The 121,896-nt window shown below is 36.0% G+C and overlaps 3 protein-coding genes across 10 annotated transcripts; 2 read left to right on the top strand and 1 right to left on the bottom strand.

Moving 5' to 3' along the window:
• The first annotated feature begins 573 nt into the window (after positions 1–573).
• Positions 574–11,596, top strand: LOC115448616 (aspartate--tRNA ligase, cytoplasmic). Of its 3 annotated transcripts, none has more exons than XM_030176095.2 (13): positions 574–802; positions 4,379–4,500; positions 4,905–5,067; positions 5,508–5,643; positions 6,190–6,367; positions 6,803–6,947; positions 7,471–7,622; positions 8,233–8,399; positions 8,826–8,941; positions 9,176–9,330; positions 9,805–9,916; positions 10,328–10,387; positions 10,719–11,596. In XM_030176095.2, exons 2-13 carry the CDS (start codon positions 4,387–4,389, stop codon positions 10,820–10,822), a joined length of 1,602 nt encoding a protein of 533 aa, XP_030031955.1. In that variant the 5' UTR covers positions 574–802; positions 4,379–4,386; the 3' UTR covers positions 10,823–11,596. The 3 variants fall into 3 exon arrangements, with proteins under 3 accessions (XP_030031955.1, XP_030031956.1, XP_030031957.1); XM_030176096.2 differs by having other exon boundaries at positions 640–806; XM_030176097.2 differs by lacking the exon at positions 574–802 and adding an exon at positions 2,384–2,402.
• A 2,550-nt stretch (positions 11,597–14,146) lies between these two features.
• Positions 14,147–63,416, bottom strand: LOC115448615 (zinc transporter foi). 6 transcript variants are annotated; one of them, XM_030176092.2, is made up of 7 exons: positions 63,238–63,416; positions 23,072–23,550; positions 21,666–22,744; positions 21,250–21,386; positions 20,364–20,444; positions 19,955–20,142; positions 14,147–18,440 (listed from the first exon to the last, which is right to left on the bottom strand). In XM_030176092.2, the coding sequence occupies exons 2-7, from the start codon at positions 23,474–23,476 to the stop codon at positions 18,300–18,302; spliced, it is 2,031 nt and encodes a 676-aa protein (XP_030031952.1). In that variant the 5' UTR covers positions 23,477–23,550; positions 63,238–63,416; the 3' UTR covers positions 14,147–18,299. The 6 variants fall into 6 exon arrangements, with proteins under 6 accessions (XP_030031952.1, XP_030031954.1, XP_030031949.1 ...); XM_030176094.2 differs by lacking the exon at positions 63,238–63,416 and adding an exon at positions 49,529–49,569; XM_030176089.2 differs by lacking the exon at positions 63,238–63,416 and adding an exon at positions 45,221–45,301.
• Positions 63,417–63,703: 287 nt separating this feature from the next.
• LOC115448620 (AP-3 complex subunit sigma-2) lies at positions 63,704–67,994 on the top strand. The gene is made up of 5 exons (XM_030176104.2): positions 63,704–63,899; positions 64,612–64,703; positions 65,198–65,309; positions 65,684–65,971; positions 66,181–67,994. The coding sequence occupies exons 1-5, from the start codon at positions 63,831–63,833 to the stop codon at positions 66,193–66,195; spliced, it is 576 nt and encodes a 191-aa protein (XP_030031964.1). The 5' UTR covers positions 63,704–63,830; the 3' UTR covers positions 66,196–67,994.
• Positions 67,995–121,896: the final 53,902 nt, after the last annotated feature.

Genomic DNA, 121,896 nt, shown 5'->3' with positions numbered 1-121,896 from the left:
ACGAAAACCTATTTTTTTAGATTACAGGCATAATGGTTTTACGTTAATATTAAAAATGTATGAAATTATTAGATATATTATTCGTTTTTATATTATATGTAATACATATTACAGCAGAAGTATTTTCTTTACGTAATTCATCGTTCCATACCATACCATCGTTCAGTACCTTACAGGAGAAATACTAAAAACCCAATAATACACCTGGCTACCCTGTTGACGATGTCAGATGTGTCATTGACGCGACAAATATATAGATACCACTAGAGAGTAGAATGCTCATCCAATATAATCGAGTACTTTTCGGTAATCGGTTTCAAATTACATCTAGAAAAATAAGTAATTATAATCATCCTTATTTCTTATTACTAATACTATAAATGACTTGAAATATTAAGATGTTCGGAGAATTGAAATTTCGATTTTTGTTTAAGTATTTGGCTTAGAAATCATCGCCAATATTGTTCAATCGAATTTAATGAAGCATAGAGATCACGTATATAGATAAGTTGTTATATCGATTACATTTTATCTCAAAGAAGTACACAACTTTCATACCGAGACAGATCTGCTCGTAAGCGAAACCGTGTGCTACACTTAGTACAATATAAATCGATTGCACTTAAATCAATTACACAAATGTATATGTCACATCTCTATCTGTTGACATACGTGCCCGACCGCTCATCGTAAACCTAACCTCAATGCGGTTATTTCCATAGTTCTCAAGGGCTTTTAACATTTTCAGTTTCAGTGCTCGTTTTCAGCTCAAAGTTCATTTCGTTTTCCCTACGTAAATAAAGTAAGTAAGTATATATTTTTATTAAATTGATCAAAGTGCTACTAATTTTTCAAACAATATTTCAACCTTCCGATATAATGGGTTAGGTATTAAAGTTTTAAATAAATAATAAAGTTTATCAATTAATAAATTGTCAAAATATCGTGTGGCTTTGCAAGTGACATTGTTAAAATGTGATCTTAACTCAGGTTTCTCATCCTTTATTGTTTGTTCTCGTCTTGTGCTACAATAATGTTTAATACATATATTTTTTTAGTTTCTATATACTAATAAGTTATAAACTATATTAAACATCAAACTTGAGTTATAAAATAATATTTTATATCCTGGAAAAACTACTTACCATTTAAATAATGTTTAACTATGTGGTATTTTAGTTTTATAGTTAAAATGTTATATGGCCATTGTAAACATAGGTACATTTTTCATAAAAATACATTTTATGTTTACTTGATACATAGAAAGTTATATGTAAACAAAAATACAAAATTGTACCATTCTACTGTGATTAGCAAAGCTGGCATTATTTTTAAATGTTCTTTCCAAATGATCAAGGAAAATAATTGTAATATAATTCCACATTCTTCTAACTTCATACTGAGATATATTCAAGATATCAGCTTGTATGTAGTGTGAACTATATTGTCCATCCTATTTAGCTGTGTTTTTGGTGAAATCTGTCATAGTTATTAATGATTGCATCAGCCATGTATGTACCCTCTGTGTAAAAGTTTTATGTTTTGGTTAAAAGTCAGAAACCACTGAATAATGATTGAATGAAATTTGGTGCAGATAGACCTCTGTCTTACTACTCTTTGGTGATTAATGTATAGGCTAGTTTTAATATAGAACACAGTAGCTTATATTATAACTTGGAATAAGATCTATGCATGCAGAGATACTATTAAAAGCTAGACTTTTATAAACAAAATAGGTAGTCGACTACATATTCATAAGTATGATTTTATGTTATACATGATGATAAAAGGGGTATTTTTTACGAAATAAGCATGTCATAAATTTAATATATTCTATTTATCTTATTAAATTTCCTCATGTAAAATATATTTGGACTTTTAATTATGTTTATATTAATATAAATAACTAATACTATAGACAATACAGCTTTAGTTGTTAATTTCTACTATAAGTATAAGTAATTTTTGTTAATTTTCATCTAATTAAATGAAATGTTGGGTTATAGAATTTATATAAAAAAAAATTACCACATCTATGGAAAAATGCAAATACACTGCTTCATAATAATTTATAGATTAATTATTGGTAATCAAAGATATATTCAGATTTTGTTTGACTCAAAAACTTTGGTCACCTGCCCAATTTTATTACTGGCATAAATGCTCCTTAATTGTAAATTAAAGAAAACAAGTAACTCCATATACTACCTTATCAACACCTATACAGGCCATATAACACTTATCATCAAACATTGCATCATGTCCTCTCAACAATGTACTTGTGATGTCATCATATACTACATGCAACTAATTACTCACAACTGTAAGCAGTAAATAAACCCACAGTGAATGGTTAATCATCTATATCTCTAGTGGATTGCAAGTCTGTTCTGTATAGTGAGGTAGGTGATTAACATGTATTTTATTTATGTTATATGAGTATGTTTGCATCATTATTTGTATTGGTATACTAGCTGACCCGACAGACATTATCCCGTCTTAACTATGAATTTGCAGCGCATATTCTGTTAATTGCTGAAATTAACTTTTCTTAAATTTTCTTTAATAATACTTGACTGCAATCATTAAAAATATCTACATTTAGTGGTGTAGTTATAAACACATTGGTCAGGACCTGGGGGGTCTAGGGGACTGCACAGCCTATTCCTATGGTCCCTATGCCTTTGTAGATCTTGTTTATTTATTCTCAAAGCACTCTATTTTAATATTTAATAACCCACTCATAGTTATTCAGAAGTTCTGCATCAGTTACTTTCACATACTAAATGCTGACAGGAGACAAAGCATAGATGAAGCATTCTCAATTTTGGAATGATGTGCCTTTATTAATGGTTGAAGTCACTAAACATCAAGTAACCTACTTGCTCATTCATAGAATGATGCAGAAAAGTAATGCTAATATTGCCTGCTGCCGTCTAGTACTTTATGAAGTTAGCCAAGTAATGAATTAGTTTGTGTTAAGAGTTTAACCTATTGACTTGAACAAGACAGAATATTATTTGAGGTCAATTTGTTAATATTTTAGCGGCGTAAAGGTAGACGCCGCTGTAGAGGAACAGATGGTTGCGTTCCTCTATGGAAGGGGAAGATTCCCAGTCAGGCAGATGTTGCGCCTGACCGGCCACGGCCCCTCCGACGGTTCCTATTCGGAGATGGTATATATGCAACGCGTCGCTCAAATTGTGCAAGCGTGATTCAGGATCGACGTCGCCATCTATCGTGATTGCTGTGTGATATCACTGTAGTTCCGTCACTGCATCGATCCTCTTGCAGTTCCGGCGATGTTGACAAGATGGCGGTGTATGCATCGATTGTACCGCCACATCACTCCCCGGAGACCGGAGGTCGAAAGTCTTCAGTCGAGTCTTCTTCGATGCTAATTGTAGCTTGCCAGTGCCAGAGAGTTGATGCCCCCAGTGAGTCGGGGTGTTGATGTCCCAGTGAGTCAGGATGAAGATGCCCCAGTGAGTCGGGGTGAGATGCCCCAGTGAGTCGGGGTGAGATGCCCCAGTGAGTCGGGGTGAGATGCCCCAGTGAGTCGGGGTGAGATGCCCCCAGTGAGTCGGGGGTGTGGTCCCAGTGAGTCGGAACCGTGCGCAATTGGCCCTAGTGGGTCAGGGCTGTGCGCGGGTGGTCAGCTCCTTTGAAGCGAAGCTGACGGTGTTCGATTCCAGTGAGTCGGAATCGATGCTGCGTCCCTCTGCGATGAGTTCGGTGCGTCACGTGGCTATACCACGACAACTGGCGAATGCTGCCCGTAGATGGTCCGGCTGTAGCGCAGTTGTGCCGTGACGTTGGAGCCGAAGTCCGTGCAGGAGTGCTGAAGGTACCAGGCTTGCATTGGCAGCATGCATGTGGTAACCTTAATGGCTGGACAGTGCTGGCTGGCTGTGCGAAGTGTTGACTGGCTAGGGAAGGAAGTGGCAGATGGCGATGCGGTGCGAAGCGACGATGATGCAGATGCGGCTGGTCTCGTTGATGACGGTGCGATGATGTTCAGCGTCAGGGGTCACCACTGTAGCGGCGTAAAGGTTAACGCCACTGTAGAGGAACAGATGGTTGCGTTCCTCTATGGAAGGGGAAGATTTTCCAGTCAGGCAGATGTTGCGCCTGACCGGCCGCGGCCCCTCCGACGGTTCCTATTCGGAGATGGTATATATGCAACGCGTCGCTCAAATTGTGCAAGCGTGATTCAGGATCGACGTCGCCATCTATCGTGATTGCTGTGTGATATCACTGTAGTTCCGTCACTGCATCGATCCTCTTGCAGTTCCGGCGATGTTGACAAGATGGCGGTGTATGCATCGATTGTACCGCCACAATATCTAATACTAATGTTATTTTAATTGCATCATAGATCACACCATGGTAGTATCCGAAGAGCAGGTGGCGGTAGAGGGGGACGCGGCGACCAGCAAGAAGGCCGCGAAGAAGGCAGCTAAGGCTGCCGAGAAGGAACAGAAAAAGGCAGAACATAAGGTCAGTTTTTTGCTGTTTCATATTTTTGATACCTGACTACACAACCATTGTATATGAAATTCCTTCTAAAGGAGCTTGTTTTGGTATGAGTTGGTATAATCATGTCCAGTAAAATAGTTTTGAAGAGATGTCTATAGCATATCATTTTTTTTTGTATTCTGCCACAGCAAATTGATGTTACTGCGCCTTAGATTAACAGAAGTGCATCTCTGGGATAAAGTTGACCAGCAAGGGATGTTGTATCAATCCATTTGCACTGCACTGCACTTTTTCATTAAATTCAGGATCATTGAAATGCTGTAACAAGAAAAAACACAACAAATATTGAGCAAGCATTTTTATTTTTACACATTTTTTGAAATATAACTCCATTTTTACTAAGATCTTATATCTTTACTTTCCAGGCGGCCCAAAGCCAGGGTCAAGGTGAGCAGGAGCCCGACACATCCGAAGGTCGGTATGGGAACATGCCACTGATCCGCTCGACCGGCGAAAACCGCGACCGCGTCTACACCGATGTCAAGGACCTGGGCGTCAAGCTGGACGGACAGACTGTGTGGGTGCGAGGTAAGGCTCCTTTTACAAGTTTAGAGATAATGCAATCTCTCTAATGTAAACTGTGTAAGTCTAAGTAGATAACTCCTTTCATTCTTATTCCTGAAGGTTTCTTTTAAGTTCATCAGTGTATTTATGTTTTTTTCGAATTTTGGGATTATGGGCGTTGGTTGCTGAATTGCTTACGACGTGAAACCTTTGCATGTTTGTCGTCTTATGCAATAAAAAGAGATTCAGCTACAGCATGATTAAACATCCTCAATCAGAGTGATACCACAGAAAATCATATTTGGGCGAATTAAGTATTCTTATGCATTATATGTGACTGAGCCCGATAAGAGTTTAAAACTTCTTATTATAATAGGCTTATAAGCAAATAGACCGCAAGCCAAATTAGGCCAGTACGTAACTTTCAATAATAAATAAACATCCACCTTGTTTATTGCCATCAGCTCGTCTCCAAACTTCCCGTGCGAAAGGCAAGCAGTGCTTCGCAGTGTTGCGTCAGACGTCGAGCACGGTGCAGCTGCTCGTCAGCGTCAACGAGGAGCGCGCCGTCAGCAAGCAAATGGTGAAGTTCACCGGCAAGTGAGTCCACTACTGTCTACCAGTTCAGGCACATAAAATGTTTTAGTTAGTGGCTTGGCTTAGCCTCTAACATTACAGATATTTATGGATGATCACGTATCATCCGGTGTGTGGCCAGATGTGTTCCTTCAAGGGCTATATTAAAAAAAAAGATTAAGCCACAGATTGTTTGGTTTTATGAGTAGAGCCTTAAGCGCTTATTCCACTTTCAAATTTTCTTAATTCTTTTGTATGTGCAGTATATGACATTTAGCATTATTGTAAGTGACTGTTACATCCTAAGCACTTATTACGTATTAGGGAATGCGATCTCGTAAAGCACAAGATCTCGCGAGACCATGAATCAAATCTCGGGGTTAGGTCTTAATTCTCGCTAGATTGCATTCCCTATTACGTATCATTAGACACCCGCCTTATTACAAAAATGTTTAATTTTAGATCCCAAGTATTTCTCATTATACATCAAGGACTTGCCATGAGACTACAAGTTCATAACTAAGCCAGAAGCTTGGTGAAGTCATCTTATTAAAGCTGATATTTCCCCAGCATCAACAAGGAGTCGATAGTGGACGTGCAAGCCCTGGTGGTGAAGACCGCGGCGCCGGTGGAGTCGTGCACGGTGCGCGACGTGGAGCTGGTGGGCGTGCAGGTGTGGTGCGTGTCCAGTGCGAAGGCTCAGCTGCCGCTGCTGATAGAGGATGCTGCGAGGCCGGAGAAGAGTGATGTGAGTGTATAGAAAGTTATAATTAGAAGAAACAAGGAAAATAAGAGACCTCCGATTTTTTAAAACTTGTAGTATAAGGCAGTTGTCAGGAGGGTCAACTTACTTAAAAAAAAGTCCCACGCGCCCCTGTCGCTTGCCAGGTCTGCCTTTTCTTAAGTCGCTACTGGGGCTGACCATTCAACACTACTGTAGTGCTGTGTGAGTTTTCTGTCTTAGCGTTAGGATGGCTGGCATATAGAGTAATTATACTAAAGTTTGAAGTTTTGTTTGAAGATGTGAACACAGATCATGGATAAAGTAACCTAAGCTACTTTTTATCTTGGACAAGTACTATGCACATGTCCAATATTTCTTTGTTTATATTTTGGCTTTCCACTATATTATCTGTAGTAGGTTTTTTTTTAAATGTTATTGACGAAATACTATCACTCCCAGGACCCGGAGGCGTTGAAGATCCGCGTGAACCAGGACACGCGGCTGGACAACCGCGTGCTGGACTTGCGCACGCCCGCCAACCAAGCCATCTTCAGAATCGAGGCCGGTGTCTGTAGGCTCTTCAGGGACATACTCACCAAGAAAGGTACCAAGGAACACATATACTAGACAACCTCATTATAAACGGCATACCAGACTAACTTGCTAATCAAACTAGTTCGGTAAACAACTTTCGCAGAATAAAATAATTTATAATGGCAGTCCAAGATAAACCCAGATTTTGTCAGTAGCACAAGTAGTCTGACTTGACTGAGCCATAACCTTATTTACTCGGACACAACAAGTATTAATAAAGGAGACGACTACCAAGGAATGTATTGCTCCTTTAAAGTAAAATTTATGTATGTTTTGCCTATAAACCAAAGGCAACACAATTCACTACGGTCGATACCCAGTCTAATATGTACCAACCAGTATTTATTGTATTAAATGACGAGACGAGCTTGCCGCTCGTCAGTTGGTAACCGATACGACAGCCAAGAAACAGTAGTAACATCCAACACCTTGAATTACAAAGTATTGTTTGGTATTGCACTGCGCTCGCCATCCTGAGACATGAGATGTTATGTCCAGTAGTTGCACTGGCTACAATGTAACTATCTGTCCAGGGTTCGTGGAGATCCACACACCGAAGATAATCTCAGCGGCGTCGGAGGGCGGCGCCAACGTGTTCACGGTGTCGTACTTCAAGTCGTCCGCGTACCTCGCGCAGAGCCCGCAGCTGTATAAGCAGATGGCCATCGCCGCCGACTTCGACAAGGTAATATTCCCCCTTAATATTAGGTAGGTTAGGTTTTATAAGTCTATGGCGGTACAATTAGTATACATACCGCCATCTCGTTAACATCAAGGGAACTTCGAGAAGACTTATGTGGTATTGACACAACTATAGTGATTTATCGCATAGCAATCACGCAAGATGGCGACAGACGGTCCTGAATTATGCTTGCACAATTTGAGCGACGCGTTGCATATATACCACCTCCGAATATCTGCATCGGTGTCAATATACTTCTCCATAAATACGTTCCGTGGCGTCAAAGAAGTCCCACTGCATATTTTCCAGGATAAAAATTATTAAGTAATAAGTGAGTGAGTTACTCCAAAATATTTTTCTAATCTAGTAACCTATATAATATGTGAAGTTTGACACATGCCTACCTAACTTCCCACGTTTTTGGATACTTAACCTTGTGGTTTAATTTAGGCTGATGTCTCGATTGTTACAATAAACATTTGAATATTTGACAGAAATCTAGCATCCTTTTCGTCGATAAGCCCCTTTTTCACAACAGTGGCATCAATCTACTTGATTAAGTATAACCGCTGTAATCAAACATTGCTCCAATCTACCTTATTACGTGTTACAGGTGTTCACCGTGGGCGCAGTGTTCCGCGCCGAGGACTCGAACACGCACCGGCACCTCACCGAGTTCGTGGGGCTGGACCTGGAGATGTCGTTCAAGCACCACTACCACGAGGTGCTCGACACCATCGGCGCCACCTTCACCGAGATGTTCATAGGACTTAGAGACCAGTGAGTTACAGTATCGAAGTATATTATTAATTTGTTTTCAGAAGGAATGTGGACTTATATAATGCTTTTTTGCATGATTTTTCTGATATTGTTGTTCTATGTTATAAAAAGTTTATTGTTAGGTAGAGTGCCTCGGTTGCATAGTTATAGACGTGTGCGGTGACGGTACTGCTCTGAGGTCCCGGGTTCGAATCCCATGCCGGGCAAATTGGCAGTGAAAATGACCTGAAATGCAATTGGCTTGTCCCTATCACATTATGAAATGGAACACATATTATTGCGAAAAGTGAGTGCCCTATCTCTGCCTACACCTTCAGGGATAAAAGTGTGTGAATGTATGTTTTGTTGCTTTTTACTCAATTTTTATACTCTAATTTATTTAACCCGTCTTTGTATCCATAATAAAGAGTATGGTTTGTATAATAGGTTCGCGTTTGAGATCGCGGCGGTGGGCCAGCAGTACCGCGTGGAGCCGTTCAAGTTCCTCGACCCGCCGCTCCGACTGGAGTTCCCGCAGGCGATACAGATGCTCAAGGAAGCGGGTACGATCAATAATAATCTATTTCGTACACGCGTTTCTTTTATTACTGAATACCTAGCAATCGGTATTTTAAGATCCAAGGCACAGCTTCTTACACTTGGGCTTGTGTTCTTGAGTCATCATGGACTTTATTCTCTATGGCATAGAGTCTATGCTACTTGTTTAAGCAGGATATCTATAGAAGTGAACTCACTTTTTGGTTCATATAATATTTATAATATAAACGCGTGTGCAGGAGTGACGATAGGCGAGGAGGACGACCTGTCGACGCCGGACGAGAAGCTGCTGGGCCGCCTCGTGCGCGCCAAGTACGACACCGACTTCTACATCCTCGACAAGTACCCGCTCGCCGTCAGGCCCTTCTACACCATGCCCGACCCCACCGACCCGGTCAGTACTCACCTCTCAGACCTGATACTCTTTCAATTTATATGTCATTCATGATGTACAGTCAACCACAAAAGTAGATGAATAAATAAAAATAATTAAAATGCTACTGCACATTAACTTCAATCGATTTTCAATAAAATAAACCTTTGTAAGAAAATTAACAAAATTGAAAATATGGTTGCTGATAAGGCACAAAAGTTTAAAGGCGATTTAAAGTTTTAATTCAGCTACTTTTGTCTGACTGTACAGGTCGATTTAAATTTTTTTCTATACCTGTCCTTACTCCGTTGTAATGTTGTCTTAGAGCAACATACTTTATCAAGGAAGTTGCAAAATGCTTGGGCGTCGTTTTTCAACCAGCCATCTACCTGACGTTCACTCTTTAGAATAACTGGCCATACAAAGTGTTGCCCTATCTGAGAATCGAATCCACTTCTATGTGTACAATGTTACTAGGTCAAGTTACGTTTACAGAAAGCATCCAACTCGTACGACATCTTCATGCGTGGCGAGGAGATCATGAGCGGCGCGCAGAGGATACACGACCCCGAGTTCCTCACCGAGAGGGCGCTGCACCACGGCATCGGTGAGGGGAAATTACCCACCAATATTAAAATACCTGGAAAATTCTATGACATATTATGTAGTATGTTCGGTAGTATGTTCAGAATGTGCGTGTCTGATTGCTGCAATTAAATTATCTTAGTTGCTATCTGTGGATCGATCTTGCAAATGAGGCAATCGGAATAAAGTTTGATAGAAACAGTCACATATTACTTGTTTTAGTAGGTTTATTGTCGAATTCGATCTAATGATAGCGATCAGTCTGAGTTATTAGCTTCGCTCATAAAATCCCTAACCTCAGATGCAGGTTGTTTTTGGACACAAAAGTTAACTATCTTATGCAGTATCAGCGCTAAAGCATTTCAGACTCCACATATAAAAGGACGCGCTATTCAGAATGAATCTAAATAAAATGTATACTTTTCCATTTCAGACATAAACAAGATCGCCGCCTACATTGAATCCTTCCGATTGGGATGTCCTCCACACGCGGGTGAGTTCCGAATCAGATACAAATACTTACAGTCTAAGGATTTTACTCTAACTTCAATCTTTAGTGCAGTTAGCAATGAACAGTCACCGATGCAAAATGATTATATGATTTAATACTTTGACGGCATTCATTGCTCGCTGATTGCGTATGCGCTTGCGCACGTTAGGAATATTGAGCTTTAGTAAACGCTGTTAAAAAAAACTAACTGCCAGTTCGGGTTTCATTATTTTTAGTGTCGCAGCCAATGTTATGGTAAACTTGTATTTATGTTTCCAACTCAATGTCGAATCGAGTAAATCGTTCAAAATTAATTCAATGTTCCTGTTCGCAGGTGGTGGTATCGGTCTGGAGCGCGTGGTGATGCTGTACCTCGGCTTGGACAACATCAGGAAGACCTCCATGTTCCCGAGGGACCCCAAGAGGGTCACGCCTTAACACACCAGTGAACTGTTGAATTTTATCGCGTTTTTAACGATTTTAAATGACATTGTTGGAACTGAGTTGTACAAGTCTAGAGTTCAGGCATTTCGGTCAAATGTCTGTTAAATGGTTCGAAACATTTTCCTTGACATTTTTGATGCGAAATGGCTGGTTTTAATAAAATTAATTTAAGGATATGAATTTGTAAATGAGCGCCATATTGCTGTACGGTTTAGGTGACTTGCACGTTTGAAAACTTTTAATAGAGCCCATAATGAACCCACTACTGCAAGGTTAAAGAATACCTATTTTGTAGATCAAATACCAGTTTGGTTATAAGCCTCGGCTGTTGTAGCAGTGGGTCCACATTTGCTCTGTGGATTGGGGCCATTTAAAACTGCCACTGCCACTTTAGTGCCCCCTACCTATCGTCAAACGACTAATAAGCGTGAATATATGGTCAGCATGAGTCAGTGATGGTAGTATTCTACATCTATACAGATATGACAAGATATTTTAAAAGTTCTGAGGTAACAAACATAAAAAAGTAGTCGAATTGAGAACCTCCTCCTTTTTTTTAAGTTGGTTAAAAAGACGGTCGTATTGGCGCCATTTTTTTGGTTCAAAGTAATGATTCCAGATTTGAAGATGACGTTTCGAATGTGACTTGGACAGACTTATTTCCCGTACAAAGTACGCGATAATGTTCGTGAGACTGTAAAATTGTACTTGACTAATCTCTTTTGTAAAATATTTAATTGGTGTTTGAATTATATCGTTTATTTTTAATATCGCATTTTTATTACTACTAACATGTTGTACCTTGTTCTAAAGCCACGTTTTGAGGGTCACGAGTCATGGAAATTATTACAAATCACTACACCCAGAACTGAAAAATATCTTCAGATAAAAACATTCATAATATAATAGGGCCTTTTCCAATGTTTTATTTTGTAAATTATTCAATATGTAACAGCATATATAAAAAAGAACCCATTTTGTGAAATTGCATTAAAATAGTCAGAAATTCATTTTTCAAATATTACTACGTGCAGGAGTGGGTGTGTAGTGGGGATATCGCTCCATCTCATTCTTTCACACGTATAGTATTTCCCGATGACGTGGTGTGCGTATTGCTGTGTCTCTTTCATATTCTTTGACACACCCATTCAACCAAAATTTAAAAAAGGCTTATAACTTCTTGATTTTTAGGATTTTAATTAATATTTTTTCGTTAGAATTTATTTGAAGTATATTGCTTCTGGAAGGCTATATCACGGATGTATCTCACTTATGTCAAAGGATAGTCGTTTATTAGAAGTAAAGACCACTGTAGCAATCAATAGTACCGTAAATATACGGTAATCTATACTATTATATAAAGCTGAAGAGTTTGTTTGTTTGTTTGTTTGTTTGTTTGAACGCGCTAATCTCAGGAACTACCGGTCCAAACTGAAAAATTCTTTTTGCGTTGGATAGCCCTTTGTTCGTGGAGTGCTATAGGCTATATATCATCACGCTATACCCAATAGGAGCGGGGCAGTAATGGCTAATCTCAGGAACTACCGGTCCAAACTGAAAAATTCTTTTTGCGTTGGATAGCCCTTTATTCGTGGAGTGCTATAGGCTATATATCATCACGCTATACCCAATAGGAGCGGGGCAGTAATGGCTAATCTCAGGAACTACCGGTCCAAACTGAAAAATTCTTTTTGCGTTGGATAGCCCTTTATTCGTGGAGTGCTATAGGCTATATATCATCACGCTATACCCGATAGGAGCGGGGCAGTAATGGTTAATCTCAGGAACTACTGGTCCAAACTGAAAAATTATTTTTGCGTTGGATAGCTCTTTGTTCGTGGAGAGCTATAGGCTATATATCATCACGCTATATTCAATAGGAGCGGAGCAGTAATGGCTAATCTCAGGAACTACCGATTCGAACTGAAAAAATATTTTTGTGTTGCATAGTCCTTTGTGGAGTGCTCAAAGTTATATATCATCACGCTATGACCAATAGGAGCGGAGCAGTAATGGCTAATCTCAGGAACTACCGGTTTCAACTGAAAAATTCGTTTTGTGTTGGATAGCCCTTTATTTGTGGACCGCTATAAGCTATATATCATCACGCTATGACCAATAGGAGCGGAGCAGTAATGGCTAATCTCAGGAACTACCGGTTTGAACTGAAAAAATCTTTTTGTTTTGGATAGCCCTTTGTTCCTGGAGTGCTATAGGCTATATATCATCATGCTATAACCAATAGGAGCGGAGCAGTAATGAAACATGTTGCAAAAACGGGGAAAATTATGAGTTTTGAGAGCTTCCGTTGCCTGCGCTGCGTAAACGGTTAAAGTTATGCAACAACGATGTATGACGCGATTGTTTCACTTAAAAAGTTCTAAATAATATAACAAAGTCCCCCGCTGCATCTGTCTGCCTTAACGTGTTAAACTCAAAAACTACCTAACGTATTAAGATGAAATTTGGTATGGAGACAGTTTGAGACCCTGGGAAGAACATAGGCTCCCGGGAAACTACTATTTTTATAACGGAAAACTTTAGCCTGAAAAACTTTATAACGCGGGCGGAGCCGCGAGCAAAAGCTAGTATATATAATAAATAACATAACTAGTTCGGTGGCCTAGCTGTGTTACGATACGACTGTAGTGCTGAGGTATCGGGTTCGATTCCATGTCAGTCAGTGATATTGGGGCTTTCTGCTCATTATCAGCTCGGAATCTAGAAATTATGCCCGATATGACAATAGGCTCGCCTCCACCTCGCCTCTGAAGGGAATACGCACAGAGGAAAGTGGGTGCATCTACCTACTTCTTCGGTAATGACGGCGTCAGCGTGTGAGTATATAAACATTATGCAAATAACATGAGGACCGGAAATCGGAATTGAAAGATGGGGATCAAAAGGCTATGGGAGCATCAGAAGTCTGAGTATTTTTAAGGTCAGATATTGCAAATACTTTCTCCACAGTTTGTAAGATATATGACTCGCTTTAAACATAACAGAACTTTCCTCTAACATTCTTTGCCTCTTACAACTCAAACATTCTTTGAAAACTTATTTCTACCTACGACTGACTGAAATACCTACACATAACGTTGATCTCTTACTACTTTTTTTTTTTTTTTTATTATTTGAACTAAAACTGCTAAAGTGCTAGTGTTCATGCATACTCTTAATAATTTTGTATTGAGAAGTAAATAATAAAGTTACTTATAAGTAATATGCCACTGCTTAATTGGAATGTTGTAAAAATATTCATAACTGTTATATAATTAGCGACATAATGCCATGAGGAAATAAATAAAAACCCAAAAATATGTCAACGAATGGTCGTCATGATTTAATCATCTCACGATGACATTCCCCTTCAATAAACATTTTTAATCAGTTTAACTAAATTATGTTGTCTCACTCTAAAATAGGTTGTAAGGAAAGTGACTCATTAAAAATGTTTATATAAGGTCATTATGTCCGTATCACAAGCCGCGGCCGTCAGGTCGCGACATATCACTCGATTATAGTCCACAATATGCTTAAAATTAACTTAAAATAAACTATAGCTTAATGGTAGCAAGATGTTACGCCATAAGCGTATTAAATGCACCAATAATAAAAATAAAATTACATTTCAAATACATCGTAACGAAATTAGTTCATGTAACATGGGTCGCCATTTTTGTGTGGAAAATGACAGGAGGAAGATTATGAAATACCTTTGACAAATAGTGACCGGATTTTAACTACGCTCTCTCTAAAGAATTATTATAAATTTATTAAAAAGCGATTTTGAAAAATTCGCGGACATAAAATTTTCATAGGATGGAAATAGAGATTCTTTTGAAATCTCGTTCAGATACGGCGCATCTTTCCAGTATTACCTGAACTATGATAAAATAGTACAAAATCAAATTGTTTTATCAAGTATTTAGTACAGAACAATGAAATACAGACAATTAATCGACTTGTAACAATTGAAATCAGAAATCGATTCTATTACAAATCGATTAAAACAGGCGATGTTTCGGATACATTGTACAGCATTCAATAGAGAGAAGTCACATGCAATTCGCTTTTCCTAAACTTAAACATATATTAGATTTTCTTTGATTTTCATCAAATTTTTAAACAATTTTAAATTTTCATTATTTCACTCTGATGATTTTGACCATGTCGCAGTAACGTTAGAAAAAACGAACTATACTCGTCCAAATCCAATCGCAAGTTTGCATTAAGTACATTATTTTTGTGACAACTCATACCTATAACATAAAATTTTCCTACAGCTTTTACACGATGATTCGAATAATTCAACTATTTAAATAATTCTTTAAAATAAACATAAAACTAAAAACGCAGTTAAGTATACATCATGTCATTACATTCATTTTGGCATTTCATTTCAAGGATTAGCCACAGACAGAAAAATCCAGAACATTGTCGCAAAAAATATCGATAATTTTTTATATGGACGTAATTGAAACTGTCGCAGCCAATAAGTTGGAAATAATAATATAAAACGCATTTTACTTTGCTGTATGTGGCTAAAGCATTAGTAACTTTTTGTTCTGACCTACTGGTAAGCCCTTACTGGACCGATAGACTGCAATAAATAAGATCATAACTTTATACAGAATATCCCAATTGAAAGATTTATTACAGCTAATTATGAGAGAAGCATGTCAACTTCTTATGGTAACATTACCCAGACATTTGAGATAAAATCATTACCCAGACATTTGAGACCATATTTCCTAAGTGGTAATACAGTGCATTTGTTATCTCAAGATCTCAGATGTAAAGTCCGAAAACACCCAGTAATTTCAGGAAAAAAATCAAAATGATAAAACACCCCTGTATTGTTATACTTTTCTTTTAGGATATGCTGTATAAAATGCATAAAACTGAATTAGTGACAATAATGAGAGAAGCCCAGAGATTTAACACTCGAAGTTCAGTAAATTTAGAATGCATAGAAAATCTAAGCTGTGTTCCAGTTAAATCTATGGTGCCTTGTAATGGGTTTAAATCATAAAACATGCACCTTTAAATATAGTTTGGACATTCCATTCACATTGATAAAGCATACATCACTAATAAAATATATTAGAATTATCTGATAACACCTAAATACATTCAGAGATTATTATATAAAGTGTTAACATGGATCTTGACTGATATACAATTTATTGAATCTAATTAAATAAAACGGAGCAGCTGAAAAGATATAGTATTTATTTAATTAATCTAGGAGGTATTAGCGTTGGAATTATTGTATTTATTGTTTTAATAATAAAAATAGACATCATGTGCACTTACAAGGTTTTTGCTTTAATCGGAAATAATCTTAGGGCGATGGTAAATCTATTATCGATGTTTGCTCTATCGATATCGATAAAAACATAAGTAGTATGTAAGTAACGATTTATAAGTATAAATAGGAACAAATTGAATGGGAGGCCACGCAGTCCATTTTTCTCTTATTTACACTCTTTCATTAGATTTTCTAACTGATGTTTAATAGTTTTTTGAAGACTTTCACGTGTTTTTATTTTCTGAATTATGGATAAACAAAGACTTCTTACACTGATGAGCATGATCAGATATTCCTTGGAGGTATACCGCAATTTTTATACTATTTTTCACATAATTACAAGCAGATTACAACTAAAGATTTCTTATGACAAGTAATAGGTAACTATATTAATATTGTATTAGAGTCCAATATTGTATGCTCATCAGCGTAACAATAATTCTCAGTGTCTGGGGCTAGTGTTGGACATCAGGTTGCCATGGTAACGGAGTGTAAACAACAACCGCGTCGCCCCCAAAGTTCGCCGCCGCACCAATCCATTCAAAGTACATAATACAGTAAGTTGATATAGAAATATTACAAAATCTACTTTCTAATTTCACAGCGAATAATAATGTATGTAAAAATATTTATACAGCCAAAAACATCGGCGGCCTGGTGCACAAACGTGCTAAGTCAAGTTGTATATATTTGATTTGTAAAAAATGCTAAATTTTTTTAGGCGCAAAGGAAACGTGGTAAACGATAAGTAAAGAATGGCGCCATTTTTTTCGTTTACTTAGTAATAACGAATTTAATACAGACGTATCTAATATACTTGAATTATCTCTAATTTCTTTAAATAAGAATGTCTAGATTATTGCTTAAAAATTCCTAAATTTCATCAGGTACATTTGCAAATGCAAATTTATGTTTCATATTATCAAAATGCAATATATTACTAACATCCATCTATATCTTATTAAGTGTGATGTTTATATTCGCTATATATTTGAACAGTTCAACCCAAAAATAAACATTTTCGACCTAGCACCTTCGGCATCAAGCCTCCGATACTTGTAAGAAAGATATTGAAGTAGTGTCTACATATGAAATGTATGAAACCGACGGCAATTTGATCAAAAGTCTTAACACGAGGAGCGCCGCGCTCGGGTGCTAGTCGCGGTTACGATACTATTTTATTTACATTTTATAAATAAATACTTTTGGCAGTTCAAGAAAATCAAAGAAAATAATCTATACATAGACTTTATTGTGTTAGTTTTAGATTGGAAATATTCTGCAATTATATGGTGAATGCAGGTTGTTATGCTAGCAAATCATTTCAATATTCATTTATAATACTAATGGAATCGTGAGCGCACTGAATCCCTATAAGGAAAGAAATAGGGATTACGAAGGTGTGTATTAGGGCTTCGGGCTATGATGCTAGCCGCTGTCTGACGATTGTCACGCCCTCTACGACTTGTGTGATTGGAACTAATACTGCTGTCAGAGTTTGAGTGTCAAGATGTTACAATAAATACGATTTGACACTGTTAAGGATAGCAGGAATAGGTGTCATAAATAAATAATGGTCTATGTATAGATTAGAATTTCAAACGGTTTTTGAAAAAATATAGACAATAAAAAACTGCACTTCGTTGTGAGTTCGCTAATTGACAGAGATTAATCACTCTTAATTTTTTTTACTGTCATTATTTTTCCAAAGCCAAAATTGGGTGTACAAAAAGAGAAATATTCGAGAAATAAAATTATAGTTTTATTATAGCTTATAATACACTAATACATTCATATCTGTCTGTTGAAAACTTGTTAGGCGTTTGAGCGTTCATCTAATTACTAAAACAACGGCTAAGACACATTTTCACGATCCCGTCGTGTGGGACCACCATTACTTTATAGACACGCGTCGCGCGTCATGGTGGCTGTCAGAGTGACATGTGTCAATGTGACAGCTGCCAAACCAATCGGCAGTTTGGTTTACAGAAAAAGTTTTTGAACATTTATCAATCTGTAATGTTTTGCAAAATATATTTTGAATTAAGAATGTCCTGAGTTTGACAGCTGTCACTTTGACACGCGTCATACAGACAGCCGCATGACTTCAGCGTCAATCGTCACTCACAAGCGCGTCACTAGTCCGCGGCACACACACTAACCGAACAAGGTCTTGAGGTCCTCCTCGTAGAGCGCTATGACCAGCATGATGCCGATGCCCGACGCGAGGCCCATCAGCTGCAGTATACACTGACACAGCGTGCCTTCATTGCTATGTGAAGTGCTCAACTCAGGCATCTAGGGGAAGATACATTCAATAAGAGTTACGTTAAGACAGCGTTATATTAACGCGTTAATAAAACACACGCCATTTTAAATTTTGGAAATCTGTAAGTCACCACTCAGCTATAAGGATATCAATCTATACTATTATATAAAGCTGAAGAGTTTGTTTGTTTGTTTGTTTGTTTGTTTGTTTGTTTGTTCGTTTGTTTGAACGCGCTAATCTCAGGAACTACCGGTCCAAACTGAAAAATTCTTTTTGCGTTGGATAGCCCTTTGTTCGTGGAGTGCTATAGGCTATATATCATCACGCTATACCCAATAGGAGCGGGGCAGTAATGGCTAATCTCAGGAACTACCGGTCCAAACTGAAAAATTCTTTTGCGTTGGATAGCCCTTTGTTCGTGGAGTGCTATAGGCTATATATCATCACGCTATACCCAATAGGAGCGGGGCAGTAATGGCTAATCTCAGGAACTACCGGTCCAAACTGAAAAATTCTTTTTGCGTTGGATAGCCCTTTGTTCGTGGAGTGCTATAGGCTATATATCATTACGCTATACCCAATAGGAGCGAGGCAGTAATGGCTAATCTCAGGAACTACCGGTCCAAACTGAAAAATTATTTTTACGTTGGATAGCCCTTTGTTCGTGGAGTGCTATAGGCTATATATCATCACGCTATATTCAATAGGAGCGGAGCAGTAATGTCTAATCTCAGGAACTACCGATTCAAACTGAAAAAATATTTTTGTGTTGAATAGTACTTTGTTTGTGGAGTGCTCAAAGTTATATATCATCACGCTATGACCAATAGGAGCGGAGCAGTAATGAAACATGTTGCAAAACCGGGGAAAATTATGAGTTTTGAGAGCTTCCGTTGCCTGCGCTGCGTAAACGATTAAAGTTATGCAACAATGATGTATGACGGGAATGTTTCACTTAAAAAGTTCTAAAAAATATATTATAAAACAACGTCCCCCGCTGCATCTGTCTGCCTGAACGTATTAAACTCAAAAACTACCCAACGTATTAAGATGAAATTTGGTATGGAGACAGTTTGAGACCCTGGGAAGAACATAGGCTCCCGGGAAACTACTACTTTTATAACGGAAAACTTTAGCCTGAAAAACTTTATAACGCGGGCGGAGCCGCGGGCAAAATCTAGTATAATATATAACTCAAAGGTGACTGACAGTGATATATCAAGGAACAGCCCAAACCATTGGACGGATCGGGCTAAGACTTTACATGCATAAAGCTACTATGACGTAGGCATCCCCTAAGAAAGGATTTTGATAAATTCTACCCTTAAGGGGATAAAATAGGGGATGAAAGTTTGTATAAATGTTCTTAGATTTTCGACTGATTGAACTGAAATTATAGATTGGGGATAAAATTAGTTTGAACCTATAAGTACCGGGAAAATATGTAGCAAGACTTTTATCAAACAGTGGAATTTTATCCTGGAAAACACCTTCACGCGGGCGAAGCCGCGAGCAAAAGCTAGTTAAATATAAAGTAACTGACCATATCAACGAGCGCGATGTAGAGGAAGGTGCCGGCGGCGACGGCGAACAGCCAGCGCGTGGCGTCGGGCGCGTGGCCCGCCAGCACGCCGCACACCATGCCCGCCAGGCACAGCGCCGACGACAGCACGTTGTAGCACACGGCGCGCCGCACCGACATGCCCGCCTTCAGCAGCACCGCGAAGTCGCCTGCAATACGCAATACACATAGTATAACAGGCCTTATTTAGACTTGTATAGAGTTTTTAGTCAGCCCGCGGATAAATAAGGTAATGAACTGGCTGAGCGAGCGAATTTTTGGCTTGTGTAAATATTAAATACAATCTTGTGCAAATAATACAGCCCTCTACTAGAAAACTTTACAGAGAGTCCGATAGTACTTTAAATACTGGCAATTGATGACCACTTACCCAATTCATGAGGCAGCTCGTGGCAAAGGACGGCGATGGCCGTGGAGAACCCTCCAGCGATGTTGGAGGCGAATGCAGCTCCTGGAAATAAAAAACAATCATCTCAATAACCTAACATCAGGTCCCTCGTATGCAAGACTCATTTCGATAGGTACCACTTATCAATAGTAAGCATTGTTGTATTCTTAATGAAATAACAGAGTAGACAGTGTATATTGAGGAACTAGCTTTTGCCCGCGGCTCCGCCCGCGTTATTAAGTTTTTCAGGCTAAAGTTTTCCGTTATAAAAGTAGTAGCTTCCCGGGAGCCTATGTTCTTCCCAGGGTTTCAAACTGTCTCCATATCAAATTTCATCTTAATACGTTGGGTAGTTTTTGAGTTTAACACGTTCAGGCAGACAGATGCAGCGGGGGACTTTGTTTTATAATAAATTTTTTAGAACTTTTTAAGTGAAAAAATCCCGTCATACATCATTGTTGCATAACTTTAACCGTTTACGCAGCGCAGGCAACGGAAGCTCTCAAAACTCATAATTTTCCCCGTTTTTGCAACATGTTTCATTACTGCCCCGCTCCTATTGGGTATAGCGTGATGATATATAGCCTATAGCACTCCACGAACAAAGGGCTATCCAACGCAAAAAGAATTTTTCGGTTTGGATCGGTAGTTCCTGTGATTAGCGCGTTCAAACAAACAAACAAACAAACAAACTCTTCAGCTTTATATAATAGTATAGATTCAATGCTATTATGCTGCTGTTATGGTTTATGAACAGACATGGTGTTTCGCCACCAGTTCGTCTATACATACGATTGTACACAAAAAAAAAACACTGAATGCACTCTGGATTAAATAGGCATTGGTAAGATCCATTGGTAAGACTTACCAATAGCCATGCCGTCGGTGAAGTTGTGCAGACCGTCGCCCATGATGACCATCCACGCGACCGACGAGATGGAGGAGGGCGGCGCGTGCACGTGCCCGTGCGCGTGCGAGTGGCCGTGGTGCGCGCGCGAGTGTTCCCTGCAGGTAAACACAATTCATGAGAAACTCGACTAACCTACAACATTTCCGTTTAGTTTTGTTAGGACAGGAAGATGGAACAGGCCCAATGAATCCCTTTCTCCTTCTTAATTTCCCTTTTTTGATTTTCAAGATTTAGGACGCAAATACTTAGCCGACCATCGTCACCATTTCTTTGGCTTACGTGATCCAGCGCCTAGTGGTTACGTTATCGCCAAGTCTGTACCGATCTGCCTAAAACTTGCCTATACCCTGACAACTATTAAATACTATACATACCTTAAAATAACCGTATAACTATCGCCATCCTTTAAGTCTTTAGCACCGTCTTCCTTATGCTTAATATTATTCATCTCCACCACAGCGGGCGTGGACTCCGCCTTCAGCAGCCAGTCCTTCGCCGTGGGCTCCTCCTTGCCCTCTGTATTGAGCGCGTTGGAGGACACCACGCTCACAGAGTTGTGCTTAGCTTTCGGACTAGGAGGGATGCCGTCCCTGAGATGATGATCGTCATGCGTGTCCGTGTCGATCTCATCGTAGCAGTAAGGGTACTCTGAGTATTTGTGCTTGCACGTTTTCGTCGTGGGATCGCCCTTCTCGTCTCTCTTAAATATTTTCATGATGGAGTTCGAAGTTGAATTCGTAATTGGAGCCTTCGCGCCTCCAGAGCAACCTCCAACCGTCTCGTCTTTCAGAACTCGCACCCTTGAGGGCAGTTTGTCTTCTTCCAACTTCTGCCTCCTTTTCCTCCACTCGACGACCACTGTCAGTCCCTTCTCTGTGAAATAAAAGAAGACCACACCCAACATGGCCGCGAGTCCCTTCCACATGCCATCGTCGTGGTTGTATGCCACAATAAGAGTGCCATCGGGGCCATGAAAATGATCAGGCGCCATGGCGTGAGGCATTAGATGCAGCAGAGCGTCACCGCAGAGCGTGCCCACCGCCAGAGCTACTAAGAACTGCAGGAGATGATTGTAGTAAGTCTTGTGCATGATAGGGATGACTGCAACTCCGAAAAGACCGCACGCGCTTATTGCTAATATACTAAGAGAAGAGTACAGCCACACGGCAAACATATTCTTCGTGTAGGCGTTCTTCTCCTTTGGTTTGACAGCCGTGGTTTCTCTTTTGATAGGTATATTTGTCTCTTTCACACAGCCGTTTCTTTCCATTGAGGTGTCAGCTAGTTGCTGGTATAATAGAATGGGACAGATGGATTGTAGTGTCTTCTGCGACACTAACGTGTCGTCGTGTTGGTGGCTGTGGTCCTCGTGACCGTGGCCATGTTCGTGCTCGTGCTCGTGAGGTTTTAACCTCGTGTTCACTGTTGTGATCACTTCTGACATGCTTACACACTGCAACAAACAATTTAAAGAATTCATAATCGGTAGAATTGAGTAGATGGTAGAGGGCCAGGTATCGCACATTAAACATATTATTACTATAATAAATATTGCTATACATACATGTTTGCATATCTAAAAGGTATATAAAGATCAGAATTTATTGTGGTTTCGTGATTGTGAAGTTATTGCGTTTATTGAATATTAAGTTAAAGAACGCATATACTGCCTCTACAAAATAAATTATTTTTGGGACATGATGGAAAACTGAACTGCAAAATAAAATCGATCTACGTCTTTAAAGACCCTAAAAGATATACGAAACCAAATGGCACTCACATTAACAACATCTTTATCAGACTGTTTGTTCTGACTCTTTTCCCCACCCTCCGCGAACGTATCCAGGTTCAACACTTTCAGCATCTGGTGGAATCCTGTCAGATTCAGCGTCATAGTGTTCGCATCACCATACTGCCTGATAATCTGCTCCGCGTACGCTTCAGGATCCAAGTTTTTTATCTCCCTCTTGGGCCTGTCTTTGTGGCGTATCTTCTGCAGTCTATGGTGGTACCGTGCAGCAGAATCTATTCTTCTTTTCTCTTCTAGATGCGATATGTGTTCGGCGGTATCAGCGCGAGGGTCGAACGAGAGTATGCCGTCGCCCTGGACGTCCACGTGTGAGCCGCACGTGTGGGCCGCGCACAACAGGCAGAACATGCAGACCGTTACCAAGTGGTGTGACATTTTCGATTATTTGATTGGATGTGAGGGCATCAGTCTATCAGTTGCAGCTTCCAGAATTACTGATCTTGATCGATCTGTGGACAAAAACATTGGTGTTGTTAATAATTAATTTAGAATTTATATGCCTTTTTACACCGAAAAGTTATTAATAGGACCTGATAATTACGATGTCGAATCAATAGGCCTCGTGTTATAAAAAGAAGCGCATTTTTAGCAGCTAACTAAAGTGTGCGCGAAATCTGTTTTCTAGTTGCAGGCTTATCACCGATTACGATAGATGTTCGGAAAAAAGTGTAATTGTCCCAAATTAGTGTATTTTTTCGTGTTTGTACGCTGTTTGGCGGCCTCGCGCCACTTAAATACCAACAGAGCCTCTCATTGTACATCGGAATTTAGCTGGTCTCCGCTTACGTCTTGTAATTAGATTACACATTGGCGTTATCACTTGGGTTTAAGTCAATGACGGCATAACTCAATTATTGAAAGGATATCTAACTTTAAAATGGACTAAAGATAATTCATCGGTTTGGTGGTATGGTGTGAAAAGTGACGTTTTGGATTTTACCACAATTCTCAGGCACGACATCTGAAATTTATGTGTTATTAATTTAAAATAACTCATTGCCCGGGGTTGGAAAATTTGCCTGATAGTGTGAGAGACTCGCCCCCTTATAACATGACGAATTCCTCTTATGCATACTTCAGAGATAAAAGAAGTATATTTATAGAATAACTGAACGATAAAAATTCTCCAAAAGCCTTCAGGAATAGGTCACATCCGGGAGTCGTGCCGATGATTAATCCGTCCATTTATCTCGCTCTGATTTCCCCTCACAGTACCATCATGCTGGATTATGTCATTTCATTGTCTGACGTGACACTAACAGGTGCCTTCAGTTTTTGCACAAACCAGCAGTCGCAAGTGCAACAGTCCGCGTGACACGCGCGGCCACTCGCCGCGGCTCATTTGTCGCTGATTATCACCACCGTTAGGGTTGCCACATTTTTCAAGAAATGTACATTTGGTCGAAAAGTATGTGTGTTATAAATAAATTAATAAAAAAAAATTAAGTACATAGGTTTACAACAGCCTGACGAGTAAAATTTATTTTCTTTCTTTCTTTCGGCTTTTTACAGCGAAAATGCGAAATTACGCTTTGGGTGCTCGCACATTCAGAGCTGTTAATTCTTCGCTAATCTTCAATACTAGGTCTCACTTGATTTGTATCATAGTGGACGTAACTATGAATATGTATATGTATAGTTGTTAAAGGTATGTATGTATTAATCTCGGAAACCTTGGCAAGCCTCTTTACTTTGAAATCCGGTTTCACAGTTATAAATGCCAGTGACTTAAATATTTTACGATAAAAAAAACTATATTTTGTACTGTATTTAAAGCAATTGACAGATGAGTGTTATGAGACTGCGATTGCTAACTATAAGAAACGTATTGTTAATATAATTTCACCAAGTTTCTTAAAGTTGACAACCCTAAGCAGTTCCGTTTTTGCGCTAGTTTTTTGGTTGTTTGTTCGAAAAAACATGATCGAGATTCAATATCTGTGGGAATTTATTGTAATAAAAGAAACCTTTCAATGACAAAAGAAAAAAGTGCGAATACCGTGCGCGAGCGCAGCGGCTTTAAACACGGGGTCTGGTAATGATTTTAAATCCCTCAATTAAGTCTCGTGTCTATAATTTAGATTCCACGCGGATTTTTTATAGAAACGACAAAGATGTAATGACTAATATGGTTTTATTTGAAGTAGTTGAAAATTAAAATTTAGCATAAGGCGATAATTGTAATAAAAACCACTGTTGCGTGAAGTGTGAACGTTCCTCGACCTTATTGGATATTCCTTTCCATCACGGTATTGTATTTAGCGTTACTGTGTGACATGGCTTGTTATTTCAGAAAATACAATATGCGACAAATTTGAAATGAGATTCTCTACCCTGAGTGTTCTGGAAACCAAAGGTTCCTTATAGTTCCTCATAGCCCAAGATAGTTATTCTAGCATGCTATTAGGTATCGAATGACAGTGTCTATCAAGATCTACGTTTCACTTTGTTACTATGTGGTGCGCACGCGCATCCAAGTTCAAGGCGTCACGTGACCGAGGTTAGAAAGTGGCCAGGCGTGAGCGCCGACCGCATATGTAAGCCACTGGGTCTCGGTGAAAACTATATCCATAACTATACCACATTAACGTCATAATGACTGGCGGTTTCTCGTTATCTTCGATGTACTTTCGAATCGATTTTGATGTCATTCGACAGTTTAAGAATGCAGAAGAATTGGAAACTCGTCACAGCGATAACGCGATGTAAAACAGACTGATGACGATCTAAAAGACCTTATTTCAAAGTAATTTCAAGTTGATATTTTTTATTTGATTTGCTTGGGATATTGAGCGTTAATTCCAGGCCATAAATAGAAAACATTTCTAAGAAATAATCCGTTTATACACCGGTGATTTCGCATGCTAAGATATTCAATATTTGTTAAAATTATCCGAGCCAGTGAGCCATCAGTTGGTCAAGACATGCCGACATAATTTTGGCAACTGCCGAGAGCTGCAGTATTTTTCACTTGTCGACACTATCTTTGGACTGTATTGTACTAACTACTAAGCATGGTTCCAGTACTTTGTTAAGATTTTTATTTCGTTGTAGATGCAATAGACAACAACCACACCATGAGACTATAAACATTTAGACTAAAACACGGTATCACAGAACCAAATGTGACCTTTAATATTATCACCAAATCACCCTGTTACATCAAAGGTTAAAATTATCAAAACTACACCATGAATATGCATGGTAAGCGACCATTAAAAACTTTTTATTTGATGTGTGGTGGATGTGGTGAGGACGGCGACGTCTCCGTTACACAACCTGAGGTCAAGGACGCGTGACCTTCGGATGAACACACGGTTCGTTCCGCTTTTATAAATTGTCGAATTAAAAAGTCATAAAACATCAGTAGACAGGTTGAGTGCGGTTTGGTTTCATTTGTAAACGTAAGTGAGAAATATTGGTTTACAAAAATAATAGATAATATTTTATAGCTATCATTTTCCTGTTCTTTGGTAAATGGCACAGTGTGTTAAGCCAAATACATATTTGGTTAGGTGTTGACAAGTTAGAAGAAGGTAACGTCATTAGTCAGTAATCAGTATAAAATAATTTCGCAAACCATAGCTTTTTAGCAAAAAAAAAAGTCTAGAAGACTTACAGCTACATAAGCAAATGAGAGATGAATTCGGAAAAATACACTGATAACATTACAACTGATTTAAAACCAACTAATAATAAAACCTTAACCACACCGCTCCTTCACGACACGCCTACTACAGCAAACAGGGCACACAAACACCAACTTCCTCTCCCAAGCCAGTCGAAAACATCGGAAGGAAATCAACAATAACCGCAATACGATAAAAATTATCAAAAGACGACACCCGTGTAACTAGTCCACTTCAAAACGAACGTGTCGGGGCGCGGCTTAAGGATAAATTTTAAATTAATCAATTTTCTATCTAGCTATCAGACGATTCACTAAAAAATACAAAGACACTTGTGGGTGATACAAGTTATTGATTTGGTACGAAAAATATTACATATAATTAATTAAAAATTGTTAAAATATAGCGTACTTTTACTTATTCGTTATAATTTTCGTTTTGCATATTATAATAAAATAATATCAAATCTATAAGCTGTACGCGACAAATAGAATGAATATGGAGAATTATTTTCACAGTAACAATGAACACTGAAGCCTATTTTCAATGAACTAACTCAAATATTTAATTTATTCCGCCTTATAACTATTTTCAATGTAAAACTAACATGATTCAGTATCAAACAATAAATAAACCGATATATCCGCCATAGACTGTTTCATGACACAACAGACAGTAGACATAGGCACTCTAAATATAACAGAAAAAAACATTACACCAATAAAACGGGTAAATAGTGGTCCAGCCTTGATTCTGAGATAATGTCACAAGTTATAGATAGCCAGAAATAGATGGTACACGTATGCTGGATTTGTTACATTTACATCGTCATTGTCAAGGTATTTCAACAAGCAAGTTACTTGCAAACCTTTGCAACAAGAATACACTGCCTTTAATATCTATGATAGCCATTTAAATGAGCTTTGATGAAAATACATTATCATTTTTTTTTTATAACCAAACCTTCTTATTTCTTTTTGCAAGGTTAATTTAAATTCTTTCTAGTTCTGAAGATACAGCGCACACGGCGCATAATATTTACAACAGTTTTATTAACCTCCACTTTATTACCAATTAGTAAGATGACTTCAAGTTCATTTCAGTATTATTATTTACATTTGAATGATTAATTATTAACAACATAGTAAACAGTTAATATTGTCGTTTCCTGGATTGTTACGAACTAAAATACTTGTTGATAACAAACTAGCGGAAGTTACTATTGATGGATCTTTCTCGTTTATGTTTTCTCGTACATGTTTTGATCTAGACTGTTTCTTAAAACAGTAGGCGTTACCGTATTTTATAAAAAAAAAATTGCCTTCCAGAAAAAAATAGTGAGATGGCTGTATAAAACCAATATTCGTCACTAGATAGTGTTGCATTACTTGCTCTTTTACAGTGAAGGGGATACTATAGACTTAAAAAAAGGTAGGCATATTAATGAGGGCGAACTTCCAATTCCGTCTATATGATTAGCATGCCTAATGAAGTCCTGGCCATCCCTCACTCATTACCGATTCATTAACGTCACGGCCTTGGCAATGTCTCGATCGGTGCCGGACGTCGACCGTCTTCCATTCCACACTACGAGTCCTTTATCAAGGTAATTAGTAACATTAAATGGTTTTCCTGATGCCATCAATGATAACGTACGTTTCGAGGTCGGGTTGATAAATTAAATATTAACTAACGTTCGACAATACAACGCTCCGATTGTTAGTGACAAATATTCTCTTTTCAAGATCCCAGTGATCTAATTACAGCTCGGCTTACTTATGTATATTCGGTGGTAACTTGAATTCAATGAACAATCAAAACATGTTCAAATTCCTCGATTAGAAGTCTCTGACAGTCTCACCGTTAGGTGAAAATAGCAGCTATTTTGATCCATTGCGGAGCATTTTTAAAATAAAAAAACAACACCAGTAAGCACATTTGCCGATCGCCACACCTACAAAAATTTCAACTACAAATGCATCGCAGCGTTACATTCGTAATCCTTCCGTAGTTCAGCCACAGCCACATCTCACACAGAGAATCCCACGCTATTCTAATGATAGAGTGCGGCACAGGCAGCGGCGACGCGTTCCGCGTTGTCGCCTTACAGCTGAATGAAGTCGAGGCTCTCTAATCGCCGCCAGATATTTTCGCGAGCACACAAGTTACGCAACCGTCGTAATACTGTGACCCAGATAGCGCGTAGTAAACATGTCGTTGACCCCGCCACGTGTGTAAATCCGTCTGTATATTGTTTACTTGTATCGCGAAAACATGTTTGTCGGCTGACACTTTTCGATTGATTTTTATCAATGGAAAAGTGGACATGAGATGATTGTACAGTATAATGTAGCCTAAGAGAAACAATATGCCAATCCGGTCTTCATGATTATGTTGAACCGCCTTACTGTATTTACACCGGCTCACTCCGGACTACGATTTTTCGGAGCTTAAAATTGGCGGTGTTTACTGTGTCCCTGTTGGTATAAAACAAATGCAATGTCGCCCAGCGATAAACGCCGCGAAAATATCCGCTACCAGGAGTAAACGAAGTATACGAACGAACGTAACGAAGTATAACGGAGTACCAGAAGTATACTCGAAGTACATCGGATTATTTTGCGAAATAATTACGGGATTTATCAAACAGTTATTAAATATATTCGAGACAAAATATACTTTCACTAACCGACTGACACTGGCTTCAGATTTAGCCACACACTATTAGTTATCACTATTCATTGTTACTGCTTATAGTGACTGGCAACTCCATGACACAAAAACCTTCGGCAACGAAGTTTGATCGATTTTTCAATAAAATGCACCTATGTTCTTAGTTCCGGACATCTTATGATGACTATTAGATCTAAAATACAATGTATACTTATAGATACTAGAGTATTGCCAATACTTAATTAATATTCAACAAGAGTAATGTGCGATGACTAGCTTCTTCAGAAGACCCGAAGGTCCTAACTCTTATCACTAGAAATAGTATGATAATAACTCCATTACCATAATGCAAATTCAGATGTTCTAAAAACCTAAAAATCCTTATCAGGCAAGTTAAGAATTTTGAATGAGTAATACAAAGAAATTTTGCGCAATGTTGCCGCGACGTGTTAACGTCAAACGAATACAAGGCTCTAAACTAATATTTCCTTCAACGGACTTTCACGGTGGCGTGTCTAGCTGTACTGCTTGCGCGGTACCATCACAGCTGACATCCCGGGTTCAAATCCCGAGTTGGGCAAAGTTTTATTTGAGACATTTCTACCTGGAATTTGAGCTCTATATGGTTATAAGTTCGCCCCCTGACACATCTTGGGACGGAACACACTTGGCGAAAAGTGTGTTCCTGACTACCCCTTTAAGGACAAAGGCGTGATGTGTGTTTGTTTTATCTCAACAGATAAATCCCAAAAAATATTCAGAGGTTTTATGGTCATATGATGTCTTTGTTATTGATGAAGGTAGACCAAGAGATAGTTCACCTATGGTCCATCATCACTTGCTTACAAAAACCACGAGCACACGATAAGTAAAAGAAAATTAATAGTACTAAAATCGTGCGCGCAATAAACATCTGTGATTATGACACTTGAAGGTAAACGAAAAAAACAAATCTCATCTACAGCGCAGTCGAATTAACATTGACAAGTTATATCTACAGGATATTTTAATTGGAAGACCACAGTATGAAGAATACGAAACATCCTTTTATCTTACTTAAAAATATATATACTTTTTATATAAATCAAAATAACATACCTCTAAAATTGAACAAGCACTTCCACACGATAGTTCACGAGAATTAATATATAAAAACAACAGAACGGCCGTTTATCAGCACTCAATCGTTATCAATTGATTGATAAACGAAAATTATTGACGGCGTGATACGGCGTTGCACCCAAACGGATTCGTTATTGTCGTTATATTTACGTATCTTATCAGATGGTATTATGTTTGTACAATAGTATTGTATATTGAACAGCTTAGCAAAGAGTTAAAATTTCTGAAAGCGAACCCGACAAACATATATGTACTGATATGCATAAATTCGGTGCAAATCATTCTAATGATAGTTTGATATGTGTAAATTACGAAAGGCAAGCCGGCAGATTACCGTGGCGGGCTGGGCCTCTACTAATGAGCGGATTTAGCTGCAGCCCATAGCGATATGTAACTAGAAATTCTTATTGAAAAATTAGGTATGTACGTTTTCTTTGGCTAAAGAAGGTTTCTTCACGATTTTAGCTACATTAATAAAGTGAGCAACTATATATAAATAATACATGTAGTCAGGGCTGCGTGTCCTAAGGCCCGGATTCGAACTCCTTACATCTAAGCAGTCTATTCGATTTCCAACTAGGCTATCGTTGTTTTATATACTATCAGCTTTTGCTCGCGGCTCCGTCCGCGTGGTAAAGGTTTTACGCGGTTAAAAGTAAGTCCTTCCCAGAGATTCAATCTATCTCCAAACCAATTTTCATAGAAATCGGTTCAGTTGTTCTGTCATGAAAGCGTAACAGACAGACAGTCATTTTTGCAATTATAATATACATAAGTATGGAATCATAAAAGTTAGGTTTTATTATGACAAGAAATCAAGGAAGACGAATACCTTACATAATAGTTAATACCTAGTAATTTATACTTTAGAATGTTTTGCTCGCATGAATGCTGGCCAAATCAAGATTACGCGGAGAGAAAAAACCTTAAGTCAATCTAAAATGAACTCTATATTAAATAGTATTGTGTTGAAATTCAAAATCACAAACGTTTGCCAATAAAATAGCCCCAGAGAAGTTGCGAGCCAAAATATACGCTATATTTATAGTGTTAGAATTGCAAATCCTCTGATTTGCCGTAACGGGAAGTGGGTAGAGTATTTCGCAATCGTTATTTTCAGTAACGCCGATGACTCATGCGCCGTTAAACGAAACGCTGCGTTGGCCTTCGGCGAAATCTAACGAATGGAATATTCTAGACGTGCTCACTGCTTACTGAAATAGGTTTTGTGCGATTTTTCCTGTTAAGATATTTATCGAGCTATATTAGTATACGTATATGTATTTACTGTACATATATGTATTTAAATATTTGTTTACCTTAAATAAATGTTGTACCTTATTATATGACTAACTTTAATTATATGATCGAAATATTCTTTCTATTGCATATTTTGTGTTCATTATTAACTCGCTATTGCTCGCGGCTCTGCCTGTGCGAATGTTTTTCCCCAATTCGAAATCGTTCTATATAGTTTAGGGTGATTAAAATTTCAATAAAAAGATAAAATGTAAATACAGAACCTGGTCTTAGTGTATAATTTCACTATATATTTTTTAGTTGTTTATTCGTCAACAGGCAAATTGTATACAAACATAAACACAAACCTTGCATGTTTAATATAATTGCTTTTTCTTTATTTAATTACTTATTTAGGGTTTTCTTCAACAAGAACATACCAACTCTATTGATCATACGGTAGAATTCACACAGATTGAAAAATAGTAATAATAGAATACTTATAGAAATTTGTTTCATTGTAATACATAATTAAAATCTATGAAAAAATAACCAGAGCACTTCAGAAATAATACATATTACCCATATATAATAACAGGCAAAATAAACTTAGTTATCAATACTTATTTGTTCGTGCTATTATGTACTGAAAATGCACCCGTCACGCTGTAACGGGAAATTGGTCGCTAATAACGCGCCATTGTGAAACATAACGGCCGTTATTGTACCGTTACAGTAATGAATCATCGCCAAACTTCCAAGTAACGAATGGAATGTCCTAGAAAGAGATTTCAACGTTTGCATTACTATATATCGTATAGCAAGATTTCAGGTTAAACATTTTTATTTATAAATCGATCGGGTGTTCTCATAATGTTTTATATATCGGCTTGAGTATATTTCAACGGCTATAGAGGCCTTTTCAGTATTGCCAGCCCAATGAGACGAGAAAGGTGTTTGCTATACAAATATTTGGTTCGCTCGACCGAATTTTGTCGTCCTTCATTCACTTGAACCACAATATTTCCCAGTATCAAAATAATACATTACTTTGGATGTTATCTGCTGAAGTAAAAGTCGCATATTTTAAGGTTGGTGCCCACTAATCGGCAACTAACAGAGAATCTAATTATCATTAGGACGATTTGTAGACCGCATTTATTTATATTAGTATCGATATGTGGTGTGGAATTTTCGCGACTGGGCTCCACTCAACTTGGCAGGATAATATAATACTAACGTAATGTCGGAGATTAAAGATATTGCGTGGCGAGGCGATCGCTGGAATCTTTGTCGTCCATTGTTACTGGACATAAAGACTCATCTTGGAATGCGACTCGAAAAAACGTGCCAACATGGCGGATTGTTCACCATGTGCAAAGTTGTACTTGTAATAATGTCTCTGCCACTTTTCTTTCGATGGAATATAGACCGAACAAATTATATTACGTATTAGTAAAGATTAGTGGAAAAAATAATATAATCTAGACTATTATATAAAGATGAAGAGTTTGTTTGAACGCGCTAATTTCAGGAACTATTATAATATAAAATAAATAAAGTGAGGAGATTCCTCACTTTCTTCTTTTTTTTTCACTTTGAATCCGTAAGTATTTGTGGCTTGGGTCTTAGTTTCGCCACCACAAGGTGAATATTTTTTTTATGTGCATTCATATTTTTATGATATATATAAAAACGTAAAGAGAACTTTCAAAATAAAGAACATATAAAGTAATAATACCTTTCGACAACACTTTTTCGTACTTGGGTTAACTCAACTTTTATACACACGTGGTAAATTGAAATTTGACTGATTTTTATAATAATCTCCGTTGTCGATAATAAATATTGACATATTCTATCTATTATTCCATCACACGAAAGGAAAACGTGACGTTCCAAATTAATCATTAAATACACAATATTAAATCCTATGCATTTTTTTAACATTCACAAAGCTGTGAATCATAAATTTTTCCAACGCGGCAGAAATCAAACAACACAGAAAAAACGACTTTAAATCTAACGCAGTACAGTCCAAATCAATTTGTGAGCGAATCAAATCTGTAAAATATCAGAGGAGTTTTTGCAGTGTGAAACAACTCACCGAACGCTGGAAAGTAGATCTTCACGTACTACGAATAGAGTTGAAATTTGCTTCGCTTGTAATTTTCGCGTTTATTATTAGTGTTTGCAACGTCGTTGCGCGGCCAACGGCCAATTCGTTATCAGAGCGAGAGGGAAGATGCGGCCGCTCGACGCGCTGTTCGGCCGGAGACTAGTGTGAGTTCGCGTGTTCATCCGCGTTTTAAACAATTATTCATGTGCAGAATTGATATATTGACGCATGCAATACATTCAGTGGTTACATTATGGCTACGCTAAGTGATTCGTTAAAAGTGCTACAGGATGAAACACGCTTGGGTTCAAAGTCCCATGCGAGTATCATTTGCACCAACTTGCTTAAATTGGTGGAATTTCCAATTACTATTTTTGGATATAAGTACTCATTATATTTGAATAAATATGGTGCAATTAAATACACAATTCCTTATAATAAGTATGATTTAGTACATTCTACAAGATTTATTATTAGCAATAAAATTAGAAAGTTATACCTAAACACAATACATAATAGACATCACGTATATTAACAAAGAAGTTTCAATATCGCAACACAGCACAAACGGACAAGCTGTTTTCAACATTAGCCTTTATTCACTGCGAGATTGGGTTCAAGTACGTAATACTTTGACTTATAAACATTATTTACTTTTACTTAAATAATAAATATTTACGAAAGTGCTGATAAAATTAGCGAATAAAATGACGCGCGACATTCGTTACACTGCATTAGGGTTGTCACAACAATTTTTTTTACTTACTGTTTACACTATTTGGCGGAATTTAGCGGCAATAATTAGCTCGAAACAGTGATATCTTGGAACAGTAAACAGTAATGAAGAGAGTAAACTAGAACCTGCCACCACAATGTTCAAAGCCCTGGATTACAACGAATCATTAAATAGTTTTTATAATAAAGAGACACTCTAAATAAGCAATAAGACCAACAAATCTGTTTATACCGTATTACCGTAGAATTTATATAAATTTTACACATAGTTGTCTTTTTTATAATTTTTTTTTTACTATTACCGCTTGACAACCCTGTCGCGAACGGCGTTTAACGAGCGTTACGTGTACGCTAACGTCACAAGTGCAAGGTCGGGCCGACAGAATTATTGCTGTTTATTATTATGTAACAAACACGCGGCTGGGAGGCGGGCCGGACGTCGGCCCAGCGTGGGTTCGAATCTAAAGACAACTTTAGGGAGAAATTACGTCTTTTGTTAATCTAATAATGAATTTTAGTGCTCAGAACACACGATACAAAATCATATCACGCTTGCCTACTCGTGTTGCAACAAGCGTTCCCACGTGTGGGCGAGCTTATTACCGTCACATGATAGGCACTCATCACCTTATCAAATTCAATATAAGCTATTCTGACAAAGCCAAGTTGTGCATTCTTTATCTAGACTTCGAATTTGGATTGCACAATAATCCTGTAATACCAATAATACGTCAATTTGGTCTCAATTACTCAATGTAAGGTTATATTAAAACGTGTACATGGACTTACATTACACCAATAAGGTCTCAATTGGTCTTGACCGCCAACGACATACTCGATATAAAAAAATATATTGTGTAGTATTTGATTTTTTTAATTATTATAAGATTATTTTTATTAAAATCTAAATCCTTGTAGTGTATAATTAAAGAAAGAATTACGTCCCAATAGAGGTTATATGAAAACGTGTAGCCACGTTTCGTAGCGCTAACGCGGTAACGGCGCGTCGTTAGACGGACGAGCGCGGCGTGCGTTACAGCCGCAAGGTCACGCGCACACACGAAAACTCAATTCTTTTTACATTTCACACTACGACTAAATTGAAACTGTGCACATATATTTATAGGAGTAGCTATTTTTTTATCAGTTTGTAGAGCGACCTACGTACAGGTGATACAAATATTTGCTCGTTTCAGAAAATAAAATTATTACTTAAAAAATGCATATGGTATGATTAAGACAATTTTCAAAAGGAAAACTGGTACATATTTTATTTTCTATATTAATTTGTTATACCTGAATACGTTTTTTGCAAAAACAAAGCCATACGTATAGTCTTATAAGGCCCCTTGGAGATACTATGCAGCCATTACCGCGCAAGGAAAAACATATTCTCTGAAAATTATCACGTCATAGCTATTTAAATATTACGACTTAAATTCCCACGAATTTATGTTAAGATGTCATATTGCTAATTATACTGCATTCTACGGGTATGAAGCACCATGATTCATGTTTTACAGAAATGGATGAAATTGGGCGATGGTCCAATAGACCGGCCTGACTTATTCGCGAATCAGGATGTTTACGAATGCATTTTTATTAGTCTGCCTTAGATTCTAGAAAGAATTTTCTATTTTAAGCAGAACTTGTAGATGAAAGACTCGGTGTTCTTTTAAAGGACATTGAAGCCAGTGGAGCTACTGAGGGTTAATGGGCCTGGCAACGTCTGAGTGTTTGAAAGTAGTTTTGATCAGGCGAGCGGTTCTCTCACAAGATCATTATTTTTTTTTTAAAACAATCAATCCTCCCTGTCTTGATAGATATCAGTGGCGGAGGGTCCTTATAAACTGATTCCCGCCGGTTTCCCTTTCGTAATTTATATAAAATCGAATTATCATTAGAATAATCTGCAGACCGCATTTATGCATATTAATACCTATATTATATTATGTCTGGTTCCCTTTCAGAAAATATCATCTTCCGCCACCGATAAATATTGTGACATCAAAATGTATTCTACATATCGACGTTTGAAAGACAAATTGACTTGACATTTTTTTCGTCACTAAGTTTCATACGTATTTAATATCAACACTTTTCTATGTTTTTTTAATCTAGTTAAATTAAAAAAAAAAAACTAATGTTGCTCAAGTCAATTCGCCTTTCAGCCATCGATATGTATCTACATTGCTTTATAGGACGATTTATTCCGTCCATTCGCTATCTCGGCATGCATAAAGGAGCATTGTCTGTCACATCGGTGCACGCCAAAAGCCGACCTTTCGCACAAATCACGCGCATCGTACGTGAGCGGTCAATTCCGAGGCTTATATTTGGTCATCACATGACTGCGTGTAACGTGATCTTTGTATCATGAGAAGAGCGTTATCCTTTAAGGACTGTAATGCTGAATGCATCAGCTGAAAGCTCAAACCAAAAATGTAAACAAATATCAATAATGTGCATTGTATTTGTCAACTTGTTTGATTGCGTCACGAGGATGATTTAGTGCTTTAGTAGTTGCACTCACAGAGCTATTTTGGTCAGGAGAGCAGGATTATTTACGTGTTCTAAAAGAATATCTTTTCTTATTATGAAAAATGGGTAGATGGGTATTCGCTTACATTTTTGGCCGCTGAAAAGACTGGTAATTTCAGCGCACTGGGACAAAATAGCTGCTTGATTGCCTACCCCAATTAATGATTTATAAAATAAAAAAGCATATTAAGAGCTAGCATGATAATGTAAAATGATAACTTTTACAACAGCTCAGCTCTAAAGCCTGGTGAATACCGGTAGTCAGCTATCATATCACTCTACCAGTATTAGTAGATTCAATTTTGCACTCTACCAAATCTCAGAATCTTTTCACATTTGTATAGTTAGTATTATACAGTACTAGTACTACTATACTATGACTCTACCCATGTACAGCGGGCTTTAGGTTAGAAAAGTGGTGAAAATGGGCTTTATATCTCTAAAATATCGTTTAATCACCACAATTTGATGACTACAAGTTGTAAATCACACGAGCAGTTTTACTAGCGACTTCCCATCTAAACTCTCAGTCTAACCGCGCACTAGACCGGTTCCGACGAAGTTCTTTTCAAAGTCACGGCCCGAGTTCGATTCCCCGGCGAGATAACACGTGTTTAGGCGTCTGCGCTCGCGGCCTTGGCAGGGGCTTTTGTTATTCGACTTTTGTTCGTCTTTTGTGTACAAAACGTATTTCTCGAGAAGTGACGGATTATTGTAATTTTGATTTTAACAATGATAATATTTATTATCTTGGTTTCGGCGCGGCTTCGTCCGTAAAATGTCTTCGCGGAATTATATATCAAATTAAAACTTAAGCTATGTTACTTAGAACCAGTGTTATAGGAAAAATGTGCACGATATGCATTCTTTTTTTACTGGACATGTCTTAAGTTTGTTGCCTGACAAGAGTTTTTTTTTCATATGATTCGACTGATGATCATAATGTATCTATATTGTTTTGTGGCAGTATCACTATTATAGTTCACCGCTATTATGTAGGGGGGGGGGGGGGAGGGTACGCTATTTGATACGTCTGTCCCCCAAAGTTAATACTATTCAGATAAGTTGATGGTGAGTTCGTGTTTGTCGGCATTATAAAATTAGTGATACTGCCGTTGGTTAGAAAAAGGGACCTGACGAGGGTTGGCTTATACAAACATATCGGACTTTTGGGTGAGCGATTTAGGCGCTCGCAGTCCTTGGAAATTGAGTGACCATACTGAGAGCAATCGAAAAACGAGTTACGAACCTCGGCTCAGCACAGTCACCGTGAGAGGATTAGATGTCAATCAAATTCAAGTGACGAATACAATTTGTATGATCTCTGAGACAAACGGGTGTTCTAGTTGCATCCCTGCCCAACCTCTAAGTTCTTGCACATGAGGATACTCGCCTACCATCAAATGAGTAAACTTCCTCATATCTTATATAAAGTATATTTATTCAAACAGCACAAAAATGTAATGAACTCATCTACATCACTATAATTTGACATATTCAGGTCAGCCATCATTTACGACAAGAATCGTTTTACGCATGCGTGAATCATGCATGTTACTGATAAACATACAATAAGATATTGCGGTAAGGTACATATTGAAGCCTTATCTAAAAAAACTTCTTTCATTATCAAGTTTTGGCCACGACTCTGCTTGCAGGATGGCTATGGAAAAAGAAACCATAAATTCATCTACGTTAAAATCATAAGTATTCCTCATCGTAATACAACTATTACACTACTTTAGAGAACTTTATGCACGCAAAAAAACGATCCATGTTTATGTAACACGAATTTATTTACGAAAAGTGACACCGACACAATAAAAGCGAGTAACAATTGAAAAACGACACGCATAACCAGACCACCGAGCGTGCAATGTAAATATATTCTAATTTTGCTGGTTCTCTATGACAAATTGTTTAGATTACGATAAGGTTTAGAAATAGTTATTCATCACCAATAAGATTAAAGATTAAGATTCAGAATCTGACATATGATTGTTTAGACACTAGTTGTACTTCTGCTTACCCGTTTAGGGTTCTAGGTATGGGCTTATATGGTCTTAAAACAGCGTAAAATAGTAATGACTTCGTTATCTATACCTATTATAAAACAAAGCCCCCTTTTCTGCCTGTGTGTATGTTATCGTTTTTCTCAAAATCTACTGAACGGATTTTTATGAAATTTGGTATTGAGATACTTTAAGACCCTGGGAAGGTTATAAGCAAATATATAGCGGGACTTTTATCCCGGAAAACTCCTTCACGTGTGCAAAGCCGCGAGTAAAAGCTAGTTAATTGATAATGTTTAAATTTTGTAAATCCTTGATATTTAGCCAATGAACAATATATTTTTATTTTAAACTATAAAGAGACCTGGATGTATATCAAAAATATGTTTTATCAAGAAACTGACGTCTAGGCTTCCAGCCAACATGCCTTTCAGCCAACATTTATAATTACTTCGTGCACTTTTTTTTGTAATTACCACTCAGTAAATATTTTGGATCTAAGCCAGATATCTTACATTTAAGGTACATTCGAAGGAGAAGCCTCAAGCTTATTTGTCACTCATATTCCTGACTGCTGACCATTATATACTTATATCATGTCTTATATCTTGGGTGTAAGGAACTACAGTGAAGTAAGAACTTCGGGCCCAAGTAGTATTTGTGAATCAAGAGTTAGGAAACGACAATCGGACCAGCCGCGGTTTCCTTATTCACATATCTTTATGAAATTCAGTCAATCGTAAACAAACCTTTAACTTCCATACTAGCAACGTTAATGTAAACAGCTTGTTTGAGATTACTAAATTATAAAGTAATTTAACTGATACAAATTAATTTAGGTAAATATCGAAAGAAAATATTTGATGGAAATTAAATACTAATATGTAAAATGAAATCAAGATTAAACAAACAGAATGATACAAGTTAGCCATTTTTTTCGTGGTTATTACACAAACAAAATATTTTTTGCATTCAATAAATTTATATGAATTTATTATGATTTCATTTTATTCCACAGTGCAAATTCCATGCAGCCAATCACTCAACACATTATTGAGTGACCGGTGACCTATTTGTAAGCGCACAAAGCTCCCTCATTAAACTTATCTAGAGCTTTATTACACCCAATCTGCTGATAAATAAACCTAGAGTGCAGCGACTGACTGCGCCAGTGTAAGAGCATTTTAATGGAAATTGGCAATAAACTGCTTTAACGATCACAAGATTGAATAAAATAAAATTAAAAATAAATATTAACGTTCTTTGGAAAATAAAATAAAACAATAATAAACCATAATCATAAATATACATACCGAACGACGAAATGAACACTGCAAAAACGCCAAAACGAGCAATACGAACCGTGAAACAGGTGGAATTAACAGAAGAAAAACAAAAACAAAACTCCGCTTGTATTATTTCATAATTGGAATAAGATTTACTGAGAACAGATAAAATAAAAATAGAATATGGATATGAATTTTAAATTCCGAATACTATTTTTATACTAAGAAAGACTGCGTTTATACATTAACAAAACAAACTAGCGCAGAACCCGACGCGACGTCGCATCGCACCGACTAGCAGCGAGCGATAGCTTATCGGAAACGATAACTCGCTCCGTTACGTTATGCTAACGTAACGACGTAAGGCGTTATTCGCCAAAGATTACAATGTTTACAGAAGGTAAAATAGGGATTCTTTTTTGCCGTTGTACCAAACGATAGCTTGTCTTTTAAAGTTGTCGGTGCGTGATGTGATAAAAGATGTTTGGTTTAGTTTTAATTAACTAAACATGTTTCTAGTTTATTTCTAAAATAAAAATACATGAGAAGAAATCATATTTTCGCAAGTTATGCAGAGTTTATCGCGATATTGGATTAAAAAGTTTAAAGAATATAACATATTATTTGCAAAGGGAGGAAGCCGTCCCCCCGTGACCATAAAGCCTGTAAAGTCTTCGAAACGTTACTTACGTTTAATTATAATATAAAACCGCGATAATATCACAAAAAAATAGTTTTATTTCAAGGAAGGAAAAAACATCAGAGAACTGTACCTAAAACTTAATCTAACATTTCCGCAACAGGCATGAAAATATGTAATATATTTTCGGTTACAGAAGTTAATACGAGTGGGACTATCTGGATGAAATAATAAATCACGTTTCATAGTAAAATAGCGGACACCTTGAACAACACTCAGGACTTTACTCCGCAATACCAAGAGCATAATAAATATTTACCTGACGGCTCGTGAATGTTTACTAAACTTTAATTGAAGATAAAAAAAATAAAGACTTTTGGTTGTTTAGACTAGTACAGTTTGTTTTGGGATATGAAATGACAAATCATCAGAAACAAGTCAAACAAAATCTTGTAATAAGATAGCATTGTTAACAAAATGTAAAATGCTTGATTTAGGTCCCATACAGATTTTTTTTAGTGCTTTGAATGATGATACGAGCTTGCCGTTCGCCTGATAGTAAGCGATACGACCGCCCATAAACAGTAGAAACACCATCCAACACTTGAATTACCTAGTATTGTTTGGTATTTCATTGCGCTTGCCATTCTGAAAAGTGAGATGTTAAGTCTCATTATGTCCAGTAGTTACACTGGCTGCAATGTCCTTCATACCGAAACACAACATTGCCTATCCAGGCGAACTCTCACATGTGAGAAACCTACTACCACTACATTTTAATTTATATAACATAGGTACATAACATCACGCATTTTATCTCCGAAGGGGTATGCAGAAGCGCAACTAGGGCACCCACTTTTCGCCAAGTATGTTCCGTCTCATGATGTGATAGGGGGCGAGCCTATCGCCATATCGGGCACAAATTCCAGACTCCGGGCTGATACTGAGCAGAAAAACCCAAATATCACTTTGCCCGACCCGGGATTCGAACCCAGGACCTCAGAGCGCTATTGTACCGGACGTGCAATACAACTACGCCACCGAGGCAGTCATTTTAATTTATACAATCAAAATTTCTCCACAAAATCTGTCTCTCAGAGACAACCACAAATACGTGACTGGTCTCTCAGTTTTTAATACATGCCTGCCGTGACCACTAGCAAGGAAACCTATCGAGGCCGCTACCCATAACTTGGGGCCGTGGTAATTAACATTTTACGGTTGTAACATAACACAGCAGCAGTGCCACGAGTTAACAGCCTTTTGCCGATAAACGCGTCCATTACGAGATTTGAATTTATTTGTAATCGTATTTATGTGATTTCGATAAATATAATGTTGATTAGTATTGGTATTAAAGGCGTAGAGTTGATGCAATTCCTACCGGGACACCTTTGCAAGTTTGTCAAACATTAACTATGTTACTCTTTCACCGTGGTTTTATAAAGTAGGTACATATCAAAGTGAGTTCACTGGACCTGGTGTTACTACGTATCCGCTTGCTATATTCTCACTCTGATGTGGAGTTGCAGGACATATCTTATTATACATGATGCTGAAAGAATTCAGCTTAGTTTTCACCAACGGCCGAGTATCATATGTGCTAAATCCACACAAAGTCTGATCTGGGATTGGATTCCGCTACCTCCCAGTCCACAGATCTGATATGCTGCCGATATATGCAAAAGTAAAAAAAGTGAAAGAAATTTTTATTTTCTATATCAAATCCAAATTAGACCCTCCTCAGAGATCAAACCCACAACCTTACAACCAAACATCTATGCTGACAGAAAGACGTCCCGGAAATCTCTTCCCATACAAAACTACTCATTCATGAAAGGAAATTAACTTTTTATATTTTTTTTAGGCGATCACAGACAATCGATATAGGAAGACATTTGCCCGCCATTTTTTCTTTACTAGAACTGTAATAGGTTTTTAGCGCAGACGCAGGCAAGAAACGTCCTTCGACGACGCAAAAAAGCAGACGGAACGCTTCCGAGTTCAACGAACCTCACTTATGTATGTATTGTATATGTAATAGAAAATTACAGGTAGATTATCGCTTGAATGAATTTAATTTGTTATACCATGTATATTCGGTTGAAATTTGTAAAGCGTGCTCCGAATGCTATAATTAAATTTCGTTATAAATTATTTTTTAAAGAATACGCGTTTGGTTCTCGAAAAAAATATATTTTTTATAATATGAAGAAAAGGTACTTTTCGAAAGAATTATATAAGCTTCAATAAATCCATATTCACTTTATTATTCGCCATAGCGCAGTTGTAGATTTAGAGCACGTTTTACAACTTTCAAACAACTAGTACTAATTTTATTACCATTTATTTGGGAGCATAATATATTAGAGTGTGATTTTGTATTTGGTCGGCTTACACATTTGTATTACGAGCACTTATTCAGGTCTAGTGAAACAATCCCTTAGTGTTATACTAACTTGAACCTAATGGGGACCCTGGAAGGGCAATAATAAATAAAACTTGGTAATTCTAAAATGAATTTTAATTGAAGTTATTGCATGTACTTATACGTTGTCCTATCTGCAAGTTTCCTCGTCCGCCGACCGCCCACAGGGCAGACGATCTTTACGGCATAATAATGGAGTGTCGTGTTTTATGTTTGTTCGTATACTCGTATCACGTAACACCTTGCAATCGAGACTACGTGGACGGTATTCAGCGAGAGCTATTTATTTTAGGAAATCATTTTTCTTAGCTCGAGCAAATTGTTTTCCCGGAATGAAAGTATTAAAGGAATTGGTTATTTTTCCGATATGAAAATGTCAGAATCTTTCAGTTTATGAGCACTTTCATCCTATTTTCTTTTCTTTTACAAAGCGTCTACAACGTAATCACAGATTACTTCCTGATGTTAATGTTGTTTATCAGAGGCTATGTCCACTCACAACCAAGCAAAGAACTTGATATATCTATATATATAAAAATGAATCCCTATTTCCCTTGGTCACGCCATAACGCGTGAACGGCTGGACCGATTTCACTATTTTTTGTTGTGTTTGTTATTGTCAGGAGATGGATCTTATGACAGAAAAAAATCAAAAAATTGCGCGGAAATTTAAGAAAACTTAACGAAAATATTAATTTTATATAACTGTCAATTGTTTGAAATAACTGTCAGCGATTGACAGAATGCGCTCTGCAAATTCATAGTTAAGACGAGATAACGTTTGTCGGGTCAGCTAGTTTTTTTATAAAACGATATATTCAATACTCTAAATTTTAGCATTACAATAACCACTCCCATATTCTCGTGGGGATAGGCGGATCTCCAGCGAGCACACCCATTAGTAAACACCACATCCGTCCCAAGATGTGATGGGGGCGCCGTATCGGGCACAGGACAGTCGAGGGCAAATGTGTTATTCGAAACTGACACGTGTTTCCATAGTTCAAGGTCGGCAGAGGAACAAGTGATTCACCCTATGGGCTTACTATTAAGTTTTGAATGTCAGTAAAATGAGGGATGCTGTTATGGAATGGTAATGAGATTTAGGTCTTTGAATAATTTAGATGATCCTCATTCGTTGTTAATTCATTGAGGCATCACACGTTTAATCCATTAGTTCAAAATTACTTTGACTACAAGATCTTTCAAACGCAACACAACAGTGCACACTGTAGATTGACAGCAGAAATAGAGAACGCAGTGGTGTCTACAGAGAAGGACTTGCGCATAAAAAAGAGCTAGCAATGACCCCAGACATATTTTCCAAGTACTATTACACACTAATAAAGTATGTACCACAATTAGCTAGCTGGTGCCAGATATACTAACCGCTGGCGAGCAACATCGTTAGTTAAAAACCTCGAAAAGAGTTTCTTTTCATTTAGCAAACTGGACTACATAATCGACTAAATATGGCCGCAATGTTGATCATTGGTCGACATTATATTATTTTAACTAAATTGCACTGAAAATCAAGATCAGTGTTACCACTTTGTCGTGCTAGGATAGCAAAGATGTGTCTTTCTTATATTATCCGAAGAGAAGAGTTGGATTTGCTAATTAACTGATACCTTTAGGATCACATTTTAAGAAGGTTTTTATGTATGTCTTTAATAAAACACTTAACGTACTCACCTAAATGAGATCACAATAAATCCTGAACTGAACCTCAAGGGATGATTGACACCCCAAGACTGATGCCTCGTCAAACCAACAACGTCATTTTATATCGTTAAATTCGCGGGAAAAACGCACCAATGCGGAAGCAGGAAGGATGCGTTTTTGCAACGTTCCAATTTCAAATTCGAACGCTCCATTAGACAAATTGTTCCCGCCCTTTTGTTGAGATCAATATGAGGTTTTTGCACAGGTCTAATTGGTGAGAATTTGTTGAAAGAAATAAATGGTATCGCACGACACTTGGATAAGTGTTTTTTTACGTCAGAAAACTATTGACATTGTTTTTTATTATTCCGATCTAACTTTCGGCTTTTAAGTCAGTCGAAATTTACAGCTTAACTCGATAACTCGTGGTTTTCGTTTCATGAAATAAAATATTATTGTTAAAAGTTTGTGTTTAAAAGCAGTGTCCTCTGGACTGTTGCCAAGAAAATATCAGTTAATATTGGTGTTCATAACGGATGTCATGTTTGCCTGATTTACAAAACCATTTAAAATTCGTATATAGATAAAATACCAATATTTCTCCAGCTTTAAGAAGTTCATTTATCAACCATCTATGGCCAACTCTAAGTTACTGTACTATTAGGTGCATATTTTTTTACATTTGATGCAGGGCCTATCAAAATAGATACTAAATGTATATGATTTATCAAATCCAAATTGACTTGCAAGTGACGAATGATGGCAGTTTGGTGTCGAGGTTAGTTCCAGGCCTTATATTAATCAGATTCTTAATTAAGTAAACAATTGTGGATCACGTTTAGGTCGTGTGGCGTGTCTTGTTGGTACAAAACATTTTAATAAATATGAAATATTAGGTGTTGTTCGCGGCTGCGGTCACGTGAAAAGCTTTTCCCGCTATAAAAATACCTTAAACACCACGACGCCAGTGCGTTATTTAAAAAATCAGATGAAAACATCCTAATTTGTTTCTTATGGAGCAAATTACCAGGATAAAATAGCCTATGTTTAAAACTAGAAGAACTTTCGCATTTATAATAATAGAGTAAGAAGTAAGATATGCAGAATATGTTGTAACTAAAGTTGTGTGGTTAAAGTCAATAAGAGACAAAAGTTCCATTAATTATGACCAATTACATAGAAATTACGCAAATTTGAATGATGGTAGCCTACGATACGTTTTTTATAATAATTTTTGGTATGGTATTACAAACATACCCGGATTTAATGCCATACAAAAACAACCAAAATTCTTATTAGGTATAATAAATTGTAAGTTTTGAAAATTGCAAGTAAGTCAACCATCGGAATTAATAGAGCACAGAAACCCAATACACATGGAACTGTTCAGTGATTCATTTCATAAGACGGAAAACACATGGCGAAAAGAGAGTGCACTGGTTGCGCCTTTACCTTCCAGCGATAAAAGGAGTGTGTGTGTTCAGTAGTTCTTCCTTCCTCGAAAACTATGTGGATTCCACGCGAAATCAGATATACAATTGACACGCAGGTATGAGTTATGAATGGCGAGAGCCGTCGTGGCGGCACGCGTGGTGACGCACTGCAACGACCCACTAGGACTGATGCCAGCTGCCAATGACGAGACCAGACCTGGCTAATATGTAACTACATTAGCGTCACTTAGATAGGCAAGGGATCTTATTTATACATATTATAAAACAAAGTCCCCTTTTCTGTCTGTCTGTATGTTATCGATTTTGTCAGAATCTACTGAACGGATTTTTATGAAATTTGGTATGGAGAAGATTTAAGACCCTGGGAATATTATAGGCTACTTTCGATTCTGGGAAAATATATAACGGGACTTTTATCCCAGAAAAGTCTTTTACGCGGGCAAAGCGAGCAAAAGCTATTATTTATGTACAAACGAATGAAAGCAAGCCAGCCTAGAAAACCGCTCGCCTGTTGGTAATCATCACCTGAACTCTGAATTACAAAGCACTGCGTTCGTCTCTCACCATTAGATATCAAATCTTATATTGTTTATTAATTAGACACATAGCTACAATGTACTCACATCATACTGCACAATTTTACTTGAAGACAGATTTAAGGATTGCGCTGGCACCTTCCCACTATATATATATGAATCCCTATTTCCCTTGGTCACGCCATCACGCGTGACCGGCTGGACAGATTTCACAATTATTTTTTTGTTGTTTGTTATTGTCAGGAGAAGGTTCTTATGAAAGCAAAAATTAAAAACATTGTGAGGAATATTAGAAAATTTAAGAAAACTTACGAAAATATTAATTTTATATAACTGTCAATTGTTTAAAATAACTGTCAGCGATTGACAGAATGCGCTCTCCAAATTCATAGTTAAGACGGGACAACGTCTGTCGGGTTAGCTAGTTTAATATAATTATATACACTATACGTACATAAATTATTTCACTGAATCATACATAATGATTTACGCTCCGATATCGTCTTATCGTCCGTGCACAGCTGCAACAAACGATGTATTGAGAACGGACTGCTGTAAAATCCTTTCAACCTAATTGGAGTCGTTTGTATCGAGGCGATGGAAGTATTTCCATTGCATTTTCAACATGTTACAACAGAGATCTTAGTAATATTATAAATGTGAGTGTTTGTTAATATTATGTTTGGATGTTTGTTACTCTAAGCGTAGACTCGGTAATTGCTGAATGAATTTGTATGAAATTTGGCACATGGATAGACAATGTCTTGGATTAATTAATCGGTAATTTGAAAATATTTGAATTTATTATGATTTTCAAGTAGATGGCGCTGTATGGCCATGGTTTTACAGACTTCTGCAGCGGGATATGCTATTCACGGCGTCTAAGTCGCGAGTAACACGTAGCAGATTTAAAATATGTATCATTCTTTTCTGGGTCTGAGGGCAGTTTGTAATACGGGCTGTAGATTGGGAAGGCCTTAGTTCGAGTCCCTGATCGAGCAACACATTGCATTCGTTTTTGTAAAAAGATTTGTCAGCGACTTTGTGCCCCAGAGGGGGTGGAAGCTAAGCTGTCGATCATTGCCCTCATCCCAATCCACTATAAGATGCCTTAACCCATTCTTTGAGTATATTACAAAAATGATTTGATGTATTTTACAACATGCCGACAGTCGGATGTCAAATCCCCTAAGGGGGTTCCTGCTTTTTAATATACATTTTTTTAAAAGATGAGCGATATTAAAACAACATCGTGGTTCAATAGCCTTGTACCAAAAATATCAACAGTGAATATCTACCCACCCAACTCTCAATTAAGTCTATTGTCTTCGGTGGATTTCTTATCTTGACGTGTAATTAAATGTTATAATTATTCCATGACTAATATATACTTCCATACGTATATTATAAATACGAAATTAATTCTGTCTGTCTGTTACGTTTTGACGACTGAACCGCTGAACCGATTACGATGAAATTTGGTTTGGCGATACTTTAAAATTTAGAAAGGACATATTCTAGGCTACTTTGCCAGGGATAGCTGATAGCTGATGATATATAGCGAGACTATTATCTTGGACAAACTTTTTCACGCTGACGAAGTCACAAGCAGAAGCATGTTTGTATTATAATTAACACTGTCATTTAACAGTATATAATGTAAATTACACCATTGTTTACTATTGACGCCAAGAAACAGTCCGCATTGGAGCGGATTTGAACATAGGAACTAGGGCAGACTGGACATTTCTGGGCGTTTACAGCTGTTAATGGTACAAAGATCAGTCCGACCACACGCAGGACTGAACACATTCACATCGCTACAGTCACGGAACTGAAAAAACACGCGATCGTAGTCGCCGGCGACGCTAGCGTTGAATAATAGAGCGAGTATGTGTCGTGCAACGCGACTATACTGTTGAATATTTGATAGCTCGTTCGTAATCCAATGTCATGTATTTGTTTATTCAATCGATGGTGCAGGATTAGAATGTCCGTTTCGGTCGTATCGATCGGCCTAGATCTAACTGGGCGCAGGAACGAATCTAAAACATCAGCCTTGTATTATACTGTCCCATTGCCTAGCATTATACTCATGTACAATGCATAGCTTTATTAGTCAAAGTTAAATTTACTACAATATAAAGGCGGTTTCAGAATGGGGGTCTCAACAATAGTTTAATTACAAAACAGATAACTCATCATTGGCAGTAAAAACACGCAACTCAGACGCATGTGTTTAGGTATCGAATTTTCTCTTGGCGGTTAAATATTTTTGTTTTGATCTATGTGAATCCGAATTAATAAACTTATACTATGATGATGTTATTAAATTTACCGATTCTTACCTTCACAACACTGCTCCGAGACAACACGCGAACGTTCTTAAAATACTAAACTCGAACAAACGTGGCAAATAAAATGATCGATCAATTAGTTGCGTATTATTAAAATAAATACATTAACATCTTAATATGCACGACAAATCAGTTAATTACAGTTTTACAACAACATGGCTTATCTCGAGCCACTGATAATATTACATTACGATTTAGGGTTATTTATTATATTATAGTAAACATTTTCAACTGGTGACAAGGCCCAGATGAGAATAATCTAAGAAATATTTTTTTTAAATATCTAGTGCTGAATGGTCATGTCTGTTATATGAACAGCTCGTGCACTAATTTTCATGCTTGTTGAATCTAGAACTAACGGTTTAAGTTGTGCAGTGTCCAGCGAGTGGATATGGTCGTTTGCAGTGTCTAATGTCTAATAGTTCGTCAGTTTAGAAAGGCATCCAAATGTCTGTCTATTTTATATGCTAAGAGGGTTACCGCCTGGATGTCACACAATCCCCGGTAAAGAGATCTGAGCGGAGATACGCGATCCAGAGTTAAGCGGTTTTTTAGCACAAATCGACTTAATAAGCGAGTCATCTGTTGTCAAATAATCAGCGTCCATGAACACCCATAGTTTTAGGATAATGGATGGATTTTTAAGGGATTAGGGAAGAGGTACAGATTTCCGGCACCGCACTCACCATTTGAAACATGACAGTCACTTAAATAAAGCACTTTGGCAAAGTAATGACCATTAAAGGGATATCTCTCATAGTCGACGTAATATTTGACTTTAAAGATGAAGGAAATCATGATGTGAAAACCTGCATACCCAAGCCATCCCGAGAAAATCGAAATCTGCCAACATAGGTATTTGGCGTGCTTGGTGGATTAAGGCCTAGTCTGCCTTAGTAAAATGTAATATGTCCATTGTCCAGCAGTAGCACAGTGTAATAATATAGGGCTGGTTAAATTACTAAACCAGTGCCGTAGCTGTATTGCGTGCGCTGTAGGTACGACACCGTTCTGGAGTCCCGGGTTTAGATCCCAAAGCGAGCAAAATGATATTGGGTTTTGCTGCTCAGTGTCAGCCTGGAATTTTGTTCGATATGGCGATAGGGGTCCCCCTATCAAGCCATGGTACATCATGAAAACCATTTGGCTAAAGTGGGTGTTTTGGTTGCACCCCTGCCTATTTCCCCCCTTCGGAGAAAGACTTGCTATTTTTTGTGTAGTAATATTATATGTGGGTCGAATCACTCCACTCCCCACTAGGCAATGGATGCTTAGTAAATAAACCTATATCGACCGAATATACGGCTTCCATGTTAATTCTAATTAGAGAACCGGTTTTAACTAGATTGTGAAAATATGACTTCAAAACAAAAACGTAAGTGTTTAGCACTAATGTATTTAGGTGTGTGGGTCATTAGACTATTGTAATACTAGCAACATTAATAATATCAGTAATAGCACAAAGATTACGAATAAATTAAAATTTAATGTCTCCTAAAAATTATAAACAACCGAAATATTTCTTATTAAATTATCTACTTAATAATAAATCAATCACAAATGAATGAAACACACGTAAAATGTTGCAAACGTGAACAAACTACATAATGAAAGAGCCGTGACCATCGGCCGAGGTCACCGATTCGATTCTCGGCACGGAACAGCTGACCGATACTGATAAAGCTTATGCAATTGGGCGGTCGCCATTTTCATGTTTATAGGGTTGTCAGAAAAAAAATTACAGCATACCAGATTTTTTTTATTTAATCGAAACGCTAGACTGTCACCCTGATTTATTAATATTGTAAGCTATTCACAAGATATTGACGGCGGCAATTTACTCTAAGCTCAACAGATGTCGTTTGAAGTGGATTTACCATATGTATCACAATTAATCTGGCATTAATTTATCACTAATCAAGGAACATTTAGAGACATAAAAAAGTGTTAATCACGATCATGGGGACGCTGTAGTAAAGTTTTCAATTCGATGTAGTAATTTGACAGGTGAAGTGTTTCCAGAGGTAAAATAATTTCAATAGTTATGGGGCAAATATAGATATTTCATTGTCGATAATTTACAAGAATGTTGTAAATTATTAAATATTCAATATAAATTCATAAAACGAAATAACCTTCTCTACCTTGGTGCCGCGGTACATTATTCGATAATAACGTGCATTTGCATTCGTAAATATGAACCGATTGTATGGAATGAAGTAATGAAATTGTAGGTTTGAACTAAATAATGCATAGATAAAAATAACAGTTTTGGAGTTAAGAATTTGTAATTCCGGCCTATTAAAACATTATAGAACCCAAGCAAAGTATTGTAAAATCGTTCCGTTTTATCGATAGCATCAGCACTCAGAGTTAACTGGCAATACTTCGACATTTGCAGTTGTCAAACTCCGTTAAACTATAGATTATAGCATATTTATTAAAGATCAAAGTACAAACATAAAAAAGAAATAAAAATTAAATTAAGACAATGGTACAATAAGCGGTCTTATCGAATTCCGCGATTTCTACCAGATAACTTGTGAATGGAATGGACAAGATTTGAGATATAACTACGAAGGGAAAAATAAACATAAAGATGTACTTAAAGTATAGTGTAATTTTTTTCTTGTTGATAAACGCTGTTCATCCGTACTCAAGTATATTCAACTTTTGTTTGTTGAAGTTGTGTGCTATTAAGGGTACAGCCACATGTGCGTCACGTCACGTCACGTATGGAGAGTGATTTATTGCTTAGTGTACATAATTAACAGTTATTCTAGGCTATAGGCTTTCAAAACAACTTTGTTTAAACTATTCAAGCAACGATCTCTTATCTATATATTATTATTAATTACGAAGACATGGTAAATAATAACTTTCTATTTATGTCAAGACATAAGTATAAGAGTAAAACAATTGAGTACATTGCCTGTATTACCAGGGGATTATTGGAAAGTCACACTTTTATATACAAAGGTGTTTCAATAGTTCGTTTCTAATAGAACTGCATGAAACAGAGAATTCTGGATTGTTTAGAAGTAATCATATCCACGAAGTACAATTACACTAAAACAAAATCATATGTATTTCTATAATTTGTATATACAAATAAAAAAATCTAAAGGGTCATATCATTGGCAAAATAACTGAGCAGCAGGGCAGCATCAAGCTTATTTAGGTTATGTTAGGTCATTACGGTTATTAACATATCTTTTGGCAAATGGCCATCACTTATTTGTACGACCTTTTATAACAAGATGTTATATAGTATATCGTCGCCCTGTGCTAACAAATTATTCTAAAATGTCGTGTTTCTTGCAACAAAAAACACTATTACAGTGATTAAAAATAGTTAAAATGTTTTTTATACTCCAAACATCGAAAGTATACTTAATAAAATAAAAAATTAAAACCTACCAAAATGGTAGAATCGGCCATAGCATGGCAGCACTCGGCGTTCGTTCTCTTTTGATACGCCGTTGCTCGTTAAACGTCTACGCGACAGATAAATTACTGCCGTTTATAAATAAACGGACGGTTCTTACGCCGCGTGACGCGTTACATTGCCGGCCCACTGACCTATACGCAATAAAACGACACACCCATACAGCAACGAACGACGTTCAATTAGTAATGGTCACGAAAAATCTTTCGTTCGTTGCCACATCACGTAATATTAAGACATTATTAAGTGCCGTATCGCGCACACGTGCTCGATTGTTTTACGACTGGCGTAATGATCGCGATTGGCGAGAGTTACTCCACTGATTGTCGTTTTCGCAGAATTTATAAATGATTTGTAACGATTGCATTGATTTGGGAACTGATAACGGCGTTCATTGTTACGAGTGTATGAACTTGGAGAGTATATAGTTATGTATTAAATAAATAAATTTACTGAATAATTACATATTATGTAATCATTGTTAATCCACATAAAGATCCAAGTCATGTATCGACTACGGGAAATATACTAAAACCGAAACAAAATACCGCTCACGTTGTCGTTATGCTACAATCGTTCATTTCGCCGGCACGGCATGTAAGTGGCCAAACCTAGCGTAATTTTAAACACTATTTTTAGACTAATTATGACAGCTGTCTGTGTGGCGTTTACTGAGTCATTCGAGTCACCTGGCGTCCGAAAATATTAATCTCAAGGGAATCACTTCCAAATATTATCCAGCGGTGATCTATTTAAAAATGAGCGTGTAACGTACACTGTGAGTGTTGCAAGGTGTTCTATTTCAGATGCCGCCGACGCGTCCGCGCGTCTCCTCTTCCGAGCCGCTGGAATCGGATCGCCTCTTGGAGACGTGTCAATTTGACACCGGCGCGTGCAGTGATAGTCGCATCAACGGGTATCAAGAGATTAATTAATATGATCTTTCATATTCCTGACGCGATAGAATTAAAAGTAGTGGAATGAGACTTTAGAGAGCTGTTGAGCCTCGGCGAACCATCTGATTCAGAGTCGCGTGAATTTGCGCAGGTTCCTCTTATTATAAACCCATAGTTGTTTGTAAGAGTCAGTATTGAACGGGAAGGCTTGCTTTTATAATCTTTTAATGTCTGGGAATTTAGTATTCATTATATAAAATATTTGTTTTATAAAAATGTAAATACTATCTCCCTAGGGCCTAGACTTATGAAGCAATGCTACATTACTATCAGACTTTGTTACCCCTTCGGCACGTAGTCAGTCTCTCACTCAGCAGTGTGTCAAATGCCTACGTGCGACACCGGCATGCCCTGGCAGTCGACGGTGGAGTAGAAAAGCTATTGTAAGAAATTTATTTTTGTCCGTTACAACAATAGCAAGTGTTGATGACCTCTCACTTTTTTTAAGCTGCACTACAAAGTGTCCTGCACTTGGATGTTAGGTCAATGCATTTCGAAATAGCGTTCGTTAATGGGAGACACGTAAATCTATTTATAGTAGTCTATATTATAAGAATACTGAAGTACATTGTTGACAACACGAAATTTAACTGCCAGCTGCCTAGAAATTTGGAGTTTCAATGCCTTTGAAATGTTTGTAAACAGCTATTTTATCTTGCTGCACTCCACTTACTGCAGTCCAGTAATAGCGAAGCATACGATTGTAACGACTAGACATATACAGTCTTACTTATAAACTTGTTTTAGCGTTAAGATGTGGTTAAGAATTGCTTAAATAGCTGTCAAGAACATCACCGGTTCCTAGCTTAAACCTTAAAAAGAGGCAAGATGGCGGGTTTTGACCTACAGCTGATTGAGTGAATTTGTGCTTTAACTGAGCATAACTGCGAAACTTTTATAAGTAAGACGGATAAAATACACACTAAGTTACGTCTATTTTAAAATTACACCCAAAAAATCGCCAGTCAACTAGACGTCTCAAAAAAACGCGAAAATCAAAATAGCTTTTTAAAGAAAACCGATGAACTGTCGACCTATTTAACGCAATTACCCATGTTTCGAAGCTGTAAGTTTACGAAGTTGTTCAGATTTATTGCTACTATTTGGTAATGCATTTAGCAGTATATCGATTTTTGCGAAGTGTACACAATATCGGTATGAACATTAAGCCTCATTTTACACTTTATTGTTTAAATGTTCATAGACAGTTTAAGGATTCGTTGAGTATTAGATGTTTTTCGAATTGTAGCCGTAAAACAGTGTACGAACATGTCGCACTCTTATAATATAATGACATAAAATAATGACTTATTTCAAAATTGTTAATTTGTGACAGTCGTCGCAAAACAAATTTTTGTTTGCTACCTTTTTTTGAAGTTGTTATAAAATTGAGCTTATTAAAGATAGGTAAATAATGAAACCTATAGCATGAAAAAAAAAAAAACGGAAGAAACTAAAAGGTCGCAAACAGAAATTGGTTGTTTGACGATTCCCACAAATTGGCAATTTTGGAATGGGTCATTATTTTACTAAGAGTGCGATATATAAACTTGGTTAACTGATAGGAACAAGTCAGGCAGTTCGGAATGCGTCCGCATATGTTCGTCCTGTTATATGAAAACGAGCTCAAATTCCAGTCGAGCACAACTCATGTAGGTATTAAATATTTCTGAACGAAAATTTCATCATATAAATTCTTGGTAGAATCGCATCCGCGACCTTGCAGTAGCGGGCATGTGTGAATAACTTTGATTAATTTTAGTATTATTAAACACGGATCGTAGGAGTATTGTAAGTAATAATATACAATATATTTATTCATACGGCACGCCAAAGTGTAGGTTCTTTAAGTAACTACAGTGCGTTCAAATAAAAGTTGACTTACGATAGACGATATCGGTCAATAAAATACGAGACAGACAGGAGCAAGTATACCGTCTTCTATTCGAACAAGCCATGGCGGTTATTTCATAGTTTGTACGGCGCTCGGTATCCTGCCGTGTACAAATTCGTAGATATAATAGGTGCTTCGTCACTGCATCATAATAAATAGCTCATTTTATCCGACACCCGCTGACAAATTGTTGACGGTGTGAATTCCATTATACAACGTACAATTCCGTCGTTCAGGAACAATTATACCTATCTAGTATGAATAATATAGAAAGCATTGCGCTAGGTTGTTTATTTTCGTGATGCTGTGATATATCGCATAGGTTACCACGCACACGCTCGCTATGCACTCGCTAGTATAAACATAGGACGCGCGACAAGGGCATCTGAGCGTCTTCATTGTTTTACACCCCTGCAATATTGCATACTTGCAGTTTTCAGTATTACGATTATGTTGTTATGAGGATAATATGAAAACGCAACTTACCATATAATCACGCCTGTGTCCCGAATTTATGATTTTTTTTAGAATGCAACTTGAACACCAAGCTTAGCTGTTTTATTATAGCCTTACAATTTAGTAGGGAGCTGGCTTTTTCATCTAACGAGAAATTATGTGTTTTAGGAGGCAAAAGTTAACTCAAACTTGGATTGCCTGAATAAAAACAAGAACTAAACTAGTGACGTGTTCACAGCGCAAGATCGTATTTGTCTGGGTTTAGGTCAAATATGGCATACTTTCTACTTTCCCAAATCTGAGAGTAAGCATTAACAAAACGATCTACATATCATTACGTAATCGTGTAAAGATTTATCGCCTTTTTTTAAACTTTATACTCATTACTCATTCATGTTAACAAACGCTGTTAAACAAGTAAAACAAACTTATTTAGAGAACAATTAAACAGCCGCTTCATGCAACAGTAAGAATGCCCGCCAAAACTGTGTCTGTGTATTATTAGGTCAGTGTTGCCATGCGCGCGGATCAAATTATTTCTATAAATAAATTTAACGTGACATTAAATATTTGTGTGTAGTTAGAGGTCGCCGAACGGTTGTTCGCCCTCAACTAGGGAATACATGCACCGGCATTCTCAAGGATAAGATAAATTAGTGAGGCGACTGGATCGGGATAGTTTTGGCATTCGTGTGATTCGAAAATATACCGGATTTGAATGTATAGAAATTACATTATTTCGCAGTATTTGCTAGGAATGAAAACTTAGTTGAGTCATAAAGAAATTTCGTATTATATTGCGGTAAATAAGATTCTGCTAATGTCTCCGAGATCCTCACCTCTACGCGGTGCATCTTACTGGCAAGACAAGGGTCTGGCGAGCCGCCAGCCCGGTTTGGATTACACTGGATTACCGTCCAAAGCCTCCTATTTATGCGGATTTAGAACAATCTACGTACAGCGGGACATTTATTTACGAATATAAATATTATATCAAAGGTTTTTCCTCGTTATAGGGGTATCCCAATCTGTCTCGCATAATGGATATTTATCGTATTGTTTTATCTCGAATTGACCTCTGTTATCTCATAAGTGTAATATTAACGTGGTATATTTTACGATAAACTTAAAAAAATGACTAGAAGTCCTAACTCTATTGCTTATTCATATTAAATTGTGTAGAGCCGCTATAAACATGAGTAGCTTCTTATTTGATACTTTTGCAATATGAGGTTCTTTATGGATTCACGGGTGACATTTTGTGATAATTTTTATGAATTATGTCAGAGAGCGAGTTCAAATATATTTTGCAATTAAAGAAAGAAAAATTATATCCGTTTTATCATGAGTGAAAACGATTTAGCTCTATAAAAAATACACAAAATCTAATCGAAATGGAAAACCTACGTAAAAATTAACGCTTTATTACCGCAAGGCCTTATCAAAACTTTTTAAACATTGACTATTAACTAACCTTATCAGTAAGTTTTTGATTTAGTAATCAAATATTTATTTGACTTTTAAGGAATAAATAAGTAGATCCGTATAGTTAAAACTATAAAACATCGTTTATTGACAAGGAGATGTAATTGTATAATGTCCAGTCATCTAGCAATAATTTCATTAAAATTGAAGTAATAGTTATTGGTAGTAGAGATCAGGGTGTGAAAACACACATATTTTTCAGTTTTATATAATTCAGATCTTTCTTGAAGCATGGCAACACTGAGTCATCGTGTTTAACTTATTGATCCTTGCTGTCACTAGTAGGTATGCGGTTACTAAACGAACAAGGCATTACACAATGGACATCCAATATTAAAAAACGATAACAGAATAATAAACAACGAAATTAGGTGAAAGTTAACAATATGTAACCTCTACTATAATTATAAAGAGGTAGTTTGTAAGCCTGTTCATAGAGTAAAATCTTTTATTTTTTTTAAATTCTAAAATTACAGATGGACATTTACGAACATTAGGGACTCTCACGCGGACGAAGCAGCGGGCAAAAGCTAGTGAGTAATAACTCTATTTTTCTTTATTTTCTTAATAATCACAATAGTCAAAACTTGCAATACATCAGTTATCATTTTAAATCTGACGGTATAGGAATATTGTTTTTTCCGTATCAGCTAGGAGCCTGGAATTGCACAGAACTTAACACTGCTATCAAAATAATTGTGTGGTGAAGGAATATTAATGTACTATGCAGCAGCACAACTATTGGCCGCTCGTCTTGTCGTTAATTTGTTTATAATGATCTTAACATCACGGATGCTACAGACGTCGCCCGCTCGACCACCACGGCAGCGCAGGGCCCTATCGGTATGCGAAAACATCGTAAACGAGATGACGAAACAGCCGCTGGCCTTTCCACTGTCCCCAATTTACACGACCTATTGGAAATGTTACAGGACGACCTAGAACCTATTCAAATGGTAGCTTTAAATTCTGTTATACACCAGTTGTACGCATTAGTCTCGTGTGTAGCAAAAATTTGTGTGGATTTTTAAATGAATTACTCAGGATTAGATGGCTTGGAATCTACACACGAGGTCGATAATCAGTCATACTGCCCGCAACTATAACTACCAGAGGAGGTTCATAATATGCAAGCGCCCAGTCGAGAAACTAAATCTTTCAGAAACACCCTTAATAAAATATGTTTCATCAACTCCATATTGGAAAGGGGTAAGGAAGAGATAGGCAAAAGCTGAATTATATTCATGTTTCCCGAAGTTATTTTGCGATGCGAGAATGCTATGGGCAAAACTACACAAACTACAAACCCAGACAACTCAAAGTCCTCTTGATATTCTGCCATGGGAACTGAACAATAACAATGTTGTCGCAACAATAAAAACCTTTCCACTTTCATTCATTCAGCTAAAACCAGGGGTTAACAGAAGAGCCAAGCGAGATGGCCAATATTGAATGCTATTTAAACGACAAGCCAACCACGATGAAGACATGTCGAGTGCAGCGGGCATCGATTAAAATGTAATTTGGTTCAATTTAACGTCTCACTATGCACACAATGACTGTGTACTGTTATTTTTATTAGCTCTTGTTGCCACAGTGTTGATATTTTTTGTTTGTTTACTTGTAACCAAAACGGATTACAGTTAAACATCAAATTTCGACCTTTCATGTCTTTAGAATTACTTTAAACCGCTTAATTTTTTTGTCTTCTCAAGTAGTCGATCGTTAAGCTTTATTTTTTTTTTATTATGAATGAGGAAACGATTTCCTTTCTTTATGTTATCTGTTTGTATTATGATCTTCAATACTTTACAAGTGTCCTTCCTGGTTGTTTCTGATTATAATAGACAGATGCTACCATAATGGGCGACCTACTCGACTCTTTACATATACAAATTATTGCTGAAGTCATTCTCTGCAGTCAAGGCAGGCTGGTGCAGAGATGAAACATACAAAGTGCGTAAAAATGCATAAATTGTTTGAATAATAATCTTAATTATTAATTAGGTCAATGATAGTTCCTCAATTGGCGATAATTTGCAAAGTAGAACAATGAAAATCAGAGGTCGCATGTGTACCGCTGCACAAAATGATATTATCCCTATTTATTATATTACCTTTATTAAACTCCTTGACCTGGTTTTCTACTAAAAGATCAACGTAACCGAGAATAGTGTTTTTGTAGGCGTTTCTTGTTATGGATGTGAGAGAGAAAATAGACTTTGCCTGACATATCTCAAAACATTTTCAAATATTATTTTTTTATAAATCTGAATGACGCGACGGGCAAGTCGATTGCCAAATGTTCACACCAGGCAGTACCAGTGCCACTCAGCGCTGACTGACAGGAAATGGTTCGTGGCAGAGGCGAGGCATCGACTAGTACTACTGACCCACAGATTGGCGGACCATCAACTCGCAATCGATTTGCGTGGCTTATGAGAAGACGTGTTTTTTTTCCAGCAATTGGAAATTAAATACTGCCTCGGTGGCGTAATTATATTACGGTATGATTGCAGTGTTTAGGGGTTCGATTCCCGGGTCAGGCAGTGATATTTGGTTTTTCTATTCAGTATCAGCCCGTCAGTCTGTAAGTTATCCATTATCACATCGTGGGATGGAAAACACACAGCGGAAAGTGGGTCCGCCAGTTGCGCTTCTGCCTGCCTCTTTGGGGATAAAAGGTGTGAGCGAGTATTTATCGATATCATCTGTTAATAGTTTTGTCTGTGTTGGGCGTCGAATCCGGAACCTCACGCAGCCCTTGTAGTATTTACTGAGTAGTAAAATGTGCTTTATCTACCGACGTGTGTGACGCGCGCTCGGTACGTTTTGTTTAAAACATACATAACGACGGAAAGCGTTAAAATGATGCCGATAAACAAGGGACCTTGCGTCCTTAGCCGATAGCCTGAAATATGCCGGCCTGGCTTACTTCGAGGTGCGAACAGTTAACCATTATGTAGATTTCTACCGTGTTTATGATATTCGTTATGTAATTGATATGAATGCTGGCATTTAAACATATTACGAACGCAACAAGTGAACTGGCCGACACCCGCAGCACGCCTTATAACACGAACGTTCGAAGTGTCGACAATATAACGCTAACTTTCGCTTTGCCTAATGTCCAGTTATAGGTCAGCTAAGTGCCATAAAATACCAAATATATCTACATTTTACTATAATAATAATATTATAGTAAAATATACTATTGTACATTATAATATTGGGTTTAAGTAAATAGTATTTAAGCATTTTATTCAGGTCTAAAGATTATTGTAGTCAAGTGTAATTATTCTGCGTTATAAGTATGGGTCTAAATAACCCCCCCCTCCCCAACTGCCTTATAAGGATGGATGGCGCAAACTCTTGATAAGCTGCCCACCCTTATAAAGCCTTGTGCTTACAAGGGCCTTGAAAGTGGTGTTAACTTCACGAGTTATGTTTTAAGGTAAAATATGCAATGTAGCCGCATGCAGTACATTATAATATGTTGTTTGGTTTTTCATATCTCGTCCTGCATTATGCGAATAAACAAGCTATTTACCTGATGCTATATATTCATCAAAACAAGTTAAAAGCGGCGATAGCCTAGTTGATTGTGGAACAGACTGCCGAGTCGAATCTCTGCAGGTTCAAAACCCAAGGGCATGGACCTTAGATTTTCTAAAAATTATGTATGTTTTCTTTGTGAATTATCACATGCTTTAACGGTGAAGGAAAATATCGTGAGGAAACCTGCATAGTGGAAAAGTTCTCTGTAGGAATTTTGAGGGTGTGTGAGTGTACCAATCTACACTATGCCAGTGTGGTGGACCAAGACCTAATCCCTCTCAGTAGAAGACAAGGCCCATGCCCAGCAGTGGGACAGTATGAAATACAGGGCTAATATTATTATACTATATGTTATATGTTAAAAGAAAGTATTTCAATTGTTAACAGTCACTTAACTGTACTTCTGATATGGCCAGTAGGCTAATATTTTAACATGTTCAAAGGTAAAATAAAATATATATATATAACTTTTGCAATTAAACAGGCATATTACTGTGTAGTAGCATCTACTTACATAGCCTAGAATTCAAATTGGATTGTAATTGAAAAACTTGTTTTACTAAATAGATTAAAAGAAAATTTGTATATATAACATTATATTTACATCTGACATATAGTATTTGTTACAACATTGTTGCTGTCTTTTTGGTACATAATGAGTCGTATTGTTATATTACATAGATGTTCGATACTATGTAAATTACCAGGCTAAGTTATTATTGTTTAAAATACATCCTAATATAACATTTGATATTTCTTTACTTATTATTATAAAACCAAATCCCCCACCATGTCTGTTGGTCTTAATGTGATGAACTAAAAAGCTACCTAGGTAAATATATATAGGGGCTATTATCATGGAAAAGCTCTTAAACATGAGCGAGAACCCAGAAGCAAAATATGGTAAACAAGAGTATACATATTTTAGTACAATGATTACACAATACAATGGTAAGGGATTAGTTAATACTTAATTGAACCTATAGTAATTTTGGCCACCCCAGGCAATACAAAATAATATTTTGCAAAGTAATAATATCATATTACGATACATAACATTATAAGTACACAAAAACAATCTAAATGCATGAATAAACCTTATATGCAAAACAATAAGGGTTAATTTCTGATTAATATTGAAAGTACAGTGTAAGAAGATTGGTTCAATATTGGCAAGATTGCAAAAAACAAAATGTTTTGAAGATATAATGCTATGTCTTTCATTTTAAAAATAAATATCCTACCAAGAACTATTATGATTTTAACTTAAACAAGTAAATTTATATGAAGCAACAGGTCTTCATATACATAAAATTAGGACATGTGGTGTACCAAAATGTACCTATTTGCTTAATCTACTGATCTAGATAAAAATTGCTTCTTTAAAATCATAAATATAATTAAGTTAGCACAAAAGTTTACTTAGTAATTAGCAAACGTAAATACAATGACTGTCACATAAAAGGTGTTTGAAGCATACATAAAAATAACATCTAGGAACAAGTGGCACGAAGGTATTAGCATTTGAAGGAAATTTGACTTTACCACAAAAAGAATAAAGAATATTACGAATTCACGCCAAGTCAATGTTTTGCAACAACTTTCCATCAAAAAATTTGACGTTATCACGTGATAGCCGAAGACAGGCACGCATATTAATTGCCTGCGGGCTTCAAATACTACGAGAATGTATTTTCAGTGTAAATAATATATTCCGCAGGCGAAAGTTTTGATAACATTGTACGCCGATGCTAGGGCACTCTGAAGATTTACGACTTTGAGCGGCAATAGACAAGTTTGCGAGTAATTAACAAATACAGTCGGCTATACGACACCACTGGAACGAACCCGGGCATCCAAATAAAGTCAACAAATATATAAAACCAGACAGATATTCACTTACCTTTATGCCGTTTACCCTTTGCAGGATATAAAGCTGGGAGATTCCATCCAACAGTCCAAACAATAAATGCCACAATAATATCGCGCACAATGTTTATTTCACACAATAATCTCTCAATTTTACGATTTTTATTTTGTGACACTCGCTATGTGCAGCCTTCAGCGCAACGCGTTCGCGACTTTTACAATGTTACAAATTAATAAATTTTAAAATCTACTATTATCTCACTGATTTCTATAATTTTGATTATATTAGAATGTATAACAAATATAATTATAATTTCTTTCATTTCATTATTATTATATAGTAAATGAATACTACATATGATCAAAAAAAAAACTATTGTAAGAGGGTATATACGATTTTTATAATCCGCTAAAATTATTATTTTTAATTATAATTTTATCTGTGGCGATTTCATTGCTTTCTGAACGAAAACGTCAATGTCAGAAAATCGATAATTTTGTCAACTTCATTTTCAAACGTAGGCGTAAAATTCGGAGAGTACACGCGTCGGTATAAATAAAGTGTAGTGAATAATATTATAAATGAATCATTAGTTTTCATTAAACATATATTTTATTATATCTAAGATGATTAAGGCGATATTAGTGTTTAACAATCATGGCAAGCCAAGACTCTCGAAATTCTATCAATATTTTGTAAGTATCAAATTTACTTGCTGTCGTGAAACTGGTTTAATATGAGACAACGGGTTTAATAGATAAACAATATTATTATTCGTTTCTAAATGTATATTAGGGCACTTGATGATTACATTATCGACAGGCCTTTTTTTAAAGTCAAGTTCGCATTATAAATATTCGTTATTCTATACTTAAATGATATCAATACATAATTTGTTAAATGAGTACGTCGCGTGTCGTACTATGTTGATAGTGTAAATATTAACATCATTCTGTTCCTTGAAACAGTTTCCTGTAATATATTGATATTATATGTGCACTATTTAGTTACATTATCATTATTTTTCGAATACCGGGTAAATATTGATAATATGCATAATTGGTTGTACGTAAAATGTTATAGTTGTGTGTACTTTGGAATCAAAAACTATAACTTTGCAGTATCACAAATCCCAGGTCTCCAAATATTAGCAAATAGCATAACATTCTATTTGTAACTAATTTGTTGTCCATTGGGTTAAATATAAAAGTTGGTGAAAATTATAAATTCGTTTATAACTCTTCAAGTACTTTGTTATTCCTACATTATAAACATAATTGATAATTCCAATTATAAATAAAAAATCCTACATTCAAGCTAAAGAACTATAATATCAAAATTCATCTGAAATATATCTATTATTCATTGTGTTTTACGAGGTTGTTGAAATGACCAATTCAATTCCAGAATGAAGACATGCAACAACAGATAATAAAGGAGACATTCCAGCTAGTCTCCAAGAGAGATGACAATGTGTGCAATTTTCTAGAAGGTGGCAGGTTAGTTTGCATCATAGGTTAATTACTTTACAGCAGCTGGGCTGTCACGGATAGGTATGTACGGTGCCGCGAGCTCACACCAACATGCACCATTGACATTCGCGTTCCATGTCCTAAATGCTTTGTCCAACCAGATTGATATATTTTCATGATCTTTGACTGAATTCACAATGGCTGCTTTTGTAATAGTAAAATATTATAGTAATTATTGTACTACACTATTGTACTAGGTAGTACCTGTAAAATATTTGTATGTGGAAATAAATAAATGAATAAAACTTTATTTATTTATTTCCACATAATCAATGCATATATTTGGTAGCAATATATGCATTGTGCAATTTTCAATATTATGGAATTAACATTAATGTTTTCATAATTTTATCATAAAGTTGATGCTTGTTTCTTAATTTTCTTTTCTTGCCTAAATTGTTGCTTATTTTGTACTTAATCTTGTGTTATGGAGTTTTTCCAAAATGTCAATATCTTTGCAGCTTAATAGGTGGCTCAGACTACAAATTAATCTACAGACACTATGCAACATTGTACTTTGTGTTCTGTGTGGACTCATCAGAGAGTGAACTAGGCATATTGGATCTTATACAGGTTGGATATATTTGAATTTATTACAACAATTTTATTTATGAATGACAATTAGTATTGCAGAAGCATTTCGGAAGCTTTTCTACTCGTTTATCAAAATGTGCAAGTCTATGATACCATGATTATGTCATCTGGAACAGACATATTACAAAATCAAATTATTAAAAAATCTGTAAAAATGTCATCATTATTGTCATTGATATATACAAACATCTGTTTACACAGTGAAAATTTGCAACTATACAGCTAAAACTTTATTTAATTATTTGAATATGGTAAGTTCTAAAAAACAAATGAGCTAATGACACATATAAGCAGTCCCTATAAACAGTAACAAGATTAAAGTGGACAATATACTAACTAGCCCACATTTGCAGGTATTTGTAGAGACTCTAGACAAGTGTTTTGAGAATGTGTGTGAGCTGGACCTGATCTTCCACGCGGACGCGGCGCACCAGGTGCTCGACGAGCTGGTGATGGGCGGCATGGTGCTGCAGACCAACATGGCCGACATACTGTGCCGGCTGCAGGAGCAGAATAAGATGCAGAAGGCTGAGGCGGGTATATCGGCGGCGCCCGCGCGTGCAGTGTCCGCCGTCAAGAGTATGAACCTGCCGCAGCAGTTGCGCGACATGAAGCTGCCCGATCTCCCGCAGGCCATCAAGGTATACATAAGTAATATGCATACTGTATGTCTTAGGCTATTGTGGGGTTGCTAGGTTGAAAATTTATCAGAGTTTGTGCAGATACCATTTAGATTTATTCAGCTGGTTGCTTGACCTTAACTCTCTTTAATATAAAAATATTGTTCCAAAATAGCTTATGCTGTGTTAAATACGTCACAAAAAATGTATAATAATTTTGAATGTTTTAGGACTTGAAATTCTGACCGCTGCAGCAGGGCGCGTACCCCGCCACGCCCGTCGCCATAGCAACCAACATCATCAACACAATCTACCCCAACGACCGCTATCAGAACCTACAGAAACCCACTGAGAACTTTGCCAACAAATTCTTCGGCTCCGAGTCGCTCAGCACCAGGTTCTCAGAGTCATTCTCAGAGAACTACCAGCAGACAGAAGGAATCAACTTCCCCAACTATGAGAGCCATAAGTCTGATGGTTATCAGGACTTGAGTGGAAGTAATGTTGAGTATGAGTATGCTGAAGTTAGGAAGAGAAAGAAAAAGAAGAAGAGACAGTAAGAGACTTCTGCACATTCCTTATTGAATATAGAATTCGTGATTATTGTAATGCAGATGTGTACGCAAATATGTAAAGTTTATGGTAATAGAATTTACATAAAATGTAAACACAAACTATTTTTCAGGATTTATTAAATTTTTTTGTAAATTCCAAGATCAATGTAAGATTGATAAGCTACTTATAAAATATTGAACAAAATATTTATTTACATTTTTATAATTTCTATTAAAATAAACTGCATGAGATTAAAATTATGTTTAGATTTTTTTTTACTTGTGCTACTTCTAATGCACTCAACAAAGATCAGACTGTGTGTGGTCAGCATTATAGCATTAATACATTTTTATTTCTATTTATAGTATACTATGGATGAATTATTGGAATTACTTAGTTTTATGAATAAAAAATATATGTATGTATGTATATTGGAAATAACAGTAAAAGTTAGTAAAAATTAGGCTTAATTAGTAAAAATACAGCATTTTAATGCTGCAAAGAAAACATTATGTGTATTAGAAATTAAAGGCTTTTATAAAAATATGTAGTTTATTATAAATGTGTTAAAAATCAAAATATTTCAATTAGGATTATTTTACATTATCTCCTGTCTCATACTGTGTTTTGTAATGTTAATGTTGCATGTGAAATTAAAACTATTATGAATCGATTCTACAGCAGTCATTCATGTGGAACATAAGGGTTGCTGTTGCATTTTGTTAGTGAACCAGTCCTCTTCCATTCCTCTTTCTGCGTCTTTAGAAGCCTGATGCACCCGTGATTCCTGTCGAAGACTTCATTTATTTGCAATATGCTACAAAATTTTAGAATTATGTCAAGGAAAAAGTCAATATAATATCCATGAAAAGAATGGCGGTGTTCTTTGATTTGGTGACAAAGGTACACGAAAAATGAAAATGTGAAAACTAACTGGACGTTAGTAAAGATGAACTCCCACACGTGGCGGCCGGCGGACTGCGGACTAGTGTTAAAAATGTGTACTCCTTGTGTAAAAATGTTTCAAAGGACAGTTTCTGTGAATTTTAGAAAGAGAATGTATTGGATGCCTATTTCAGTGTTATTAACACCGTTTTGTTTCGATAAAAATTAGATGACTGTCGGGGAACACAATATTTCGGTTATTATTGCATTCTGAGCTGTTTGCTGACGAGGCTCCTGTCGACTTTTATATTTCTCGTCTAAAATATATTGGAGCAGGAAATATTTTGTCGGAGTTCGAAGAAGCAGTTATTGCTTCGCGTGAATGAACATTTTACGGAAAAATATCAATGATACTGTTTACCTATTTCTTATAAAAAAAAATATAATAATCGAGGCATTCGGGTGGCGTGCAATTTGAATTAGCACGAATTATAGTAACTTGAAATTGAATTTTCACCAATAGCATTCTTCTAAATCATAGAAACTTTCTTTTAGGATTTTTGTATTTAGTTAATAAGATATTATATTTTCTGTTATATCAAAACTTTGCTTTTTATTTCAACACTATGTATTTCATACCATATATGATCAAGATAAAACAGGATCAAGTTTTTTTTTGTTTTAATTGCTTTGAATGACGAGATGAGCTTGTCTTTCGCCTGATGGTAAGCGATACGACCGCCCAAAAACTGCAGAAACACCATCCAACACCTTGAATTACAAAGTATTGTTCGGTATTCCACTGCGCTCGCCATCCTGAGGCATGAGATGTTAAGTCTTATGTCCAGTAGTTCACAGGCTACAATGTCCTTCAAACCGGAACACAACAGTGAATCCACACTGCTGCCTGGCGGCAGATATAGACATTGCTGTGGTACTTAGCCAGGCGGACTCTCACATATGAGATACCTACCACCAGTACCGAAGTAATATGAGTTACGACCTGCCGTGCCTGTCTTATGAATTATATTATTGAACTAACCCCGTAGCAAAACAACGAATTACGTATCAAATAATGGAACCTCGACCCCCCCCCCCTCACCCAATGAGAAACAAAATCAATGTTAACTAAATTTGATAAAATAAAACTACTTTGTGAATCGTTAGGTAAGCAGAGACTATGGATTGCCATTATGTACGAAAAACAAAAACATTATAGAAACTAAATCATTTTTTTGTTGCTACATCAATTCAGTATTTATTAAGAATGAAATTTATCATGTTGTTCGCGACTAAATTCATATTTTCGTGATGTCCATCTTGAAAACGGTCAGAGGGTGAAGCTAAAAAAAATGTGTGTTGCGTTGTCGGTGCGACGAATCAAGAATCAGGATCTGCGGTGTCTGCAATACTATGGATTGGCAAGGCGAGTTAATAAACGCCATCTATTATGTAATATAAATATTAAAATGGAGAACGTCATCTGTTAGATAGTAGTGGTAAATGTCTAATGAGAGCCATCTATTGTAGAATAGACATAACACATATAACCACCTAACGCCATCTATATTTTTTGGCAGAAAGTAATTAAAGATTGTTTGTGACATCTATTGCCAGTATTTGTATTTTATGATGTTTATGGTATACTATTTCATACTAGATGGCGTTGTCAATAACAGTTTATGCTTTTAATATTCTATACTAGATGGCGCTACAGGTTAGGGCCATGTTTTGTTTTTCTATTTCATACTAGATGGCGTCTTCAATCACAATTTATGCTTTTAATATTTTATACTAGATGGCGTCTTCGATCACGATTTATGCTTTTACTATTTTATACTAGATGACGTTATAAGTCAGAACTATTTATCTTTTTTCTATTTCATACTAGATGGCGACTGTACGAATATTTACTTTTCCGTTGGAATTAAAGAGAAATAATTAGTACTATTATAGGTTACAAATGAAAAAAGCTATTTTATGTAAAAATATTTTTGATTATAGTCTTGCGTTTATATGGAATTTAAACCCCTTCAGATGACCAATAAAAATATCAGTTTCCCGCGCGCACATATTTTGTATTAAGATACTCGTGAGCTAATTTCATTTTTTTAACACTAGCTTAAACAGTGCGAGTTTTTGGAGTCAGTGTTAAAAGTTGTATTATCACTTAAGTAGGATGTAGAATATGTACTTATCAATGCAGGGCTTGTCATCACACTTATTTAATTAATTTCCTTTGGGAAATTGCATTTTCATTTACAGAGTTCCCTTAATTATTACCGACACATCAATAAAAATATATCGTAATCTTATTATTTTACATTATATACCTAGTTGTTATATACCTATTACCGATTATTTTTCATGCACCCAGAACCTTATATTGAAAATATAATATTATAAGTAATCTTGTGAGCTTTTGCAAGTATATTCACTTACCTACATACTATTTAGTATATTAGAGAATAATAATCAGGTTATTAATAATTAAAGATTTCCTTCCTTCAGTATTAGATGTGGTGATCGAAGCGTGAAGATGCAAAGCAGGAGAGCGAATTAACGTCGCGATAGAGAGCGCAAATTGCTCGGAGATACTAAGAAGTCTTAATATACTATAATTAATTTTCAGTTCAACTATATTTTCTTATTAATTATATTTACGTCTCCAGTAATTGATCTTAGAACGTGACAAAACAATAACTAGTAACGTATTACATGATCCCGCAATAGGAATGTATTGTACCTACTTATAACTACATATTAGTTTGAAAGAACTGTTAACATCAAAATAAAATGGACTAATATTTTTATAAAGGGAAAAACGGCACGATTATAATCCTGATGGTTGTACTCAGAATATAAACTGCATTTTACAACCAAGATTAGACGTTAGGGAAAGTGGAAGAAGAATAGCAATATAGGTACTCTTCTAAAGCTATAATAAAAAAATCGAACAATATAGTTTAATATCTTTGAATAAATATATTTAAATGATAAATAAATTTATTAAAGCTTTACAGTCTTTATGGTAGCGACCAACTCAGTAATAATCTTACTGTGTAATAATATAAATGTTTTTCATTAAAACTTGCCTTATTGGGTCCATGGGTTTCGGCATGTGTTGTGTCCATTTTCGATGCTCGATGCGACCGCATCCTCCGCAATTGTCCGATATTACGATGTGGTGTGTTTGTTTAGGCACCGGACGTGAGAGTACTTATTACCGCCAGAACGGACAACATACGGACAGGAGAAACTGGGTCGAAATCATTCTATACTGATTATATAGATTTAATAAACTTATTTTAAAAGATTATAAAATGGGAGTGTTGTTTTTAGACAGTGCGTATTTTGAAAAATATTAAGTAAAATAAAAAATATCTGTCATCGAGACGTTCTTCCTAATTATAGTCACTATGTCTAAAGCTGTCTTGTTGGCGGTCATATTGCATTCGCAGTACGACTACTAATCAGAAGTGCCGGGTTTATATTCCAGGTCGGGTATAGTGTTGGTATTTCTTCCCAAATGGCCACAGAGTCGTAGCTTATGACAACTTCCGCCCTGTGGAATGGGGGCGTTTGGAGAATTCCACCACGGTATCCCCTGCTTGTCGTAAGAGGCGACTAATAGGGGCCACGAAGGGGGTCGTCGGCGGGCAGCAGGGGGCTGTCCGCCCTAGTAAATTTTTGTGCATTTTGCACATTTTTGGTTGACCCCCGGGATGTTGTTGGCCTCATACTGCCGTAGACGCCGAGGGAGTCCTTTGGTGCGCGGGGGCTTCTGAGCCCCCCCCCCCCTCCCCCCCTCCCAATAGGAGACGGGCCGCAAGGCGGCACCGCGCAGGGACGGCTGCGGTCGTAGACTTAGACACTACAACGTCAGAGGAAGCCCGCAGCCGTCCCAAATGCGCCGTAGAGGGCCACCGCGGAGTTTTAGCTGGTAGGCCGTGCGTAGGTTAAGTTGTACATATGGTTAGGGACTCGGCCCGGCGGTCGCTCGAAGGTCACCATCAAATCCGGGCGGCTCAACGCCGGGCCGTAAGGCACGGTTACCCCAGCATAACCGCTCAGTCGCCCCCCGCGAAGGCTGGGCGGTAGTAATAAGGCACTTTCTCCGCGAAACCAAAAAAAAAAAAAAAGCTTATGACAACTTGGGATAAATACACATGGTGAAAATTCTTCGGAGATTAAAGGCGTTTGAGTGTGGTATTCTAAAGTTAATTGTTGCCACTTTATGTTTATAAATAAATTTTCTTATAAAAAAATGTGCACTTTTCCAGAATAAATTTTCATTCAAATTAATTGAGTAGTGTATGCGTTGACTTGTAACAAACAAGTCAATAATAATGGGATAAAGACAAAAAAATATAGAGAATGAAAAAAATAAGATAATAATTTAAATTTAATTTCAATCGCAAAATCTATTTTGGAGGACCCTGTACGCAAATTAGTAATGAAAGTCATATAAGGGGGTTAACTCATTGGGTTGGATCAATAAAATATGTTCTAATTTAAAGAAAATTCTTTCCGCACAGTTTTAGCTAATAAGAAGTATGGGTATTTGCTAAAAAAATTCGCCTAGGAAGGTACCAGGAATTTTTATAATTGCCATCTATGACAGTATAGATTATAGTTTTTTCACATAACATCATATTCACAAGGAATAGGCAATATTATGATTATAAACAAATCTGTCAAAACTGAGGCTACCTTGCAGATATTTATATGTACATGCAGACAGACAAGCAAGCACTATTAGATTTCAGTTTAAAGGACGTAGCCAGTTTAATTACCGAGAATTATGCAAATTAACAACTAATATTGTCATAAAGTATAACAGTTCAATGCAACGCAGTATTATACATTGACAATGTCACGCAGTACTCTGTAATTAAAGTTGTAGAGTTGTGGCATTATTACTATGAAGAGTTGAGGTACGTATTATCACTCAAGTATTTGGTTCTTTCATCATTTAATACTTATAACGAAAATAAAAAAAAATAGAAAAGAATTTGTGCAGTGTACACATTACTTAACAATAAATAATTATAATCTTTAACGGATACAATGAGCCGGAGTTCGGTCAGTTGGTCCATGGCTGCGGTCGGACATATGTCGTCCTTTGTTGGTCAGCTGTAATCTTTGCTTGTGGTCAAATATCTACATGAAAGTTCTGCCCTAATTACAGGTATTGTCGAGGCATTCGTGGTTTAGTATTGCGGAAATAGGGATTTTTAATATAAAATATTATTGTCTGAATATTCCGATTGATAATAATGTGAAAGTTTGGGATTTTTGTATAGCTGTATGTTTGATGACACAAAAATATGCTGGCCTCTCTCATTGCTTCTTCCAACCCTTCTAGAGACAATATTTACAAAATAAAAAAAATATATAATATACGCTGGTACATCATGTACCAGTTAGTCATTGCGACGGAGAAAGATTTTATGCAGATGATATGATCATTCGAGCTTTACTTCATCCAAGGAAAATATATTTTCAATTCTCTATCTATCTAATCGATATCTTTTGTTGCGGGTTGCGGACCACTGCCGATTCTGGCTTACAGGAGTTTCAGACCTGGGTGAGGGCGGGATAGTCTCTTTACAGCTCTGCAACATCGTCCGTGACAGGACTTAGACGGTATAGGCTAAAATGAGTCTTTTAACCAAACCCCGAGAGTTCACAGGAGTCATTACTATTCGGTCGGAAATATCCCGGGGAGTAGCTACCGCTGTATTAGCGTAATTAGTGATACGGGGCCTCCGCGCTTTGGGGCCCCCTTTGCCTAAGCGGACACCCAAAAGTTCACACTGCCCTGAAGGGACCCTAACAAATTTTGATATAGAACCCATCCATGACAAGTAACGCTACTGGAAAGATCTCTCTCTTCTTGTAAACGTGATCAGTTATATTCATCGTTTATAAATTCAGAGGAAATATGATAAATTTGGGCGAGTAGTTGAAAATAAGTTTGTTACTTAAATAAATGATGCTAAAACACGCAATTTACGTGCCTCCGGTAAATTTAAGCAAGAACCCTGAACTGCGCCCCGCAATCGGCGACATCACTAAAAGTCATTACAAAAGATTAATTTGTATGGCAAAGGTAAAAAAGATAATTGTCGCTTGGCGCTCGACGCTGACCACCCACGTACACACACTACGCAGGTATGCCGACAAAAGCCACCGCAACCAATAAATTTACTATTGTACTATTGAACATGTCAAAACATTGTATAAATACGGGTGGCATTTTTTGTTAGTGAAAAAGCGTCAATCTATCACCCACTTAAACGATCGCAAAAAGGCAATAGTGCATGCGACTTGAAAACGTCGGTCGAGATCTACAATTTCGACTTAGCGTAAGTTTGGGTTTTAAAATTTAGATTCCGGGTTACGCAGTTTTTTTCGCGTAAAATATTCAAGTTGAAAAATGTAATTTTCAAAAAAGAAACACTTGAAAAATAATATTGTTTTGGACGGGGCCGAAAATTTATTTAATTGAAGGGCTTTGGGGCTCTGGAGTAAATGTTTCAGCAGAGCGAAATATGTTAGCGAAATCTATTTTATTATGATTAAAAAACCGTTGTTATCATAGTTTCGTAACCGGTTTTTATAAATGGCTTAGTGATTCAAATTGGTGATATCTATGTCTCGCGAATATAAAAAAGTCGGTCTGGGGAGCTACCACCATAGCGCATTATACCGCCGGCAGGCATAAGTATTATTATTTGGCATTATAAGCGGCGATAGCCTAGTTAGTTGTGGAACGGACTGCCGAGACGAATGTCCGCAGGTTCAAATCCCAAGGCACCTGTGTATTGCGCGCACACTTGTGCACTATAATATCTCCTATGTACCTGGCTGGTCTCCATTGAGATTGGCCGAAATTCAGTTAGGAGCGATTCAATGTAGAGACGTACAAGTAATCTAAATATTTAAATTCCGTGAAACACGGTACTTTAATTATTGTCACACAAAATATTAAAGATATTTTTTAATGTAAAAAAGCGGCAATAGCCTAGTTGGTTGTGGAACGGTCTGCCGAGACGAATGTCCGAAGGTTCAAATCTCATGGGCACACACTTCTGACTTTTCTAATAAAATTATGAGTGTATTTTTTGTGAATTATCGCTTGCTTTAACGGTGAAGGAAAACATCGTGAGGAAACCTGCATGCCTGAGAAGTTCTCTATAGGAATTTTCGAGGGTGTGTCAAGTCTACCAACCCGCACTAGGCCAGCGTGGTGGACTAAGGCCTAATCTACTCTCAGTAGTAGAGGAGGCCCGTGCCCAACAGTGGGACAGTATATAATATAGGGCTGATGTTATTATGAGACTTAATAACAGGCAGTTCAGGATGATAAAATTACCCTACAAACGACTTAAAGTTCAGACTTCAGCAACCAAAGAAAATCATACTACACTACAGGTATATAAGGTGGTATAAACAATCTCATTTCATCACAATAACAACGTAAAAAGCTCGTTTCGGTTCCCACAATGACCATGAAGGCCGTAAATCAAAAAACCATAGTTAATATAGAGTCATCGCAGCAATAGATTATACCTAGTCTTGCCATAAATATTGTAATAAAGAAAAAAGAAAATTGTTAACTGCAAATAACATTTATTACTTTTACAGTGTGTCAGTTTAATACATAAATATAAAACAATTAAAAATATAAAAAGCTTATTCGAAGTGGTCTCCATTGGCTGCAATACAGTCCTTTAAACGATGAGGCCAGTTATCAATAGAAGCACGCACTCTTTCCATGGGAAAATTCTTCACTGCCAATCGTATAGATTGTTTTAGGGACTCCAAATTATCATGGCGTTTAGAGCAAGCTGTACTCTCTAAAACTGACCACAAATCATAATCCAGCGGATTAAGATCGGGACTAGACGACGGCCAGTCTTCAGCTCTGATGAAGTCCGAAACGTTCGATTCCAACCAAGACTGCGTGGACCGAGCTTTATGACCCGGCGCCGAGTCTTGCTGGAAGGACCATACTTGGTTATTGAACATGGTGATGTTAAGGGGCTTAACTACCTTCTCAAGAATGGTATCTTGATACACTTGTGCCGATGTTTTGATACCTTTTTCACAAAAATATGGCTCAGTCACTCCTTCATAGCTAACACCCCACCAAACCATCACTGAAGTCGGATAATGTCCACGTTGCACTCTGTCGACTAATTGGGAAGCTTCCTTAGAGCTTTGAGCATAAATACGGTCATTTTGTTTGTTAAAATGTTGCTCAATTGTAAAAATTTTCTCATCCGTAAACAAAATTTTTCTGTGACCTCCCTTTGCGTACCGCTTCAGTAGTTGTTTCGATTTTACCACCCTATTCTTCTTTAAATTATCAGTTAAGAAATGGCCAGTGCGTCTCTTATAGGCTGCAAGTCCTAAGTCATCTTTTAAAATACGCGACATGGTTCTAGGTGCTATCTTCATTTCCCGAGATAAAATCTTTTGCTTTCGGACAGGATTTCTTCGAATTCTTTCCCTTACTGCTTTGACCACCTTTTTCGTACGAACACTACGTGGACGGCCAGATCTTTTTCTGTCACAAACAGAGGAGGTCTCATTGTACCTATTAATAGCCCGGTACACAAACATTTTACTAATACCAAGTGTATGGAGAGTTTTAAAAATTGCATTTGGCTCCATACCTACTTTGTGTAATGCTATCACAGCGATTCGGTTCTCTTTATCACCCCACACCATTTTAATATCGCAAAATATTTTACAATGTATTGGCGCCAAAATGAGAAAACACAATGAACAATCGTATAAAAATGACAGATTCGAAATTCAAATGTAATATTTTTTTATAATTAAGTGTAACAGTATTTATGGCCAGACTAAGTATAAAGTCATCCGGGCGGTCAGACCGCGTTATTTATTCTCTATGGTTATTTTTTTCTTAAAACTCCAATATGGCGGCATTATTTGAGAGTAGGGTGGGTATGTTTCAGGTTAATGATAGCGGTATTTCTCATAACTGTACAAAACATAACCTACTGGGTAAGGGAGAAACGGGGTTTACGGTTTTGATTCCATTCTGGGGATCAACCATCTCCAATTTTTGAAGCTTATTTTTGTTATAAAATGATAAATGATCAAGAGTGTCACCTGATTCTAATTAAATTCTGCCGGCCATGAAGACCTATAAGAACATTGGATGCGTCGCTTGCCTTTCAAAAATATGAGGATTAATGTTTTATCTTACGGAAATGGCATTTGTCATGTTATGAACAGCAACCTGGCATTTTACACTAGTTTTCCACACGTCATTGGTAGTAACCTACTGGAGTCATTCACGCTGTAAACAATATGTTTGCAACATGGTTCTTAGTTTCATGAAAGAATAACTCAGAGATATTGAAATCGTGTTTGTCTGCACCAAAAGACCTGTTGAACCAACTATTATCAAATAAAACTCTAAAATCCGAAATAAACCTCAAAGCATACTCAACCTGTGTTATAAAAAAAAACGAAAAGAAAGTTGTAGATAATTATTACTTTACGGAGAACAGTGAATTACATAGCCCTGTGTAGGAAACGTTACGTATGACCAGTATTACTTGACCCCTTCAATTCACAAGCGTCATAGCTTTGAAATTCCAACACAGAATATAAAAAAAAACTTTCATCGATGTTTAAAACTAACTTTTTCTCGTAGCCCCCGTCGTATTAATGCCCATTTCTGTAATATATATTCGCAATAAGGGAAAATTACTGAAAGAATTTCTGAGTCGCTCCAATAGTTTCAGATATTAGCGTGTTTAAATAAATATTAAATTCAGCTATATTTATGTTACATGTGCAGAAACTGCATTTTATAACACTAAAACGCCCATTATAATAGGCATATAGAAGTTTTATTTCCTAGGCTGGGATCCGAACCGGAGTCTTAGAGTTTTTAGCCTATAACAGCTATCATGTGACTAACTAGGTTATTGAAATTTAGTTTATAACATCCAGTGTATCTAAGTGATACAGCAAGAAAACGATAACATATAAAATTAATTAATTATTTTTTTTTTAAGGCAAATAACTGTATTGATTAGTGTAAATGGTTTTATAATCTTTCTAATCAAATAATAAATAAATAAATAAATAAAATAAATGATTGCGTTTATTCGATTCGTTTATCCTATTTTTAATTCTTACCCAATGTTCTTGAAATCTTGGTGTCATTTGGCATAATATATAGCAACTTTTGACACAGGAGATCTGGTGAGGCCGACCGACCCTCATTATTCAGGAAAAATAAATAAAGCTAAATAAATAAGTAGGATGTAATTAACTGCGTAAACAAACTATACTTCAGGTGATGCACCTGCTTCTGTCCGTGTAAATGTCTACGATTGTATGATTTCTTTTTATTGATAATAAAATATTTGGGTATGGTACAAATGTATTCGATACTATTCTGGGTATTTGACTGCCTCCATGGCGTTGTTGTTATACGCGGTACGAAAACGTTCATCGTGCTGAGGTCTTGGTTTCGATTCCCGGGTCGGGCCAAAAATAATTGTGATTGGGCTCCATCTTAAAAAATTACTCATTCGAAGCTCGGAGTCAGGAAGTTTTGCGGTGTGATGTGATGTGAAAGCACGTAAAGTGATCTGTGTACTGCGCACACATTTGTGCACTATAATATCTCCTGCTAACCTGCCTGATCTCTGTTAAGATTGGCCGCCGTGGCTGAATTTCGGCTAGGAGGTACTTACTTCACTATTCAGGGAAAGAACTTCACGTAGGCGCAAACTAAAACATTTTAATAGCACATTGGAGATATCCCGTTGGTATTAAACTCCAGAGGTGTCCAATAGGTCAACTTAAATTGGTTTTTCTAACATATTAATTTCTCGAGTCTAGCCCACCATTTTGGGGAGGGAAAGGGGCCGATATAGTTATTAGTAAGCGTTAGAAAGGGACGGCAGATATTTTTTGTATCAGTGCATGGGCGCTATTTCGTTGTTGATTATTATTGTATCTGTGTACATGGTGTTTAATATTTTTAAACATAGGTAAATGCTACTTAGGTTTTAAAATATTGTTTGAATATCATATGTCTATATTCGTAGGTAAATAAGTAATAATATTGAAAAACATGGAAGTTTTCCTATAGTATACAGTTTTTACTTCAGACAGAGGAAAAACATTATATATTTTAGTTAATAACATAACATAACATCACGCATTTTATCCCCGAAGGGGTATGCAGAGGCGCAACTAGGGCACCCACTTTTCGCCAAGTATGTTCCGTCCCATGATGTGATAGGGGGCGAGCCTATCGCCATATCGGGCACAAATTCCAGACTCCGGGCTGATACTGAGCAGAAAAACCGAAATATCACTTTGCCCGACCCGGGATTCGAACCCAGGACCTCAGAGCGCTATTGTACCGGACATGCAATACAACTACGCCACCGAGGCAGTCAGTTTTAGTTAATAAAGATTCTAAATTACATTGTCTAAAAGTCTATGCGCATTTATACCATTTCTGATTTATAAATATTATTAAAGTAAAGATTTTCTATGTTTTTTTGTTCGTTAGAAAATGCATAGACCGTTGATTGTATTGCTAAGATTTCTTATCTATATATTTATACAAATGGGTTAAGGTTTAGATTTAAATTACTAAGTCTAGAAACGAGGCATTGTTGATGTGGAGATGTATGGTGTTAACGTACTTATAGATTTCGCCTACTCCTATAGACTACAAGTATATTATGCATGTAGGAACGAAGGACTGTTTTATCATAATATACAAACATGAAACAAATACCAGAACAGACGCAAAAATTAAACCTACAACTTCTTGTAATTCGGCTATGCATTTTAGAGCACTCTGTCTTTATCTTTAATTATCTAAATAATTTTAAAGTTATTTAGATCTTATAATATTAGTGAAAATAAAACACTCTGTATAAGTCAGAAGTAGCGAGTACTAACAAATGTGATAATTTGTTCACCAGATAACACACACATACACACGCACACACACGTGTTTATGTTTTTATTTATAGAAAAGATTATTATTTATAGGGTACAGTGGTTAGAAATTTCATAACAAAATCGCTTGTGTTCGTCGTAATACCGATTGAATTCTTTTGAATGTGAATGTTCGTAGGTATTACTAAGAGTACTATAATTTTAACAATTAAATCACTTGACTTAACTATTTAAAATACTTAAGCCAAGCATTATATTGATATATAATAAAATAGTAATATCGCCTAGAACTGTTAATCATAATAAATGCTATAGAAATATCGTCACTGTAAGATATTTTATGATAAATCTCATAATATACGAATTTACTACATTAGCTAAACTTCCAATATGTGCGTAATAATATTTTTAAAACATTATGCGTTTTAATTAATTATATTATTTTTATTTTTAAATTTGTTGATGTTTTTATTACTGGCTGATTACTACTTAATATCTTGGCATATATATATTTTTTAATTCGTTTGAAACATACGGAACTCACAAAATAATTATTTAAGTACCTTTGTATTAGAAGTAAAATAAAAAAAATCTTACTCTATGCCTCTATGTGCCGTCCATAATTGGTTTTGAGACTATAAAAAAGATATTCTCTCTTGTTTATTCACCTGCATTTTTTGTAGTGTTTAATGATATCGTGAGTCTAAGGTTCAATTCCGGACGTGTAAGTATTTTTTGAAGTTAATTAGTTACCTCTGCTGAAAAACCTATGATTTATCATTTCTTCCGTTAAAATAGTGGGTTGGACATATAACGGGATGTAGTTTAAAAACTGAAAAAAAATATATTCCATTATGCCCATTTCCGGGAAAATAGCCTATAGCATTATGGTGGTAATGTAGTTTCTTTCATCTTTTCTTTATTGAAACAATTGTCAAATTCAGTTTGGTAGTTTTTAATTTATCCTTTATAAACAAACATACAAAGAATTAATTCGTTTCAATTTAAAATGTTGGTTTATTTTAATTAAAAGTTTAGATTAGTCTACACCGTAGAATAAATAATATGTTTATTTTCAATATACATTATAATAAAAGACTTTAATTTATTTCTACTAATTTATCAAACTCATTTTTATAATTTTTTGTTGTAAAAATAGCATTGAAAAAATAAAATATGTATTATGGTATAACAAAATGTATTGATATACAAACAATGGACCGCTCATAGTAATAAAGTGATCACATTATGCAGTTATAATATTTCAAAATCGGAATCGTTTAAATTGTTTTATTGCTAAAATTATAATAGTTATTGTGATATTTGCCATAAATCTTACACTTTTTATTATCGTACCTATTTCAAATGACTATAAAGTTAAAGTTAGGTATTCAATGTAAGTTTTGAATTACTCCAAAACTATTTATCTTTGCAGTATAATATTATGATTCATTAAATATGATAGACGGTATATCCTGTGGACACATCCACGCCCCGTGTAATAATTCCTTTAATACACATTCATAATTCCAACCGGATAAAATATAATAAGCAAAGGAAACTTCATCCAGCCTTATTTATTGTTAAATATAAAAGTCGGCCTGCCCGCAAATAAGTCTGTAAACACTTTATCGCATAACGCGCTAAACGTCGCCTTAAATTATTAAAAAAAGAATGTCACCGAACAAATTTATATCACCGGCGGGCGATTTGAATTTGGAACGCTCTTGTTCTTATTTTGAAATGTGTTTTCGGCGGCGATGTTTGAGACTATGGGATGAATGGAGTGGAATAGGGGAAAAAATTATCTTAGATGATTAATGTAAAAAGTAATTTAAATTTATGTGTAGAAAACCTGGACAACATAAAATTATTTTATTTTATAATTTATATTTCTTGTTACCGTAGTTTTTTTATATGTACCCCTATTCTAGTTGGATGCTGGATAGAGGCAGTAAGTACGCTTTGAATTTTGTTGAAACAATTTGGCTTAACATTTACGATATGCTGATTCCAGTAATAATCGCCTGACCTAGGTATCGAACTGAGTTCCGCTTAGTCCCCAGATTTTATACGCTGTCAGTACACCATGGAGACAATAGTCTAGGGATATCAGTAACTACTAATAATAGTAATGTACAATACATATTTATAAGAATTTTACACAAGCGTAACAATAATTAAATATGCTTGTGTCATTTACTTAAATGTTGGTTTAATTACACGTGCTTAAATAATGAAGACTTAAGGATACCATAATATATATTTTTGAAATATGTAACAATTCTAAATAATTTAGTTGCGTTATTTACTCTACATCTGGCTCTAACCTAAATCGTTTCTGATTTCAAAATTCGGTAGGGCATTACGCGTATCAACCGCGATTTTTCATTGGTCCCTTTTAAAAAAGGAACATCCGTGTTTTTTATATTTTTTCCATTGACTTACAGGCACGGGCACTTATATACGGTCTTCTTGTAATGCATTTACCTAATTGAGGTTTTTTTCTGGTGTGTTGATAACAATTTTTTAAGTTCCCGCCTCCATTTAGAGTTTTTTAGTATACCGGAATCGATTTAAGAAGTGAAAATTAATTATGGCGACAAACTTTATCGTGAAATAACTGGAATACTTAAATTTTGGTTGGACTGTAATTAATTTTAATATGGCATGTGTCATCATATTTTGAACAATATGAATCTCGCTCAATTAAAACTTTGGAATTTAAACAAAACAGGAAAGTAATGACGAATATTATTATGCACCAATATTTATTGCAAAATTATAAGATAAAGATAAAACAAAACATCTTTTTAAGCTGTTTGAAAAGCAAAAATTATAATTCATACTGTTTTTCTTTGCTCAATCATAAATCTACGGCTACCAATAGGTACCTACGGCCACGTCTAATGTTATCGATTTGTATATTTTTTAATTCCCATAATACTATTGTTTACTAAAACGCTGGCTGTATGGAGTGACGTTATAAAAATTGACGCGATTAAATTTAAAAACAAACGGACGTTCGAAGTTCAAAAATTTGGAACGTGCGTTCAGGAGACAATGGGCCATTAGGAGCGCGTAGATAAGTATCTAGACGACACAATTGTAGTTGCTTTTTTAAATTTTAAAAGTCGACCCTTAGCGGAGTTCCTTTGGCGATGTTTTATAATTGCCCGTTCATAAAGTTATTGATTTTATTTACATCTCATAATATAAATAAAATTACAAGTCAGATAAGAAAAACAGAAGAATTAATCAATGAATAAGTTATACGTTACAACTTTTACGAGTCAAATTTTTATAAATATAAAATGATAATTACCTACAGAATTCTCCAGATTAATTCCCAGTCACCATTAGCATTTATCTTCTATATCACGTCGCCATAGTGTCGATTTTTGCGGCTGAACGTTCTGACTTCCAATTACTGTTTGAATTATAAGAACTTTATTTTTTTAAATTTGGAACAATAATAACAGCCCATACGATTTTATTAACCAAAAAACAAATAAATATGTAAAAGGTAGATATCATTTTATGGTGACGTAATAAAATCGTCCGTCTTAACCATACAGTTTTGGCATAAAGATTTACGCATGAAAACAAAATAATATGTAAAAACAATAACATTTGAATTAAACTGAGTCGTAGTGTGATCGTGGAATCAGATATCTTGTAACTCGGCGGACCATAAAATACTTTTTATGAGCAACTTTAAAAGCAAAATGACATATTTTGATAAGATAGGTCTTTCGTCACATTGATTTGGGGTATAGAAATACAAATGGTTTATTAACGTGTTTTGTTATTTTAATAAGTCAGAAGTTGTATTTATTTGGTATAAAACCTGTCGATCGAAATAATTATTTTAATAGTATTTAGTAAAAAGAGAGTTTAGAAGAGAAAACAATTATAAGCTTTAGGTACTTGGCCTATGGTGTTGAGTAGTTAAGTGTTTATAGTAGTGTGTGTGTTGAGTAGTCAATAATTGGTTTTTCACTTAAACTTACCTAAATTTGGGTAAATTTTATTTCGAAAAACCAATGATTAGGTAATTAATATTGGTTTCCCTTGAGACATCAAGACCATCTCGTGGCCCATTTGTGCATAAAATTTAATTTAGCCCACAAGGCTCTACATAATATGTAGTTAGTTTTTTTTAAATAGATGTACACTATCAACCATGGCGTCATAAAAAGGGTTCCGTTTAAAATCTATTAGCATTATTTGTAACATTATGGTTAGAGTTTATCACCACAACCCAGCGCAATAAAATGATCCGCATTCGGAACGCACCCCGGCTTGTGTATGTTAATCGACGCCATTTTGTCGAGCTGTCATTGTGACACTCGACTTTTTAAATAAATAAAGGGTTGTTTAAAACCGGTGTTTGAGATTACGCACGTTTTGATTGTTATTTTTGGTTGGGGTATATCCAGATTAAAACCACAGATTTTTTCTAGAGATTTTAATTTAATGTTGTTTTAAAGTATGATGAATGAATGTTCTACGGTGAGATTTAGACTTTATCGGTTTTGACTTTTTGTGTATTAAAAAGCGTCCAAATGGTTCAACATAATTGGAGTTGGCAGAAGCATAAATACAAATTCTTTAAGATGTAGGTAGATGTCTAGTAACAATTTGCCGAATATATTTTCGATCCTAAAGAGTCATAGTGAGTATTACCATCTACACGAAGGGCACAAATTCGTATATCAGGCAATCTAAGTGTTTCGCTTTTGAACTTACTAAAAAAATATGATTTGCAGGAAAGGGAAAAAAAAGATTTAAAACAATATAGAAGGCCACGAATTGGGCGATCGTGGAAATTGAGAATCAATGTTTCTATCTATAATTTCTTCTCGTCATAGAGTAATAGAGCATGCTTTGGAAGGTCGTTTTTTAACAAAATCAGAAAAGATATCTTTTTTAGTTAGGTCACTTTAGTTCTAAGGGTGCGAATGGTCCTACTAGAGTTCTGGGTGTCACGGCACACTGCACTATGCATATAACAGGCCATAAATAAACCATTTTTTTAATTTAGAACGTCCCTAATTCTCAAGCATGTGTGCCGATCCGATTGGTTTAAAATTAATGCGGACATTCGTATTCGCGTCACAGACGGAAGCGGTGCACAATCAAGCTGTAATGCTAGTTTATAACATCCGGTTCGGTTCTGTGCGGTTTCGGGGTAGCGGTGCGGTGGGAATTAGGGAGCTCGTCGTAATGTCGGGGTTTTGGTGATGGGTCTTTATGGCTGTTTAAGGACTTTCGATTTTGATAACTGCAGCCAATGTTATATAGATATATATGCTTAGATATTATTCGATTAAGGAAGAGGGCCGGCAGCGACTGCATGTATAAAGTAGCAGACTGCGCTCTGTGGCGTACCTTAGGAGATGCCTATGTCCAGCAGTGGGCTGCAACAGATTGATGATGATGATGAAGGAAGAGGGGATTACATGCCAGCTGTACCTAAGTAATAAAAATTACGCCATGGATTTTTTTTCTACATATCCAAAATAATAAATTATTTAATTCCAGCAACTTTTATATTCGATTTAGTTCTCAAAACCAAACCCAGACGTTTCAGACAACATCTAATTCCAACAACGGCTGCGACATACAATTTAGTTTTCATATATAAATGTTAGACAACGGCCCAAATTGTTTTTATATGTATTACTTAGCGGAACTAATCGCGTGTTTGTGTGTTTACAATTTGTATGTGTATGTATCCCGGCCGTTTTGAATTGTTTGAATATATTAAATGCAATTTACCTTTTAAACATGTTTTTGGTAATGTTTACGATAGATAATGTTATAATCGCTACTGATTTCCGGTTTACCTTTTTTTTTATTAAAGAACTGTCTATAGACATGCTAAGGTATTTTGTATCGTAGGACTTTTAAGAATTAACTATGAGAAAATAAATTAAAACACGCTAAAAATAAATATTTGTGGATCTGACCCAAACTGGAATTGAATCCGCACTATTTCAGCACATATTAGAGCATTGGCTTATGACCACTACAACTGCATTGATGCGACCAATAAAAAAAATAAAACAGTTATTTTAGTATCTCTGGACAGATAAGATGTCGTTTCAAAGAATCTAATAAGCATTTGTAAGTACTACATATCTCGTAGGTATTAAACTCTCAAGACCTACCTGACTCAGAATCAAACCCAAGAATTCACTTCGCTATACTACTGAGCGAACGAAACAACTGCAAAGAAACATAACGTAAGCCAAAATCAATAAAATTACGCACAGAAAATTACGGATTTAAAATCCGACAAAAAGCCACAAACGCAAAACTAGAAAAAAATGAAAGTCATGTAAGCAGAGTTAAGCCAATTTGGCGGTCGGTGGGCACAAAGCGTCGCCCGCGGCGTCGCCCGCCCGTGTTTTGGAAATATTTTGACATTAACTGCCGCCTTTGTTGAGGGGTAGGGTGGCCAGCTGGTCGGATGAGCGCGGAATTTCCCGACATGACGAGATAGAGTTTTATTGGTGACCAAGATAAACTTGTTCCTTAGTTGGATAATCATAATGATTCAAATATTATGAATGTCTATGTAAAATATCTCGGTCAATTGATACAACACTTTTTTGATACAGAATTGCGCTTAAGAAGTAATGTTTTCCCAAGAATTTTAAAATGTTAATTGCATAGAACTGAGGTGGTGCTTTGAAATATTTTTTTGACATAACTATATCAGAAGCCTTTGTAATAGGTATAATGAAACCTAATCCCTATTAATCTCAGTCTTATGAAAACACACAAAATTAAAAGTGAATAAAAAACAAACAAAACAGTTATTTTACGCTAAAAAATGAAAACATCAAGCACAGATCATTATAGTACCTACAGTTGTATTATCCTACCTCATACGCAACACATGGAGCCCCTCCTAGTTGTAACAGGCGGCGATGTTTGTTGCTTTTGAAGTTTTTGTGAGCCGTGAGAGATTTACGGCGCCCATGAATGCTTTACGGCGCAAGATATCAATTAGATAAGTGCCTATAGTTAAACCGTCTTACGTTAAACCTAAATTTGTTTGTGAATTTATTTACAGCTGGAAATGCTGGCGATAAAAAACGCTTTTATATTCGCATTTTGGGATTATGATTGAATCGGTGCTGTATTGAACTTCGTTTTTTATATTCTGAATGGGACTGCAAATGAGCAAGGGGTCATCAGGGATCCTATCTTTACCATTGTTACAATTCTAGAGGAGGCATTCGTTACTAAAAATAAAAAAGGATTACTTTTGAAACGGGAAGGTTACCTTTAAATTTTTCGGAAAACTCTATCACCTTCCAAAACATGTCAATGGCAGTCGGGAACACGTCTAAATAACCACACTAAATAATATATAATATTACGCTTGAATGCATGTAAAGACTAACTGGTTCAACGAGGTAATTTATATTTATCCATCAAAAACAGCAGAAAGATGTCACCATTTTGAAGTACAAATAAGTGCAAGGAACACCGGTAGCCGAGTCCGTTTGTTCAAAACAATCAGTCGAGAGCCTCTTATTGAGTCCATTGTTAGTTGAAACAGGGAACATATCCGGTCTTGGTCATATTACCAGCATAACTAGACCCCTGCTCTCTTAAGTTTTGTTAGATGTTGAGGATCTTTATAAATTTGATTTTGGATTTTAAGTTTTAAATATTGTCCAGTTATTTTTGAGCTCTTTCATGTTAATAGTTTTTTGGCAGTGGAGGTCATTATTTGTTTGTACTAAAAATCGTTGACCCTTTATTGTTATAAACATATAAAAAATGCAGGGTGTTTAAACGGGATATGAAGAGATGTAATATTGTCATGCAGATGAGACGTCACATGGAGTTTTAATTTGTCAAGCTTTTAGTATCTTATGATTCTCATGATCGGATATATAAACTCATACTTTCCCTATAAGAGTAGGTAGAAACTATAGAATATCATCCGATAAGATTCAAGGACAACAGCGTTTTCTTTTTTTTTTCATTATCATTGCAAGATTATGTGTTATCTACGAGAGTTGTTGCATTTACTCCTATTGGGCTGTAAAAGTATCTGATATTAATGAAATGGTATACAAGTAATTCGTTTTTTTTCAATTACAATTAATATGTTATAGATTATATTAAAGTCATTATACAGATTATTTGAATTCAACACATAAAGCATATCTTTCAGTACAATATATAGAGGGACTTTTAATCCCAGAAAACTCTGTCACGTAGGCGAAGCCGCGAGCAAAAGCTAGTTATAAAATGAAACATAAATTGTATCCAGTGCCCATTATACGATGATCTATCGTCAGCTTATCTGTATTAGCATAAAATGTTCGGCATAAAATGGTTTGATTACAATAATTTAGCAAAACGTCCACCGACCTATAAAAAGCAATAGAAAGATCTATTTTATTCTCATTAATATATTATATTTAAAGTGCTTGAATTCCTAAAAGCATTATGTTACATCTGGAGCAGAATAAGTAGATATTTTCACAAGTCACTAAACCTGTAACCTATCTACGAGTACAACTTTAAAATGTTTGGTCAGTTAGAGACCACTGCCATTATGATTTGAGCTCTCGTGTAGTACAATTTGTATGGAGAAGAGAAGCAATAAAGAAATAAGTAAACCAATTTAGCATGAACTCTACTTCAGTACAGTTTGTATTACATCCTGGATCATCCAAAACTGCTCGTTTTCAATTGTTTTCCGAACAATGCAGGACATTGTATTGTTTCCTTCATTACTGGCCAGTTTGCGGTTGACAGCTGATGTTTGTCCGTTTGTTCAAATAAAGGAAAAAGAAAAAAATGCTTTTGAATTTCGAACGCCTCCGCGCTTTGACGTTTCCGCGGGCTCGCGCGCGGGAAAAATGACAGCTGTCATGTTCCCGCCATAAATTATCGCGTTGTTGGCTCGAAGAAAGCGTTGCCGCCATTGTTGAGTGGCCGATATTTCCTGCCGTGAAATACAAATAAACCAAATCGGGTGTGAGTTTTGCGTTTCATTGTATAACTTGTTTGGACACGTGTTGCAAAATGTTTAATGCCAGGTGTAATGATGTGAATTAATATTTGCGGCTTTGTGGAGGCGCGTTAACATGTGTTTTGTTACTGCTCTGAGCTTTTGTGTCGAGAAAAATATTGTATCGCAGTATGGTTTGAGATAATAAAACGTTTCGACTTGTGCAAGATTTATATACTATAGTATGTTTATATAATTACTAATTCACACATAAAGATCTTTGTTTAATTACAAATCGTTTTGTCAGCAAAATACAAGGTCGTCATTATGTTATTATTTTCTGTGATTTGCACAGCACAGCGTTACGTATTCACTATAATCTTATAAGCAACTGTTATGTTATCCCAATTAACAATGCCCCACATCAAAATTTCCGCCCCTAAACAATTATTCCCGTGGTCGGACACTAAATAAACGGATTCACCCTCATCCCCTCGGTAATCTGTTTATGGTGTTTTACAACCCATGTTATGAGATCCTGTTCTATTGTTGCGGTTATTTCCATTATTACAGTTACTTATGTATTTGTTTTGTTTATTATTTTTTGGATTTAGTGTTAAAGTAGTCAGAATAACGTAAGCTGAGATATCCTTAATAGCAGGGATTCGGGAATAGTAACTAGCGAAACTATTTTACGGAGTTTTTTTTTCGATCGATGCGGAGTGAACTGATCGCCCTTCTGTCGTTATCCCTGAATATTATCTATACATCATCGTCAGATACTACATAAAGTCCATTGTAGAACATAGATCTCTCTTAAACATTTCTAGACGGACCCATCCAAAGCGGCCTGCATCCTATGTGTTCCTGCAACTTTTATCAACTTTTCTGTTCTCTTGTCTATAAGTATTATGTTCTAATGTTACACGATTCATACAGTATGACTACGTCAATATAAGTAACTACTACTACAACTACGAGTTTATCTATCCCCCCTTTTCACCAGAACAAGTGGTCGGTAGGCAGTTTTCACCTCTATGGTAGTATCGTAGCTCTACTATACGCAAAATAATTCGTAGTTAGTTTTGAGTTAAATTCTTTAGCCGGCCCTTCATCCAGGGCATTCTTCACGTTCATCCACAATACAAATGTTCAATTAAACGCATCCGCAGGCAATTCTTTTGAGCCGTCACAGCGACGACAAAAAGCGAGCGACTACAAAAGGCGACAACACAAATTACGCAGACATTTTACATAGAGCATGTGACAACGGACACGGGGAAACATTTGTTGCGCGCCCGCCATTGTGTTTTTAAATGTATTTATACTCTTATAATTTAGACTGGAGTGCATTTGGAGAGGTGTTTGGGAGTCTACTGGTCTGGGTAGGAATCAGGATTAGTTATGAATTTGCTTGGTTGTTACAGGAGAGAATGATTTTCACGTAAAAGTGCTGCAAGTCAATATATTTCAGATACTTCTATGTATTACAAATGACTGCCCTTTACGATCGAGTTACGAGTTGTTTTGAACCGATTTATAGATTGAAAATTGCTTCATTAGTAAATATATTTTTATGTTAACTTGCAAAACTATATCGCTCTACAATAGACCTGATGTGTACATTTCATGATAATAACAGAGGGGTAATATTACCTTACCGAGACTCGTCGAATCCCCACCTGGATCTAAAGCTTATTTATATTTATAAATGGCGCGTATATGGTGTTTGCTAACAAGATATTCACGCCGCTGGACCGTCGGACTGGCCGGAGTCAAAGTTACCGCCCACCATGATCGGTTTTTGTGCGTCTTGACTTTCGACGATTTTGTTAATACAACAAAGTTGGACTCGATAAAGGGTAGGTTGCATAAAATCGTCAAATATACATATAGGTTTCGTAGTGTTATATAAATTTTTATCACTCAGCAGCGCCTATGTCAAGGTAAAGACCGAGAAACTGACGAAGATAGCCACACTTATAAGAGACACGAATACAGGCATGCAAAATTTTAAATAATTTATCATTGTAAAGAAGTCTTTATATTTAAATTGATTTGAATGTCGAAACGCAAAAATATGCTCCAATAAGCAAAGGAAAGTTAGTCTATACAGCCTTGTCACTCGATAAAAGATTTCTCTATGGAATATTTTTAAAATTAGAATTGCCTAAACATTTCGAACAATTCCGAACGTATAATAAAACCTCAACCATGGACAATCTTATTTTCGGCAAAGGCGTCTGATCCTTTAGAAACGACACTTTGCATCACATTCGAGTTAAATTTAACGGATAATTGTGAATTGACGCGCATGCTCTGTGATTGGATGTGTCATTGATGTTTGTGTAGTGGATTCGGTTCTAATGATATGCTTCAGTTAGTTTTTACACGAGTTTAACAGTTTATTGTGCAAGTAGATTGACATTTTGAAATAGATACAACGATTTGAATACAGTATTCAAGTGGTTACAAGTAATATTTTATTATGTTCACTATTTATGTTACTATAGTTTATTTTTTGTAACTAACAGTTTAAAGCATTTGTAAGTTTTACTAGTTTCCTATGACTATAATTCTAGTTATGTGTTATTCATCTATCTTCTATCTATATTTATCTATACTTATAATAAATCTGTAGAGAGGTCAATTCTGTACATGAAATATATTTCCAAAATAATAACTATCAGGGGGTGATTAGGGATCGATACTGATGCCAAAAATGCAATTAGTAAAATTTTTGTCTGTCTGTCTGTCTGTATAACCGTTATAGAAACAAAAACTACTCGACGGATTTTAACGAAACTTGGTACAATTATTTGTCATACTCCTGTGCTGGTTATAGTATACTTTTCATCACGCTACAATTAATAGGAGCAGAGCAGTGAAGGGAAATGTTGGGAAAACGGGAGAAGTTACTCTATTTTTTAAGCTTCCGTCGCGTGTGCAACCTTAATGGTTAAAGCTACGCAGAAATCATGTATGACGGAAATGTTCTCCTTAAAATGATGTAAAAAATATTCCACGACAGCATATGTCTATCTTTTATGGTTCACTCACAATAACACGTGTAACTCCCGATAGCTTAGCAGTTCGAAGCTTTCTCATTATATTTGTCTACTCTTACGTTTATAACACTCTCAGTCATCCCTAATTAAAAAAGTTAACATTATTAAATATTCCATAAAAAAGAATCATAGAAATCGGTATAGAAACACCAATTTTATACATGAAATACGCTAATAATAAGTCATCACGCGTGAATACTGAATCATGCTATAAGAATTATTTTTGTATATATATAAACGGTCGCGAACGCACACACAGGCGGCTTGCTTGGCACCTAGAGGCTAGCGAATCACCTAGCGAGTAGCTTCGTAAAACGAACATTCTCGAACGTTCGCGACTGGCTCCATTTTTGAAGTCCGAAATCCACGCGGGCGAAGCTGCGGGCGGAAGCTAGTATTGTAATATAGTAAAAAGTTTTCATAAACATGTTTTATAAAACTAAGATACCAAGGAAATCTTATACTGGTATTTTTATATTAAAAAAATATTATGCCTGAAAAGGTAGGTAGGCCACACCCCAAATACTATTATATACTATAGCAGTAAAACGGTTTTCATTCTAAGAGCACTTATGAAAACAAATGATTTTTTACCACGTGAATACCTCCACCACTAACCAAAGTCATAAGCAATAAAGTATTTGTCGTAAAGGCACAAGAGAAATTATGTTTCACATAACTCTTCAAATTCAATATGTAGAAACTTAGTCAGCGACAAAATCCAATAAAGCCGGGATGCGAATAAAAAAACTCGCGCCATAGACAAAGAGCGGGAAAGCAGTTTGCGGCACATGGCGCGACCAATATGGCCGCGAGAGCTGCTTTATTACTTTTATTTATATTACTGCGGTATATGAATTTTACTTGGCTCTTATATATCTACATTTTATTCGGTCTTATTGACACTTCGCGAATTGCTTAAATGTTTTAGTAGATGCTAATTATGAACTACAAGAAAACATATTTTCGTTGCGTGTTTCAACTAGGTATGCTATTTATTAGTTCATAGTTTTCTTACCAGAGACAAAAGAAAAACAGCATATTAAACAGATAAACATTTGTGTTGCCAATATCATATTTTATGTGGCAACACTCTGTGTGCCCGAGCTAAAAAGGAATGGCGTGTTTGTACCGACGTGAACTGTTGAAATATTAAATTAAAAGGTGTTATTGATTAATACTAATTTATTTGGTGTCTGATAAATACCTAACAATAAAATTAAAGGGCGTAGCATTTTAATGGATTTTAAAAGCTATATAATTTCTGAAAGTAACTAGTTCTTACTTATAAAGCAATGTCCATGACGTTAACAACAATGTGACTTTACTTACTATTCTATTCCTTCTCTTTTTGCATTAGGGTACACTAGTTGACGTCGAAACGCAAATTGCTGAAACGAACAGCGAGATGGGTCCGTTATCTATCAATTTCCTATCCATTCGGGTACAAAATATGTTGTGTACTCACTCACCAACAACTTTATGATTAACATTAAACGCATAACCGAACTCGACTGAACTCAATTTTACGTAAATTTCGATTCATCACGAAACAGCAATGAAAACACAAAACCGAATAAACTAATGTTATTAGATCACGAAGAATAATGGCCATCAGAAAATTGAAAATTTTCCCCGCGGCGGTAAATCCACACCGGTTTAGCATTCTGTACACAAGGAGTGTATCAGTGAGGTGATAACGAGCCTCCCTCCCTCCCGTCGCCTCGTGCACCTCCCGAAACACCCCCCATCCTGTATTAACAATCACAACAGTGGGTAACACTTCGCGGCTCATCCCTCTGTTTGACGCAAGTTGTAAGTGACTGTACAGTTAAACCTTTTAATGAAATGTAAAAAAAAATCGAATGAAGAGTGACTAATTGAGGTGTTTGATGTTACTCTACGGAGCAAGTGTTTAGATTCCTTAGAAATTGCAAAAAGAATTTCACAGTAAAGATTATTTGGAATTCGAATGATATATTCTGGAATGCTTTGGTATGTTATGTATCTAATTCTTAATATGATTTATTATGTTCAATCCGGCATAATTAAATATATTTTGTTATCTAAGCAACGACCGAGTTGGCCATTTGATAGCATCTAAGTAATTATCACCGCCCATAAACACCCACATACCATGAACGTGGGCGCAGTGCTTACTTTTAAGGAAAGAAATGATTAAAGGAATTCAGGCTTCCCAAAATTTCACGGAGCATATTAATTGTAAGTAAGATTTAATTAATATTGAGTTTTATTTTATTTTTCACACTATACGAAATTAATTAATATGCCGAACATGGCAATGCCCCGATCCTGACATTTTTTACAGAGATATATAATATGAAACTGATAGGTGCTACAGCATGTTTAGTGACAAAATTAGGCATATTTCACCAGCCACTGAGCTGAAGTGATGCAGAGATAAAACATGGGAGGACCAAAAATATAGGTATCCTTTTAACTCCTGCAAGACAATGGTACTGTGATGGACTCACCTCCTATTATAAAAACTGCTCAGGATCTCATTCTGCCATTTTAGACGCCATGCCTACATTGTCGATTTGTTCCTGAGAAACATTTTGTTATTATGAAACCAACATTTGATTTATCAACTTGAACAGCAAGTAAATAAACGGTGTTACTACTTTAAGAGTACGACTGCTATATCCCGCTCTCCGTTCGTCCCCTGGCCCATACTCCGACAAAATCCATTACAGCAAGGGCGCGCCCTTTGGGGCTAAATTCGTAAACAGCTAGTTATTGTGGCCGGAGAGGGGTGCGCCGCCTTTTTGTTCAACAAAGCATCGCTTACACGCACCAGCTTCGGTGGAAATCTGCGAATTGTGTATCCATCCTGTTAGATATTAACGTTTGTGTATATTTAAAGTGTATAATAATTATTTATTAGGACTGATATACTGTCTTGCTAAGCGCAGAAGCGGTATGTCAAGGAAACCTTATTTCGAGATAAACGAATTTTTGTAATGATAGTTTTGTATGTAAAACTGAGATAGAGATACTCTTTAAGGTTTTTTTTTAACAAATTCTAAACAAGATACCCTTATTTAGATAAGTTCATTGGAAGGGTATTTCTTTAAGCTATCTGACGACTTAAAAATCAAGATTTTGTTTATTTTTTGAGATACCGCTTTTGAGCTTAGCACGGCAGTATAAAGCTATGAAAAAAAATGGTTATTGAACAGTTCTGGGGCTTTAAAGTTACAAATAACCGGTAAAGATTTGTTTAAAGACGAATTTTCTCAATATTTTTCTCATTCGACAGTCGCAAAAACGTCAGAAAATACTGAGCGAAACACATCACCCTAAAGCAGATTGTCAGTAAAATTATCATTTAATGGAGTGTTGAATGATGTATCGTAGATATTGAAACAAAAAGCCTCTTCTGACGACACTTATATCTGAAGCATTACATAGACTAGATCTAAATCCCGCGCGGTCTGCATCAACCACCCTAATAACATCCAGTCCACATCCATCATTTCAAAGCAATCTAAAAATGTACAAAAAACAAAACTCATTATATCTCTGAACACAAATATCTAACATCATTATCTTCGGATCGACAAAAACTGCCTTGTCTATGACGTTAAAAATAAAATACTCTCTATGGTCACGGCATAGAGTAGTTATTTCTCGTGACCGGGACAAACAATTTCGTTGTTACCCCACATTAGCTATAGAAATTTATAAAAACACCCAATAACACGCGTTAATGGCGGTCGAAAATGCAGCTGTTGTCTATGGGGAAAAAACTGGCCGCCTATTGGTCGACGCGGGAACATTAACCGCATCTGTCAGTTTCATATTGTCTATGAAGTCAAGATGGGCGTTCACTTACACGACGCGCATATGTCGTTACCACACAAAAATTCTAAAATGGTTGTCTTTATTACGCTTTGTTAGAATAAATATTAGATGTAACAATAAATTTATTGTCATGTTTCTTCCGATGAATGCTTAGAATTATTTTATATGTCAGTAACGTAATTTATATACATGAAATAATATTAAAGATAATAGGTAGCTGTGTAATGAAAATATATTATTTCTTATAGAAGAAAAGTACATAATATTTTATTGCCTCATTGATCTAATTAGTAATAGGGGACCGGCCTATGCTTGATTTTGTACATTATTCTATATGTAATGGTTAATAATACGAAAAAGAAGCACTCCTGCGAAAACTGCATAACAATTGTTTAAAAAATGGGCGAGTAATTCATATTTAAAATATTGTAATGTGCAGAAGTGGGCGCGATTTGGGGATATCGCTTTATCTCTTTTTTTCGCACGCGTCGTAATTCCCGATGACGTCACATGTGGATATTTCATCTCTTTTCTGTTTCTTGTTAATTACCCCTCCCACCGAAATTCAAAGACTTATAACTTGTTGATTTTTTACCGGATTTTAATAATTCCTTCTGTGTTATAGTTTATATTATGTAAATATTTGATAATAGTAAAGAACAAAAATGAGTCCGGTACCCTATTGTAACTTGTGAGTGAGAGTAGCGAGATCATGAGTAAACATACAACTGTCTGGAATTTTACAATTTAAGAAGCGGAAAACTAGCTTCTCATCGGATTTGACTTCAAATATCACATGATGAGGATTGCCTTTTATAAGTAATTGAGAAAGTGTCCGTACAAATGCTACCTCAGTTCCTTTCACTTCTGTTTTGAAATACAAACGCTTATTTATTATAAGAGGCAACACTTCCACGAAGTACCATGAAAAGCTATTTTCGCCCTTGAGTGTTTCAGGACCATTGTAATCTACAGCTGTTACAACTGACGTGGTCCCTAGGAAATGTATGGAAAGTATTAGAAAAAAGATTTTGCATACAGAATACATAGTAGTGTGCAATTTAATAACTATTTGATGAAACACAAGTGCTGGATGACTTTAGTTTTTCATGATATTTAAGGGAAACTGCTAAGGTGCCAATAGATGTCGCAAGCCAACATTTTAAATGGAACTGACAACAATCCACCTTTTGATCGCAATTTGTGGGCTGCACTCGCAAGCAGCTAGGCATTTATAGACCTAATATAAAAAGGTTGTAAACTTGAATTAACTCAATAAAAATATAACATCCAAATGACTTACTATGTGACATTTGTTCCAATGAATGGAATTTAGTTAACGAACGCGGCGGGCAGTTTTTATGACAAATTTATTGAATTCAACACTAAGTTGTGAGTAATTTAGATTCGTTAGCGATATAACTCGTCCAGCCGCCATTGTGGTGACATTTCACAACACTAGTGTCGATTTAATTACATGTGCGTTGTCATTATGGGTTAATTATTACTTGTCCCCGCCATATTGGTTTTGATATGCTTGTTATGAGTGTTCTATATTTAGATGGTCTATATTGTCTATGGCGATTGAGATTCCATTCGATTTTTTGTGACGCATAGACTTGTTTCTTGATAATTATATTTGTGCGTTACGTTACTTGTTATCTTAATAATAATTGTCATGAAATTGTAATGTCGAACGCGTAGTGTACCGCGACGAAATATTGGCTGTATATTAATAGTTTAAGATGGCGGATGAATAAATGTGTCAACTGATGTTAAGTGACCGCCGCTCATATCCTCAATACCAAAACAATAATTACTCTCCCAATTTTAAATAAATACCTAGGTATTATTACCTTCATGCGGTATTCAGTAACGTATCTGTGATCTTAGAGGCGAAACTCAACACCAAACTGTCGCTTTGTTTGTCCATACGACAGTAATATTACCTCGATAGAGGCCGCACATAAGCTTGACTAAAATATATCTTTGTGGCTCCAGTACTTAATACTATACCTTCCAGTGCATCCCCACTGGTCGATTCCCGACTATATACTTCACGCTGCCAGAATAAAAATGAATCCAGTACCTGTTAATTGCCGGGGCGAAGTCCGTGCCGTATCGCGCTGGCGCGGCGTGCCTCCTCAAACACATCTCTATGGTAATACAGTTTTACGAGCGGCCCGAGTGACACGTCACTACAGCGTGCATCTCATTATAGTCTGTTTTATTATTGTACTAGTTTTGCTCACGGCTTTGCTTGAATTTTCCCACAGCGTTGCTTGTGTGGTAAGAGTTCTGTGATGATTTTTCTATGGACGAAAAGTAGCCTAGAAGATAATTGGCATTGTCGAAATGCAACAGTAGTTCGCTTCACGCGTTATCAGAGGCAGTGGTTATATCCCGATTGAGGCAATCTATCCATTTTGTGGGTTGACAAATATGTTTACATCATTATTCAGCTTAATAAATAATAATAATAATATCAGCCCCGTATTATATACTTGCCCACTGCTGAGCACGGGCCTCCTCTACTACTGAGAGGGATTAGGCCTTATTCCACCACGCTGGCCTAGTTCGGATTGGTAGACTTCACACACCTTCGAAATTCCTATCGAGAACTTCTCAGATGTGCAGGTTTCCTTACGATGTTTTCCTTCACCGTTAAAGCGAACGATAAATTCACAAAGAATACACACATGATTTTTAGAAAAGTCAGAGGTGTGTGCCCTTGGGATTTGAACCTGCGGACATTCGTCTCGGCAGTTCGTTCCACACTCAACTAGGCTATCGCCATTTAGCTTAAAGTAGATGAGAAATGAAAAAAAAAATTCGCGCATCAAACTTATTAAACACAGCCAGAACCCTTACAGAAGCAATAAAACACCGAACTATCGCTTTTCGTCTCAAAAAAAGAAAACCGAATGCAAATGAAAGTTAGGTAGTCGGGTTTCAAACGATACGGAGGCTTGGAACAAGGGTTCCTTTTGATATACGATAGGCGTGGACTGGAGACTGGGGTCGGACGAGACTTTTTAATAATGTTACAGATTACATTACGATTCTTAGACTTCAATTTTCAATGGTATAGCTGTGGTGTCGCTAGATTGGGTTAAATGAGCTTGTATTATCACACCACTAAAATGAAATCCTGGTATCTTTTGGATATACCACCCGGTAACCCACTTCTCCATTTACTGTCTCTTCTAGAAGAAGATATTGCAGACCGGCAAAATTTTCCTAGCCAGCGGAAGATAAAATCTTTAGTTGATGATATGAGACTAGATTACATGTAAAAATAAAGTAAGAAAATATTCACAGAGACACATGGCATTACTGGTCCAAATACCCATTATTAATGTTATTAAAAGAGTTATTTACATTTAATATAGAAGGACATAAATAAAAGAAGATTGAGAAAACCGTTCCTTTTTTAAAATTTAAGCTATTCTTAATTTAAATTGAAACTTAATTGGGAAATCCCCTGACCCAGTTCAACTTAAATTTCACCAACATATCCCCATTGGTGAATGAGTAAACATGTTGGTATATAAATCAGGAAAGTGTCGTGTCACACCCCCATACCGCTAACCGAGTTATAAATTGTAATGCCAATAATCTCCGGAGTGTATTAACGGGACGCCTCCAAGGGGACTATTATTTCGGAGTGTGGGGTCACTGTTACAGCGGGAGTTAAATCTTAAGTCGCGTATTCTTATGAAACTTTTTTATAGTATTAAAGATTTAAAACTTTATATGTTAGAAGCTAAAATCATAATTATACATGGTGATCACATCCTATTGTACATAGTACACTCACCCAACTTTTCTTTTATCGAGCATGGTGCTGAAACGATTTGGTTTAGTAGTCCGAAAGCCTTGCTGAGGTATTTTCACATTTAAAAAAGATACATGTAGTACCTAGGTAACTTAAAATCGTCAAGGGAAAATCAATTTGGAAAATTCATGTCATTACTGTCGGGTTGTCAAAAATAGAATTGACAAAAATAAAGTTTATTTCATTCCCTTTAGGGGTGGTCTCGAAGGACTGCCGGTTTCCGCTTATCAGTTGACGGACTATGAATGGGCAGAATTTGAGTTTCGTAACTTACAGGTACAGTTCACTTTCACTTCAAATACCATTTTAGGTTTATTATCAAAATAGTTGGAGGAAAAGAGAATGCCGAAATTTTCTACCACAAGCTAAAATTTTATCTCTACCTCTCATGAATCCGCTGCTATCCTCGCTGTTACAGAGACCGCACAGAGGGTCGAACCCACTCATGAGGGCAATTTGTGCCAGATATCACCTAATTGTATTCCGGCGCGCCCTAACTCGATCACTATGGGCCGTTTTTATTTAATTATGAATTTATTGTATGTATGAGGGTTATGTCATGATTCTGTCGTTGGGAGATTCGGTTCGTCGATGGTATGAATATAAATTTAATAAGTTATATCATCATCATCAGCCTATATCTTTGTCCACTGCTGGACATAGGCCTCCTCTAATATGCGCCATTTTACCCTGTCTTCGGCCTGTCGCATCCAGTTCTTACCAGCGACCTTTCGCAGATCGTCACTCCACCTAGCTGGAGGGCGTCCCACACTACGTTTGCCGAGCCGTGGTCTCCACTCAAGAACTCGTCTACTCCATCGGTTATCGGTTAGATGATATCTTAATGATCGATATTCTTATTACGCGAATATAGGTTACAAGTAAATACGTTGATTACCTATTATTTACATTGTATAGTATATTTTTAGAAATGAGTCAATTATTAAGCAGTGAAGAGTGCCATCGGAGTAACTGGGCCGCACGTTTATCTAAAGGAATTTTGGTAGTGTTTGCTTCACGTATGAATAAGGAACGGTAATTAGAACAGGTACCAAATCCCTTGACCCAATATCTAATGGCAATAGCGCAGACCGTACATAATGACACGGCGAAGTAGCTAACACTTTCAAGTTGTTTGTTAGATAGCAGTACCACCGCTTGCATCGTTTAACCATGCTTATATCATAAATGCGAAAGTTTGTGAGGATGGATGTATGTTTGTTCCTCTTTCACGAAAAAACTACCGAATAGATTTAGGTGAAACTTTACAGTAATATTGGTTATACATTAGAATAACACATAGGCTACAATTTATAATGATTTTGTGTAATTTGGTCATAATAACGATACATATTAAATAAGTCGGAAAAAAATGTCCCGGAAAACTCCTTCACGCGGGCGAAGCCGCGAGCAAAAGCTAGTAAATTATAAATTTAGAACATAATATTTTGGGACTTTTGTAAGATGTCTTAGACTGAAATTCGTCGGTTTCTTCAGGAGCCAACAGATCTTCTCAATATGGCGTTGTGGTGTAGTCCAGAAAAACTTTACTACTTCATCCAAAAAATGTTTGGGGTTGTGAGTACGAAGCTTGAGTAGTCAATAATGTGATGATTAAGAAGTTTCTTAATAAAGTTGTCTCGTTGCTAGCTAGTTGCCTACTTAAATATCATAAACAACAAATTGACTATGTGCACACAAGAAAGTATAATAGCAATGTTATGAGAATCTTGAAGCCAGGTGCTCATGTGCATACCTATATCAGGCAGTGACTAAATAAGTTTATACCGCACCAACAAAATGGCCGCCACTAGAACCAATTAAAAACCGATTCCAATTTCAAAAACCCTCACCTTTATCTTAAAAAAAGAAATCGAATATAATATACAACCCTCACCTACTTTATTACCGGCCGATAACAAACTAATCTTCAAAGGGATTTTAAAAAGTATATTTAAAAAACTATAAAAACACGCTGACGTCGGCCGCGTCAGAAGCGCCGAGTTAATAAAACTGGCCAATTTATGTTCCGGGGACGAGCGGTAATGCCACAACAACATTATTGGGTGGTGTGCGTTGCCTTTTTTTTGGTTGGCACCACTGTATATGCGCGGCTATGTATAATGGTTTGAAAAAAGAATTAAATTTGAAAAAAGAACTCGGCGATGAGGTAACGGCCGAGGCGCGGTTGGCGCGTTCGTTTTTTAAGGCCCCGCCGCGTCGACGTGTGTGGTCCGCTGGTCCACGCTCGCGCAGGGCTGCACGGCGCTGCACCGCACTGTACTGTACTAGTTGGTATTATTGTTTCACGAGAATTTTCGGAAAAGTACACAGGTAACGTGGAATAGTAATTTTTTGATTAAATATGTAAAAGATAAATTAATACATTCATTATAATACCTTAGCTTTTGGAGTAACAACATTTTGAAATTTAATAGGTAGTCCTAATTTTAAATTACTTTTTTAGGAGTTGTTCCATTGAATTTTCTTAAATACATTAAATCCATGAGATATGTAAAAATAGATAAAAAAGTGCTTATGATTTCTTTACACTGCAATTTCATTTTTAAAAAGTGTATAGCATTAATCACGGTTTAGGCATCTGGTATCCTCTCGATAAAATTAAAATACCGCCAAAATTAATATGTTGTTTTTCTTTATTTACCCAAAGACTTGTTAACAATCGATCTTTAGGGTTATTTATGACAATCAAAACTGTATCCGATATAATGACGTATGAACTGTAAATTCAAGTAGGGTTGCAAGTTTGCCGGGTATTGACTTTTTTCGATGTAGTAATAGACCCTGAATGTTCTAGCTAACTTCAGTTTGTGCATTTTATGCAGTCTACATGTACCGTACGCTTTTAAAGATCTTGCATCCCGCACTTCATTTATTCTTTTTCATAGTTTGTAAACAAGAAATAAATAACTTTTATTTATTTTTATGTGTAAATTCAATAAAAAAAAAAATATTAGAGTTTATAGGACAACGATGGTTTTGTTGAAAGCGTCTCTAATATAGACTCTCCATAGTTATAAGTTTGAGTTTGTAGCCAAGTAGCAAAATGAATCTGCTGTCAAAATTAATGTACAGTATAATATTTCAATGTAATTGTGAGGATTAATACTTCAGAATTATTGTGAGTTAAGTTACTTGCCAGCCCTAATCGGCTCGTACCAAATTAACTCGGGCTTTCGGCCCGCTACAATAGGTACGAAATTCGAATGATTATTTGAATTTCGAAATTTTTCACCCTTTTTACTCTTTTAGCCTTGGACAGCGTCGAAAATGCCTAGGTCTAGAAAGGTTTTTAATTACCAAATTGTGACTGGCCATTAGGAAGTGTTTGTTGGAAAGAGAAATAAGTAAAAATTGTAGAGTAACAGTAGGCCAGAACAATTCTACTGAATTTTATTTTTATAAATCTGTCTTCAATAGACAAAGTATTCAGTTAATTGTAAGAAAAAAGTAATGTTGAATTATTTTTTAATTACTTATTTACAATTTTATTTGACAACAATATAATCAAAATATAAAATTTTGGTTTTGATGTTTTGCGTAAGAGTAACGGAACGTTTGTGTATATTTCTAGCAAGATTAGAAAAAATACCTATAATTGCATCTATATAAATATTGTAAATGACCATTTGTGTTTGTTAGTTTGTCCTTCTTTCAAGTAGTCACAAATCAATATAATATATACAGAGATAGTTCATGGTCCAGAGATAAAAGTAACCATAAATTCCATAGGAAAACTTACTTTCCCCACAGGAGTAACAGGAAAAATCTCACTCAGCTTTAACAACGTCCACTAGCAAATATTTCAGAAAATTGATTTAATACCTTAAAAGTAAAAATAAAGCCTAACATGGTCATTCAAGTACCGCTGATATCAATTGCACGGAGCCAGGAGCTGGTCGCCTGACAGGTCTATTTAGTGCCGGATTAATTTCAACTTTACCGTTCAGAAGGGTTGACGGCAGACGGACGGGCCTCACGAGATCATAATGTCTGGACCTTAATTTATCACACGTTATAATATTTTATTATAAAGGTAAGTAATAAACATTTTTAATCAGTTAACTTAATCAGCTTTGTTTCTTATTTTAAAATAAGTGGTTGCGCATTGATTAGGTAAATTTGTGGAAATAAATTAATAAGGTTTTCGATGTAAGAATCTGTGATTTACGCTTCTTATAATCAACCGTTTTGTTTAAATTTTCTGACCAATTGTAGGAATAGGCACTGTTGATTCTTGAGGAAAATCGCCGTCGCTTGTCAGTGTTGGTGTGCGTAAAACCAATTAAAATTGATGCCACTTGTAAGTTCAAAATATCACACGCTCAACTTTTCCTTAAGAGTAAATGGCAATGCTTCACGATTCCTCTAGCATTATCTTTTAGACAGTGTAGTTTTATATATTTTATAATATTTACTTAGAACTATTAACTTCTAGAAAATGCTTCCTGTCGCTCAAAGTTATAACCGAAGTATCTTTATTGAGTCTTAAAAAACAGCGTAGGTGACGGGTTTTGTCATCTTTACCTTTTAAGGTACTAATTATTTCTATTATTAAAATATATTTTAATTTAATTTTCTCAATTGTCATGTACATTTGTTTTAATCTTCTTTAGGTTTAATATAAAAAAAAATATTTTTTATTTAATTATTACTCAGAACATTTTGTGTCTTGTTGGTATTTATACGTCTGGATTGTATTCAGCTAATTATAACATATTTCATTTGTTTGACGTATGATTCTTTACAAAAAGTATGGAGGCACGCGTGCAGCGTAAACACCGCGCCATTACGTGTACCGGGAACGAATACTTACGTTACAGAAATCATAATTAGGCGCGTTTTTACGAATATGCATGTCGGAACATTTAGGTTATGTGCGATTTGAACTATTCCGCGAAAACGGGTCGGAATAAAAGAAATATGGCTTACGTATTGCAGTTTGACAGCACGGTCGGAATAAAACAAAGAAATGTGGTTTATTTATCACAGTGTCGCAACTGTTTATATTTAAATATTGAAATAAAATTGTGTTGATGTGTGATTATAAACGACATCTATTTAAAGTTTATTTTTAGACATATAATAATTCTGATTAGGTTTTTAAAAGTCTGGTTGTGAGTAATTTGTACACTACTTATAAATTGAAAAAGGTCTTTAATAATTTTTTTTATAAAAAATACTGAAATTTATTCTTTCGTGTAACGGTAAATGTCATCATGCTTGCTATGCTATCATGAAACACTTTTAATTTACAAAGTTCGGCGGCATTCAACTGTGGATATCATTCAAAGACTAAATATTATGTCTTCTAAGCATTAGAAATGACATTGGTCCAGTGTAAAGCGTCATAAAATGAGTATTCAATATCTGGCTTTTCTAATGTTATGTGTGTATTCTTTGTGAATTATCGTTTGCTTTAATGGTGAAGGAAAACATCTTAGAGCAGCCTGTTTTCCTGAGAAGTTCTCTTTAAGAATTTTGAGGATATGTGGAGTCTGCTAGTCCGTACTATACCATTGTGGTAGCCTAAGGCCTAACCCCTTAGTAGTAGAGCCGGCCCGCGGCCGGAGTGGGACGGTATATAATATAGGGCTTTTCGAGTGCTTCTGAGGAAAAACTAGCAAAATTTTCCTTTAAATCAGAACCAAAAAAGTACTTAAACTTGACGCAAAAATATACAAAGATTAGACTGCCTGTTGCATCCGAGAGACTTGCTGTTAAATATATTTGATTGATTGATCATTATAACTTTATCATTATATCGGAATTTCCTAGATAACATAATATCGATGATCGAAGATACAATAACTGAATTTCTTAAATAGCTGATTCTTATCGCTCTAATTTGCCGCACGTTGCGGTATGACAACCCGCTAACTACAACTCTAAGCGTCCGAGTAATTACAAACAACCTCGAAAGCACCTTTCTGACATATTTTCGTTCATGCTCAACCTTTTTCGTGCACATTTTTGGTCCGGTATTCCTGTTACCTATAAAAATGTTTATAATGGATGCCCATTTTAAAAGAGTTTTTTATTGCAAAATAGATACAAAATAAGCACAGGATAAATTGCGGGTAATTTATGAGTGTTTAGGTGGATGCGCGCGCGCACGTCCCTGCTAATGGTATAATTACGGCGTTGCCAGCTTCGTGTAATTGGCAATTAGAATAAATTGTTGCCAACATGGCGGCCGCTTGCGTTTTGGTGTAAAGGAATAATTTCACCCGGACAGGTTAGTGTTTTAATTATTTTATGAAATAATTTTCATAGTCCGAGATTGTAGTTTCGATATTGATATATTTTAAGGATATCTATATATATATATATCTTTATATGCATAGATAAATTGAATATTGTTAGAAGATTTGGATATAGGTTCGCAAATTAACAAATGTAAATATAAATCACTCAATAAATTCATTACAAAAATCAAAAATTACAGTAACATGAAAATATTATTATTATATTAGAATTGGTGTAGCTCATTATAAGAAAACTGATTAAATATAATATGAATATTACGGATTAGTGCACCGTCTTTGTGACATTTTAAATAATCATTTGATAAGCATAAAACTAATTAACTTAACGAATTTTACTAAACTATTTTAAATATATTACAAACATTTTAAGTGAACTTTTCATTAACAATAGAAATAAAACTATTTCCCTGATTTTATCACGGTTACTTATATTATTATTTTCCACCGACATTTCGAAGACTGCAGCCTTCATGGTCACGGAGTGGACTGAGTCGTTGGTCGTCCGCAAGTCATAGTATGACTATGTCTGGATGGATATGAAGGCTGCAAAGCTTTCGAAACATCGGGAAAACATAATAAATTAAATAACAGCAACAAAATCCGTAAAATTGTTTTATTTTATTGTCTAAAAATCGCGTAAACATAAGAAATTGTTATTCATCAACAATGATTATCCTTGTTGATTTTTATTTGTATTTATCAATATTGCAAGATTATTTTAAATAAATACGGAATCCGGGAGATCAGGAATGGGTTAGGTAATGAAAATTGATGAGATTTTAGGTGACAGACATAGATTATCTGTTATTGGAATTTCGGCCTTGATGACGATATTATCTTCAACTCGTGCGTTATTAAAAGAACACAAGAGCAGCGAAAATTGGATGAACTAGTTCCACATCTGCTTACCTTTTCGGATGCATAAGCCTGATCTTAATTAAACGCATGTTAATAATAATTCTCTACAACTTCTAGTGAAATATACTGTATATTATAATGTCAAATGATGTTTTGAATTTCTTGTAATTCAATATTGATTACATGTAGGTTAATACGGTTCGTTAAAGTTTTTTGAATTGTGTCACGTCGACTGTGTAATTACATGCTTAATATTTTGGATATGATATTTTGCAATCCTAAAGGTAGACTTCCGATCTTGGCGTTCAGCTGCGTGTGCGTATATCGGTGACGCAACGACTGTTCCATTGCGTTGTTGTGATAGTTTATGCACTGTATAAATTTAAGAAAACGTAAGATGACTGTGATTATTTTGAAGAGAGCACCACTAGAGTTTATTGTTCGTCCTCTTCCAGTGGTTTAGACACAGACAGTAGAGTGAAAACCGATAAATAAAATAATAAATAAACATTGACAAAGAGTAATTACTGTATTTTTTATGAATACTAAACTTTTCAGTCTTAAATATGCTTGTAACATCACTGACGATCAATTAACGCGATAATAGAAAGTCCGTCATTATCAAACACCGCCCTTTATTGTAATTATTGATAATTAATGCTACATGGTTCTCTGTCACATCTCTCAGCGTAAGTAAGTGCTGTAATAATTGACTATTTACCCGCCAACGTTAAGCCTTTGGCAGGCGAGCGCTTCGTACATTATCTCCTAATATGTGAGATAAGTTTAAGTACTTATCTTCACGACAATTTCCAGTAAAATTAAATAACTGTAGAATTTATATAAATGAACGTTGACACTAGCAAGCTATTCGACTAACAACAAACCTACAGTGACTATATTATTCAGCACTTCGGCTGGAGGTCACTACAAATGTACAGCTACCAGAATAGTATCGCCGAGTTATAGATTACCGACTTAACCTTCTTGCGTTGCATCGCGTCAGTGACTTTGGCAATTCCTACATGTTTTTTTTTAAGTATGTTAAGGATTCTGGTATACTAAGGCATCGTTTATAAGTAACGAGGATCACTAGCTACGTGAATATTTCTATGTTGTTTAATTTTAACAAAAAATTAACCCGTGTTCCACCGTTCCCGTTATAGAATGATTTCGAAACATATATGATTTCATCCGGTATCATAATTATGCCGATCTGCGTTATAACAGGAACTTAGATGGTAGTCTATCATATTATTATACCAATCAATGTCCACTTTCGTTGTCATGTATTGACATTGATGATTGCAGCTTAGTCGACTTTGGTAGAAATTAATTCTTGCATCTATATTTATCAAACAAAAAATATTTATAACCAAACGGACAGGTATACAACAATATTAATAGTTCTCTTTTATGTTTTAAAATTTTCGGCTGGCAGTCGGCGCGGCGTCCTTAGTTTTTGTGAAAAAACTCCGATATTTTGACAGCTCGCAACAATGGCCGTTTTCAAAATGGTGGACCGCATGCCGCGTCACAGAATAGGTAATATACATTGTGGAGTCGTGTTTGTGTTGTAGTGTTTTAGAAATAACTGTATGCACGTCGGAGACTAAATGTTTTGGATTTATCGCACGTCATGGTTGAAATTGCTGTAGAGTATAACGCTGTTTTAGAGCATTAATATGAATGTAATGGAAAATGAAATTAAAAACATATTAAATACATGATATTTTATCCTGAAGTCCCGGAAAAGCGAATAGGGCATACCGGCGTCGCTGACTGACGTCTTCCTTCTCTACATTTCGACGTGGATTTATCATATTGTATCCCTATATTGGCAGTAATGTTGAAATGGGTTTCGGCCCTCCAGAAATATTAACCGCAGGAAACGGAACAAATCTGTTAGTTTACATCGGAATCTGTATAATGGTATCGTCCGGTCGAGCCGGCACATTTGCATTGCCGACATAATTTGCTTTGGTGTGGCTCCACCATATTATATAAATCGATTAATTAATACTATGGGGCTGTTATATTTATTGGTTAACGCTGTATGTCTTACGTATTTCATATTCTAAACTTATTAGATTTAGTTTTTGTAAATATGTAATGTAATCTTAAAGTTTCGATATATACATTATAAGAAAACCATTTTTATAAAGTCCATATTACGTAGTAAATCTTCATATAACGTAGACTCTATAATATAACATGACTACAAAACTAGTCTATAATAAAAAAAATATTTACTAGGTACTGACCTCCTCAACAATAGATATATATTTTGTTTGACTGCGCAAGGTAAAAATAAAAAATCCACTAAAGATAAGAGATTTTCCTTACAGCGTAAAGCAACCACAATGAAAATTTTAATAAATTAGGAAAGGCATGTGCCAGTGATTATTATACGTCCTCATTACCATAAGACCGCATGTGGTGACCATCTACTGTCCATAGTCACTGTACTAGTACTCGTATATTTGACATATTTCATAAACATTATGTTTGATTCATAAAAAATTTATGCCCTCAGATTTTCGTGTTATTTTCTTTGATTACTCTTTTGTGTAGTTTATTGGGAAATAAATAATAAATATTAGAAAGTAAGCAACAGTGGGACGAATGTGATGAAATAGATTGTATGCACATTTAAAGCGGTATAGGATGGATGTTTGTTTGGCGGAACTGCGAGAAAATGTACATTATAAATATTTCGCAAACTTGAATTCTCTGCGTTATGTAGTGGGAATTAAGAACCTTTTATATAGTAAGTTATTGAATAAATGAAAAATGTTGCCATTTTGTCTCCTGCTTAGAAATCCCGTAAATCCCGTTCCGGGGTCAGTTCGCTTCCAGTAAGGCCAATACATTGCTGGCGACTTGAGAGATGCAACGTTTCCTGTTAACCATTATAATTAGACTTGGTTATACCAGCTAACTAAAATATCATCTATATATTATCGGGTAATACACAAAGGCTTTCCGCGTAGCTAAATTTTCGGAGATGAAATCAATTGCAACGTATTTACTGACATGGCAATAGAAGTATTGCTCAAATAACAATATATACAAATGGAATTAGAGTAAAATATTTTGATGTTTGATAAAGTCGGTCATCCATTGTAAAATCGATGTAGAGGCTACCAAAAATGAAAGTAACTGAAATAAAATGAGTAAAGATATCATTACGCGCAATTCACCGCCGGTTGTGGCTATCTGATGAAATCTATCGTTATTCAGACAGTAAAACGCGTACAAATGCTAACTGCTTAGCCTGGTCACGAAATCTACAACCCTTATTGTCGTCACTTTGAAACTAGGTATTTCGTAGTTGTGGTTTTTGAACTAAATTAAGAGGCATAACAAGATTTTGGCTGAAATGCAATTATAGTAAAACAAAGACAATATCGATTTGGGCTAACATATTGCACCTATTGACTCTACGTGGAATAAAACAGGAAAATATTAAAAAACATTTACGAATCAGGAACGTGCATACCGCCACGGAAATATTAAAATACGAGATATTTTAATAATTCAATTTTTATTTCCATGTCACGTTTCACGCAGTCAGCAAATTAAATTAGTGCCGGTGTGAAACAGTCTATGGTCAGGTGACAACAATACTTATAGACAAAAACGCCATCCTTCTCCGAGCTGTCACAGCAGACGACAATATTTTGGCGCGATTCGAGACGCGGTGGGTGTCGGCCCTAACATTAATTAACGCTCAAAAATAAACTCTAAATTTAAACGAATAACGTACACTTTACGTGTTAATTCAAAAATTGCAACGCATAAGACACGCTTATTAGGTCTTCATGTCAAAATGTTACCTTTGTTGCGGTGCAAAGTTTGTTTTGCTGTTGGAAAAATGATTTTTCGTACAAAAATGTATGAAGATTGTATTTTCGGATGTTGTTTTACGTTGTACGGGTAATTGATTAGCAGGTGAGACTGATGTATGGATTTTGTCTTTTCAATCCGAAATCGATTTACCGTAAAGTTGGACTCTAAATATTTAGCGCATGCTTCTTATGAAAGTATAAACAATGAAATTCTTTGAATACTCTGTGGAGTTTTGATACGTCTTGGCCGCAGGATGACTCGTGAAATAAACATTGGTATTGAAATACCTTCACAGTTAATTTGAAACGGGTTTCTTCTCTAATAAGAATTTGGTATTATACCAAACACGGCGTGTGCTTACAATAGATACAATGTAGTAATGGTTTACTATCAAATATTTTAATACAAAAAACATATAATAACTATTAAAATGGTGGTATGTCCCTCAACAGTATTTGTCCCTCATTGTACTAGCGCTTTGTCTTTCGGAATTGCTAAATAGTTAAATTAAATTTTGCTTTCTTACTAGGCATTAATAGAATTTTGATTTATTATTTTAAATAGTGAATAAAATGCTACTCACTAAGTATGGTGTAAGTCAGAAGTTTTGTGCTTACGATTAAGTAAATTAAGTGCTGAATTTTGCCGCCGGCAAAAGCAAAATTGTTTTAATAACTCAGGACCTGTAAACACATCGAATTTCTATTATTACTGCCTAAAAATAACCACAACTGTTGCTAGGATACACCACTAAGATAAGGTATTCGTTGACGATAAGGTCGATAATGTTTGTAATCTTAAAAATATTCTATACATCTTAAAAATCTTATCTTAATTGTATGGACAATCGACGTCAGGAAAACGCTACGTGTAAGTTTAATTCTCCGTCGGGATTTTAATACCCCACCTCTTAAGTGCCCCTAGCGGCGATAGCCTAGTTGGGTGTGGAACGGACTGCCGAGACGAATGTCCGCAGGTTCAAATCCCAAGGGCACACACCTCTGATTTTTCTAAAATCATGTGTGTATTCTTTGTGAATTTATCGTTCGCTTTAACGGTGAAGGAAAACATCGTGAGGAAACCTGCACATCTGAGAAGTTCTCTATAGGAATTTCGAAGGTGTGTGAAGTCTACCAATCCGCACTAGGCCAGCGAGGTGGACTAAGGCCTTATCCCTCTCAGTAGTAGAGGAGGCCCATGCTCAGTAGTGGGCAAGTATATAATACAGGGCTGATACTATTATTATTATATAAGTGCCCGTAAAGTGTTAAAGGAAGTCTTTATGGCCCAGTCTTTTAGGGTTTTTTTTCATCCTTCTCTCATTTTGAATACAGGAAGTAATCATTAATTTGAACGGAGTCTAGACTCTAGGGCCTTGTCTTATTTATATTCTATTCTGAAGCACGTAAAGCCGTTGGTCCTGTGCCTGATCTTTCTCCGTTCATGTCAGATTTGCCGTCTCACCGGACTATGAGAGTGAAGGAACAGAGAGTGCACCTGTGTATTACCGCCAAGCTTATAAACTATAATATCTCCTGCGTGGCTGATCTCCGTTAAGATTTTCCGCAATGGCTGAAATTCGGCTAGGAGGATTCATTCATTCTATTCTGATTAGAATGACATTAAAGCATTGTATAGGCGTTATTAGACTAATCGAGGATACCATAATTAACGGTCTAAAAGCATCATCTTTCTGGGGCAGCCGGAATAGCTACCAGTCTTAACGTCTTAGTATAAGATCAGACTGACCTTGCAATCTTCAGAAATACTTCAACAATAACATTGTACCTCTATTTTGTCACAGATATTTGTAAAGCATTTGTAGATAGACAATGCTTGTTTACAGCGGCACTAATTCGCGCATTCATGTTGCCTCACCGCATGCTAAGTTCGTCTATTAAGAGAATAGTTTCACCTGACCAGAAATGCATTGTCTATACACAATGAATGCAATTGTCTGCGTGACTCATTTTTGATTTTAAGGTAAATAAATTGTAACGTACAAATAGATACAGTTTTAGTTGACTGCTTCGGTTGTGTCTTGCTTTTGTCATGCTGAAGTCGTGGATTCTACTCTTGGCTTGGCGTTAATGAAATAAAACTATTTTCGGATTTTGTCAGGGTTTTTTATATTATAATTTTGTTCCGACGTTTAGAAAACTTTGCAGCCTTTATGGTCACGAGGGGGATTGAAGTGTTGGTCGCCCGTAAAGTCAAAGTTACAATATTTACCTACATTTATAGTAAACAAAAATCTGATGTTTTTAACTGTTGACAGTCCGGTCTACACAAACTGAGTTCACGATGTCTTGAAGTCTGGCAGTCGATCTTTTGGGTTCCGATTGAATTAAATGTACTCGTATAACAAGATCACTGCCCTGTGCAAGCTTACAACCTTCTCTATTGAAATTCGGATGTTTTTTTTATTTCAATAGCCTTGCGAATCATTCTAGATAGGAATCGGTTTTCTTTAGCAAGGATTTGTGGTTTGTCTAGTTGCGGGTAATGAGTGGGTCTTCTATTGAGTGTTCATCACTTCTCCCCGTGACAAGTCTGTACTACTGCCGCCCCGCAGCAAAGTCCCCGAATCGTCGGGAATAGTTTTATTTTAATGTCTAACATTCGCGTAAACATAAAAAATCACTGGGCGTTATTGTAATTTTTCTATTAGAAACTAATCTAAAATTGTGCGTAAAATGGGATGGGGCTCAAATCCTAGTAAGTACAATCTCACATAGCCATAGTGTGGGTGCGAGACTTTGTTGCCTACCCCTAAAAAATTATCCTATATTAATGAAGATTTACGGCTTTAAATAGATTTAAAAGAGATTTTCTATCAGCTGTCGCATAATTTTAATGTGATAATTTGAAGGCATTCATGAGGCTCACCACAGGTCCAATGAGTAGTATAAACAAACCCCTGATACAATAAGTTGTCTTGTGTATAATTTGGCTCAGTTTCCGGCCCGTCGCATGATGCTCTATACTTTTCATTAAGAAAATCAATAAGGCAACCGTTGTAACAAGTTATTGGGCGAAATACGACATACCCGTCGGTCTTAAAAGGTTTTCCGTAAATTATTTTAAAGGAACTGAATTTTTCGGGGATAAAACGCCTTCCCATATCGCTCTTCAAATAAGCAATTTCTATGCAGAAAAATACTACGTACCCCTTTCTGAGTGGGAATTTGTCAATTTAATTATATATTTTCGATTTAATCATTTTATAGCCATGTTATTAATAAGATTTAATCCTCTTGGGGTAAGAATTTACTGAAAATCTCCGCATTTATTTCGTGTATTGTATGATCTATGGATTATATTTATGCTACTGTTTGTGCGCGGTTGTATAGCTTGGCTTACCAAAAGGCGACTGACATGCTTGTCTCATCATTAAATTACAATAACAAAAACTTTAAGCGTAGCCTTTCAATACATCAATACCGCTACCATTAAACTGTTCAAGTTAAATACATCAAAATCATCAAATAGTATTTTGTGACACCTTATCTGAGTTTGCAGTATATACTTTAAAAAAATAGCGACTGATGACAGACATAGCATATTGACTACCGTCGGAACTATCTTTATCAAATGCAGAATGAAACTAATTATATTTTAATCTGAGTATTTATCTCTAATTTTTCACGTCATTGTCTCATGGTTTGCTGCGAAGGTAATTGTAAAAGTACAATAATGTATTTATTAACTCCTAATTTTAATATCTGATATATTTCTATATTATTGAGAAGATTTTGAAACAGTAATTCCGCGGGTTTCGCGTCAATTGCAGACAGAAAACTTTAAGATAGTTTAGCTTATATACTGCTGAGATATTTTTTCAAAGTTGTTTGTAGTGCGCAAAGTATGTCAATTAAATCATGTACTATGTGTTATTTTGTCAGTCAAGCGTGCTACGGAAAACTTAATTCTTGGCCTGCAACCAGCGTCAGTTCTGCGTGTCTTTAAAATGGATCCTGCTTACAAGAGTTGCAGTAGCCAGTGCGAAAGGGGGATGGTCTAAGTCGAATTCACTCGAATAAATCAGGTTAACATGTGTATATCTAACTAGCTTTTGTACGCAACTCCGCCCGCGTGATAAGTTTTCCGGGATAAATGTAGCATAAACACTAAAGAGTAATTTAGTTCCTCATTAGTGAAAGAATTTTCAAAATGGATTCAGGCGTTTCAGAGATTAGCCACACAAACAAACAAAGTTACAAACTTCGCATGTTTAAAATTTTTGTATAGATTGTAAAATTGACAAATATTTTAGTAAAATTATCCTTATGCAGCGGTTGGTAAATTTATTTTTGCATTTGTAAATATAATTATACAAAGCGACAATACACCACGTCTATAGCATCGAATACTTAGCAGAATAAACCTAAAGATGCGCAAAGTATGATTGACTTCGCCATGCACCTTGGTTGAACAAATTGGCACTAAATGAGCACAAAAAAATTGTACAGGTTTAGTTTAGGGTTGCCCGTTGTCTAATAAAAAAGTCACCTCATTAGATCTTACATCATTGCTGGGCAAACGTTATCTGACATTTTGCTCGTACCAGTAAAATAGACAATTAATGTTATACCAGCAACTGACTGGTAAACTTTGCACATACGCGACTGTGACGTGTTTATTTCTCAAGAAACGGACCCTTATAGACTTTACTAAACGTAGCATGCTAGGAAACCCAACCATCAGCTTCTAATTTACAGGCCCCGAAGACGTCAGCCAAGGGTCTCTGTCTTGTGTACCAGCTTTACGCCTCAAAATTAATGTGTGAAGAACTTTACTTGAGGACTCTGTATATAAATTAAAATTCGAAGTCAATTTACATATGTGGTTGCGGACTGAGAGATCCTGGATTCGAATCTCAAGTCGGGAAATTTTCTGGGCGTGCTTTTTCCAAAACATTTTTTTCGGTCTCGATCCATTAGTAGAGGTTAAGTAGGCGGTAGGGAGTAAAAAGATAGCCAAATCTTTTCTTCAGCTTGCTTGAAAAAATGTGATGCGTCGACATCACATTGGAGTGGGATATGCGTGGTTGAAAAAAGAAACAATATATAAGCTGAAAATAATTATATTGCGCACTAATCGCTAGCTAAAGGCGTCTTCAGTTTTAAAAAGTATTGATCAATTGTCAGCCTTCCCTGGCAGCACCCTGGTTGAATTCTTCGATCGCTTCAGTTGCCCAATGCCCAGTGAACACAACGCTTTACCTCCAATAAACTGTTTTATCTAAAACCGCGATAAACTGGCCGGCTTCCTTATTTTAGTCTACTCAATTTATTACTTTATTTATACGCGAAATAGCGAAACTATACGGGCAATAAATAAAAATGTAATAAAATTCTAATGTATGTAAATACGAGGCGTTTTCACGCTGCGTCTTACTGCTGCGTGCAACATCTGTTACGCTCATTTTCAAATGCTATTTTATTTTTATTTCATAGATTTAGTTAAAGCTAAACTTTTTAATGTTTATTTGAATGCAGTATAAATATTCTGGTATTAGGTTTACGCTGAAGAAAGCTTTTTTGGGATTACCAAGTTGAAATTTGCGTTACGTAGGAAACTTCAAAATTATGTTAACTAGTTCATTTTGTTCACCACTAAATAAGCTTTAGGTCTATTTTAAACAAGCCTTGGAACAAGCAGTGGAAAAAAAATCACAAAAAAATATATTTTTTTACTGTAGCGTTGATGAAAATTATCTTGATTTCAAAACGAATTATAATTATTGAAAGTATGTATCTATAAGTGAAGACTTGTCATTGACTTTCAGTCAACTACCCTAGTGCTATTAAGCTTTGTATAACAGTACATCTTCCAAATGTTTTAAATAAAAAATAATTATTATATAAACTTAAAAATATCTGCTGAAAGCACTTCCATGGAAGTATTGAGTTTCACATAATTTTATAATACTGAGTATACCTTGTGTAGTTAAGTAAGTTTAAAAATTATGTTTTTTATAGACCCTTAGCTACATATATATTTCATTATCATGAAAAAATCCCTAAGCGTTTTTTCGCAGCGTTTTAGATCCCCAGTACACGCCGCTAACGCGTTATCGCTAACTAGTTACCGCGGGTTGTAAACCGAATTAAAATATGGCCGATGTAAAATGGCGGGCGCAAACCAAAACAGTTTAATTATAAAAGCAACCCGAGAGCGAAGCCGAGCGGGCCACACACGTAGCCTCATTAAACCCGATCCAAAACAATAATTATATTCCTCAGGCTTATAATTTCGCGCGCTGCGGCCGCGTTCACAAAAAAAATTTAAAACATAACCTAGCATTATTAATGTGTCAACAACTCAATTTATGGCGGGAACACGATGGCGACGCCCTATGCGCGGGAAAATTCCACCAATCACGTCCCACCTGTTCTCTTTCTAATCCGCCCTTGTAATGTGTTTCTGTCTCTTTCACTCCTTAGTGAAACCAGTGTGTCGTGGCCTATGAAGTTCTCTATTGACTCCCTCCTTTGGTCGTAACCGTGTAGTGATCGGAGAGAAGGGGAGTTCATAGTAAATTGGTTCAATATCTATTCATTATGAGTTATTAATTTATGCGCGGTCATAGAGCATGGTTCTTTTTTCAAAGGTAATGATTGAACACTTTAGAGTCTTGTTCGCGGATTTGTTCTCTCGCTTGTGTTAGCTTTAAAGTGAATTTTCTGAGCTTCAAGCGATTTATCGCTTTGAAAGTCGTGCAAGGGTAACAGCTATTACAAAATGATACCAAAATAATTGGAACACAAAGTTTCTCGTAGATAATTTTAAATTGAAATTATCAGAAATACCTAAACATTTTTTTGTGATTTTTTTTTTCGATTATTTTTAAGTAATGTTATAATTTCTATATAAGATTTGTTTACAAACGCCGCCGACGGCACAGTAGTTCCAGAAATGACTAGGGATATAACAATATTGTGTAGGAAACACCATTTATATTGGAGTTCAAAGGATAAGATAGTTCACAACTTGGCAGCAGTGAGATTTGGTGAAAACACATAATAATTAGTTAAATAGACTTTAAAATGAAAAGAAATTAATCTTCATTAGTATGTGAAAAATTTATAAATATTATTCATGAAAAGAAATTAATTTTTATAAGTATAGTAAATAAATACCATCCAGTTAGTTATCTGTGAAGAAAATATACTATAAATAGCTTGCTTTTACCGGCGGCTCTGCCTGCGTTAAACAGTTATTCGAGGATAAAAAGAACTCTGTAGCACTCGGGAGTAATATAGTTCCCTATTAGTGAAAAAATGTTCAAAGTCAGTTCAGTTATTCAAAAAACAAAGAAACTCACAGACTTTTCCTCATTATAATATTAATGTAGATTTATTAAACGCACCCTGTTTTTATTGTAAGTGAATGACAAGATGCGCCGCTCGCCTGATGGTAAACAACACGACTCATCAACAGTAGTAATACTCTGGTATTGCTATTGTTGATGAGTCGGAGTTACTTTGGGTTCCAAAGTACTGCGTGGCACTATACTGCGTTCGTCACCCTGAAACATAAGGTGTTAAGTCCCATAACGCCTAGTAATTACGCTAGCTACAACGTCCTTCAAATAGGAACACAACAGTGCATACAAACTGCTGCCTCGCGGTAGGAAGACAATGCGCTGATACCTACACCATAATGGTCTGTCGTATCACCAGGGTACCCATGAGTGGTCATAACCTGTTGTTTTACTTCTCACAATATAGCCGGCAACTCCTTACCTTGACAATTACAGCAGAGTATTTTTTATCATCTGCACATTGCACCTAGTTATATTAGGTGCTATAAGCGGAATGCAGATTTTAAAAAAGTAGTTAGACCGGCATTAATACAAAAAATCCAATTAATGAATTCCGGGCGGCTTATCCGTTACTTTTCTTAAGCATTAAGATGTATATAGCGCGATGTTAAATTATTATTCTGTAAATACTAATCCAAAATATTATTTAAAAAATTATATCTGTATTGAACGGAAAGGTTAAAACGTGATTGAATTAAAAAAAAAAGGAAAAAAATATAATTATTGTACGAAAATTATTATAACATATGTATAAAACTATTTATTCAGAGTTGTTGGAATTCAATGTTATACCGATTATTTCTCCATAAAGTAGTGTTTTTGTATGATATTAATGTTATTTAAATAGTGAAAAACTATTTGTAACTTACCCATTAGTAAATGAACAAGGTAACGATAGTATTTTGAAAGTCGAGAAATAAAATGAAGCTATAATAAATAATATAGACTAATAGATAGGTATTTATTCTTCTAATGTATTGTGTAAATGTCGAAAAACGTGAGTTTTCCCACCATTTTTCTGATAGTATAATTTTATTTTTACTTCTGATGCGCAATTGAGTTCTTTTATGGACCCGAGCGATACATATTTGGTATTTTCCAAGCTATGTCCGAGTAAATCATTAATTAAAAGTAACTAAAAATATATTTTTTTAAATAATGCTGTCTTCTAAAAGTCTTTTGCCGTCGGTACCGATTCGTGCTAGAGAAGAATCGCCAATCAAAATATGGGGTTCATAATAATTAGGATAGAGCAACATCTTCTTAAATACTAGTCCAAAATATACAATGTAATGTCGACTAGCAAGAGAAATTCTCTTTTCACGATAATTGTCGCAATTATGTCGGCTTGCGTAACTAGTTCTATAGAAATAGTTATATAATCAAAAGAACTGGAAGGTAGAAACCACATGACGTGAATTTAAACTTTTTCAATGTTCTGGTCCGGTAAAGGTAAGAACTTTCTTACTTTTTGTCCGAGCCAAGATGCACGAAGAAGCTCTACATTTCTTTATAAAATTATCTTTTAAAGCACTGAGGAATAGAAAAATTAATGTTTCGTCCTTTACCTCTTACAACTATTTCACATAAGGTAAGTATATAACAGTGATAAATTAGGCATTATAATTGGTAAATATTTAATAGTCGAAGCGACGAATAAAAGAAAAATGTGTTAATAACTATACATTTATGTAGTTCAGTTTATTTTTGCTCTTTCTATGATAAACTCACATCTAACAATGTTTTTATATTAAAGAGCCAAACGATCAACATCGCTCCTAATTAAATAAAAACAGCAAAGACAGAAACAGCTGCGCTAATTAGCAACGAATTACTTTGTTTAGACTACACAAAATGGCTAAAACAATACAGAAATCAATAATCTAGACCTAAATCAGCGGAAACTAAAACAAAAAGTGATTGCCGCTTGTTCGACTGATGTTGCAAATGAGAGACTTTTTCTCATGTTTTATGATAATTAATTAGGTTACCGTGTAAGATGAGCTGATGCCCAAAAACCCTCCGTGGATTCTTAATATCTTGAGATAAACAGGTGACTGATATATCGATTGAGGAGTGAATAAGGTCGTTTACCTGGTTGTAAGGACTTTGGATAAACAGGGCAAAACAACACCAAGCATTGCGTTGTAGAAAGAAAGAAAGAACGAAGTTTATATTTGGAACAAAGATAAAAAATTAAAAACACATAATCCTAAATAACATAAACAATTATTGCACTAACAATGGGCCTCCCATTCAGGTATATACTGCAATGCCACCTATGTAATAATGCGGCGCTGGTTTTGTACTAAGTCTGTCACTCTGAGAGAAGCCTCTTAATGCCAAGTTATTACAGCCTTCCTTTTATCCAGAATGTAATGTGTATTGTACGGCGCTTGCTGACAAATAGACAAAGCTAGTCTCCGATTTATATCTTGATGCCGTCGGTCTCTCACGTAAAGGGCTTTTTGACTCCAGCAATGAATCGCTACTAATTTGTTTGCACCTATTTAACGCAAAATATAATATACTGTTAACATTATATAACATACTGAACCGGCAAACTTATATCTCTAATAAAATCTTTTTAACTTTCAACGCTGCGCAGCCATATCCTTACCATAAACAACGTGTGCCGCAGAGTTACGATGCGATTAATACATTTATAATACATCTACCCATCTCTAACACATACACGCGTCCTTCTCACACGATCATTTTGAAAATGGAACGCGGCGTGAGCGCACGGAATTAGTCCCGCTTTTTCATCTCCCACCGCGCCCAATTTGAATTTGGAGCCTTTTTATTTTTTTATAGAAGGACCTTCGGCGGCCATGTTGGATTATTTTTTTTTAATTACCCAAGGCGGTGTGTTTATGGTTTTATTTTTTTTTTTATTTATAGTTTTTCGGTAGAATGTCGTTTCGTAAATTGCTAAGTTTAAATCTTGTGATGTTAGATTAGATTGCGGCAGTGATGAGTCCTTTTAAGATTTCCTTATTGTCATTGAAAAGGAGCTAATTTATTTGTTAAAGATTGGAAGGCAGAATCTTCCCATTGTGTCTCCATTTAAAGAGTCAGCTACATTAGGTAGATACCCTCCTAAAGTTGTTAATATTTCTTTGTCCACACAAAAACTAATTTGTATTTTAATTTTACACAGACACGAATTGGATTCTTAAGAGGTTTTTTAATTATTAAGCATTTACTTTACATAAAAAGTATTTATATACATTAAATGAAACTTTCCTCAATCTTTAAAAATACTTCTTAACCACGTCTGAATAAGTGCCAATCTTCAAATAATAAAAACTTTTAACACCAAGTCACACCATCATCTATGCTCCCAAATAACCGGTAATGATATGACTATCGTATGCAGCTATTTATTTTGGTTAATTAAAGGATATCATTTAAATTGAAAAACAGAGATATTAAATAATATTCACATTAAGAAAAAGAGATTCATACCAGCCAGTACACCTATCAACAAACATCGCTTTCCCAAACCACCTGCACTGTCTTAATCAAAACAACCTTTTTAATCGAAAACTGATTGTTTATACTCGACAAAGACAATAAAAATACTCAAGCGGTAACTGACAGAACACCTCTAACGAGCGACCAAATTAAGTTTTTAGTTGGGCCCAAACAAAATGGCGGCCCGGTGGAACGGTTTTTTGTATCTCGCCACGTAATTACATGTGGAGGCGGGCCAGTATATAGTAATTTGAAACAATGACCTGGCCAAACGAAGGGGCAGCTGCACTTGGAAGTCATGATTTTTTACCGAGAGCTGTCACAGGATTATGAATAAGCAAATTTGTATTCTTGACCTTTTATGTTAAATTATTCCTACGAAATAAAGACAGAAGTTCAAAAGTCCATAATCGAAAGAAAAATCTGCGAAACAAAGAAACATATGTCTCGGTGCGAAGACCAAGCTCGAGGTTTACTGTTTCTAAGCTACCTTATCACTGAACGCGTCACAGCAACATATTAAAATAGGTATATTACATTAGATTGTTATAAAACATAATATAGAGAACAAACAAACATTTTCTTTACACTCTTAACCCTTACAGGGTTAAGAGTGTAAAGACTGCATCCAGCTGAGTTTTCATTCATTTCCCGGAGACCGCTTTAAGAACAGATTTCGGTAAATTCTTACACGTATCTCTTCTATTTGAAAATCGGAATAAAATTATTTTATATTAAATTCCATTCCTAACAAAACTCTACAAACTCACAAAGTTAATCTCTTTATAATAATAACAGTGTGTTTAAGCCATTAACCCCTCATGAATATTAATATTATAACGTCAATTTAAACTGAACATAATTATTGTAAGATAAAATCATACTCTATGTAAATACCTTTCATCCCACGTGTCTGAGTGCTCTGACATAGATTTTTAATAAAGTTCGTGATATATTTAGGATGAAATTAGTGGTATCGTGGGTTCTATTT

This window comes from Manduca sexta, chromosome 18 (genome assembly GCF_014839805.1).
Source record: "Manduca sexta isolate Smith_Timp_Sample1 chromosome 18, JHU_Msex_v1.0, whole genome shotgun sequence".
Taxonomy (NCBI): Eukaryota; Metazoa; Arthropoda; class Insecta; order Lepidoptera; family Sphingidae; genus Manduca; species Manduca sexta.
This window is presented reverse-complemented; position numbering and strand designations above follow the sequence as displayed.

What these genes read in the sequence shown, in the direction of transcription:
- LOC115448615 (XM_030176092.2), bottom strand. Translation starts at nt 23,476, where the DNA reads ATGTCACACCACTTGGTAACGGTCTGCATGTTCTGCCTGTTGTGCGCG. An exon ending in AGTTATACGGTTATTTTAAG is followed by an intron (nt 21,387 to 21,665) that starts GTATGTATAGTA and finishes GTTTACCTGCAG; the next exon opens with GGAACACTCGCGCGCGCACC. An exon ending in ACATCGCGCTCGTTGATATG is followed by an intron (nt 18,441 to 19,954) that starts GTCAGTTACTTT and finishes ATCTTCCCCTAG; the next exon opens with ATGCCTGAGTTGAGCACTTC.
- LOC115448620 (XM_030176104.2), top strand. Translation starts at nt 63,831, where the DNA reads ATGATTAAGGCGATATTAGTGTTTAACAATCATGGCAAGCCAAGACTC. An exon ending in AATTTTCTAGAAGGTGGCAG is followed by an intron (nt 64,704 to 65,197) that starts GTTAGTTTGCAT and finishes ATATCTTTGCAG; the next exon opens with CTTAATAGGTGGCTCAGACT. An exon ending in GCATATTGGATCTTATACAG is followed by an intron (nt 65,310 to 65,683) that starts GTTGGATATATT and finishes CCACATTTGCAG; the next exon opens with GTATTTGTAGAGACTCTAGA.
- LOC115448616 (XM_030176095.2), top strand. Translation starts at nt 4,387, where the DNA reads ATGGTAGTATCCGAAGAGCAGGTGGCGGTAGAGGGGGACGCGGCGACC. An exon ending in TTCATAGGACTTAGAGACCA is followed by an intron (nt 8,400 to 8,825) that starts GTGAGTTACAGT and finishes TTTGTATAATAG; the next exon opens with GTTCGCGTTTGAGATCGCGG. An exon ending in GGGATGTCCTCCACACGCGG is followed by an intron (nt 10,388 to 10,718) that starts GTGAGTTCCGAA and finishes TCCTGTTCGCAG; the next exon opens with GTGGTGGTATCGGTCTGGAG.